Raw genomic sequence first — 144179 nt, 5'->3', positions numbered from 1 at the left:
AATCTGTGTTTTCACTACAAGACATTCAGTGGAATCAGTCTGAACAAGATGATCAGTTTATTCTTGTGTTTCATACAGAACATACTGGATTATTGCTGAACACACTAAAACTAGACAGTTTCACACTCAAACATCTGATCCTGAATTAATTTAATATTGAGAGTGTGTTTGTGATTTGAACAGCTCTCTGATAAAGAACAATAGTTTATTCTGAGAGTGTGTTGTTTGCATTAATTGTGCAAAAAAAGACTGATTTGAATCCACTGCTTTTTATGCTGGTATGTTTTAGATCTTCATTTATTAATATATAACATAATGATCAAATGTTCTTGTGTTTCAGGTATCAGTGGAGTGAATGAGACTCATGTGTTCATCAGTTCTGGTGAAAATGTCCGTCTGCCCTGTAATAATGCTCTTCATGACTGTAACTCAACTACATGGCTCTATAACAGATTCAGAGATTCAGCAACAGTTGAACTGATTTGTTTAGGGATAAAGAAGAAAGACACAGAGAGACATGAGAGACTGAGTCTGGGGTCTGACTGCTCTCTGAACATCAGGAACATCTCAACAGAAGATTATGGATCTTACATCTGCAGACAATATGTGAATGGAGAACAAGGGCCTGATGCTCGTGTTTTTCTGCATGTTCTTCATGGTAATTGTATTATTATGTAATCAATTTAAAAAGGGTAAATTCTTGATTTAATCTCTCCTGATGACTGAAGAGTGTGTGATGTGTGTGTTATTGTGTGTTTCAGTCTCATCCTCACAGACTGAGATCAGTGCAGGTCTCTCTGTGACTCTCTTCTGTCAGTTGTATTCATCTCCTCAAGTCTCTTGTGATGATTGGATCCGTTCTGAGGGAATTCATCTGTTCTGGGTGAATCAGGCTGGTGTTAAACTGAATATATCAGACTCCAGATATCAGATATTATCCTCATCAGATCACTGTATCATCACTCTGAATACAACACTCCTGAATGAAGATCCCAACAGAGAGTGGAGATGTGAAGTTACTCAGAGAGATCAAGTCAAGACCTCAGTCACATACACTGTCAAGAGTTCAGGTGAGAAAACATCTCATCAATCAGTTTTAGAGCCTCATAATGTCAGTAACATTAAGGACTGTTAGTGTCACTGAAGCAGAACAAACCGAGGAACAAAAGCTTCTGAAAAACAAAAGGTTTTCAAACTTTTAGGAGCCAGGAACTAAAATTTTCCAAGGACCCTCATAATTACCCTAGTGAAAAAAATAAATATACTTAAATGTATTTGAAATATATTTATTTCATGCTAAGTATACTAAAAATACATTTTCGCATTTATGTACTTAAAAAAATGCCCTGCAATTGTACTTTTAGTACACTAAACTGGTATACTTATAGTCTGCTAAATTGGAACAACTAATTTTGTATTTAATGCACTTTAATTGTGCAGAAGTAGTGCTGAAGTACAATTAAAATATGCTAAAGCTGAACTATTGCAAGTGCACTTCAGGTACACTTTAAATATTTTGCATTTAAAGACTGATATTCTTCAATCCAGGTGAAAAAGAAATATATTTAAATTGTACTTTTTCAGAAACACTTACTATATTTGAATTACACTATACTAAGTGCATATTAAATTTATTATTTTGAAACAACTTTAAGTATATTTAGTGTATTTCAAGATATGTTTAAGTTCAATTTTAATATATTTACAATATATAAAATTTATTTAAATTGTTCTAAATTGGAACCACTTTAAGTATACTTAGTGCAGTTTAAGTTTTTTTCTTAAAATACATTTAAAAAGTACTTTTAATACTTCATGAACTACAGTTAGAGCATTTTGATATTTGAATTTCAGTTGTATTTCAGCTCATTAGAAATGCATTAGCATTACACTACTAGTATATTATAAAGCTGCTTTTTTCAGTATACACACGCACACGTACACACTTTGATATCTAAAACACATTAATGTATTATATATTGTGTACATTACAAATATTCAGTAAAAAAGTACAGCAGCAAACATACCTTGGTGAAAAACAAAACATACAATTGAATGTATTACAAATGCACTTGATATACTAGTACGTTTATAATATTTGTATTACTACAAACACACTCAAGTATATTAACATTATGCAGGAAAACATGAAAAAAGACTGAAATGCTATAGCAAAGCTATCTTATCCATTTGTAAATCATTTTCGTTAAAGCTGTATTACTAAAAAGTACAGAATTTTACATCAGTGAATAAATAAAAATTACAATGCAATTTTTTGAAGGAAAAACAAAATCAAAATTTACTGAAAAACAAAGTGCAGAAGTGAACAGCTGTGTGTGTGCAAAGACTGAAGATGATAAAGTTCGAGCAACAGAATAGGGAGGGATGGAGGGGGTTTTGGTTGTGGACGAGGAGATGGCGTAGGGATGGTGAGAGGCAAAATGTGTGGATGATGGCATGATCTGGTGAAGGGATGGTGATGGGAGGATGGTGTTTGGCTCATGGCACAGACCCAGAGCATCCCAGTGCTGATCACACAAGGTGGAGTCGAGGTGAGGACCCAAGATGTAGATTGTGTGGCTTCAGACTGATGGAGACAGAGCTGGTGGATCTGAAGGCACAGACAGAGGGCCAATGGAGCTAAACATCGTCGCAGGTTTCAGAGACCTGGGCACAGCCACAGCGATGAGCATCGTTAGTGGAGGCAGAGTAACCGAGGACTTGGGCGACGACTGGCATGTTCAGCAACTAAGGGCTTGGAATACAGACACTATAATATTTGAACACTGCTTTATCACAGGATATGTGAAAGGGAATAATAATTAATATAAAATTAGCCAATAACAGTTTTGCATCCATAACTGAATATATGTATTATAATTTGCACTGATATTCATTAGAATTTTGTGGCACAGACAAATAACGTTAATTAAATACAAATCTTGCCTGAAGTCACAGTGAGCTTTCAAAATCCAGACTCCATACACGCTTGCAGAAACTGGTAAAAATAAGAACATACCGCCATATTTTCTAATTAATTTCATAGTTCCCCCAAAACAATTTGAATTCTGTATCACTCACCCTTAAGATGCTCCAAACCATGTAAGACTTTCGTTCATCTTCGAAAGAAAAGCTGAGATATTTTAATGAAAACTGAGAGATTTATGTCCCGATTCACAAAAGATGTTCACATTTCAAAAAGTTCATCGCAAAAAGACGTCGCCAAAGTAAGTCAGCGTGGTTTCCTCCAAGTGTATGGTGCTTATAATATGACAAAACTATTTGAATTTGAATTGTGTAAATTTGAATTATTGACAAGTGTCATTTAACAAAACTGAATTTTATGTGACATTTAACATAGTTTTGAATTCGATTGTTTTTTAACTTGAATATTTAACAATAAGAAATTCGGAACATCAAATTCAATATTCAAAATTCAATATGCAGAAATTCTGTTCATACAGAAAGTAGGACAGAGGTTATCCACAGGGAAGAGCAGATGATCTCCGAAAAGTCGAATATTAGAAAAGTTAACGGATTTACAAGACTGGATGGACAAAAATGTTTTATCCATCTCTGATAATCCAGGTTATATGATCACGCAGGTTGGTTACGCATGATTAAACTTGTGGCCACGGAAAATAAAAAAAATGTTGTTCCTTCAACATAAGAAGTCGTGGCAGAGTCCTGCCTGGGTCCTGTGTCTATGGTCCTGTCTGATAAACTCGCACCTGAAGTAACTGAGGTAACACACGAGGAAGACAAAACTTGTTTATTAAAACTTCTGTTCAGATGTGAATTGCAGGGAAGTAGGCTGTTTCACTGTCGATGCAGAGGCGGTGTGCGAGCGGTCATGCACCAAACTTCACAGCAGGCGCTGGCAGAGATAAAAACGTTTTATCTTTTTATCTTGATCTTTTTATCACCTTTAACCTATAACCTTGCAGATTATTAATTGTAACTATGGCAATGTCTGCCCCGAGACAAACACCTCCACTACGAGAGAAAGCGGCAGCCGCGTGGTGATTCCTGGATGTCATCCTCTCGATTATCTCCACAAAATGATCTTGTGGCCACGTTTCCACGAGACAAAACTATCCTAACATAACAAAACTAGCCTAAGTGAACTGAACATGTCCGCTCCTGTCACCCTAAATGCTTCGTTCGACTTTTCGGAGATCATCTGCTCTTCCCTGTGGAAAACCTCTGACCTACTTTCTGTATGAACTGAATTTCTGCGTATAGAATTTTGAATTTGAGGTTCCGAATTTCTTTTTCATATTGACAACTTTAAGCTGTATTTTAAAAAAACTGGATATTTGCAGTCTAACAATTCAGAACAACAAAAAAGTCTGCTGTTTGAAAATAGCTACATGTAAATAAAAAATAAATAAATAAATAAATAAATATGCCATAAAAGATTCAATTGTGTTAAATTTCAAATGTTAAATATTCAAGTTTAAAAAAATAATCTAATTCAAAACTCTTAAATGTCACATAAAATTCAGTTTTGTTAAATGACACGTCAATAATTCAAATTTACACAATTCAAATTCAAATAGTGTTGTCATATCATAAGCTTCATACAACTGCCCTAAAGAGACACGATCGATCTATATAATATAACTGTTTACATTTAGACTTTTATTCACATTCAAGGGACATTTACACGCACATAATTGATAAATGAAGCTCTCTGCTGCGAGCTCATTATCATACGAACCAATCAGAACCATTCAATGGCTCTGGAACCAATCAGGTTTAGGCAGTGTTTTTTTTTTTTTTTTACATTTTAGATATGATGTTGAAATCCTTGTGGGATTTTCAGTAGTAGCAAAGAGTATAGAAGACCAGTAGCTTATTACAATTAATGTATCATTAATGGACAACAGCCTATAATCAACCATAGCATAACTAAACTGAACAACATATTAAACAACATATTTTAAGTATTGCAATGCTTAAGAATAGTTGCCAAAGGTTTGTACATTGTAAATGTTAAAAATGTTTATCAAAATATTGTACTTTTTCAAATATTAAAATTATAAATACATAAAATATTTAAAATATAAAACAAATATTGTGGTAGTCCTACACATGGTTACAAAGTACATTAAGAACCCACTAAAAGTGTAAACTTGTTAGCATATGTTCTTACACAAAGTACACATAAAATATACTTTAAGTAGGGTAACATAAGTATGTTTTCTGTAAATACACTAAAAAGTCACTAAAAGCATGCTTGTGTTTATTTTTACTATACTTTTTAGGAATATACTAATAGTGTGCTTGTGTTTAGCATATTCCTTAAAAGTGTAATTAAGCATATATTTATTATTAAAGTATTTCTAGTATAATTTTTAGAAATACATTAAAAGTATGCTTGTGTTTAGCATATTTCTTAGAAGTATAGCTAAGCATATGTTTAATACAAAAGTACTTCTAATGTACTTTTTAGAAGTATATTAAAATGCAATTCAATATATTTTTAATGCACTTCAAATAAGCATGCTGGGAATACAAATGTATTATAAACATACTACTTGAATTTCAAGTATATTTTAATGCATTTTCCACCTGGGAAAGATCATACAATCCTCATCAAATGTGACTTAGTATTAATATTAAGGCTTGTGTTAATTTAATATTAATATTAAGGAATGTGCATTGTGCACAAGTACTACATCAAATAAAGTTTAATTATAATTTTTATATCAGTAAGTCTCGAGTTATCTGTCATTAAATATGTTAATAGATTTTAACTATACTTAGTATGCAATAAATGTATTTTAAATATATTACTTTTTTACTAGGGTACAACAGTGTTTCAGACTAAAGTTAATGTGTCTGGGAGATTTTAAATATAAAATGCTTGTTTTATTGGTACAAACAGTCCCTACTATATTTACACAATACCATGTTTTTTTTGGAAAACAAGTTGCACCAGATCAAACTTGTGTTGTTGAGAGAGAAAAAACACAGATAAGTCTGTATTGGTTACATTTTATTATTACATTCAGAAATACTGTAAATTGTAAATAAAATGAAATGTTAACAAACATTATAAACACAATAAACGTATTTTACTTGCCCTCACTCCAGATTCTAATTAAAAATAAAATATAGTGCCATTCATTACAAACAACATTTATTTTCAATGCCAAGATGACAAACTGATTTAAAGCCAAACTGATCTGCTCTCGCTCCTCTCATTCGCTGCGAGTCGTTTCCATAAATGAATCGTTAGTCACGATGTAATATCTGGTGGCTAAACTATTATTTATTATGTAAAGAAGGCTATGTGCTGCTCCCGTGTCCCAATATCCACTTACAACGGCATCATTCACAAAAAGTCAGAACTGTGGCAGGACGAAGACTTGTATATAATATCACATCTCATTCTTCATGATCTGTGAATTCAGGTGACGTGGTCCTCCGGTCCCAATTTAGTTTTTTCATAGTGACTCTTAATTTTATAATGCGTATCCAAAGGTTGGACACTTAGGAGACTGAAGCCAGTGTCACCTTGACCTGCTTGATTTGTGAGTTTGATCACAGTCTTGTATTTATACCTCCAGGACAGAGTCTGGACACCCCTGTTTCAGATGTAGCCTATCTGTGAAAAATATCACAATCACATTTATCATGTTTCAGTGTTTTTCACTGCTCGGTCCTCTTTTTCTTGTGTAATAATGACAAGCTGGCTGTGCCAATGAACACCGGTCCAGGCCATTAGATAAACTAGCTCATACTTTTAAAAACTGACATCTAGTCAGGGTTATACTAGACTCAGATGGAGTATTGTGAGTTTGTGAAATACTTAACGGTACTGTTTTGGTCAGAAAAACCATTTCTCCTTCCCTTTTCTGCTTCCTTTGTGAAACAGTTCACAGTAAAGTTTTGGTCTGTTAACCCTTTACTGACAAACGGAAAGAATGAAAGAGAGAAAGAGTGAATGAGAAAAAGAGAGAAAGAGAGAAAGAGTGAAAGAACGTTTGCAAAGAAGCTTTTGTTGAAAGATGAAGCAGCAGCAAACCTTAAGCAAACTATTTCATAACGCTCTGTCTGTCAATGACGGTTCTCCTAATAAATATTAAAATAATAAATAAAATCCATAAAATTAACCTATCAAACAAAAAAGAAAGTATTAACATATCATGACCCGACTAGATGACCATTGATTGTTATTCACTGGCTCAGCCTTATTACACGAAAACGAGGACTGAGCAGCGAGAAACACTGAAACATGATCAAATGTGATGTATGTGGGACACAAGTGATTTAGCGTTTGTGTGTGTGTGGTGATTTAGCGTTTGTGTGTGTGTGTATAAAACAAAGTCATTTAGTATTTGTGTGTGTTGTGGGGGGGGTACGGTATATTAAATTATTTCAGGTTATGCACTTTGAAGATCCTCTTTCTATCGTGTGATGCATCTGAAGTAACATTCATCTTTTACAGCTCGGGGTGAAACACCAGTGATAGCAGGGATTTCTGTGTCTGTCACTGCGCTCGCTGTTCTCCTGGCAGCTGTCCTCTGGCTGATCTGGAGAAAAAGAGCCGGTGACTTTCTGATTTACTCATTTCTAACAACTAAAAACAGTTCAGATCTCACTTTAATGATCAGCAGACAAGCACGTCATGTTCAGATTGTGTGTTATTATAGAAACGTGGATTCATGTGATTATGAGATTCTCAAACAGAAGTTTATCATTTATATCATTCATTTTAATGATTCAACAAAATATCCCCTCTTGTGAAATCTGAACACAATTATCATTGTTAACATTCTGTGTTTTGCATGTGTGTTTCATCATAAATACTCATATTACATGAGGAGTGATGTTTTTTTCTTCTTGTTTTCAGATAATAAAAGAGGGACTGATGGAGCGGCGGTGAGTTCGGTAATGCCAGTGATTAAGATCTGATTTCTGTTTTTAAAGCTCAATAAAGTGCAGTTTTAACTGTTTGTTGTCTGAAGGTTAAAGATGAGAATGATGATAAAAGGACGTATGAGACGATCAACATGGACACTCCTGCTGCTGCGAGAGATCATGTGAGTCAAATAAAGCATTAGACATTCAGTCCTCCTCTATTACGTGACTGACTGAAAGCGTCCTTTAGTGTTATCTGATATATTACAGTGACTGTATGTCTGTTCTGTGTGTTAAATGTTTAGGAGCAGACAGATGATGTGACTTACACTGAAGTCTCTTCTTCCAGTAAAAAGCCAGTGAAATCACTCAAAGTGAGTAGATAGCAGCTCTTTCCCTTCTTCTTCATCACTGTCTGCTGTTCAGAGAAACCACAGCAGCTTCTCTCTTCCATACGCTGCTGAGATGTAGTTCTGAATCTGAATCTCTGATAAATAACACTCTTATAACATGTGTCTGCGGTTCAAACACTGACGGAGAAACTCTGTGCTGTTCTTTCAGGATCATAATGACACAGTGACTTACGCTACCATCAGATGAACAGAATATGAAGCACAGGATGAACTTCACAAGAACAAGAGCTTCACAAATAGACATTCATTAAAACAGAGCACTGCATGAGCTCCTCGTATCAGCAGCAGATGAGACGTTTTCCACCGCTGCTGAGATTCGTGGCTTTGCTGTTCGGAAGAATTAGATATTTGTACGTCAACGAACAGAACTTTTATGTCAGATTGTTGTTGAATTCAAAATCAAAGTCCTGTGAAAATGTTTTTCAGATTTTGTAACTAAATGCAGTAGAAACTATTCTTGCTTTCAGCATGTGTATAGGCTGTTTTATGAAGAAAAAGTTATCATGTCAGAGCCGGATTTACCTCCCCCCAATAATATATAATATTACCACCCCAAAATACCATTACAGCGTTCTCGATCACAATAAATGACAAGTTGTTCAGCTTGCATTCAGTCACTGAAGATCGAATGTAGTTCTTTACTCTTTTGAGAACGGAGGAAGATGTTTCATTACTCTCGTTGCTAATTCCAAAATGATATTTTAGAGCAAATTAAAGACGCTTGAGCTACTGATATGCAGAATAATGCAGTTATTTGAGAGAGAGAGAGAGAGAGAGAGAAATTTCAACACACCTTTATTACAATTCAAAACACATTACATAATCAACCCCTACATTTAAAACTCAAAATACAAAAACCAAAACAAATTAACAGCACACGAAGATTCAAAAAAATTAATCAAGACGCATACGTTCTCCCATAGCCTTGTAATACCGGAAATCAATCAAAATTCTAGATTTCATCAGGTTAAAAAACACAGTTTGTAAATTACTACCTAAATCTTGTTCAATCTTTATTTTCCTGGTATCATAAATTGCCATTTTTGCCTGACCTAGAAGAAAATTCAACAACTGGCAACAGAATCAGTGTTTCCGGATATATTTAAAACCAAAAATAAACACTTTCAGTGAAAAAGTCTCATCAAAACGACTGAATAAACCAGTTAAAACTTGAAACAGTGAATCAAGCCTACTGCAAAACAAAAAGGTATGATAAATATATATTCACATCTCTTGCATTAATTAAAACAACAACATCAGTCCAAATAGTTTTGCTCTTATTCTGATTAAGAGTGGCTCTATGGCCAAAGTATACAACATCCCAGATAAGGCACAGCCTTGCCTGATACCCCTGAAGACCTTAAAAGGGGCACATAAATCCCCATTCATTTTTAAAACACTTTCAACTTCATTACACAAAACTTTTAGCATGGACACAAAATCATTATTAAAACCAAAAGCTGTTAATGTGTTCCACAAATATGTGTACGCAAGTTGATCAATAGACACTAGGCCAAAATTCACCATCTAAAATATCTCTGATGAAGGAGATATTATCAAATATTTGCCTTCCTGAACACAGTTTGTTTGGTCAGAGTGAATAATATGACTAAGGACTTCACTCAATCTGTTAGCCAGAACCTTGGAAAGTAACTTATAATCAGTACTCAACAAGCTAACAAGCCTCCAATGTTTAATATCATTTAAATCATCTTTCTTGGGCAATAATCAATTATCATTTAAATCACCTTTCTTGGGCAATAATGTAAGAACTGTATAAAGTTAACTGTCCATTCACCAAACTTTAATTGAGTACTTGTAACAAATCCAAACTCTCTTCTGCCCAAAAAGCCTTATGAAATTCAACTGGCAGGCCATCAATACCAGGCCCTTTATTACATTCCATATTCTGAAGTGCCTTTTGTAATTCTTCTAAAGTAACAGCATTACTTAATACAGAATTAAGTTCTCGAGGTACGTGAGGCAAATTTTCAAAAAAGACATTAACGTCTGACTCATCCAGAAATAGCTCACTCTCATATAGTTTTCAATAAAAACCAATTGCACTATTTATTTCTTCAAAGGGGTCTGATAACAACACCCCACTCTCAGAACGCAAGTTGAGTATGAACCTCTTTTGAAAAAAAAAATTAGAAGGTGCATCCATTAATTCAATATTTTGAAACCTTGATCTGACCAAAGCTCCTTGTGCAGCCAAATCCAATGAAATAAAAAATGAATCTCCTGAGGTATCTCTACATTCCTGCATCCCCTTTCATTCTTTTTCTAATTATTCAATTGTACTTTTTCTATCCCTTGTTACATTAAAAGTGTGCTGCTGAAAACAGTTGTCTAATTTGTATCTTTGCAAAGCACTGCACTGTTGTACAGTTTGAAAGGATGATTTTCTAGATCTTAATCCAACCCCCAAAACTCCTTCAAAAGAATCTTGAAATAAACGATCACATAACAAATAAGTATTCGAGTGCTCATAAGCACTATTTGGCTTAAAAAAAAAAAAAAACATAACTACAGAACATTTAACTAAACTATGATCGGAAAAAACCAACAGGAATAATGGAACACTCTTTAAATAAATTAAGTTGATGTGTATGTTTCCATAAAATCTATCTAACCTGGCTAGGGATAGTAAAATTTTCATGAGCATGTGCCCAAATATATTGTTGCTGTGAGTGATGAAAATTCCTCCATATGTCAACAATTTCATTTTATTAAGTATACTTAGTAAAGTTCAAGTATAGCTAGTATAAGTATAAGTCCTTCGTTTTAAGATATTTCTGATATACATAGGTTCTACATGATTTCTACTCTAATAACTGCTCAGAATAATTAAAATGTCAACACCATAAACTCAAAAGTCATCCTCTGTACTACAATTTCACTAAAAGATCGTTACTCAGAGTATCTAAAATCAAAACATCATCATTTCAAAGACTTACTCTAGTTAGGAACACATCATACAGAAATATTAGGATAATAATAATAAAAAAAAAAAAACAATTCTCAAACTGCGCTCTAATCTTTAAAAGTCTGCCTTTTATGATCTCTTCCACTTGATATGAACAGGGAATAAAACCTTTAGAGAATGAAATTGCAACACCTCCACTAGCAGAACTCAGATGATTTAATATGGACATTCCATCAAACTCTCTGGCCCAGTCACACACATTCAGCTCATCGCTGTGAGGCTCCTGCTCAAATAAATCATCGACCTGTTTCTGTTTGACTAATTAAAACGTTGAAAACGCTTCTTCCCTTCTCTAGCCCCATTTATGTTTAGAGAAGCAATACTTGTTTCCCCCATAAATAAGAAAAGCCAAAAGCAAATTAGGCTCAGCAGACAAAAACTCATATAGACATGCTGATTATTTTTCATTACTGACATTGGATTTCGACTGAGTATTGAGCTTAGCAAGTATTTTCTTAAGACGATATACTTCTTGATTGATAAAACCCCCTTCATTCCTATATATATTCTCACTTTATCAATGAATTATATCACATCAGGAAAATGTTGCTCAGTGCAAACTTTTCTCACATTCTTTGTTTCCTTTAGAAAGGATTTAATATCATCTGCACTAAAGCTCCTACTGGAGAATCCACTTTGAGGCACGTCATGCTGCACTCCTTTCCGTGTCAGTTTGACTTAAATCACAATTAAATTCCTTTTTTTGCTTTCTCATCTGAAGGACGTTGCTCTAACCGTTGTTTCTGCTGCATTTTAAAAGTACAATCGTTCAATTCAGATAACATCATGCTTTCATGATGAACAGATCACTCACCCACACACTCACTTCTCTATTTTTTAGAAAACCACCAACATTAAACAAAGAAAACCCAACAAACTAAAAAAAGAGGAACAAAGATAGAGAAGTAAAGACCACTCGTACCTCTCACTCAACAATCCAAACACTCACCCAGCACATGTGCATGAGAGAGAGAGAGAGAGAGAGAGAGAGAGAGAGAGAGAGAGAGAGAGAGAGAGAGAGAGAGAGAGAGAGAGAGAGAGAGAGATTAAGCGTGTGTCAGTTACCTGAGTCTGTGCATCTCTAGAATTGCTATGTTTCCATCACCCTGTTTTTATAAACATTTTGAAGTATTGCTTCAGAAACAAGTGATGGAAACATAAATAATAATAATAATAATAATCCCTTAATTCAGTAAAAAAAAAAAAAAGAAGAAAAAAAAATGCACACATGCGAGGTGGATTTTGACACATAACCACATAACCCAGGTGAAAAATAAGTAAATATATTAAAAATGTACTTGAAATCCATATAGTATATTTCTGGTACAAATATTTGTTTGTTTTTCAATTTATTTGTAAAGCACGTTTTAAACAACCTTAGTTTACCAAAGTGATTTACACAATTACATTGTCATTTTAGATTTGTGCTCCTTACATTCATTACTTGAAGTGCATTAAAAATGTATTGAATTGCATTTTAATATTTTTTTAAAAAGTATACTAAAAGTATTTTGGTAATCAAAATATTAAAAAACACAAGTATACTTTTTGTGATATTTTAGTGTATTTACAGAAGACATACTTATTATAATCTTACTTAAAATATATTTTATATTTACTTTGTATTAGAATGTAGTAAAATTATACATCTTTTAGTGGGTTTACGTATCTTATTTATATCAGATTCAGAAAGAGCTTTATTGCCAAGTATTTGCTTTAGTGAGATAAGCTTCCAGTACACAGAGACAACAACACACAGACAATATATAAAAAATAAAAAAATAAATAAATACACATATGTAAATACATATAGACAAATATTAAAAAATAAATAAATTGTATGTAGACATATGGCAGTATTTATATATATGCAATGAATGTGTTTCAGCCTACTTTTCAAAGGAGGATATTGCAAAACATTTATTTTTACATTTTAATATATTCCACAAAGTATATTAATTCACGCACTCATAAATACATTATAGCGATGTCTATAAAATAGGGAAATGCATTCTTAGATTGTACAAACTTAAAATGTATTGTAAATATAATTTTGTCAACTATGCCTTAGTAATAAGCATACTTAAAATCAGTATGTTGTTATATTTTGTAATATAATTCAAATACATTTCAATTTCACTTTTAAATACATTAATTTATTAGGCTATTAAACTGTACTTTCCACAGGCATTTCAACATCGTATCATTTATAATTCATCATAAATAATTTTTCCAAAGATAGGCTTAATATCCCTCTTTATTTACTTGTTTATGAACCCAAATTCAAACAAGATCAACCTACCATGTGACGCAGGAGAACAAACCTCACAGGCTTTTGTGGAGGCTCAGGTGTGTTTGCGTAACACAGATTGTGTTTGGATTATTTTTGCGATGTTTTTTGAAACGTGAGCATTTTTTGTGACTTTCAGTGGAGGGACAACAATCTGTCAGATCTTATTAAAACATAAAATAACATGAAGGTGTGTATTTGATTACAGAATTTAGATTATTTTTTTTTTTTTTTCACTGGGCAAACTTAAATTAAAAAGATCATTCATTGTAATATATTTATTTTCTCCAGCTTCTAAAAGCGTCTATGTGTGTAGATCTGGATCCTCAGGGTTTCTTCTGTGACTTGTTTTTGTTTTTTTGTTTTGTTTTTTTTTAAGCGCAGTAGCTCCATTCAATTATCCAATCAGAGCCGAGCTTTTCAAATCAGCTTTGCTGGTAATGGTCCAGTCACACCGCTGTTGAAATGGTATCATGTTTTCCACAGAAATCATCCCAGTTTCTCTTCTGACCAGAAGACACGGACAGATGAAGACACATGTAGCGTACATTGTACTGTCACTCTACTGCCTGATTTTTTTTTTTTTTTTTTTTTTTCAGATCAGCTGCTGTCGTAATAGAAGACTAATTGAAATCAGATCAGAGAGACGAGTGAAGTGAAATGTTCTGTGTCTTTGTACAGTTCAGCCATTTGCGAGTTTAACTTGAGTTTGTAAAAAATTCACTTTATTCACTTTTATTGTTTATCATTAACCACTAAATTCTTTATTTCTTCGTGCAGAAAACTGCATTGTGATTTATTTCTATTCAATGACTGAATATTCACAGTGTACTCTCCAGTAATACAGGTATAACAGAAATGATCTACTCATTGATTGAAGTAGTTCTGTTATAGCATACCACTGGTTTATTTTAATTTATTATAATTTATTACAATTATTTTAGTCAAGAGTTTATATGTGCTCCTGTACCAAATATACTCATGAAATGTATTGTTGTAATGTACACAAGATATAGTACATTAAAGTTTTCTACATGTGAAAGTATGTACATGTGTCATATTCATTTATGATTTTGTACTTTTTAATATTCCATTATTCCAGAAATAGCTTTATAACAAACTAATAGTATACTAGTAATGTATTTCTAATGAGCTGAAATCTATTGAAAATGTTCTTGAAGAATATTAAAGTGAGGCTTAATTCTAACTGTACTTCAAGAAGCATAAAAGTGTATTTTAAATAATGTAAAGAAGCACAATTAAATTACACTAAAGATACTATATTATAAATATAAAAATGTACTGCAATGTGCTTAAGCATATCTTAAAGAACACTTAACATACTTAAAGTTGTTCCAGAGTAACACATTCACTATGTACTTAGGACAGTATAATAAAAATATCATAAGTGCATCGATATTAGTACAACTTGAGTGTATTTTTTATTTTTATTTTTTTACCTGAAAGCACTTTCAGGAAATACAGGACTGATGGTGTGAGAACCACTCGCTGATAACTAACAGAGTAACTGTTGATTTCTTTGATTATCTTCAGAGAAATGATCTGGATGCTTTGTGGATGGTAAAGCTTCAGTATCACCTTACATTCCTGCCGCTGTAAAACATGTATCTGCTCCGTTTATTATTCTGTGTTTATTTCTGCAGGTTGGTTCTGCTTTTTGATTCGCTGTCCACCACAAATAACAGGTACGAAAGTCAAGCTGTTGTTCATGAATCAAAGTGAGACACGACGCTGATCAGAGAAATACCTCTCACCTGTCAGGATACACAGTTATATATTACAGAAATATGAACTGCATTTAAAATCAGTTTTGTGTACAAATGTCTTACCTTCTTAACATTTGTATATAATCAATAAAGCAATGCTTTATTTGAATTCATCTATTTTATTATTAGAAAAATATTATTAGAGAACATAAGCCCACGTAAAAACTACATAAAACACACAGTCTTTGCTTACTTTTAATTATTTCATTTCTTATTAATTGTTTAATCTGTGTGATATGACTGATTTCAGTTATTAATTCTTCTACAGATGATCTGAGTCAGTGTCCTGCCAACGGGATGCTCGGTGCGCTCTGTATTTATTGCTTTTTTACAATTCAATATTTTAGAACTCATCATAAATTAGTCATCAATCGAAATCTTAAACTCACAATTCATTCTGTAAAACTGTTCATAAATTGGAAATCATTATTAAATAAAAACATTACTTTAAAAACAATCCTTAAAATATTATCTTTATTGTTCTGTAGAAGAAAGTCAGTTGTACAGGTTTGGAATGCCACGAAGGGAAAATCTTGGCAAAACACATATCATTGCAAAGATCTGAGACTCAAGGTTCCATATTTGGCCACTGTTTTGTAATATCAGCATTAATATTCTGATTGTCTTCTTTAAAAGAGACCAATCTTATGTCTGTATTCTTAAACACTCGTGAATTACAACCATTTCAGTTCAGACAGAGCATTGTCTGTGCTCAAGGTCAGTTAACAGTTAGGTTAAAGTTTTTTTGTGCTTGTCAGTGATTCATTTTATTTATTATAATTTTTTATAGTGTGAAACAGATATATGTAACTGCTAATAACTGGATTAAAAAGACAAATCAATGTAACTGATGGCCCGTCACATCCGTCTTTCAGCCGTTTCCATCAGTAATGAGATTTAAAACTTTATTTATTTATTTAGTTGTCTTTTTTAAACACACACAAACCTGCTCAATATTACTGGTCCTGCACTGTTTAATATTGTGAACTATTTCATTGTACATGAACCCAAACCGATGCAGAAAAACATCACACAAAGATGAAGACTACCTCGAGAAATCCTGAGTAAAGAGTAAGTAGGATCTATAAAGTTCATAACTGTCCAGATTATCTGCAGAAACACCAGCACACAGCCCCATCCAACTGGATCTGTAAAACAATCAAATCAAGACTCACTTCTCCAGAACATTTTTACACAAGTGTCTTGTTTATATTGCCTTCATCATTCAGGACAGTTGTAGATCAGAGAGGACAGAGAAGACAGAGAGACACAACACAGATCTGACAAACCTCCTTTATACAGTATCCTGATCATGTGATCAACCCATGACTCCCACATTTAATAACAAGTTAATGAACATGAAACACTATCTACAATTTATATTTGCTGGAACAATGATGTGTGGTAGTTCTTTTGAGCCGGTTCTCAGGAAGTAACCGGTCGAGCCGTTTTACAAGATCAAACCCAATCAAACTTTATTTCCGTGTTGATGACACAAGACGCCCAGCAGACGTCCAACCCAGAAAGAGCTGAAACTGTCGAAGTTTGCAGATGATTACAGAGGATCCTGACACTGTATAACGAGTCGGATGCACAATTTAAACATATTTATTAACAGACAAAACGTACTGGAAATATGTCTATAACTGGTTTTATTAAATAGGCCTTCCTTTCTATTAAAACATGGGCAAAAAAAAAAAATTAAATAAATAAATAAATTTTACAGTGGCTTATTGTGCATGCAGATTGTATATTAAATCAAGGAGTTTATAAGGACAACAAACAAGGAGTTGATAAGAATGGTTTACTTTAGACATCAAGAACATATCCGTGTTTGTGCATCAGTGTCTGCAGTGTGTGCTGTAGCTGTGAAACCTTGACTGTTCGCTGTTCAGTGACGGATAAGTGTATTAAACTGAACACAAACACCATTAAGCAAATGAAAGGCAATAAGCAGCTAAATGCATTCACACAAATAACAAATAATTTTGAATGTTTCAGTATTTATTAATACAGATTAGTTCATTTATATGTTTCCTTGATAATGGCCTAACATGACACAGAGTTGTTAGAAAATAAATGCATAGTGAGATTGTTGATGATGATGTCAGGATCTGATGAATCAGCGTTTTGAACCGGTTCATTGAGCCGAACGAGAAAAGAAGCGGTTCACGGAAATGAATCGGACTTTGCATCACTAATGTGTTGCATTTGCTAACATTATTAAATATGACTGTACCTGTTTGATCTTCAATTTTTATTATGTAAAGTCCGATCATCGCTGCAATAATCGCTATCATGATGATTAACATCACTGTTCTTATGACTGAAAATGAACCTGAAAAAGATGAGAGTGTGAGAATGATTTGATGAATAACACCTTGATACTGACAGAAACAGATCATATCAGGGTTTAAACTGATTGACAGAGAAACATCTGAACACAGATCATCATGATTCAAATCACATTCATTTCTCCTGGAGACTAAACTCAAACCATCACATACAGAGAGTCAGAAATCAATCTGAATACACTGACATGTTTGTTTTATAAACAAATTTTTTATTGATGTTGATGTCACAGCTGGCAGATGATCGCTATGCGAGAGCTGTGCTTGCTCATGAATCTTTAGCTCCGCCCACGACACGCCTCCAGGAGCTCGACTGATTTCAGAGAGAAGCTGAATCTGTCTTTTATATATCTGATAAAACTACAGACTCTTCAGAGATATGAAGGATGCAAAACTCTACAGGTACTCAAGATTATCATGAGACTGGCAGAAACTGTGTGTGTTATGTCCCCTTTAAAGCAGACATTACGACTACAGACCTGTGGCTCTAACATCTGTCACATCTGAAGGACATCACTGGACCCTTCCTGGACCCCCTGCAGTTTGCTTACCGAGCAAACAGGTCTGTGTTGTGGGGGGGGGGTGGTGGGGGGGGGGGGTGGGGGTGGTTGGGGAGTTGGTGATGTGCACAACATGGGATTGCACCTCATCCTGACAGATCATTTCAATTAATGCCCAACATAATCTATTCTCGCAGGGAAGCACAAATTAAAAATAAACAAATACATATTAGTAATAAACAGTAGATATATAATACTCCCCCCACTCACCATCATGAAAACAGCACTGTAATATAATAATTGTGTGTGTTTTGCACAGGTTTGACTGTACTTGTGAGGGTCAAAAGAACTTATCACCAATGAGGAAAAAGGGCCTCAGAAAATCATAATGTAACTCTATCATGACAACCGACTTGTGAGGGCATTTTACATAAATCAGCCGAATCATGTTCTACATCCCTGCATTTATCAAATCCATAGTGTGTTTTGCACACATTGTGTTGTCTGAGGGTTGGTTTAGGGCAGAGGAATAATTGTGTGTGTTTGACAGGGTTTGACTTTTGGTCCTTAGAGAGCCACAGTCATTTTACTGCAGAATTCAGCTCAGACCCTCTGATCAGAACCCCCACACCTGCAGAATTCTGAACCAGCTCAATGTCTTCAGGATCTCTGAGGCTAGAGGCAGGTCAGGGCTTTTTTTCAGGGTTGGAGCTAAACTCTGCAGAACAGCGGCTCTCTAGGACCAAACTTATACCCCTGGTTTAGGGTCAGAGGTCAGGTACCTCATTTATAAATGTGCACATGCACAGATTTGATGCTTGAGGTGCTAAAATCCCCACCAATGTTCAGATCTATAAAAACAGTCTGACCTGGAAAAGTGCTGCATTATAAGCAATTCTTGTTGACTGCTGTTCTCAAGTAAAGGATCTGGATGTTGACTGGTGATCTATTATGTGTTAATGGCATTAATTAGAGGATGTTTATAAGGCAGAGATCTAAAACCATTCAGAAGTGCACAGTCTCAAGATCATTTGTGATTTATCAATTTCACATCTGGAAGAGAGATGTGTGCAAGTTTTATTGTGTGTACATTCATTTCTCTGAATCACAAGTGAACACATTTGATAAATGATCTCAACAGATCAAATGAAGGATGGTTCCTGTGCAACAGTTTATAAATGAGCCCCCAGAAACACAACAACTACAAAATACAGCCTGCCTTTATGAAATCAACTGATAATAAAAGAAGACATTAAAGCTCTGAAGATCTCAACAAAGAAACTTCACAAACAGCACCAGCTTTACTTTTTACAAACCAGTTTGACTTAATTTCTTTCTTACGTGTAACAAAAGTTCTTATTGAGAGTTAACAGTAATGCCTCATCTGCGGTCATTCTTCAATAAGTTTCATTAGTTAATTACATTAATTAATATATATAAATAACATAAATAATAATGAACAATATTTCCACAGCATTTATTAATCTTAGTTCATGTTCATTTCAGCATTTACTAATGCATTATTAAAATAACAAGTTGTGTTTGTAAACATTAATGCACTGTGAACTAACATTAACAATTAATGACTATATTTTATTAACATTAACAAAGATTAATAAATTGTGTAATAAATGTATTGTTCATTGTTCATTCATGTTAGTTAGTACATTAATGTTAACAAATGACATCTAATTGTAAAGTGTCACCATTAATATTTATTCATCATACTGTTGAACTTGACAGTATTTTCTCACTTGTTATTTCACATGTCTTGTGTCCTGCATTTATCAGTATCCTTATGTTCAATGGGTGAAAAAGAAAAACTCAATAAACAAAGTAAAAAATAATTTGAATTATAATCAATAATAAAGTAATATCAATAAATGATCATATTACAGTAATGTGTTTCTGCAAACACCGATGATCAATAAAACAGAGATACTGAAGCTGTTAAACAGAGATCAGATCATAATTCAGCAGATACTTACAGTCCAGTCTAACGCAGCATCTATCAAACCATCTGTCATCTGTCATCATCAGTTACACTGGATAAATGATAATGAATCCTAAAAACAGAGAGGAATTATATTAATGTTGGATATTATAAATCATCAGCAGGTTCACAGTGGATTACAGTAAATCATATACAGTACAGTAAATACAGTAAATCATAAATGAACATCAGTCTCAGAGAATAATGAGAGTTTTAAAATGACACTAGAGAAGAATGCACAATAAAATGAACACAGATGAGCTCAGATGATTATGAATATGAACTCACCTCCTCTGACAGATCCAAATGTGTAGAGCAGGAGGATGAATTGTAAAGTAGGTAGAATACCAAAGATCATATCAGACACAAGGCCAAAGATTTCTATTATCTGTCCACTTTTCTTTCCAACCTCTGTAACTAAAACTGTCAGAACATTTTTGATAATTAAGATCTGATCTGATTCAGTTTTGAATCATTATAATGGCAGTTTATCATGACACAATTTGCAACAAACAGAAGCAGATGAACTGAATGAATCAATGTGATTGTTTTAAAACAAACATATATATTATCTTTATATTATTAACATATCAATAAATATAATGAAGTTATCCAGTAACCTTCAAAAAAGGGTTTTCATTTTTCTAATAAAAACTGTACAGTATTATATTTAATAAAAACATTGATATGTATTATTTCTACTTATACTCTGAAGACTAAAGTCTGTTTGTGTTTTAATGTCTAGAGTTTGATTATTAGACTGAAGTGATGAAGAACGTTCAGATCGGTGTGAATCAGACTCAGTTTCAGTGATTCACTGGTCACTTGTGGGAATGAATCACACAGAAATACTTACTGTAAATGATTCTGCAGACGCAGCACACAAACACTACTGCAAACAGCACTATTATGATGACTTCATTAAATACAGCATCATTTAGAAACCTTTCCCAAGCACTAGTGAAAAGAGCTGGAAGAAGAGGTAAAAAATGATCAGACAAACACAATCAAACTGTAAATACTGTACATGACAGAAGAATACAAAACACTTATCATTGAACCATTTTTTATCTTGCTTTTCTATGATTCATTCTGACAGTCTTTCTGTTATAATCTGAGGTTTGGTGCTTCTAATACTGATAAGTACACAATCATATGGAGTAAATATGATGCCTCTGAAGTTACTTTTGAGTGTGTTTGAGAGATTGTGGTGTGTGAATGTATCTCCTCGTGTCTGGATGAATAATCTGCTGAGTCTAAAGTGCTATAATGCTTTAAAACACAGTACATGTGTGTGTCTACATGCATCTAGAGACGGATCATAACTCAACAGAAACCAGATGTGCTCTCATTATCATCAGTCAAGCTGCAGCTTACAAACACATTCATGCTGAGGAATAATGAGTCTATAATTTCAGTTTTAAACTCAGGTGAGTTCAAGTGAACATAGCACAATATATTCATGTAACATTTAATGAAGATTGTGTTCATGATCCGCTGTAGATCAGAGTGTATTAATAAGATCATGACATGTGATTCAGTCCTGTAACGTGTGTAGGATCTGTCATAATAACACACATCTGTCATCTATCATGCTTCATGTTTCTACTTGTTATGATTTATGTCATACTGTTGTTTTAGATTTGCTACAGATCACAGATTTACAACGACATTTAAATTCTGAAAAACACAATTTTTCTCAACTTTTAATGTGCATTTTAATGTTTTTTTTTTTTTTTTTTTTTTTTTTTTTGATAAAGTAGACTGACATTTGTTTTTGTTTACCTGAATAAACAACAAGTGAGAGAACAGCATATTCTGCAACATAACTGTATTTCAGAATCCATGTTTTAATCTTGTCTGTGGAACAGAAAAGATAATAATTACAATCACAATATCATAAACAACCAACACAAGAAACACAAATGACACTAAAACACTGAACACTATTTTATGTTTTGTTAAATCCCTCACACAAAGATTATATAGTCCAAACATCTGGGTATTATGATTAATTCTCTCACCTCCACTGATAAACTGATCAAGGCAAGGCAAGGCAAGGCAAGGCAAGTTTATTTATATAGCACATTTCGTTCACAATGGTAATTCAAAGTGCTTTACATATAAAAAGTAAAATAATCATGAAGAAAAATAATAACAAAAATAAAACAAGCAATTTTAAAATATTTGAAATGATTTAAAAATTGACTCATAAAATACAGTGAATAAGTAAAATACAGTGCAATCAGTTCGGACATCGCACAGTGCTCATTCAATAAATACACAGCTAAACAGAAGAGTTTTGAGTCTATCAAATGTATCATACCTGCAAACTTATTAATATTTGAAGCTGCCCAGAGCAACAGGAGACAATATGTTAGTTTATCAGCATCCCTCCTCCACCTCATCGCCTCACTTCGAGTTCATTTTACAACTATACGGGGAAGGGGGAATGCCAAATTTCGAATAAAAATCCCTTAATTTGCAAAAAAGTTTTTACGCTCGCTTGAGGTGGTTTTTGGCTTGTGCGAAAAAGGATTAATGCGAATAATGGGAGAAGGAAATGCATTTTGCGAATAAATTCCTCTAAGCGCTTGTAAAAAAATATTTGACTGTTCTATGAGGCGGGATAGCCAGCTGATTTTAATAAGCATTAGCTGACGTTGAGTGTGTGCTCTTCTATTTTTTTTTTTTTTTTTTTAAACGACCGCCTAAAATTAAATGATAACGCGAGGCATAATTGTGACCTATTTTAGCGGAATTAATTGAGGGATTTGTCAGTGTGATTCATAGATTAAGTATTTCAAATGCAGGCTATTATATAAATGCACGCACAACGTTTTTTTTTTTTTTTTTTTTTTTTTCATCTTTTGGGGGTTTCTTGCTTTTAGACTAGTCGACTAGTCGAATACAAAACTTCCATTTAAACTACAGTCAAATTAGTCGTCGCGCACATCCCTACAATAAACACATACAGTAGTTGTCTGAGAGCCTCTAGTGTGTGACCCTAACTACAGTCCAGCTGATCTCATGAGTCCATCTGAGACGAAGTAGAAATACATCTCATCTGTCTGAGTTACTTCTGCTTCTTTCATCACACTGGAAATGGAAAATCAGGTGAAACGCATTGCATTGTGGGATACAGTATACTGCTCTGTAGTGGATGTAGCAGGTCTTCCAGATGTGCATACAGAAAAAAATACATAATTTCACATACTGCAGCAATAGTAAGAGTAGTCAAAGTTAGTTTTATTAATAACAGTGTATGTGTCCTAATGTTTTACTCTTCATGACAGAGTCACAATGAAGGATCTGAGCGCTCATCTGAAGCTGTAGATGTTCAGTCTCAGTGTTTCTGATGTGATCCTGAACTGTGATCTCTGTGATCTTCAGACTCCAGCATCAATCCACAGACGTGTTTATTAAAGTTAATATTATAACACTGATTTCTCTCCGTTGATCTTGAAGGAGTCTCAGTTTAATTTCTACTGCTGAAGTAGTTTACAGCTAGAGTTAGTTATAAAAGCAGATCACTATTACATCAATATAAAGAACAAGTGCACTGGCAGTTAAACATCCTGCATATATTTACAGCAAACGTACATTTAATAACGGCCTCAATAACAGATGAAGAACGAGACTGAACTCTTAAATCTCAGAAGAAAGCTCTTCACGAGTGTTTTTCTCTGACTGTTGATTATTATTGTGAAACCACTGAATCCGGCTGAGTTTCCTCCGTCCCGGCGCTCCTGCTGTTCTCCTGGTTTTGTGTGTTCAGAAGAGGCTTCATCTCATGTGATTCTGCTGGATTCTGGTTCTGGTTCGATCCAGTGGCTGAATCTGCTGCTGCATTCTGGGTTCAGAATAAGACAGATTTTAACATGTGTGCTTCAGCAGCAGATTAATAAATGAAGGAAACAGAAGCACTGATCTACAATCATCTCTGTGCTTCTGGAGAACAGTAATCCTGACACTAACCTGAGATTCCTGATTCTGTGATCCAGCGGCTGCAGCTCGACGAGACTTCATTGCCTTCTGTGTTCACGACAAGACAGTTCATTCACACACATCTTCACTAAACCTGCTTCTGCTTTTCAGACAGTTGTTTAAAGTGCAGTTGGTGACTTTGTCCACTTTTAAAAAGCTTTATATTTAAACTAAAGAATAGCACATTTGACAAATCTAATTAAACTGATTTAGAGCCCTCTCAGAAAGACAGCTGCTCAAATTACTTTTTATTTATATAAATTGTACTTAATTTTACTCAGTTAAATGTCCAAGTATCTAGTCATTTCCGTGCAAATGTAATTGAGTAAAATTACAGGTTTTTTTATTTCAATAAAACTAGTGAAATTTCCCTAAAACAGTACTTCAGTAATGAAGCAGAATTAATTTACACATCTGTCCCTTTATTATTATAGAGTTTGTGGAATCAGTTCATCACAGGTGACAAATAGAAATGTGAATAGAGCAGGTCTATTTCCACTGTGACGTCTGTAATCAGGAACTGATGTGTGTCTGTATGAAGTATAAAGACTCAGAGAAACATCAAATCACCAACAGCACCTTAAACTCACTGCAGGAGAATGAATCACATCTGGTTTCTGATACTCACCGAACAAGACTGCAGACACGGTGTGATCCCTGTGAGGACAGAGATTTACAGCATCATTCAGATCTGATCAGATTCAGACACATCACACTCAATAACACACCAGTCTCAGAACGAATCAAATAAACCCTCAGATGTCCGTCTGGATACATGAGAATGAATTTAATGATGTTCAGAGAGTGATGAAGATGAAGAGCTTCAGTTCAGTTCAGAAAAGACTGAACAAACAGCATCACTGAGTCACAATCAGTAGAAACACAGTAGAAATATCTCTAGAAGTGACGCATCCTAAAGATCATATTCTTAAATGAAAATAATAAAACACCTGAAGTGAATGTAATTCATGTTCAGTTATACTCACAGGGTTCAAATACCAGTAAAATCATCAGAATTAAAATGAAGAGTAATTCAGAGGAGAAGACGATGATCCTCATGTCTCCCGTCGCTCCTTCACCATTAACTGAAGATGAAAATAAACAAGAATATTTTATTTATGACACTCATATTCACCACTCAACAGCATGAAGCACTGATTATACTGATTATTAAGCTGGGGACACACTACACGACTAGCTGAAACATCCTAACACTGACCGATAAACCTAACCATTGCGCATCAGAAAATCATGCCATTGAAACACACTTTCATGAGATCGAAATTTCCTCATCCATTTGACACAAAACTTTATATTTAAACTGTGTAGGCCTATATAAAGAATTTTATTTTGTGTCTTGTAATGTATGTAAAATTAGTTTTGAACAATAATTATTTGTTATGTTCATAGCTATATTAGTTATGAAGAAAATTCGTCATGAAGAATAGCTTATTTGTTATGAAATCGATTAAAAAATTCTTTATAACATCTTTTAAGAAAAAGTTAAAAGTCAAGAAGAATTCTTGATAATATCTTTAAAATGAGAGAAATCACTGACATGATTTAGGTTATTTTAATTTATTCAACTGCAGATAAAAAAAATGAATAGTCTAAAAACATTTAACTTGCAATGTTAACTTATGAAATAAAATAAAGATAAGAAATAAATCACAATACAGGCATGTGATCAGCTAGAGACAAAACAGAAGGAACATCTGAGTCACCCCAGCACTCATTATTAAAAATAGATATTTTAACACTTTAAAAGATATATCTTGTGTTGTAAAAATACATAATGTCCTGTAAAAAAAAAATTAAAAGCAGAATTTAATAATCATGACAACAATATAATAATATATTATAATAAAGTACTATAATATATTATAGTAAAGTATATAGAATTATTATTATTATTATTATTAAAGTACCTGCCAAAAGTTTGGAAACATTACAATTATTAATGAATTTGAAATAACTATCTTCAGCTCATCAAGGCTGAATTTATTTGATCAAAATAAAGTAAAAAATAAAAATAAAAAATAATAGAGAAATATTGTGAAATATTATTACAAATACAAAAAAAGTTTTCAATTTTAATATATTATAAAATATAATGTTATTCCTGTGATGCAAAGCAGAATTTTCTTCATCATTACTCCAGTTTTCAGTGTCACATGATCTTTTAGAAATCATCAATTTATCTGACTCTCAAGAAACATTTCTGATTATTATCAATGTTGAAAACTATTTTGCTGCTTCATATTTTGTGTGGAAATGATGATGCACTTTATTTTTCAGGATTTTTTGATAAATATAAAGTTTAATGAACAGCTTTTATTTGCATTTATCAAATATATTAATTAAATGTGTTAATGCATTTATTAAATAGAAATCATTTTAAATGTCTTCACTCACTTTGTCACTTTCATACATGATGAATAAAATTATTAATTTCTCTCTTTTTTAAATCTTATACAAATGTTTGAGTGGTATTATTGTTTCCACAAAAATATTAAGGAGCAAAACTGTTTCTAACATTTATAAAACTGAGAAATGTTTCTTGAGCAGAAAATCAGAATGATTTCTGAAGGATTATGTGACACTGAAACTTCTTTGTAAACAACAGATTTATAAACGTTTCTAGTGATGAATGTTGTGTTCCCAAACGCAAATTAAAGCAGCAGCACTAACAGTGAATCACAACTAAAAACAGTAAGTTACTGTAACAGCAGACATGTAGCGCGTCACACTACAGACTATTATATAATTACAGGCAGCACAACCGTTGTGAATGTTATGACAGCACTAGCAATCTCAGATTCTCACCGCCGTTCATAAAAAGTCACCGGGTCGAGTCACACGTTTCAGTGCTGGTTCTGCTTGTGTTTGGTGCTTTGAATCATTTGAACGCTTTTTAACGGTCTGCAGATGACGCCGCGAGCTCGTGCAGCGCTCTCAGGACCATTCCGTCCGTGATGTTTCTTTTCGCAGTTTATTTAGGTAATAGCTTAAAAGAAAAGAAAAATACTTGACAAAATGAACCTTAAATGTTGTTTGACAGTGAACACATCTTCATAGCCTCATATACACTCGCTGGCGTAAGTCACGAATATTAAACATGTTTAAAAAAAAAAAAAAAACTTGTGAAACCAACTGTTTTTTGAATTCTAAGATTATAATCTTTAGACACCACACACGATGTGATTTTTTTTTGCTGACTGCAGACAGTGACTGAGCCCAGACCCGGTCCGACTGGACACGAGCCGTCCTTTATAATAAGCATTAATATATGCAGATATATGACAGTAATTGTGTAGTGTGTGATGATCACCTGTTTTGAGGATCAGTTCAGTCATCAGAGCAACAGAGTTCAGTAACACAACACCGACTGATCCAAACACATACACAGCTACAACACTGGGAAGATCTGAAAGATCAAATCATACAGTTTAATATCAGCAGCATTACATACAATTAAACCACAGTAACAACCACTACAGAGAAAAAACACAACAAATTAAATATCATCAGGACAGAACTGCTTCATGAAACTAATGAGAACTAATAAATCATACAAACAATATTCTGTATATATTCTATATAGAAGTTGAATGGTTGAATAAAACATGACAACAACACAATAATTCAGAAACACCCTCATATTTCACACGTTTGTGTTTGATTGAGGAAACATTTCAGTGAAATATCAGCTCGATTTCATGAAAATCAACATCACAACAGCAGAATAAAAGCTTTGCTGGGATAGGAAATGCTGAATAACTCTACACTGTAAACACAGCTGTGAAATTCTACAGTAAAAATAAAATAAAGTCAGCAGCTGTGATTGCCAGAACATCATCTTAAAATATATTCAGGATTTATGGATTAAATTAAATTAAATTACCAGTAAAAACCTGTATTTCATTAACTGCTATAATGTTAATATTCCAGCCTCCTGAACTATTAAAATCTATTTTGTACATTTATGATACACTGACAAGAGACAGTTACTGATTAATCAAAGCTCGTCACAAACTGATGAGGAAAATATTAATATACAGAAGCTGCATCATTCACACAAATAATAAACACCATCATCATAACACACACGACACTGAAATAATGCAATTAACATTAACATAAGATGTAACATAATGTCCTAATGCTCATAACTTTGAAAAAGCAAAAACTAAACTGTATATATTAAGGGAAATTACTGTTAACATGTTTTTACTGTAGCATTATTACAGTCCTTTACTGTTACAATTATGATAATAGTTTAGAGTGTAGAGACTTGATCTCTGTTCAGAGTGAAGAGAATAAACTAGAGCTGATAGTGAAATCATGACAGTGAGAAGATGATCAGAGCAGATGATTTATACTGTACCGAATGTAAATGAGCCTGTGAAGTTGACCAGTGCCCAGAGAGACTGGAGAAACACAATCACACAGGTCCATCCGACACGATCTGAACACCAACAAACACATCAGCTTCAGCAAGACAAACAAACACTGCACTGTAGCACACGTGTAAGATGATTCAGTTCCTGATATATATCATATTATCATACCCTTTTCATTTTCCAGAGCTGTGATGTAGAAATAGACCAATACAGCATTGATCAGCATCATGAGAGTTAACCACACTGATCTTCTGACCGCAGGTGAACCTGAAAAACAGCTCTAATATTACTACATATTAACAATATTATAATATTATAGAATATCTGTAATCTAGTGTTTCTGCAGTAATATTATAATATTATACAATATCTGTAATCTAGTGATTCTGCAGTAATATTATAATATTATATCATCTCAGCTGGGTAGAAACTGATTATATTTAATCTGAGTTATGTAATCAGATTCCAGAAATTAAGAACTTGTAATTAGATTAAATTACATTTTAAAATACTCAGAATCAGACTATAGTTACTTTTTATGGATTACATGTTTACATATTATTCATACAAATGATGTCCCTTTTATTTATTGATTCTCCCTAATTCCTCTTTTCCATCTTTTAAATGTTCCTTCCTGAAATATCCACCGCTTCTATAGACTCAGAAAGTCTTCAGTCTTCAGAGTCCAGTCACTAGTCAGGTGACCACTGCATTTACAGAAATCATCTAACTACTGATGAACACATTCATATTTATCTGAATTATCACTCAGTAGCTTATTTAACCGTCTGTTTTTAATGTCTTTGGAAGGCATTATTTCTTATTTACATGTAATGCAGGCTTTCCCAAACTTTTTTTGTCATCTGAACATCTTTCATCTGATATATTTACTTAAAGTGTCCCTGAGATTTGAAAATGAATATTTCATAATTAAGTATCACATTTGCATGTTTATTTACACGTTGGTTAATGTTCATGTCACATGCAGGTAAGCAAATAAAATAATTCATTTTTTTGAAGTGTTTTATTTATTTTTATGTTATTTAAAAATGATTTATTTTAATTTGACATTTTTATGATTTAATTAATGATTAACTTCTCGTTAAACTCACAAACCTCCAGCAGTTCTTCACAAACCCCAGCTTGGAAACCTTGACGTAATGCGATGTTTAATACACTTTATGTTGTTAATTTCAACGAATGGAATATATTTTCTTAATTTTTCTTTTTGTTTTTTAATATCAATATGGTACAAGATTATCCTGTTTGAAACAATGTGATAACTGAGTAAGGTCAAAAGATATCTAAAACTAATCAGAAAGTAATATGATTATATCACCTGAAATGTGTAATGGATCACGTACAAACTACAACTTTTGTGTGTAATCTGGAATCAGTAACAGATTACAGTTTGTGAGTAATCTGCCCAGCTCTGTGTATAATATTATAAAGAACTGTATATCTGTGTTTGACACTGACTGAATAATATATAAAACATCTCACACATGCTCAAAACAACTGAACACAGATTATTACGTCTGAAATTACGGGAAGTATTTCTCATTTAACCCTTCACTCAACATCTGTGAAGATGAGAAATACATAATGACTAACAGAGAGCATTAATTAATTATATATTGATCAGATTATGATGTCATGAGTTACTTGTGTCTATATCAGGGATCAGATTAGAATTCATCAAACACTTACAGCCCATCTGTTGACCACATAATGCGTCCCAGTTGTATCTCGTCACTGTGGTAAACACTGGTAAAACTGCAACAATGATGAATCCTGAAAACAGAAGAGTGATTATATTAATACAGATACTGAGATTATATTAAGATTATATTAATGCAGATACTGAGATTATATTAAGATTATATTAATGCAGATACTGAGATTATATTAAGATTATATTAATGCAGATACTGAGATTATATTAAGATTATATTAATGCAGATACTGAGATTATATTAAGATTATATTAATACAGATACTGAGATTATATTAAGATTATATTAATACGGATACTGAGATTATATTAAGATTATATTAATGCAGATACTGATATTATATTAAGATTATATTAATACAGATACTAAGATTATATTAATACAGATACTGAGATTATATTAAGATTATATTAATGCAGATACTGAGATTATATTAAGATTATATTAATGCAGATACTGAGATTATATTAAGATTATATTAATGCAGATACTGAGATTATATTAAGATTATATTAATGCAGATACTGAGATTATATTAAGATTATATTAATACAGATACTGAGATTATATTAAGATTATATTAATGCAGATACTGATATTATATTAAGATTATATTAATACAGATACTGATATTATATTAAGATTATATTAATGCAGATACTGAGATTATATTAAGATTATATTAATGCAAGATACTGAGATTATATTAAGATTATATTAATGCAGATACTGAGATTATATTAAGATTATATTAATGCAGATACTGAGATTATATTAAGATTATATTAATACAGATACTGAGATTATATTAAGATTATATTAATGCAGATACTGAGATTATATTAAGATTATATTAATACAGATACTAAGATTATATTAATACAGATACTGAGATTATATTAAGATTATATTAATGCAGATACTGAGATTATATTAAGATTATATTAATGCAGATACTGAGATTATATTAAGATTATATTAATACAGATACTGAGATTATATTAATATTATATTAATGCAGATACTGAGATTATATTAAGATTATATTAATACAGATACTGAGATTATATTAAGATTATATTAATGCAGATACTGAGATTATATTAAGATTATATTAATACAGATACTGAGATTATATTAAGATTATATTAATGCAGATACTGAGATTATATTAAGATTATATTAATGCAGATACTGAGATTATATTAAGATTATATTAATGCAGATACTGAGATTATATTAAGATTATATTAATGCAGATACTGAGATTATATTAATGCAGATACTGAGATTATATTAAGATTATATTAATACAGATACTAAGATTATATTAATACAGATACTGAGATTATATTAAGATTATATTAATGCAGATACTGAGATTATATTAAGATTATATTAATGCAGATACTGAGATTATATTAAGATTATATTAATGCAGATACTGAGATTATATTAATGCAGATACTGAGATTATATTAAGATTATATTAATACAGATACTAAGATTATATTAATACAGATACTGAGATTATATTAAGATTATATTAATGCAGATACTGAGATTATATTAAGATTATATTAATACAGATACTGAGATTATATTAATGCAGATACTGAGATTATATTAAGATCATATTAATGCAGATACTGAGATTATATTAATGCAGATACTGAGATTATATTAAGATTATATTAATGCAGATACTGAGATTATATTAAGATTATATTAATGCAGATACTGAGATTATATTATACAGATACTGAGATTATATTAAGATTATATAATAATGCAGATACTGAGATTATATTTAAGATTATATTAATACAGATACTGAGATTATATTACGATTATATTAATACAGATACTGAGATTATATTAAGATTATATTAATGCAGATACTGAGATTATATTAAGATTATATTAAATGCAGATACTGAGATTATATTAAGATTATATTAATGCAGATACTGAGATTATATTAATATTATATTAATACAGATACTGAGATTATATTAAGATTATATTAATGCAGATACTGAGATTATATTAATATTATATTAATACAGATACTGAGATTATATTAAGATTATATTAATGCAGATACTGAGATTATTATATTATATACTAAGATTATATTAATGCAGATACTGAGATTATATTAATACAGATACTGAGATTATATTAAGATTATATTAATGCAGATACTGAGATTATATTAAGATTATATTAATACAGATACTGAGATTATATTAAGATTATATTAATGCAGATACTGAGATTATATTAAGATTATATTAATGCAGATACTGAGATTATATTAAGATTATATTAATGCAGATACTGAGATTATATTAAGATTATAATAATGCAGATACTGAGATTATATTAAGATTATATTAATGCAGATACTGAGATTATATTAAGATTATATTAATACAGATACTGAGATTATATTAAGATTATATTAATGCAGATACTGAGATTATTATATTATATACTAAGATTATATTAATGCAGATACTGAGATTATATTAAGATTATATTAATGCAGATACTGAGATTATATTAATACAGATCCTGAGATTATATTAAGATTATATTAATGCAGATACTGAGATTATATTAAGATTATATTAATGAAGATACTGAGATTATATTAATACAGATACTGAGATTATATTAAGATTATATTAATGCAGATACTGAGATTATATTAATACAGATACTGAGATTATATTAAGATTATATTAATGCAGATACTGAGATTATATTAATATTATATTAATACAGATACTGAGATTATATTAAGATTATATTAATGCAGATACTGAGATTATATTAAGATTATATTAATGCAGATACTGAGATTATATTAATATTATATTAATACAGATACTGAGATTATATTAAGATTATATTAATGCAGATACTGAGATTATTATATTATATACTAAGATTATATTAATGCAGATACTGAGATTATATTAAGATTATATTAATGCAGATACTGAGATTATATTAATACAGATCCTGAGATTATATTAAGATTATATTAATGCAGATACTGAGATTATATTAAGATTATATTAATGCAGATACTGAGATTATATTAATATTATATTAATACAGATACTGAGATTATATTAAGATTATATTATTGCAGATACTGAGATTATTATATTATATACTAAGATTATATTAATGCAGATACTGAGATTATATTAATATTATATTAATACAGATACTGAGATTATATTAAGATTATATTAATGCAGATACTGAGATTATATTAAGATTATATTAATGCAGATACTGAGATTATATTAATATTATATTAATACAGATACTGAGATTATATTAAGATTATATTAATGCAGATACTGAGATTATTATATTATATACTAAGATTATATTAATGCAGATACTGAGATTATATTAAGATTATATTAATGCAGATACTGAGATTATATTAATACAGATCCTGAGATTATATTAAGATTATATTAATGCAGATACTGAGATTATATTAAAGATTATATTAATGCAGATACTGAGATTATATTAATATTATATTAATACAGATACTGAGATTATATTAAGATTATATTAATGCAGATACTGAGATTATTATATTATATACTAAGATTATATTAATGCAGATACTGAGATTATATACTAAGATTATATTAATGCAGATACTGAGATTATATTAATACAGATACTGAGATTATATTAAGATTATATTAATGCAGATACTGAGATTATATTAAGATTATATTAATGCAGATACTGAGATTATATTAATATTATATTAATACAGATACTGAGATTATATTAAGATTATATTATTGCAGATACTGAGATTATTATATTATATACTAAGATTATATTAATGCAGATACTGAGATTATATTAAGATTATATTAATGCAGATACTGAGATTATATTAATACAGATCCTGAGATTATATTAAGATTATATTAATGCAGATACTGAGATTATATTAAGATTATATTAATGCAGATACTGAGATTATATTAATATTATATTAATACAGATACTGAGATTATATTAAGATTATATTAATGCAGATACTGAGATTATTATATTATATACTAAGATTATATTAATGCAGATACTGAGATTATATTAAGATTATATTAATACAGATACTGAGATTATATTAATACAGATACTGAGATTATATTAAGATCATATTAATACAGATACTGAGATTATATTAAGATTATATTAATGCAGATACTGAGATTATATTAATATTATATTAATACAGATACTGAGATTATATTAAGATTATATTATTGCAGATACTGAGATTATTATATTATATAATAAGATTATATTAATGCAGATACTGAGATTATATTAAGATTATATTAATGCAGATACTGAGATTATATTAATACAGATCCTGAGATTATATTAAGATTATATTAATGCAGATACTGAGATTATATTAAGATTATATTAATGCAGATACTGAGATTATATTAATACAGATACTGAGATTATATTAAGATTATATTAATGCAGATACTGAGATTATATTAATACAGATACTGAGATTATATTAAGATTATATTAATACAGATACTGAGATTATATTAAGATTATATTAATACAGATACTGAGATTATATTAAGATTATATTAATGCAGATACTGAGATTATATTAAGATTATATTAATGCAGATACTGAGATTATATTAAGATTATATTAATACAGATACTGAGATTATATTAAGATTATATTAATACGGATACTGAGATTATATTAATACAGATACTGAGATTATATTAAGATTATATTAATGCAGATACTGAGATTATATTAAGATTATATTAATGCAGATACTGAGATTATATTAATACAGATACTGAGATTATATTAAGATTATATTAATGCAGATACTGACATTATATTAAGATTATATTAATGCGGATACTGAGATTATATTAAGATTATATTAATACGGATACTGAGATTATATTAAGATCATATTAATACAGATACTGAGATTATATTAAGATTATATTAATGCAGATACTGAGATTATATTAAGATTATATTAATGCAGATACTGAGATTATATTAAGATTATATTAATACAGATACTGAGATTATATTAAGATTATATTAATACAGATACTGATCTTCACTGACAGACACATCAACACATTCACATCCCATCAGACTCTATCAGTGATTTACATCAGTTATTATATCATCACTCATCATATTCACAGTGTGTACCATTCACTTCTGTTTGTAAGATGAAAATGGTTTTATTTTCAGCATTTTAAAACATGAGGGTAAATAGTGTAAATATGGAGGATAAGGAGCACAACAACAAAAAATATATGAGCAATGTCATTAAATATATTATTATTAATATCACACACAGGAGATATTATTGATCCGCCGCAGGTAATAACAGCCGTGCTGATATACAGTCATATCACACTCCTGATCATGTGATATACTGCATTTAAACAACAGATCCACAGAAGTACAGTATGTGTGTAAATAATTCAGGAAGAATTAAAGAAGTACTTCTGTCCCAAAACAACACATTCCTGTGTGTCATAAACACCCCTCCATCAGAGTCAACCTCTGCAGTGAAGACATGTTTGACACATTAGAGAAAGAGACGATCTGATCCCACGCGCCGGGAAATGAGCTCATCTGAGAACAGCACTACAGCCGGACTTCACTGACGCACATGAGAGCACACATACAGTCGTGGTCAGAATTATTGGCACCCTCGGTAAATATGATCAAAGAAGGCTGTGCAAATCTGCATTGTTAATCATTTTGATCTTTTATTAAAAACAATTCAAAAATATTCACAAATATCTAACCTTTCATTGAACTAAAACAATTGAAAATGGGGGAAAATCTCATTATGAAATGAATGTTTTTTTCTCAAATACACGTTGGACACAATTATTGGTACCCCTAGAAATTCTTATGAGTAAAATATCTGTGAAGTATATTCCCATTCATGTTCACAATTTTGAGCACTCCAGCATGATTATAAACATGAAATCATCCAGCTCTGGCTTCCTGTTTCACAGAAATATAAATAGTAGGGAAAACAAAGCCCAAATTCCCTTAATCATCCATCACAATGAGAAAAACCAAAGAATACATTTCTGATGTGCAGCAAAAGATAATTGAGCTTCACAAATTAGTGAAGTGGCTTTAAGAAAAGAGCTAGAGCAGTGAAAATTCCCATTTCCACCATCAGGGCAATAATTAAGAATTTCCAATCAACAGAAAATGTTACGAAACTGCCTGGAAGAGGACGTGTGTCTATATCGTCCTAATGTGCGGTGAGAAGGAGAGTTTGAGTAGCTACTGACTCTTCAAGGACCACAGCTGGAGAACTGCAGAAAATAGTTGAGTCTCTGGTTCAGAAAACCTTTTAAATATGATCAAACAGCACCTACATCAACACATGTTGTTTAGGAGGGTTTCAAGAAAGAAAAAAAAAAAAAGAAAGAAAAGAAAATGCTGTCATCCAAAAACAATCTCCAGCATATTCAGTTATCAGACACGACTGGAACTTCAAATGGGAATGGCTCTATGATCAGATGAAACTAAAAAATGAGCTTTTTAGCAGCAAACACTCAAGATGGGTTTGGTGAACACAGGGATAAAAAGTACCCCATGTGTACAATGAAATATACTGCTGTATTTTTGATGCTGCGGGCCTATATTTCTGCTGGAGGTCCTGGACATCTTGTTTAGATACATGGCATCATGGATTCTATCAAATACCAACAGATAAAATATCAGTAAGTGGCTGACTCTGTTAGAAATCTTATAATGGACCATGTTTGGATCTTCCAACCGTACAGTAACCCAAACACAAACCTCAAAAACAACACAGAAATGGGTCACTGGGCACAAAACCAAGCTTCTGCTAGAGCCATTCCAGTCCTCTGACCTGAACCCTGACGAACATGAGTGTGGTGAACTGAAGAGGAGAAGCTGGGAATCTAAAGGGTCTGGAGTGATTCTGATGAAGGAATGGTCTCTGATCTCTTGTCAGGTGTTCTCTAACCTCATCAGGCATTATAGGAGAACATTTAGAGCTGTTAAACTGGCAAATGGAGGTTTCAAAAAGCATTTAATAAAAGGGTACTGTTAATTGTGTCCAATGTGTATTAGAGAAAAACATTTATGTCATAATGATATTTCCCCCCCCATTTTAAATTCTTATTATCCAATGAAAGGATAGATTTATGTGAATTTTTTAAATAAAAGATCAAAATGATTAACAATGCAAATCTATTTTCACAGCCTTCTTTGATCATATTTACCAAGGGTGCCAATAATTCTGACCACGACTGTAATAACAGTAAGATTCTTCTCGATAAATAACAATCTTTCTCCCTCCACAGACACAAACATGACCACGTTGTCAGTAAGAGTGTGAAAGATCTCCTGCAGCTCTGTAGAAGTCATTAACGGTGGATTATATGATTACAGATCCTTCATCTCTCAGAGCATTCACTGTCAGAGAAATAACCTCACTGTCCGATCACAGCCTGAAGAACAGGAACTAACACACACTGTGTAACACCACACAGATGAGCTTCTGCAGAACACGTTCACTCACACTAAAGAAGACGTCAGTCTAGCTGAGAAAGACAGAAATAACATATATGAGAAAACAGCTAAACTGTCAAAACTGAAGCCAGAAACTGAACATAATCACACATCCTTGTCGCTACTCTAAAGCACATTTTTTGACTTAATTTACTTTTCTGTCTTGTCATTGAGCTACAGTAAATGATTTACTGAATTGGAAGTAAATCTAAGTTTTGTTGGTTTAATTTAAACTATTTGCTACACATCAAATCAATAATTTTGCGTTCTGTGAAAATCACGTGACCTCTGACGTCATCGAGGTTGGGTTTGGGACAGCCATCTTGTTTTCCTCGCATCCAGACTGAGGCTGACACAATATCGGTGAGTAATTATACAAATAAGCTTGAATTCACTGTTACTACAGTTGACACATATGTATACGATGATTTTGACTACGTTAACTGTCATAAAGTTATTGACACGTTAGAGTGATCAAAGAAGCATGAATCAATGAAAAATGAAGAGCTTGATATTTTAAAAGCGTAATTAGCCGCGAAACAGAACTGAAATCGTTAATCACACAACGGTTTTCTGTGCTCGTGCACCCGAAGCACGCGCACGAGACCCGCGCGTCAGCATTGTCTTTCTTCTGTTGTCTGAATAATCAAATATACACAGAATATGTCGAATATGACCGTCTTAACGAGCATTAACATAACACAGTGACTCATGACTTAAGAGAATGTAAACTTTGGGGAGAAAATTAGGTGTGAATCAATATATTGGATCCATGCATTCAGTTTTAGAGTTAAAGCAGCTTTCCTGCCATCCCTGTCATTAATCAAACAGCGAAAGAAAAATACATCTGTTTAATTCATAATGTAAAGAGACTTCTTTTTTAAACACTTGGTTAGATTATTCAGTAGTATTTCTCATGAGTGTTAAGCTCGTTTGTGTCTTTGTTCTGTTGTATTTACTGATCCTGACTCCTGCTGCTTGCTCCAAATGTTCATTTTTATTACTGTTTGCTTATGCTTTTATTTTCCTTTAATCCAGATGGTGATGTGTGTCATTGTCTATTTCAGGAAAGATGTTATTAATCACGGGACCACTGTTGTAAGTGCTGCTTTTTTCTTAAGGCCAGTTTATATCTGCTGTACTTTATTAATCATGTCTCAGAGATTTTTTCCATCTGTACCATAATATTACAGACTCATACCAGCCATTACCAGCCAACTCCAAAACAACACATGCATGTTTGAGGCAAGGTTCTTTAATATAATTATGATGAAGTGCATGAGATGATTTAATGGAAATTGTGCTTTTGTTATTTAAGGTATTGATCTTAGACATTTGTTTGCGTACTATAACTAATTCCAGTTATTTTTCTCAAAATCTCTCACAGCAGGAAACACACACTTTGGAGAAGGTGATGAGCTCTACAAGTTCAGGAGAAAGCAGCCCTTCTTGGCTGAAAAAAAAAAAAAAAAAACTTTCTTCTTCTTCTTTTGTTTCTACAGATGGACACAGAGACTTAAGACACAGAAAAATCTGTGGTTTACTCTCCCTCGTGTCGTTCCAAACCCATAAGATTTTGACCGTGTCTACACCGGACACACCTGACCTTCATGACCTTTCAGGATCCTCTAACTGTTGGTTACATGGACTGTCACCGGAGGAAGGAAAGCTTTTCTTATTAAGCTTATCTTTTACTTTTCTTTTCTTTTCTAAAGTTTAATGCAAGTTCATCTGGAATGTGGTGTTTTTCAGTGGCACATGGATGTCAGATTTCTTGGATGAACGTTCTGTTCTGGAATGTTATGCTTTTACGTTTTAAAGCAGTTTTCACTATTAACTGTTGTAAATTCTTCCTCATATTCCAAAAGAGGAAATTATGTCAATGTGATTTCAGATTTCAATGTGATGTAATAAACATTTTAAAATGTTTGACTCTCAAGAGTGTAAATTCACTAATTCAGTGACATTTAACACAGTAAAATCACATTCTGAAGGTGAAGAAACTGCTTAATATGTACAATTTAGATTTGTATTTATCTGGATATTTGATTTAAAAATATGTAAACAAAATAAATAAATTAATTAATTAAATCAATCCAAATAAATTCATACTGATAATTTGATGAAAAATAATTTAAAATATAAATTTACTTTAAAAATAAATTTTATCAAAATTAAACTATAAAAATTAAAAAAATCAAACCAAATTACATTCAACAATTTGACATAATTTCTATAACATTCAACAAGTTGATGAAATTAGTTTAAGTTGATCCAGTGACACATGTTTCTCAGTGGAACAATAAAAACTGGTCTGATCAAGAAATGGTCTAGCGATTTGCAAACAGCTCAAAAGTTTGTCAAAGCAGAAACACAGAGATCCAAATAAAACAGAGATCCGCCTTCTTTACTGTCAAACACTAAAACATTACAAACACACTCAGAACCAAAAAACACAATATAACCAAAAACAGCTGACAATAATCAAGAAGTCACTCAATGCAAACAGATTCTGAAGCAACTGAAAAAAACCTGAAAAAGAAAACTGAACATGAAGAATTGGCTATTCATACTGGAGAAATATGGGAAACCCATTTCCAGACGCTATTTAATAAAGTAGAAACAGACTCAAACTGTAAACAAAATCAAATAAACAATCAACTGGAAACACTAGAACTGGCAATAATCAGATAATCAAAATCCATTCGACTTCCCCATCAAGAAAACTAAAATCATAAACCTTCCAGAACAGATCCAGATCCCAGAGAACACAACACATATTCACATCAGGATCTGAGCATGACACACACTCATCACACTACAGTCAGCTGGGTCTGAAGATCCCCTCCACAGGTCACTTAACCCAGCAGTGAACGAGCGGAGAGATTTTTCTGCTATAACAGCTGTGTGTCACAGAGATCTGTTAGAATCCGTCATGGACTCTGTAGTACACAGCGGAGCAGAGCGAGAGCTGTGAGAGATCATGTGTTTGTGAGGGAAAGCAGCGCTCTTTTATCATCTTACATTCATCTGAGTGTGCTGAAAATCATATTAATAATCTGAGCGGAACAAGACTTGGTTACTTTTCCTGAGCTTGCTACCAAAAGAGATGGACTTAATTCAACAAAGTTAAGTGTTTAAAAAAAAAAAAACCCTTAATTGGTCTTTTGTGGAGAAAAGTGGGCACCCATAGAAAATTAATGGGTGAGACTAATTCAGAGCATTTATTATTATTATTATTATTATTATTATTTGTCTTACGTTTGTTACAACATTGGTTTGGACTTCAGTCTGTGCAGCCAGTGAGCACTACTGCCATCTAGTGGCTCATATTAATATTTCATGAAATTGCTATTTGTATACCAACATATGTCACCAGATGTGCCAAAATATAACACATTTTGAGGTTATGACTGTTTCAACTTATTGGAATTAAAAATTTTACTGAAGTAAAAAAAATATATATATATATATATAGTGACGACGTGACATACAGCCAAGTATGCTGACCCATACTCAGAATTGGTGCTCTGCATTTAACCCATCCAAAGTGCACACACACAGCAGTGAACACACACACACACACACACACACACACACACACACACACACACACACCGTGAACACACACCCGGAGCAGTGGGTATCATTTATACTGCGGCGCCCGGGGAGCAGTTGGGGGTTCGGTGTCTTGCTCAAGGACACCTCAGTCGTGGTATTACCGGCCCGAGACTCGAACCCACAACCTTAGGGTTAGGAGTCAACCTCTCTAACCACTAGGCCATGACTTCCCCAACGACTTATATATATATATATAAAACATAACAATAAGCATATTTTACATGAGTCAATGAAGTAATTTTGCAATTTTAGAGGTAAATAGGGTCAAAAATACCAAAAACTCATATGCAAAATGCATAAATTGAGTAGTTTTACTTTAGTGAAGATAGTATCAAGACATTTATTTTTTTTTAAATAGTGTTGTCTCTGAGGCAGAGTAAAAACATGGTACTCAAGAAATCCAGATTCAAACAATAAGGCTAACAATGTTGAGCTATAGACCAATTTGAAGTAGACGTCACAGTTACGTCACTTGCAGCTGCGCGCGCACAGTGGTGGCAGAAAAACACTGGGAACAAATGAAGGGAAACGGATAAAATCCATAGAATAAGAGAAAAAATGTATTGTTGTGCCTCTGGATGTCAGAATCGGAATGCAAATCATTTTTATATAATACTGTCGACAAAGACGCCATTTGAAGCTAAAAGCAGACTTTTAAACAGACAGACTATGGATGAAACCTGCTATGATTACCCTATTTTAAAGCATAAATTTGACTCAAACGATAGGTCTATATAATATTCATATGGGGACATATTGTATTAACCCTACAGTTGAAATACATGCATGAAATACTATTTAAACCTATAACATTTTACATAACATTTACCTATTTTATCTCACAATTCTGACTTTTTTCTTGCAAATGCAAGTTTATATCTCCTAGTTCGGACCTTGTAACTTTATTCAAGTCAACAATTGTGAGTTTGTCAATTCTGAGGGAAAAAAGGCAGAAGTGTGGGATTATAAACTAAATAGAAAGAATGACGAGTTGATTTTTCTTACCAGAATTGTGAAATATAATCACGGAATTACAAGAAAAAAGTCAGAATTTTGAAATATAAACTAAAATATATTTTATTATTATTTTATTCCATGGCTTGAATAGACTGCTACGTTAAAACTGTCATTTTCTGCCACCAGATAGGCTCCGCCCACAAAAAAACCTCATCACTGTTTGCAAACACTGACATTGGTCTATATAACAGTTTGTTTTCTGAATATGATTTTTCTGTCCATAAATGTATCCACACAGTTGCTCACCTGTCTAATATAACATATAATATATGAAAGTGTCTTTTTCATTGGTTTGTACAAAATAAAACAGAAATCGAGGGTGTGATGTCACTGGCAGACGATGCATTGATACGCTCCGTTACACTGATTAAAATTAATTATCTCTCTGGATTTAAACATTCTTGGAAACATCTGGGATAATGTAAGTACATGTCATCAATATTTATAACACTGATCTAATGTTTTTAGGATATTTTGATCCAAAAATCTTACATTGTGCCTTTAAAATCAACTTTATTCTAGAATTAAACCGTTTCCTTCATCTTTGGACTCATTCGTGACAGTTTGAAATAAATGCTATGCTTTTCAAAGATACTTTAATATTTAAAAGGTGTGTTATGAAAAAACCCTTCTCTTTTTCTTCTTCCACTCTCTCTACTGGATATAAACTGTAATTAATTAATCAGATCAGTATTTTAATTAGTGTTTATGAATGAAGCAGTAAATAACTGTAAAGTTTCCACAGATTTTTTTGACTGAATTTTAATAATGTTGAATAATGTTTTCTTGCACTATTACTCATGAATGAATGTGAATAGTTCATAAATGTAAACTCACCTCCTTTAGCAGATCCAAAGGAGTAGAAGAGGAGGATGAACTGAAGTGAAGGCAGAACATCAAAACTTATTCCAGCCAGAACATTGAATATAGTACTGATCCGTTCACTTAATTTACCAGTGAAGTCAGTCAACACTGTAGAAGAAAACAACAACAATTAATAAATCAATTCAAACATTTGATCTGAATCTGATTTAATGTCATTATTAAAAAATAAGTACAGAAGTAATATAACTTCACTAATCCACAATCTCCCTCCTTGAAAACTATACAAACATATAAAATATCATATACTCTCAAAATCTTCAACACACAAGAAAAACTCACTGTTTATTCACCGCCTCGTGTTCACTCAATATTACACACATTAGAAGCATCATTTAAACATTAAGATGAAAATCTTTTTACAGTAAGTGAATGTGCAGAAGCTCAGTTGAGTATGAATTATGTGTTTGTGTAAATGTAATAAATCATGTGTGATTGTTGGTCATGTGATCTGATCAGACTGTACATGAACATGATTCATCTCTCCTGTCTTTAGTGTTTGACTCATCATTTAACTTCTGTGAACATCTAGCAGTTGTGTTTGTTTACATGACGTATATTTCTGTATCTTCCTCGGACTCATCCTCTCGTAGCTGAAGCGTGTGCTGTATCTGACACACGTCACTGAGTGTTTGTGTGACGTTTACATGAGACAATGAAGCACATGATGAATGTGTTTGGTGTCTTCTACAGCAGCTCAGTGACTGATGATCAGAAACATGTTCACAGTAATACATGTGTGACAGCACTGAGAGTTTCAGCAGATCATTACACTGTGTGGAGAAACTTTCTGTGTTTCTGAAGAAATTATTCAGTCACTGTTTACTGTATATTCAACTGAACAATAATAGTGACAATATCTCCATAATAGACCTCTGTAATTAAACACTGTAATAAATGATTGTTGCGATTAATTATCACAACTTAAAACCTAGTGTGTGCTGTGTGTATAACATGTCTTATGGATTATATATATATAAACATTGTTATGTGAAATATGCTTATTCAGGGCAGTACTAAATTTAAAAAAAATAAAATAAAATATTTTAAAGCATATCTTAAAATATTTTAGAGCTGAACATAACTGAGCAGCCAATGCTAGAACTATTCCATATTTCAATGTTATGTTATTTATTTCCCTGATTTTTAATGACCTGTAAATCACAAATTGAAAAATCGCTGATATTTCCAGGTAATGAGACGATCAGACGCCTTTCAATGAGAGTGTGTGTGTGAGTGTGTGTGTGTGTGAGTGTGTGTGTGTGTGTGTGTGTGAGTGTGTGAGTGTGTGTGTATGTGTGTGTATGTGTGTGAGGATGAGTGGTAACACACACACTATGTCTCTACATCAGAGATGCTCAAATCTGCCCTGAGATCCACTGTCCTGCAGAGTTTACTCCTGTAACTCTGATCAAACACACATGAGCATGTTAATCAGAGTCTTCAGGATCATTAGAGAATCACAGGCAGGTGAGTTTGATCAGGATTAGATGGACCTCCAGGACAAGATCTGAGGAACCCTGACCTAAGATATATTTTTAATACTGTATGCCATCATGAATAATGTAGTATTCTGCGTGTAGTAGAAGAATCTGTCTTTCTTATTTGTTTTTTAATCACTCAGTGGCCTGAGATTGAAATAAACTAGACTTCATCTGCTGATTCACTTCTCATTTCAGTTTCCATCCTTTAATGGACAGTGACAATCTGTTTTATACATTTAATACATTTTAAAATCTACACTTTATTTGACTTTTTGTTTTTTCTTCAATTATTTCGTCAGTTTTTTTTTTCTCTTTATCATGTCTGTGTAAAACACTCTGAGTATTATATTTGCTATAATAACTCTTATCTAATGGAAATGCTTCAGTTAACTGATAAATCAGGTCTGATATCAGGTTTTAATATGTTGTGTCTTTAACAAACAGCATTAATCTGATAAATCATGATTTACAGCACATTCATCTCACTGACTCTTGATGGAAGGAAATACTTACAGAAAATAATATAGAAGAGGGTGAACAGAATCACAATCACAAAGAGAATTATAATCATGACTCCCTCAAATCCAGCGTAATTCAGACTCTTGTCCACGGCAGATTTAAACAGAACTGGGAGAAAGAAGAGATACAAACCAACAATTACTAAAATAGAAGAACAACAAATAATAAATACAGATCACAAGAATTATAAAACCTCTTCTCACTGAACAGATGCAACAGTATTTATGACTCATTCATTGAACTCTTCCTGTCTGACCCTGTGACTTTTGTGCTGATTTTATGACCCCTGACCCTCACATGACCCCAAAACATGCTGAGATGTGATGTAGAAGTAGCTTCAGTCTCAGTCACTATAACATCATGTCTGTTTATTTATGTGATTTGTTTTTTTCATCATTAACCGGTGTAGATTATAAGAGTGATGAAATGTGTAGAATATGATACTGACAACAATAAAACAATAACAGACTCTTCCAATTATTAATGTCATGTTATTTTTAAGAGTTCCTGCAGGATACTGAGAATTATTGTTCAAGTGTTAATGTGCATTTTAATGTGTTTGATAATGAAAGTGATTTACATTTGGATTTCTTTACCTGAATAAAAAACAGCTGAGAAAACAATATATTCTGTCACATAACTGTAATATTGAACCCATGTTTTAATGTTGCCTGTAAAACAGAAAAGATGAAGTAATTACATCACAATATCATTTACAACACTGACACAGTGAAACACTGAATCCTTTTTAATGTGAAATTAATTCAGGTCTTGACAGATTGTTTAGTTCATGTGAAAACAATCTGGGTATTATAATTCATGAAGTATATTTTCTCTCATAAGCTGGTAATAATGAATCACCTGTGAAGTTATTAATATACGGAGCTGTCCAGAGCAACAAGAGAGGCCTCAGAAAATAAAGAGCACAACAAGAGACCGACTCAAACAGAGATCCTGAAACACAACCAGACATTAATAATTACTGTATTAATAAACAACTATTAGAATGATTTATTATAATGCATTGATGATTAATCAGCAGTGAAACACTGACCTTCAGAAACACCCCAGAGGACAAACGCTAGAAACATCAGAACATTTGGACAGAAGACGAGAAACATCTGAAGACGAAAGACTGTGTCTGGAGAGAAAACACAATAACTCCTGTTCAGTTAAATAGTGAATTACATTTTATTGAAATATTTAATAATTGTTTAAACTATCATTATCAGTCATTCAGTTTTATTTAAACACACATCTCTGTTCTTTCTGACACTTACATCTATAACTTAATAAATCAAAATCAAAACTGTGTTGGAAACAAAAATGTAATATTATAAATAACTAAACTACTGATTAAGGATTTACATTTATGCATTTAGCAGACACTTTTTATCCAAATAGATAAAGGATAGAAGAGTAGGTTGTTTTCTTATCTGTTGACTTACCTAGTAGTTTCAGTACCAAATGTATATTGGTTGAAAACATGCCATTCCAAAAAAAGCTACTGTAAACTGTACATTTATACTGTCCCTCATCTTCAGCTCTCAGATCGTCCAGCCGGAGGGAGAAGTTTCCATGTTGAATCTGATCAGTGAAGAAATGAGCTCTATCCTGATAATCCTGCTGCTGGGCTTCTGCTCGACTCTCACCGTCCTGATACAGATGAACTAAAGTCTCAGAGTCTGTTCTTCTCCATTCCACCTCCAGATCCTCCACTGATGAAAGATCATCAGCATACCAACATATGGGCAAAATCACTGAAGATCCCAGAGGAGCAGGTGTGTGATGGGAATGTTTTACAATGAATCCTGAAAATGAAAAAAAAAAAAAAAAAAAAAAAAATATATATATATATATATATATATATATATATATATATATATATATATATGTGTGTGTGTGTGTGTGTGTGTGTGTGTGTGTCTGTGTTAGTGTGAGTGTGTGTGTGTGTGTGTGTGTGTGTATGTGAAATCTTAAGGCAAGAAAGTGAAGTAAATATTGTGTTTATTTCCATTAAAAACTCCCTAAGAAATTGCATTAAAAAGCCCTAAGATTTATTAAGGACTGAGCAGAGAAGGTTCAAAGACCCCCGTTATGTTTATTACTTATTCTTCAGCCATGAATGTACAGCAGAGAGAGAACTGAGGTCTCATCCTGATGTATATCACACACACACAATTAGATTACATTTTCTCAAGTCTCCCGAATCTGATTGACTAACTTTGCACAACTTCCAGAAGTAAGAGTTTTTTTTTTACTTGAGTTTCTAAACATTTTCTATTTTTCCTGTGTGTTCTCTGGCCAATCATTCATGAAAAACGCCAAATCCAAATTTAAAGATGGATTTTCCACACTTGTCTATATTTTTGGTATAATACATCTTAGAATGGCATGTATGAATAAAATGAACTGTGACTGGTCACTTTACATGTTAGTCGGATGGCTCTTCATTAGAGGGCAGTTCTTGGTCAGATTAAGCTATTGTGGAGCAGGCCTTTTGTGGTTTAGTCAAAGTTGTATTTATGTGAGGCTAGAAGAACCCATTTCTAGAGTGGAACATCTTCAGTGCGGTGATACGCTATACATCATAAGCAGTGGACTCAGCGGAACGGGGTGAAAAGTTGGGAAAATAGTTCAAGTAAAGTGAAAGTGCATCTCTGTCTTGTATTATGTTGTGCACTAAGGTGGTGAATTAGTCAAGATTAATTAGATTTAGAATCTGTCAAATGATAAACAATGTCAGTATAATTAATAATTGATCATAATGATCTACTGAAATACATCATGGCTAGTACTAACTGTAAATATCAGAGACATAATTTAGAAAAGCATGTACTCAGAGGTCAAAAGCACAACAATTCCTTGCAAAAATTTTGAGTAACTGCTAATAGCATTTATATATATATTTTGTTTTCATTTAAAGACTTCCACTCTTTAATTTAGTGGGAAACTACTTTTTATAGACACTCACATTTACAAACCCAGCACCACACAGCTGATACAACATATAAATACATGTTCAGATGTAGCTGGTGCTCCTTCAAAATTAATAATTTAATCTATATAATTAATCATATATGGCCAGCCCCGACAATGATATTTATCACTTAAATACATCAAACTAATGTTATTAAGAATCTGGAAATACTCTTTTTATATTGTTACTATACTGCTTAATTAAAATCATGTACTGATCAGGGCAACAACAGCAGCAGATGATTATCCATCCATCCATCATCGATCTATTTATTACCCAGTATCAGCTCTGCATCGGCTGAAAACACACAATCCTGGTCCTTGTATACGATACATCTGTAAACTCCTTCATCTCCAGCTCTCAGTTTTTTCAAACGGAGGGAGAAGTTTCCATCTTTAATCTTCTTCTTTAAGAAATGTGCTCTTTTGTGATAATCATGGCGCTGTTCTTCTGCTCGAATCTTTCCATCCTGATACAGATGAACCAGAGTCTGAGAGTCTGCTCTTCTCCACTCCACCTTCAGACTGTTCTCTAACAAGCTTTCATCAACCCGACAGGGCAAATCCACTGAACCTCCAAGAGGAACAACATTACCATTTATAAAGAACTCTAGAAAGGAATAGAAACATGTGTTAATGTGGAAAAACTCTAAAAAAACAAAAAAAAAAATACACAAAAACACACAAAAATATAAAAACACACACAAAAACAAATATATATATATATATATATAATACATATACACACACACACACACACACATATATATATATATATATATATATATATATATATATATATATATATATATATATATATATATACATATACATAAGTGCCAATAAAAGACACAAATAAATAATCTAAAAAATTACATAAAGTGGTGATTAATTAATCTAATTAATCGCACATCAAATTTGGAGAAATTACTCTGAAAAGTCATTGTTGCGCAAAGCATCAAACTGAGATTACAAAAAGTAGGTTCAGCAAGAAATATTTTGTTTGATAAAAACTATTATATATACTCTTTTGGATCATGTGAGTAAATCATGACAGCATTGTCATTTTTTATTGGGTGAACTATAACTTTAATAATTTATTTTCTTAATTTTATTATTATTACTACCAAAATACACAACTAAATATTCAACAAAACAGAAGCAGCGCATATTTTTTAAAATTGCCAGTTCATTGAATCATTAGGCTTGTTCGACTTGAAGCGGATCATCACCCTCAGACCGGTTGGTGTGTGACATCAAACATAGATACATACACTAGTTGTCACCTTGGGGTTCTAAGCATGCGTCAAAACCACCGCCATCTTGGAACAGGGGTCTTGTCATAGGAAGTAGCGATTTCATGGACGATGCCGGACTTTTGTGCTGCGTATGGATGTTCAAACAAAAGAAATCTAAAAACCAGACACCAAGGGATTACATTTCACAAGTGAGAATGTGTTTTACTATATTGAATGTTACGAAATTATATTTCTGGTTACGTTGGTTTGTTTCAGTCCTTGGTTAACGACGCAGCTAATCCATGCTAGTTACCCGTTAGTTTTTGACAGTTAGGAAAACCGACAATGAACAGAATGTATTTATATCAATCTAATATGATCGTAAGATGTTGGAAATGTGGACAGTTGTTTTGGTCTCTATTCAATAGTTTCTCCGACTGGCGCTGTGTGGCCGAGTTCAGTCTCCGTCTATTTCCAGCTAGCATGCTACGCTAACTTCAGTCAGCATTCTTGGCTAACGGAGATGAGTCTGAAGTTAAAACATCCACCTGAACAAGTTTATCCAAACATACTGGTTCTGGCTGTTTACCCCGATTGTATCTGATGAGCTACGATGTGACGGGAAAAAACAGAAACTGTTTACAACAACAAAAAACCGGGAACAAACCTTTTCAGACAGGCCCTTTACTCTGCTCTCACTTGGCTATGTGCCTTGAAGTACACTAAATACTATGGACTTATGGATTTGTTTTGTTTGTAGATACCGAAGCTCTTAATAAGGAAATTAAAAATTGACCCATGCTTTTTTGCTTAAAGGTGAAGACTCACCCAACTTTATGTATGTTTTGTAAGATTTCCATATCTGTCAAACATATTTTATTAGATTGTCCTGGACTTAACACAAGCAGAATGCTCTTTTATGAAGTTACTTCACTTAAGGACAAAAAAAAAAAAATAAAACATGAAAAGGTTTTGGATTTTTTTATCATATGTTAATTTAAAAAAAAAAAGTATAATATGACTTGCTGTTTATATTTGTTTTGTTTTTATTGTATTTATATGATATTTGTGTTTTTTGTAATTGAATTTTTGCAGTGAAAATAGCTTTCATTGCTGACATGGCATTAAATAAAACAATCTGAAACGCATTCATGACGATTTATGGTGATTTTATTTGCATTAGTCCTTTGCCTACATTGACGCTGATGCATTAAAGAGGAGAGGTTCCCCTGTTCCAAGATGGCGGCTCTATTGACGCATGCGTTCCAATGATCTGCCGTAGCCAAGGCGACATCTAGGCTGTTTCTCATTTCCAAGAATGCAAAGAAGGGACTTGTGTTCTTGTGGAGACCGGTCTTGCCAAGCTTCCTTGGAAGAACGAACTCGGAAGGACGAGAGAACACACCCTTATGAGTATTGAGATGTGCTGCGTTCTTGCTTAACTTACCGCATAATCACAGCATAAGCAGCGGCAAATGAACCATAAATATAACATAACATTACAAACAAATTTCATAACTTATTAAAACATTTCAAACTATTATAGATAACATTTACATACCGTATAATTGTATATCGTTTTATTTTATAGCATTATATGTTTAACTATGACTATGTTAAGATTAATTTTAATATGCCAATAAAAATACTGCAGACTTTTTCCGGGTCTTACAAATTTATTAAATTTAAGTAAAACAAAAAGATAAATGTTTACTTTCAAGAGCCGTCAAGCATTTGCAAGAGTGAGTGTAATGCTGCGTTCCAGGCAGGTTTTTGAGCCCGAAACTCATGACTTCAAACCACGACTCACGACTTTGTAGCGTTCCAGGCAAGTCACGCCAAACAGCCTGAGCACAAGTAATTGTAGCTAGATTATTAAATTTACTGCAACGTTATATTGTTCTAAAGTCTATTTCTCGCCGTGTACCACTTGCATAAACACCGCATCCATAGGCAATATTATCCGTAGGGGCTCCCATTGTTGTTTCGCGGGCTATGTGACGCCAGAGCTGGGAACTCAGAGTACATCGATCTAGTACGAGTTCACGGGTGGGAAGTCATGGGTTTGACTGCCGTTCCAGTGCACTTTCACGGGTAGAAGGTTGGAAAAACACGGGTTACTGGTTGCCTGGAACGCGGCATAAAGCTTGCAGGCTTTCGTACACCGGCCGCCTGCAACGTCTTCTGGGATTTCTAATGGCTCGATTCTCTCAAGTCTGCACTCGATGCATCCTCGATATCAAGAACACATCCGGGCACTTCCATGCGTCCTCTGTACTTGCGTTCTTGAAAACTGGAATTGAACTTCGACGGTTAATGATGACGTATAGCGAGAACAAAAGGATGCAAGATCACTAGAGCCCTAGTGTATCAAAGAACCGCGAATCGCTCTTGCGGTACTTTGATGTCATACACCGTTCGGTCTGTGCTGCGCCACTTCAAATCCAACGCGACTATGGCCAGTGGTTCAACACGCCAAACGGTTCACCAAAATCGTTCAAAACGTGGATTAAGAAATGAAATGCCACTGTGGGTTGCTCGGGGATGAACAGTTCTGCTTTGTCTTTATATTTTGGTTGGCAAAATTGAGCAAAACAAACAACACTGTGTCTAAAATAACACAATATTAACCTTGTAAATGAACTGTTGTAAAAGATGAGCATTACATTTGCACTCATGTGATATTGCACTTAGTGCAAATGATACCCACTGCTCCGGGTGTGTGTTCACAGTGTGTGTGTGTGTGTGTGTGTTCACTGCTGTGTGTGTGCACTTTGGATGGGTTAAATGCAGAGCACGAATTCTGAGTATACTTGGCTGTATGTCACATCACTGTCACTTTACCTTTTTTTTCACTTTCACTTTCATATTAGTCATCAATCGACTGAATGAAATGGCAGATGATCCACATAGGTCTGGGGCGGCGCAAGTGGTCAAATGCGTTAATCATTTTAAAGCGTTATTTTTCTCCATAATTACTCAATCTAATTAATGCGTTAAATTACCAGCCCTAATATATGTGTGTCCAAGTCGCAACATCTAACTACTGGGGTACCTCAGGGCTCAGTTCTTGGACCACTTCTCTTCTCTGTCTACATGGCATCATTAGGTTCTGTCATTCAGAAACATGGGCTTTTCATACCATTGCTATGCTGATGACACTCAACTCTACCTCTCATTCCATCCTGATGATCCATCGGTAGCTGCTCGCATCTCAGCTTGTCTAACAGACATTTCTTGCTGGATGAAGGACCCATCACCTTCAAATCAACCTTGCCAAGACAGAACTGCTTGTGGTTCCAGCAAACCCATCGTTTCATCACAATTTCACCATCAAGTTAGGCACATCAACCATAACTCCTTCAAAAACAGCCAGAAACCTTGGAGTTATGATTGATGATTAGCTAACTTTCTCAGAGCACATTGCTAAAACTGTCCGTTCCTGCAGATTTGCTTTATTCAACATTAAGAAGATCAGGCCCTTTCTTTCGGAACATGCTGCACAGCTCCTTGTTCAAGTTCTTGTTCTGTCCAGGCTAGACTATTGCAAAGCTCTTGCTTGGCAGGTCTTCAGCCAGTTCTATCAAACCTTTACAATTAATCCAGAACGCGGCAGCAAGATTAATATTTAATGAGCCGAAAAGAATACACGTCACACCTCTATTTATCAATTTGCACTGGCTACCAATAGCTGCTCTCATAAAATTCAAGGCATTGATGTTTGCATACAAAACCACCACTGGCTTTACCTAAATTCATTAATTCAGACTTATGTGCCCTCTAGAAGCTTGTGTTCTGCAAGTGAACGTAGCTTGATTTTGCCATCCCAAAGAAGCACAAAGTCTCTTTTACAGACTGTTAAATTAAATGTTCCCTCCTGGTGGAATGACCTACCCAACTCAATCCGAGCAGCTGAGTCCTTAGCCATCCTCAAGAATAGGCTAAAAACACATCTCTTCCATCTTTATTTGACCCTCTAACTCTAGCACTCACTATTCTAATTCTATTTAAAAAAAAAAAAAAAAAAAAAAAAAAAATAAACTACCTTTCTAATCTTTTTGTATTCTATCTGTTTTCTTTTCATTTATTATACAATTATAAAAAAGACCTCTAACACTAACTTGCTCTATTCTTTTTCTATTCTATCTGTTTTCTTTTTATCTATTATATTATTTAAAAGCCCTTGCTGCGTGTACTGTGTTAAGCTAACTGAGACTTGTTATAGCACCTATATATCATTGCTCTTTTGTTGTTTTTGATTGCTTCCATTGTCCTCATTTGTAAGTCGCTTTGGATAAAAGCGTCTGCTAAATGACTAAATGTAAATATATATATAAACATATATACATACATATATATATATATATATATATATATACATACATATATATATACATACATACATATATATATATATATATATATATATATACATATATATATATATATATATATATATATACACACACACACACACACACAAGCACACACACAAACACACACACATATTGGTTTTATAATTTTGGGTTAATTCAACAGCAAACAATCCAAATGAAAACCTTTCTAGTATCACATCAACAAAAAAGAAAAATAATTTCATTACCATATACTTCAGAAATTGATCATGTGCAATTTTTACCTTAAGGATATATACTTTATTTGATCCATTAAAAAATTTTAATCTAATGTAGTCAGGTTGATTCAATCATACTAAATGGACATAAAAAATAATGTATTTCATTTGATAAAAATGGTTAATTTAGATTGTACCATATGAAGCAGATTTTTTTAGATCACCTGCTAAACACATTTTTACAGTGTATAAAGTATATTTTATCAAAATATGTGCTCTATGAAGACATGGCCACATGGACTGGCCTGCAGTCCCCACAAGGAAAAAAATCAATAAAAATAGTAAATAGTGTTTATCTGAAAGTGTTGTAGTCAAGACCACCTAAACCAAGACCTAGACCAGAGAGTGCTGAAACCAAGACAAGACCAAGGCAGGGCGAGACAGAGTCAAGCCCAAGACAAAACCAGCACTTCTCAAATTCATCTGAAACATTCATATTTACTGCCTGAGAAATGTCTGATATTTTATCAATAAATACAATTAGCATATTACAACATTTTATAGAGCTGTTACCAATCAAATTAAATTAATAACAACAAAATTCATCTTTACACTGCAGAGGTGGCACAGAAGTTTAATCTGAATTGGGACAATTACAAAAAAGAAATTAAGAAAATTAGACAATTATGAAACAGGATGTTTTACATAATGTCATTCAATCCGAGTAATGATGTTAACAAATAAATCAGACAATGCATCAGCGATTTGACCACGGAGCGCTATTTAGAACTTCTGGATAAAGATAAGCCATACAAAAAACACAGGTTAAACTAATTTAATTATTTTAATGTAACACAGGTTAAATGAAGTTAATTATTTTATTTGCACAATTTAGTTATATGATTTTCCCTTAATAAAAGTTGAAAAGTGATGTGTTAAAAAAAGAAAAAAATGATTTAACTCAAACAGTTGACGTTTTAAGTTATTATTATTTGATTTGTGATTGACCAATGAACGAGCTCCATCATCACGCGCTGTGTGTGTGTGGTTGGACTCGCCTGCGTAACGAGAAGAAAGCTGAGCACAGAGGAGAGAAGACGCGAGTCGATCTTTGCGATCAAAACTAGAAGTATATAGTTGAAGAAAAGTAGAAAACCGTTAATTTGATTAATTTCATACCGTGCAGCGTATGGAGAAGCCGAGTGAATGTTGTTGAGTCACATTTCACTCCAGGCTTATAGTGAATCGCGTGGGTATTCATCTTTCACCAACGCCATTGCTGGCCGACGCGTGCCTGTGAGACGTGCTTGGGTGAAAGTAAAAGACGCTAAATATAGAGGTAAATGATTAATATGGGATTAAAAGTTCTTGTGAAAAATTAATATTGCTATGTTATATAATTTAATTGTACTATTTCACTCTAAATGAGTATAAGTGTGGTCATAGTGAACCGCGTGGTTATTCCTCCATTTCAGTTCACCGGCGCCATTATTGGTCACATGCGCCTGTGTGAGGAAGACAGATAGAATTGTTCTAGAGGTAAATTAGTGTGATTTATATAATGTCTTGAAACACATATTTGTGTGTTTAATTGTTTATTTTGATTATTTCAATCTTTGATGTGAAATTATTTCTGAAATCACTAAATGAATGCTCTGGTCTGTGATCAGGCCAGGTTTTTTTTGTCCCTTTTCTTTTTTTTTTCTTCTTCTTGTATTTCTATTTTTTTTCCTTGGTTCTGGATTGTGATCTTCTGCGATATCCTGTGAAATTCACGTTTGATGGCGAGCCACCCGAATCTGCTACAGAGAGGAAAAGACTACAATTCATAAAGAAGAGGACAATATCCTTTCTTTCATTCTCCAGTCTTGCTTTAAGCAAGACAATTCCTATTAGAGACTATTGAATACTTTTTTTTTTTTTGAGATTGACAAATACAGGGATTGACAGGAAATTGATCCGTGCTTTGAAGAGCATTGAACACTCTTGGTGTATGGTTACCCATAGCCGTAAGTTGATTGAAATTGATATGTGATATTTTGAGAAAAGTGTTTTAAAAGAGAAAAAAGACACCACTCCTTTATTGAGTATTTTTTGTTTATTTTATTTTATTTCTTTTTGACATTTAATTTACCAGTCTGTACAATACTTTTCTGTTTCCTGGGGTAAAAAAAAGAAGAGTGCACTCTCAAGAGGGGATTTTCATGCTTGAGATTTGTATCATTGCCTGATATTGTATTTAACCTGATTATAATTCTCACTGGAAATCTAATTACATACCAGTTTGCGTCTAACTTGTGTTGTCTGTTGTTTCTCACTACAACCTGCTACCTCCTTTACGACTCTTAAAATCTTCTGATAAATCTATTTGCACCAACAGCAATTCATTTAATTAATTAATTGTTAAATTCTTTAAACACCTGTTACATATACATATAGGAAGACACTTAACTGTACATTTGAATGCTGACAAATTAACACTATCGTAACTGTTTAGGCAGTTAGGCTAAGCTCTTAAACAACATCATAATGGTATTCTCAATAATCAATCTCTTACCTTCATAGTCAACACATATTTACATTTTTTATAAAATTTTAAGGCCTTTATTATTTCTCAACTCTCTGCAGTAAAATTTACATTCATGAAGACGATATAAAGAAATGTAGCAAAAACATGTCTCTGCGAAAAATAAAGACTTTTTATTTATTTATTATAAAATAAATAGTATAACAAATTTAGTATACTGTATAAGCAAGTGCAGGAAGTCACAATGTCACTTGTCATTTAAAGAAATAAATAAGGCCAAACAACAGCCTATAATGCTGAATTATTTAAATAGGCTACCTATATTGTTAAATAAGTTGGTATAACAATTAAATAATGTATTCAATATTTTGAAATGATTAGATTTAATTTAATAACTACATAGTTTAAATTTTATCCAACATAGAATTGTTGCTGTAGTATTGTTCGTCTGAATTTAGTCTAAATTTATTCTCAATCACTTAATGCACAGCTCTATTTTGACATTGGCTCGTCAGATTCATTCCGTTGCCACTGTCAATCATAGGAATGACTTGCGGCATAATTTAACAGATTCGCTCGCTCAATTTAACATTCGCGTTTGTCATTCCTGAAACAGTATAAGTGAACTTTTGGTCATCTTAGACAGATTATACTTTGCTCCAAATTGTGAATGGATGATGAAACCTAGCAAAGGGCGCTCCCCTTACAGCACAGTTGACCGGAAATGACTGAGCTGGCTTATCTAAAACCAGGAAGTAATCATGCATATGGTCAATTGACCATTAGCAAAGACCCGTCCTCCTTAGTTACTGTTGCTATCCCCGACAAACAATGGCCCTGTCCCAAATGGCACCCTAAACCATTGCGGTCTTCCTCTAAGTTTGCACTTTCGTGACGTAATGCCGCTTTGACTGTCGGGTAGAAGTCTGCTGTAGAGCGGGGGGAGGTCCAAGATGGTGCTCTGATCAGACACATGTTGATGAGCTCCGCAAACTCAGCTGTATATTTTGTCTTGTAATGCAGTAAGAAAAGCACAATTAAGTACTAGATCACATTTAACCAGCGTTAAATTTATGGTAGCTTTCAAAATGGGAAAATCCGAGAACAGAAAAAGTAAGAATGGAACTCAAGCTGCTGCTAATACTAACAAAAACGGTAATGAGACAAGTCAACCCCGAAAAGAACTTCTGATGGAGAACATGCATGACTACATAGGCCATGATACTGACTCTGCAGAATTCATGCTGTGTGAGGAAGAATTTCCCTGTCTTCTAGAAACCCCATGTAAGTCCCCTGCCATCAAACAACGCAAGACCGAGAGTGCTGACACAACTGCCATCCTCTCTCAACTCGGGGAGCTCTCGAGGCTGATTAATAATCGTTCGGATGCTTTGGAAAAAATGGTGGGGGAAAACTCACGTGTGATCGCTAGTATGAAAGAAACAATCAACGAAAATACTAGACAGATTTCTGGAGTGAAGGATGTGATTGACTTTATGAGCGCCAAAGTAAAAGATCTGAAAGTCAAAGTCGGTGCGACTGAGTCACTAGTTAAAAGAGAGTCGAGTTTAACTGGCATGAACAGGAAAAACGGCTTCTGCACCTTGAAGCTTACTCACGTCGTTGGAGTCTCAGAGTTCACGGGGTCCCTGAAAGTGAACGAGAAGATGTCAGAGGTAAGGTCATTAACGTTTGCCAGCAACTTCTGCCAGGTGCGAAAGAAAAACTCCCGGATGCCGTGGATACCGTTCATCGCCTGGGTCGAAAACGACTGAACGACAGCAAGCCCAGAGGAATCATCGTGCAGTTTGTCTCTCGTTTCCAACGCGACGCGGTCTGACGTGCTGCTGAGGATTCAGTTTTCCTTAGAAATAACAAGCTGAAAATATCCGAGGATCTGTCGCAAGCAGACAGAGAACGAAGAAACAAGGAAAAGGCCAGAAAAGAAAATAAGAGTGCTTATTTTGTGGGTGGAAGGGCGTTTGTTGAGGGAGCTGAGATTTTCCCTCCTGAATGACTAAAATAAGTTTCTCTTTCATCTTATTATCTCTTGACTTTAATATTGCTTCCACCATTTTGACTTGTTGGCCCTCTTTGATGTTCTGGACCATTACCAGTCTAAAGTTCTTCTCAGGACACTGAAGACACCCATCTGGCGGTACTACACTTTTGATTAGGCTACTATGTAAGACAACGCTGCCTTTTCGAAAGATTTAAATAGTTATATTCTAGAACGTGTTATAGTTTTGTGGGTCATATAGTTATTGAGACATTCTAGTAGGCTTCAGAGGTGTGTGTTGTCTGGTTTGTATATTACAATAGGCTACAGTCTCCTCATAATGAAAAAGCTCTGGTATTATACTTATGTTCGTAAATTTCATTTAAAGTATTACTTAAGAATTTCATACTGCATTTTAATATATTTTTTCTACTGTTTGAGTTGTGGTTCTCATCCTTGTCATTTTCTGACCGGTTAAAGTTCTAAACAAGTTATTTGTTTTGAATAGGTCTATTTAATTTATTTATTTATTTTCTAGTCAGCTTTATTGTTTCATCTTTATCTGTTTCGTCTTTATCTGTTGTTTCTTTAAATGCTAGAGGGCTAAGAAATCTCACTAAGAGAAAGGCTGTTTTCTTATATCTCAAACAATTTAAATCTGACTTTTGTTTTCTCCAAGAATGTCACTCATCAGTAGAGGATCTTAATTTCTGGAGGTCACAATGGGGTCTGGACATATGGATGTCTCATTGTACGACACATTCAGCTGGTGTATGCATTTTAAAAAATCAGTTTAAAGGGAAGGTGTTACTCAGTGCAAGTGATGTAGATGGACATTATATCAGTCTCGTTACTGAAATTTTAAATTTGACTTTTTGTGTTTATGGTTATAACCAGAAGAAAGAAAATAAAGCCTTTATTAGTCGTTTAGAGGAACATATATTGAAATTATTGACTAAATACCCAAATTCCATGCTTCTTTTTGGTGGTGATTTTAATGTGGCTTTAGATAGCAGAATAGACAGGTGGCCTCCAAAACTCCCTGACAATAGTAGTTTATACTTGAAAATGTTTATGCAAAGATTCTCTTTGATGGATAGTTGGAGGGAGTTGCATCCCTCTCAAAAGATGTTCACATGGAGTAATAACTCTCTCTCCTCCCAGTCCCGAATTGACATGTGGCTTGTTTCTAAGGAATTATGCAATACCTCTTCTGATATTTTACCATCCCCTTTTTCTGATCACAAGAGTATCTTTATTCGTGCCCATTTCCTTGCTTCTGATGATGTGCGTGGGTTCTGCTCTTACTGGAAACTTAACAATTTGATTCTCTCTTATAATGAAGTAAAAGATGAAATCAATAAGATAATTCACAAAAATTGGAATAAAGCCAAAGACGAGAACAGTTACAGCAGCAATTGGGAATTAACTAAATACGAAATTGGCAAATATCTTGAAAATATATTTATATATAGAAAAAAACTGATGAAAATAACGTTATATACAAAATCACTAATCTTTTATCTAAAAATGTGGTTGATTTACTTGATTGTGAAAAAGTAGAATTGGTTGAATTACAGTTCAAATTAGACAACATATATAAACAGAAAGCAGAAGGGACATTTATTAGATCGCGTAGAAAATAGATTGAAGAGGGTGAACAGAACTCTGCATACTTTTCAGACTGGAAAGGCAGCAAGCTAAAAACAATCAAATTCAAAAACTAATGATTAATGGTAATCTTAGTGATGACCCAAAAAATACTGCAAAGTTTTGTGCCAAAGTTTATAGTGATTTGTATACTTCTAAATTATCCCAACAACATATGAATGATTTCTTTAAATCTTTACCTAATATAAGCCAGCTGAGTGACTTAGATAAACATTTTTGTGATGCCTCTATCACACTGAAAGAGATAGAGGAAGCTATTAATACTTTAAAAGCTAACAAATCTCCCGGAACAGATGGACTCAGTTCAGAATTTTACAAGCTGTTAAGTCATAGTATAGCACCCTTCTTGTTAAAGGTTTATGAGGAAAGTATAGAGAAAACACTGCTTCCAGCCACATTATGTCAAGATTTAATAACACTTATCCCAAAGTTAAATAAAGATCCCCTTTTAATAGATAACTGGCGGCGTCCAATTACATTATTAAATAATGATTATAAAATAATAGCTTTAGTTCTAGCAAAAATATTGAAATATGTTTTGAACTCCATAATTGACGAAACACAATCAGGATTTATGCAGAAAAGGCACATTTCTAATAAAATACGGTTTAGTTTTAGATTATTCAGATTTAATAGACACTGATGGTTTCATTTTCTTTTTAGATTATTACAAAGCTTTCGACACATTGGAACATGAATTTTTATTTCAGGCTCTACAAAAAATTGGCTTTGGCAATGCTTTTTGCAGGATGGTCAAAATGCTGTACATAAACGGAAACAGCTCTATCAAATTAAGTAATGATACTTCACCTAGATTCTTTTTAAAACGAGGAGTTCGGCAAGGATGTCCAGTTTCCCTTTACCTGTTTCTAATTGCAACACAGTTCCTTAGCACACATATAAACAATAGTCAATTAAAGGGTATCACAATTGATAACACTAAAATAAAAATTAGTCAATTAGTGGCTGATATAGCTTTATTCTTAAATGATTCTTCACAAATTAAATTGGCTTTGGGTATTCTTCAGCCTTTTTTTAAAACTTCGGGATTAAATTTAAACTTTAACAAATGCAAATTGCTACAAATCAAAGATTGCTCTCTTACTTCAATTGAGGATATTGCTGTCAAAAATAGGGTAACATATCATGGTATACTAAATTAGTAAAGATGAATATAGATGCTCAGCAAACTTCAAACCTATTATTACCAAAACACAAGTAAATTGTAATTGTTGGTTACAAAGGGATCTGTCACTAAAAGGCAGAACACTGCTCACTAAGGCAGAGGGTCTGTCTCGTTTGGCCTACGCAGCTCAGTCTCTTTTTATGGATAAGCCCACGTCTAAATTAATTAATGATGTTCTAATAAAATTCCTATGAAAAAATTAATCTCATTATTTGAGAAAATCAGTCATATTAAACGCATATAATAATGGTGGTCTGAACTTTGATTTTGATTCTCTCAACAATACATTCAAAATTAATTGGCTGAACCACTATCTAGCCAAACCATCTTCTATTTGGAATGTTTTTCCTCAATTAGTTTTTTTCACAACTTGGTGGCCTTAATTTTCTCTTAATGTGTAATTATGATATATCCAAACTCCCTATCAAACTTTCCAACTTCCAACGACAGGTTCTCTTAGCATGGGCACCAATTTATAATATATATATAATACAAATAATAAAGACAAAATAATAAGGCAGCAGAGCGAATTTATCATCCATAGTGGTTCTCACGTAGTCCTTCTACGTTATCACCACATAGTATGCGTTATAAGTTAAGTGATCAGTCTCTTAAAGTACACACCGCACTATAATGTGATGTGTGCAAAATAGTTTTGGCCATTACAAAGTCTCCATCCACAAACAGACGTACATCGTCTGCAGATATAAGGTATTTTATTGCACTTTAACAATTAATCTGAATGGCCTATATATGTGCAATATTTTAAACGAGCCCTCACTAACTGAGTTAAATGCCACAGTTATGTTAGAATGCATCTCCTCCTTGTTTCTGTGACGGTGCGTCGGTCTCGTCATGGGGCGCACGGTCCAGAGCGATGTATGACCGATGTATCAGTTCAATTCAACTTTACTCCAGATATATGAACTTACCTGTTTTGAATACTTTATATTTAACGTGTTTGTTTATGTCCAATATTAGTGTTAAACTGTTGGACTTTAAATTAAATTACTACTATTTATTTTCACCGTTGACTGACTTTGCAGAACATTTAGACTGATAACTCCCGTGCGCAGATGTGGCAAACTTGTCACAACATGCGCGATATGACGCAGTTGCGTCCAATTATATATGAACTAGCTGTTTTAAATACAGTATTTTTATATTTAACGTTAGTTTATCAGTATGTTTGAAAGTATAGTGATATTATACTATATAATATATTATGTGATGTATGCCTATGCTTTTGTATGTGTTTGTTCTCTGCATTAATAAAACGTCTGCTGCAGAGCTCGCCCCAGTGCGGACTCGGCAGAAGTGTGTATCGAGGGCTAATGATTAATGATAACGGCCAGAAAGGGGGTGCTCGCGACGAATGGGACTAAAATGACGAATGGGACACCCTACGGTCTAGTGGACTTAAGGGACACGCGCACGTGCCGTCATTGTAAGTCCGTAAGACCGCAAGTGCACAAGAAGTGTCCATTTGGGACAGGGCCAATGCCGCTCTCACACTACATACACTGTTGCTGCGTCCCAGTTCGCCTACTTATACTATGCCCTAAAAGTATGTACTCTATTTGTGCATTAAAAAGTTAATGACCAAACGTATCTTTATAAAAGTTCACAGTGTTGCTGCAGATGAAATATAATGTGGATAACATTAAATTAATATTTTTCATCAGGTTAGACATTGATTAATTATCACTCAAATCTATGGAGTCAATATAATATCACATATATATGCAAAAAAATAAAGTTTTGCAAAAGAAAATAAAGTTTTGCAAACAAAAATTAAAGTATTGAGGAAAATAATTTTGCTTTTTCCAAACAAAAATAAAAGAATTGCAAAACATAAATAATACCTTGCGAAAGCAATGATTTTGCAATACATATTTTCCATGGTCATATGTATTTTACATTTGATTTACAGTTTATTTTAATAATTATCAAAAAATATAAACGGTGTGCATTATAGTTGACACCTGGATGAACAGTTAACAGTTGTTTTTATGACTGTTAGTCATTCTCCTTGCATGCTAATGACGTTAGAGAAGTGTATAGTAGTTTCGCATGTAACTTTAGAGACGGTCCCTAGATTTGCGAATATCGAACGTCCAACGTCAAGCCAACTTTATGCCAATCACACACTTCTATAGCATTAAAATGTGTATTGTTTCATATGGTTAACTGCATGTGTATTAACAGTGTTTGTTTAAGATCTCTTAGCCTGTGGGAGGACGCCAGTGCACAGAAGCGTTCTTTGTTCACATTAGTTCAGAGTTAGCCTACTGCTAGTTTTAATGTAAAATTATGCAATTCACTTCATAAACTATAACGTACATCATTAAAGAGGTCTACAACTCAAGTTTTATATCGATCTCGACTTCGTTTTTCATTTACATAACTCCTGGCATAAATTAATAAATGACTGTCATTGTAAGATAAAAAAAAAATGAAGCTCGAATCTTTTTGGTTTCATTTTTCCATGAGTTTAATGCATAAACAAACCCGCGTGACCATAGCAACCTGAGATTATCAGAGATTGATCAAATATTTTTATCCATCCCACAGTCCGTTGATCGCTGTCTTTTTATGTAATATATGTGCATATAAGGCTTTTATTATTTTTATAATTATATATACATAATATATCCAAGTGGATGCTGCACACTGCTGGTGGTTGAGGAGAGACCCCCCACATGATCGTACAGCGAATTGGGTGTACAACAATACATTATAAAGCGCTATATAAATGCATCATTCATTTATTCATATAGGCTAACCGTATATAATAATTGATAATACCATTATATTAAATAGGGCTATATTTTTATATTTATTGTTATGCTTATTTCCCCTTTAAATTCGTGTATAGGCTTACCTAATTAATGTTCTTTGTTAAATTAGTGTTTTAATTTACAAATGAAACTAGCGAATTATTCATTTATAATTCTAGTATTTATTATTATAGGGTTATTGTTAAATTCATCCTCTAAAGTGCACTTCCAGTAAACAATCTTTATTGGCATGTCGGGCTTTTACAGTATAGGCTTTTATTTACAAAACTCTTCAGGGCTGCGTTTTCCAAAAGCATCGTTAAAAACTAGCAGTAACTCTGAACTAATGTGAACAAAGAACGCTTCTGTGCGCTGGCGTCCTCCCACAGGTTAAGAGATTTTAAACAAACACTGTTAATACACATGCAGTTAACCAAATGAAACAATACACATTTTAATGCTAGAAAAGTGTGCACATCGAGATAAATAAACAGCAGATGTGCATGGTAACAACTTCTTTAACTTGAGCAAATGCTGCTAATACACATAGGCTATACATTTGTTAATAAAGTTAATAAAACGAAACCATGCATGTTTTAATGCTAGTGAATAAAAGGAAGCGATCCACTCACATGCATCTGCTCATCATGACAGTACCTGGATCAGTGAGCTGCATCTCAGGCCGATAACGTCACTTCCAGGGAGACATGTTGTACACGCCCCTGCCCCTTGACTCCACCCCCACATCAAAACAGTGCCACAAAGCGAGACGCGCAGAAAAATGAAGCGCACAGGAAAAACTGCAGCGCAAGCTCAAACTAGACCGACACGCAAAATAAAATCAGTGTTGCAAATAAAATTGTAGATATGACCATGGAAAATATGTATTGCAAAATCATTGCTTTCGCACGGTATGATTTATGTTTAGCAATTATTTATTTTTGTTTGCAAAAAGCAAAATTATTTTCCTCAATACTTTAATTTTTGTTTGCAAAACTTTATTTTCTTTTGCAAAACTTTATTTTTTTGCGTATATATGTGATATTATATTGACTCCATACAAATCCCTTTCTCTACCTGTCAGTCGGTCACGTATATCTGCCATGTTTGTAGTTTTTAACACTGTTTATGTATGTTTGTAGTTCTAATTGAATCCACGTCCACCGCGCAATGTGCTGTGGGCAATATTAGCCGTTATAGGCTGCATTCCAGTCCGGTTTTTTATGCCCTTCACTCGCAAACTTCTCTCATCTTGTTTACTCGGATGTACGTCATTGACAATGTTGCATGAGTGCCCACTTCTGACAGAACCCTTGCAATGGGTTGAACTGGAACGTCCTAAGCCCTTGATCACTTAGAATCAGCTGTTCAGTTGGTTCATTGTTTACATTTTCCCCTTACGAATTTTTTTTTGTTTTGGTTTTTTTTTTTTACAGCCCTAGTGTAGACATTAATAAAACAACCTTATTCCCCTTTTTCTGAATGCGAAGTCTCGCCTGACTGGAACGGTGCTTTACATTTCCGGTCTCTGGTGTTTTTAGTAACATTTGCATATTTCCCGAGCTGACAATGGCCCTGTCCCAAATGGCACACTTCATGTGGACTTTCGGTCTCGTGTACTTAAATTGCGCGTGCTCGCAGAGTCTACGAGTCCGTAGGCCGTCCCATTCAGCATTTTAACGCTCTGAAGTGTGCTCAGCAGCGCCCCCTTTGTACCCTTGAAGCGGTCTGCATAGATGCAGGCTCCGCACACTTTAACTACCCAGGAATCCTTGCGAAATGCCAATCAGACAACGGATGGGAGGAGATTTCGCTCAAGAGCAATTGATGACATGGCTGAGAAGAAAATATTTAAGTGTAGGTATCATTACGGTTTTTAAGACCTAGGTGTACATTTGACCAGCTGTTACCTACAGTTTATACAAACATTATGGTCATCGACCAGTGGTTGATATCTCAAACATAATAACAATAGCGCATTGAATAATACGATCGCATTATGATTCATTAAATAAATAGAACCGAATGTCAGGGCTTTACTGAGTCATATGTAAACCTAGTATTTATATTTAAACCTGTAAATTCATCTGAAACTCACGCACATGTTTATTATGTGTTAAAATTGTAATCTTAGATCAAATGGAACATAGGCAGCATATTCCCCGAACCTGCAGCTCCTGTCAAAAAACAACCAGACCGTTATTTCCGGTGTGACGGTTTAACTGGTTACCGCGTTATCTGGTGACCAACTTCCTGGTTCAGGTCTCCGCTCCAGTTGTGATGGAACGACCGCAGCAGATTCGCCGATTCTTAAAGCACAAATGACGTGATATTAAGCTGTCTAATAAACGCAGACTTGCTCATTGCATGATTTTGATATTCTTATAAAGATTACAAGTTATTGGTATGATCGCCCATAGCGGCTGAAGTAAGTAGGATAAACAAAAAATAAACAAAGTAAGTCTGTGTTGGCACGGGTTTCGAACACACGTTAAAAGACACACGCGCCATGAGACGACAGTATTTAACCACCGATACACCGATTCAGACACAGATCTCTGGATTGAAGACAGGACTCTCGGCGTCACATTGTGCAGCTGCTGAATCAAGGAAATATGACCGTGTTAACTTGTGACCTGTGTATTATGAAAATAAACCATAGTAGAACGCTGACTACATTTTATGGTTTATGATGTTAAAGAACATTTCATGACGTCTCAGACAACTGTAAATTTTTGGCTACTGTGGTTTAATTATAAACGCTATCGTTAACTTATATTTACCATAGTAAAAGCATGGTACATTTTCTTTAGAGGCTGCTGACGTCTAATTACATGAATGTAACTTAACGTTGTTTCCACTTATTTTCTCGTAGCATTACTTTTATAACGTGACTTGATTTGAATGAAGTGTAAACGTATAAGATTATGCTTATGAGATTTTGCTTGTGAAAAGGTACAAAGTATTACATTTATATACAGATTTTTTTTTATTACAGAATAAAGTTAATATTTCAAATACTTGTATAATCAAATAAAATACCAGCTAGTGCACGCAGATAACAAGTTAACACGTTTATAAAGTAATGTTTATACGCAGTATTTCAGCAAGCATAATCTTATACGTTTACACTTCAAATCAAGTCACGTTTCCAAAGTAATGCTACGAGAAAATAAGGGCAACATGGAAACAACGTTAAGTTACATTCATGTAATGACACATCAGCAGCCTCTAAAGAAAATGTACCATGCTTTTACTATGGTAAATATAAGTTAATGATAGCGTTTATAATAAATCCAAAGTAGCCACAGATTTACAGTTGTCTGAGACGTCATGAAATGTTCTTTAACATCATAAACCATAAAATGTAGTCAGCGTTCTACTATGGTTTATTTTCATAATACACAGGTCACAAGTTAACACGGTCATATTTCCTTGATTCAGCAGCTGCACAATGTGACGCCGGGAGTCCTGTCTTACATCCAGAGATCTGTAACTGAATCAGTGTAGATCGGTGGTTAAATACTGTCGTCTCATGGCGCGTGTGTCTTTTAACGTGTGTTCGAAACCCGTGCCAACACAGACTTACTTTGTTTATTTTTTGTTTATCCTACTTACTTCAGCCGCTACCGGCGATCATACCAATAACTTGTAATCTTTATAAGAATATCAAAATCATGCAATGAGCAAGTCTGCGTTTATTAGACAGCTTAATATCACGTCATTTGTGCTTTAAGAATCGGCGAATCTGCTGCGGTCGTCATTGTAAACTTCATACACAATGACTTTGAGCTTTTCTTTAAGGATGTTTTGTTGGGAATTTTCACTTTTGAGAAGCAATATGGAAATGTTTACTTTCTCTGCAACTTAATTATTTTGCTTGCAAAATATTTTATCCACAAATGTAAGGTTATGAAAGTCACGCCCCACTTCTCTTACTTTCTAGAAGATATTAAAATTTATATAAAATCTTTATTTACCTCCTGTAACAAAAAGGCAACTAAAACTTTGAATGTATGCTCACTTTTTGGTGTTTTTGTATAATCTCTATCTGATTATCATCTTATATTTTGAAGGAAGAGGAAGATTTTGATTGTGTAATCTGTTTTCTTATTTTTTTATTTTAGCTTATTGTATTTTTTTTTTATTTTCTTTATTATTTTTTTCTACTCTTTCTTTCTTGATTTGTAATTGTTTGGTCATCCTTGAACCCCCTGGCTCTTTTACTTGGCATATGTTCTATCATACTTGTATTTTTGAATGAATGTTTAATAAATGTGTATTAAAAAAAAAAAAAAAAAAAATATCTGCTGCGGTCGTTCCATCACATCTGGGGCGGAGACCTGAACCAGGAAGTTGGTCACCAGATAACACGGTAACCAGTTAAACTGTAACACCGGCGTGACGATCCAGTCTGTCCCAAAAATACCTCTCAATGCGCCCTTGTGGACTCGCGCTAAGGGCCCTATAGGTCTGTACTACATGACGTCACCAAAGTGTGGACTCTTGGGACAGGGCAAATATAACGTGAAACCTATGGAAATGGTTTTAAATAGCACATGGCGCCCTAGTTTTGAGCACTTTAGAGTGTCGCAATGACCGTTTTTTTTTTTTTTTTTTTTTTTTTTTTTTTGCAGTAAAGGACCTGTCATAGTTTAATGACTAGAAAGATGCCATGAGGCGATGCGAGGTTAGCTGCACTGAAAACAGACAAGCGTACATGTGCATATACAGTTCCCAATCGGGGCGAAGTTCACGGGATTTTGTCCACAGAATGATAAGAGCACAGGTTTTAACATATTATTTTATTATTTCACACTCAGTATTTTAACTTAAATGCTTCAAGCCATGGCATGCATATAGCTCTGGACATTTTCTGTATGCAAAACATGTACCTTAAAGGAATTCCTTAACTTACTGCCATTACTGTGGCAGCCAACAACAGCACAGCTTAACCCTGTGCACATATTTATATTTAGTTATATTGAAAAAGTCTTTTTTACCCCGTTTTAACATTGATTTCTATGGAGACCGGCCATAGCTGTCGGGTAAGGCTAATATTAAAAATAATAGAAATCTATGGAAAGTCCCCACAATTCACAGAAACAAATGTGTGTGTGTGTGTGTGTGTGTGAGAGAGAGAGAGAGAGAGAGAAAGAGAGAGTGAACATTTGTAATTATTTCCAAAAAAGAAATAATTATATGAAATCTGAATATATTTGTAACCTTGAGTATGTAGTGAGGCACCAGTATTTCATGTTTGAGGCAGGATAACTCAATATAGTACTGTTGATTATTTGTTTGTATATGTTTACTTACTCAGGACCAGTTTTGTCTTAGCTGAAAACACACAATCCCTCTTGCTGTGAACTGTACATGTGTATTCTCCAGCATCTTCAGCTCTCAGATCGTCCAGACGGAGGGAGAAGTTTCCATGTTGAATCTGATCAGTGAATAAATGAGCTCTTTTCTGATTATCCTGCTGCTCTTCATCTGTTCGACTCTCACTATCTGGATACTGATGAACCAGAGTGTCTGAGTTTCTCGTTGTTCTTCTCCACTCCACCTTCAGATCTTCAGTTAGTAAGTGTGGAGGAACATGACAGGGCAAAACCACCCAACTTCCCAGAAGAACATCAAAGTTTGAATTTTCCACAATTAAACCTGGAAAAGGAAAATACTTTTCATGTATAAGGGTTAAAAAAAAAAAAAAAAAAAAAAAAAAAAAAAAACTTCCCTTTTAGGCTTGCACGCTACTCATTAACTAACTGCTTGTTTTCTTAAAAAAAAAAAAAAAAAAACTAACACTAGCTATTATAATCTTTTTGTATTCTAGTTATTTGTTTTCTTTTTATTTATCATACAATTAACAAAAGCAAAAAAGGCCTCTAACACTAGCTTGCTCTATTCCTTTTATATTCTATCTGTTTTCTTTTAATTTATTATATAATTAACAACAACAAAAATAAACCCTTGCTGTGTGTACTGTGTTAAGCTAACTGTATAGTATCATTGCTATTTTGTTGATTTTGCTTCTATTGTCCTCATTGGTAATTCACTTTGATAAAAGCATCTGCTAAATGACCAAATGTAAAATGTAAATGTATAACTTATGTATTATCTCATATAGGTGTTGTATTTGTCAAAATATTAATAACTAATGCTAACTCAAACTAAACTCATCACACTAACAAACTTCTGACTTTTGGACTTTCTATACTGTCAATATTTTGATACTGTAAATAAAGAAAAATTAACAGCAGCCATTTGATTTACCAGCCTTACACACTCAATAAACACTCATTATTGTGATGGTGGTTAATATTATTATTAGATTCATATTTATTTTCCAGTGAAACACTATTTTCCTGTTCTGTTTGTACCTTTAGTAGGAGATCTGCAGTAGATCAGGTAGAAGAGCAGAAGTGCAGATCCAGACGCAGAAATACAGAGAATCAGCATCATTATGTGTACAACTGAGAAACCTGTCAAACACAAACAGTTATTGGTCATTATTGTGCAAAGTTCGGGAGGCAGACACACTCTTGCAGTTTAAATCTAGATTAAAGACTCTTTATCTAATCTCTTTAACAACACACTAATACGCTTCTAATATCCAAATCCGTTAAAGGATTTTTAGGCTGCATTAATTAGGTAAACCGGAACCGGGAACACTTTCCATAACACCCGATGTACTTGCTACATCATTAGAAGAATGGCATCTACGCTAATATTAGTCTGTTTCTCTCTTGTGTTCTTGTGTAGTGTTCTGAAGCTGTTCCATAGTTCAATGTGAGGTACAGATTAATATTGACAATATTAAATTCAAGTTCATATAAACTCTTCTCTCAATCAGACTGTGTGTCTCGTTTGGTTACTACAGTCAAAACCATCAAACTCTCTTCAAGAGCACACAGTAACTGAGGTTTAAAACTGTTCAAAGAAAAAGCTCAATAACCTAACACACAGATTTAATACACTACGTATCGATATCTCTTCCCTTTGTACTAGTGATGTCGGGTTCGGGAACAAATCGTTTGATTTAACCGGTTCTTCTTAGTGAACCGGTTGAACCAGTTCACCAAATCGGACTGAATCGTTTGAAACGGTTTGCGTCTCCAGTAAGCATTAATAGTTATTCACTTTTTAACGTGATTGACACTCCCTCTGAGTCGAAATAAACCAATATCCCGGAGTAATTCATTTACTCAAACAGTACACTGACTGAACTGCTGTGAAGAGAGAACTCCAGATGAACACGAGCAGAGCAGCTTGTGTGTTGTATTAACTGTTCTATGTGACTCGGAGGACTGCGCAGCCTGCACACTGTGACTCCGTGTTGTTTCAAGCTCATCATTCTGAGCACGGGATGTGCATAAGTTTTCTTAACTTTCCCAGAACGTTATTCTAACGTTGATCTAACGTTCCCCTAACGTTTTTGGTTCCCACACTGACAAAAGTCTAACATTGCTGTTGTTCGTTTAATGTGTATTTTCTCGTTTAAATATCTTTAAATTATTATTTTTGTTTTTTACATTTAAAGTAAACTGATACTGGTAAGGTAAAAGCAATAAACTTGTCTACCATCAACGTTTTTTCCAAGTAATGCTATCACAGGTCGCTAGTTAACTGGCTAATAAATGCATTTTGTGGGGGCACTGACGTTAGCTAAAGTTACCACGTGTAAGTTAGTTAACGTTACAGCTAATCTTATGTTTGTGAATTCAAATGCATTTGTTCTGCTGAGTGTTTTTAATAGTTAACAGTGGCACGAAGAGCATACAAAATGTTTATTTGCCGAGATAACTGTCTTTTAAGAGCTCTGCGAGCTCTGTTTTAAAGCTAGCTAGTGAAGATATCAGTATCATTTGAAACCAAACGACATTATGCATCAAATAGTACCAACCATGACATGGCTTTTTTCTTTTTTTTTTGCTACATTTTTGACACTTGAAATGTGGTAGTTATGCTGCGTTCCAGGCAGGTTTTTGAGCCCATAAATCACGACTTCAAATCACGACTCACGACTTCGTAGCGTTCCAGGCAAGTAACGCCAAACAGCCTGAACACAAGGAATTGTAGCTAGATTATTAATTTTTTTGCAACGTTATATTGTTCTAAAATCTATGTTTCAACGTGTACCACTTGCATAAACACCGCATCCATAGGCAATATTATCCGTAGGGGCTGGCATTGTTGTTTCGCGGGCTATGTGACGTCAGAGCTCGGAACTGGGAGTACATCGATCTAGTACGAGTTCACGGGTGGGAAGTCATGGGTTTGACTGCCGTTCCAGTGCACTTTCACGGGTAGAAGGTTGGAAAAAGGTTACGGGTTGCCTGGAACGCGGCATTAATCCCCAGGTTCAAGCTTCAAACTTCAGGGATGCAAACAGCGCGCTTTTCGGCACCTCCCGCTTTTTTCACGTCAGTTTGGGTGACTTGTGCAGGTGTGAGAGGATCTGAAGCCATTCCATAGCTTAATCTGAAGGACAGAATTCTATTTACATCATTAAATTAAAGTTTACGGAAACCTCGTTTTCCCTCCTCTGCGGCTGTCAATCATTCTCCATTTTGTATTCAAACAGCGCGCGTGGCTCGTCCGGTTACAACAGGATGCACGGTAAAACTCTCTCCAATATGATATAGTCACATTATAATGCTTGATCTGTAGATAAAGGGCTGTGGATTTGCATAAAATGACTATTTTGTTGGAGTTTGTTGCTGTTTTTAAACGACTCGCTACCGTGTGTCTGTTAGATCACACACATCACAAGAACTAAATAAATTGGCATCAAACCTACAATAACTGGAATTTAAAACTGTGAAGAAACAAATTATCAGTAAACTTTTGGACAGATATACACTAGAACACTCGACATTTCTTTGCTTTGTGCCGTGAACTTTTAACTGTTGACTCAGACTCCATGTTGCTTTGAGCACATCATTCTGCATACACGCTTTGTGCCGCTCTGTTTTGAAGCGTTTCATATTATCATGGTTTTGCACACTGAAAGATTATTAAAAGCCTATGTTTTATACCTAGCCTGCACAATACATTTAAAATATGCATAATTTAATTGTATATTGTTTCTGTGTAGTGTAGGCTATATAAATATATACACTTCTGAATTCTTGACATTCATATATAAATATAAAATTGTGAAATGTAATGCCTGATTGAATTTTATAAGAGTACTAATAGTAATTTGTTTTTATTAACAAGTATAGATTTTATAAAATTAATGTGCAGATTTTTTTCAAGAATTACTTTTTGCTGCTGATTTATATACTCGCTAAATTTAATAAAAATACATAATACATTTATGTAATATTTAAAGGTGTTAACTGTAATCTTACACTGCAAAATGATAACTTACAAAGGATTAAATTCATCACAATTATGTAAGTATCTGGATTTTTGCCGCAGGACGAGGGCTTCGATAACCTCTCTTTTTTTTGACTATACATGTGTTTGCATCCCTGAAACTTGACTAATGGTTACTTATGCTGTCAATAGCATAAGGTCATATGTGATCTTCTATTTACACTCCTAATTATCTTGTGTTCAGTATTTATCAGCCATAATATTACAAGGCCCAGCTATTTCTATCTGGTAATGTTAGTTTGCTACACTGTTAACAACATTTACAAAGATGGCAAAGACGTTTGGATACCGGCGACAAGAAATTGTGCATAAGAAGCCGAGCATTGAAGACGTTTTCAAGAGATGGCCTCCACTTTTTCAGATGGAAGAGGTAGGTTTTTAGATGCAAAGCACCTCAGATGCATTAATCACCCATTCATTTACTAACTTAATTGTTTCCCTGTAATGGAGTTTCACAGGCATGGCACTTTGTCTAAGACCAGTTAAATCCATGTGAGCAAATGTCTTACAGCTTACAGTTAAACATTTTTAGACCTAACTGTTGATTCACTTATGAGTTGTTGTAGGCAATAATTTACTAAGGCTGAGCTGGTTATTCCGTTTTGTGTTCACCATCTTAAAAACTTCTAAACATATTTCTGTTTCCTTTTTAGATCAATGCCGAGTTCATGCGAATCACTGCAGGTCCCTTGAAGACAAAGTTCTTGGTGCAGTTGGACAAGCACTCCACCAAACAGTTGGAGGTCATCAGGAGCAAGGGAGGAGTTGTGAAAGAGAAGACCACCAGGACCTTGCAGGTTTTAGATGAGGTATCTATGAATAAGTTGTGTATCAGTGGGATCCATAGCTGAATAGTTTTTAATCCATTTTTTGTTGTTGTAAATGTTTAATTTTAATTAATTGTAACTGTTCTTACTTAGACTGTGGACATCACCATCAGAAGAGAATGCATCCTCAAATCTTTGATGATCTACCTCTGAGAACCAGTTGAGCACCTTATCAAAGAATACCAGGTAAGGGCATCTCTCTCACTTGCTCACACAGTTAACACCTACAGACTAACATGGTCATAGTCTAGGTTTTCTTAGCCGTATTTAATAAATAGGGGTGTGATGAGATACTAAGCTCGCAAGACAAGATTTAAGAAATCTTTGATGCTGAATTTTGAGCAGTAAACACTTAGACCACGTCCAGACGTACCAAAACGATCTTTTTTTCCCCTGTCTTCCCTGGAACAGTGTAAAAAAAAAAGTGTCCAAACGAATCCATTTGCAAATGACTTAACACCTATATGCACATGCTACTTCATATCCCAGGCCTATATGTGGCGCTCTTTCTGCTACAGAAATTAACCAAAAACGGAGAAGAGAGCACAGTCTTCAGTCACTTTCACTTCCGTTCATAACATGACTAGACTTTCACCACTGCTCATTTTATAAAGGCCGCTGCAAGAAAAAGTGTTTTTGTTTACATTGTATAATGAGCTGTTGGATTGCTTTTTATTTTGCAATTCTGTCTGCCATAGGACATGATTGCAGCGCAGTATACTAGCGTGCTAACGTTAGCTCTGCTAGCTAACATCGGCAGTCAAACTAACATCAATGATCCAATGTCCTTTTGATAATCTAGCTAGCGATACGTTTTTTCTAGTAGCGTTTCTACAATAAGCCATGTTAAAATTTACTATCATCCGTTCATGGAGTTGATAAGCAGACAGATTAGCTAGCTAGTTAAGTTGTCTACTTCCACTTTATAAACAGCTAATGTTAACGCTAGTGCGGGGTAAGCATTGGGGTAAGAGGATGAGGTGTGTGGTGATGACATCAGCGATACACACATGCGGCTTCACCGTCCAAACGGAACCAAAAGGGAGCTGTTTTAGAATTTTTTCACCCTGGTACCAGGTTCCAAAAAAATTCATCTTCATGCACTGCGTTTACAGGATTATTTTGGACGATCAGCCCAAACAATGCAAAAAATGTTTCAAAAAGCGTTTCTGTCTGGATGGCCCCTTAATCGAGATGGTCCTCACTGCAGAACACAAGATCCAGGGGGCGTGGTTGGATCCAGATCCAACTCCTCCCACCTTACATATACCTAAACCTACCCGTCTCCACCCCCTGATCCCTAAACCCACCCACCGCCACCCCTAAACCTACCCATCTCCACCCCTAAACCTACCCATCTCCACCCCCTAGATGGGGATCCAACCACGCCCCCTGGATCTTGTGTTCTGCAGTGAGGGGCTACTGCCTTAATCTCCTGCATTCTGGTGAAATTTTCTGCACCAATTTATGGTGGAAATGTCTTTATTTATTTAAGGGGGAAACACAATGCATGTGGCAAGATGACAATTCAAAACCTAACACTATAACAGAATATAATGCAGTAAGGTTCTCAGGCATTCTGTGTCGCTTTCAGATATGTTTCTCCTATAGATCAACTTTTGTAAATCAACTACTGCCGGGTCAGCACACATGCAGGCATGATTTAGTCTTGCCTCCTCTTTGTGTCTTTTGGGGAAGTAACCTCTTTAAATGTGATTGGGGCACCTTTTCACCTCGATACATTTAATACATTTTAATTCAGTTATAAACTCCTGGACTTAAATAGCTCCTCTATTTCAGCAGGTTTTCTGCTCGTGTTCTGAAATTTCTGCACATTCAGAATCTCTCCCACATATGTGTTCTCTGACATGTCCAGAAAAAAGTCAGAATATAACGAGAATAACGTCATCAGTGTTGGGCATGTTACTCTGATTCGTTTGATTTGCGCCTATTCAAGTTATGAAAGTTAAGAGTGTATAAGAGCTTGGCACATTAGTGAAAGTGAAAGTGTTGTGACATACAGCCAAGTATGGTGACCCATACTCAGAATTCGTGCTCTGCTTTTAACCCATCCAAGGTGCACACACACAGCAGTGAACACACACACACCATGAACACACAACCAGAGCAGTGCACACACACACACACACACACACACACCATGAACACACACCCGGAGCAGTGGGTATCATTTATGCTGCGGTGCCCGGGGAGCGGTTGGGGGTTCAGGGCCTTGCTCAAGGACACCTCAGTCGTGGTATTAATGGTGGAGAGAGTGCTGTACATTCACTCCCCCCACCTACAATTCCTGCCGGCCCGAGACTCGAACTCACAACCCTTGGATTGCAAGTCCAACACGCCTAACTTGGATTGCAAGTTAGGCCACGTCTTCCCCATTATGATCTAACATGAAATCTGGGCATTTCTGAAACTATAACGTACTTATTTTCTCTTTCTTTTTTATGCAGGAAAATGAGGTTGAAGAACTGGAGCAGACAACCATGGCGATCTTTATCACTGGGAAAGAGGATCCTCTCCATCAACCCAAAGACATTAAAATTGTCATCGAAGGAACGGAGGTCCAGAACGGGTTGCCCTCGGTTGCAACTGCTTTTTCCATGGTCTTTGGGCTCATATACACACTTACAAGGCTGCATTTTCTCTGCAGCATTTACAATTGTGGCTGCCCAAGTTCGATGGCTACCAGCCTCCAAGGCCAAAGTACGCCAAGTGTTATGTACAACTGGAGAGACTGATTGCAGTGTTTAAAGTATTTTTGTGTGAAGCAGACTGTCAATCTTCATACATTTAAAACAAATGTTCAATGTTGTCAGTTTATCGAACAATAAATATGTGTTCTAAAAGGAAAGTGTTCTGTGTAGTCATTTATCAAAATGTATTAAAAGTGTAGTGGCACCTAGTTGCTTCTAATTATTCTGTACCACTTTTTGAAGTCAGTCGAATTATAACCAGTATTTGAAACACGAGCAAACCACAATCTTCTTTTGAAATGTTTACTTCCAAAATTAAAATAAAAAATGTTACATAGACATGGTACGCACGGTCAAAAAACTGTGTTGTTTCCAACGTCTCTAACTTCAAACTAAAACTACACACATCCAATCGCTTGCATTATGACGTAGTGCGATCTGACTGGAAGCTCAAAATAATTAAATGTTAACAGATCTACACATTACTAAGTATGCATTTTAAACCAAAATATTTCTTATGAATTTTAATAAAATATTTTCTTATTCATTTTACTAAATTATAATTTCAGATGAACTAGTCTCTATGTGGCTCTTACATTACCCGGCCCCTAATTGGTTAGGCAGGAGGACTAAGCAATTATAAACTTAAACACTGAGAGCCAAACAATTTCTAAATGTCCATAAACTATCAACTTGTTTCTTCTTTCTTCACTCTTCTGATGTTGCCTCTTCCAACAAGCACAGTTTGTTTTTAGGCCTTTCCAGAGTGTTGGTCTTGGTCTTTATCTTCACTCTTCGTACTGTTCCACTGGAGTCCGGGAACGTTTCAACTACCCTTCCCATGAGCCAGGAGTTTCGTGGGGAAGAACTATCCACTATTAACACAATATCTCCCGTCATGAAGTTTCTTTTTGGCTTTAGCCATTTCTGGCGCTCCTGAAGAAGTGAAAGGTATTCACGCGTCCATCTATTCCAAAATAAATCCACAAGATATTGAACTTGCTTCCATCTCTTTCTTGTGTACATGTCATCTTTGCTGAAAATCCCTGGAGGCATGTTGGGTTGAGATTTCAACAGCAGTAAGTGATTGGGTGTTAGAGGTTCTACGTCATTCACATCATCTGAAATAGTTGTAAGCGGCCTACCATTGATGATGCTTTCGACCTCACACATTATTGTCAGAAGACAATCATCGTTCACTGCTTGCTCTTTCAAAAGGGAATTAAGGATTCTTCTCACAGTCCGAATTTGTCTTTCCCAAATCCCGCCTTGGTGCAAAGCAGCTGGGCTATTGAATATCCACTTTATTCCCTTTGGTTGCAAGGCCTTTTCAATCTTGCCATTATCCAGCCGTTGAATGGCTTCTCTCAACTCTCTTTCAGCGGCCACAAAATTTGTGCCGTTGTCAGAACGCATGATGATAACTTGACCTCTCCTGCACACAAAGCGACGAATTGCATTAATGCAGGAGTCTGTGTCGAGGCTATCTGCAACTTCAATGTGCACCGCTCTGAGAGTGAGACAAGTGAACATCACGCCATACTTTTTGATTGTACTCCGGCCCCGCTTGACATCAAACGGCCCAAAGAAAGAAGAAGCTCAGTTGTGCCCAAACATAACTGCGTCCGCAGTGTCCTGTTCTTTGGTGTATGTCTCTCAAAATCAATGTAGCAACTCCGCTGTGCTTTGAAATAATTGCTGGATGTTTAGCGTTTTCTGGCATGGCAGACTTGTTGAGTCTTCTGCCAACCCTTAACGTGCCATCTTGAAGAATCGGATCCAATTTAAACAGCTGACTGCTGCGACTGAGCTGTTTACCTTTCTCCAGTACTTTGATTTCTTCTCCAAACTGCTGTCTTTGACTGAATTAGATTATTTCCGATTCTGCGACAACCAGATCATCCAAAGTAAGTGATTTTTTTTCTGTTGCTTTGAATTTCTTCATTTGTTGTTCTAATTTTTATCTTTCTTTTTCAGGGTCTGTTTCAATTTTCATGATTTTTTTTTATATTTCCTTTCTTTCCTCTTTTAGTTTCCACAGATTTTCCTTCACCTTTAAAATCCAGGCCACTGCTCTTTTTAGTTTATGCCAGTCTGAGTAATAGCTGATCAGTTTGTCTATTGGTTCCATGTTTTCTTCAACTTTGATCATGTTGACTGTAGCTCCATTCTTGACTTCCGGATCATTTTGAAGCGTTTCCTTCCTTCGCACAGGTTGTTCCGACCAATCACATTCCTTGTCCAGCAAGAAGTCCGGCCCATTGATCCAGGTTCCTCCTTGCATCAAACTTTTAGCTTTCAGGCCCCTGCTGGCTTGATCTGCAGGATTTTCCGTTGTTCTGACGTACTTCCATTGTGATGGCTTGGTTGCCTCTCGGATCAACGAGATTCTGTTCGCAACAAAAGTTCTGAAACGAGCAGTTTCACTGTCAATATATCGGAGCACAGTAGTACTGTCTGTCCAAAAAATAGATTTCTGCAATGGAACTTGAAGCTCTTGATGTAACATCTTGTCTATTTTAACAGCGACAACTGCTGCGGTCAACTCAAGTCTGGGAATGGTGACCAGTTTGAGTGGAGCCACTCTTGCCTTCCCCATGAGGAATGCACAATGTTTCTCACCTTGGCTATTCTCTAGCAGCAGATAAGACACAGTGCCGTATGCAGACTCAGAAGCGTCTGAAAAATGATGTAACTGTGCTACTGCAGTGCATCCAAAATCTGTAGGCTTCAAACACCTCCTCACATGGAAATTAGAGAGATGACTGACATCTTCAATCCATCTTTTCCAAATTTCAACATGTTTTTCGCCAATGTTCTCATCCCATCCGTATTGTTCTTTACAAAGATCTTTCAGCAGGAGTTTAGCGGGCAAGATGACCGGAGCCAGAAAGCCAAGGGGGTCATAGATGGAATTCACGACTGATAAAATGCCTCTTCTGGTCATCGGCTTGTCTTCCAGCTTCATACTGTAGGTGAAAGTATCAGTTTCTGTGTCCCACTGTACACCGAGAGTCCTCTCGACTGTCAAAGCGTCATGTCTCAGATCCAGGTCCTTCACTTCGTTGGCTCTATGTACTTCAAGGATTGTCATTAACACCTTCCTGCTATTGCTCACCCACTTTGTTAGAGTGAAGCCTCCACTGGCACACAGGGTACGAAGATCTTTAGCCAGGGTCACCGCATCTTCTTCTTTAGCTACACTCTTCAAACAATCATCTACGTAGAAGTTGCGCAGAACTGTCTGGACAGTTTCTGGAGATACATCAGCCTTGTGATCTTCAGCAGTTCTTTTTAGTGCATATGAGGCAACACTTGGTGAAGAAGTGGCTCCGAAGAGGTGCACAGTCATTCGGAATTCCTCCATAGGCTCGTTCAACTTGCTGTTGGGCCACCAAAGAAAACGGAGTAGGTCTGCGTCACGTTCTGGCACCTTGACATGATAAAACATCGACTCGATGTCCGCCATTATAGCTACTGGCTCCTCACTAAATCTTAAAAGCACACCAACTAACGTGTTGGTCAAGTCAGGTCCTTGGAGCAGTTCACTATTCAGAGACCTATCTTGAAACGAAGCTGTGCAGTCGAAGACCACCCGCAACTTTTTTTTTTCTTCGGGTGATACACCCCATGATGCGGTATGTAAAACAGCCTGTTGTCGTCACGTTTCAGCTGTTGGACTGGAACTTGAACAGCGTAGCCTTTGTCAATGATGGTCTCCATGAAGCTCTTGTACTCTTCAAAAAATTCAGGATTCTTCTTGAACTTTCTAAGCAAACAGGCCATGCGCTGTTCCGCCACACAACGGTTATTAGGCATTTGGAGCTTCTCATTCCTTAATGGCAGTCCAATGCTGTAATGCCCGTTCTCAAAAATTGTGGTTTTCTGCACAGACTGCATAAACTGTTTGTCTTCACAAGACATCTCCTCTCGGTCATCATAGTTACGCTCTGGAAAATCAGTGTTATACTGTTGGACCAGCAGCTTCTCAATCTCCATCACAGAAATTCTATTTACTGAAAAAGTAGGCGTTTTATTCATTGCATCGTTCAGTTCCTTTCTTACAGGCCCATTCACAACCCAGCCAATGGCAGTCTTCACAGCATAAGGGCCTCCATCCTCAGCATTAATAACATGCCATGGTTCCATTGCTCTTGAACAGTTAGCTCCAATAAGCAGGCCTACATCCGCTTCTATCTCTGGCAAGCATACTTCATTGAGATAAGGCCACTTCTGAATATCTGACTTTTTAGGTATGTTTTTGATGTGAACAGGTATGTTGCTATGAGTAAACACCTTAGGTAGCTCAATGAACTTGGTGTCTTCCAGCCCGCACACTTCTAAGTCTGATATAACGAAACTGTTCATGAGCTTCTGTTCTCCAGGTTTGTCTTGACCCATAGTGCTAAGAAGTATTCGTGTCGGTTTCCCTTTAATGTTTAGTTTCTTTTGCAGGTCTTCTGTGCAGAACGTTGCTGTGCTTCCTGGGTCCAGAAAGGCGTATGTTTCAACACACTTGTCACTCCTTTTTGATTTGATCTTCAACGGTACTATTGACAGCACACATTCCGCTTCTCCAGCCCCCATGAGGCTACAGGACTCTTGCAGAATAGAAACTTGAGCACAAGATACTTCACTTCCATGACGAGCATCTTTCTTTTCAGGTGAGACAGAATCTTCTTCTTGTATTATGTGCAGAATATCTGGATGCTTTAAAGCACACTCTTTACACTCAAGCCTTCTTTTGCAGAATTTGCTAAGATGACCCGGAACTAAGCATCCAAAACACAAGCCCTTCTGTTTTAAGAATTCCACACGTTCCTTATGTGGTTGGTGTTTGATTTTGCTGCATGAGGCAAGGGTATGTGATTGCTGACAGTACAAACACGGCTTCTCAAAGGCACTCACAGTTTTACTTGAATTTGCTGGTTTAACAGGTATTTCTCGAGGCCCTTTGCTTTCGGTGAAAACATTTGTTGCGAAACTGCTTCCGCGGACCTCTTTTCTTCCATGATGCCTTTCTTTTTGATCAGTCTTTCCACTTGAGATTGTGCAGCTGTCTGAGATATTACCAAATTCTAGCTTGGCGCTCTATGTAACTCACCAAATCAGCAAACTTTGCTCTCCTGCCTCTTTGCTCTTTTATGTCATAAGCTTCAGCACGCCAACGTTCTTTCAATTTATATGGTAACTTAGACACCACTGTCCGTAAATTGGTTGGATTATCCATCTCCTCTAATAATTCGATGTCTTACATAGTATTGCGACATCCAATCAAAAACATTGCATAGGCGCTTAACGCTTTCCCATCATCAGATTTCACTTGAGGCCATTTGAGTGCTTTGTCAATGTACGCACAGCTGCGAACAAGCCGTAAATTGAAAGATTTGTATTGTAGTGCATCACCCTCGAACACAGGAATGTCCTTGGTTGGTAGGTGAGATAGCTGTTGTTGTTTTACTAGTAGCTCAGTGATTACATTCTGTTTTTGCATAACTGGCTATTATGTCATCACGGCTGTTAGATTGAGCATTAGACACATAATTGAAGACCAGTTGAGATTGTTGTTGTATTCGGGAGTGCTGTGTATGTGGTTGAACATGAGTGTTCGTATTAGCTTGCTGTGGAAGCAAAATGCTAGTTCTTTCCTTCATGTGTCCACCTTGTGACTTTTGCACTGCAGAGTAACTACTTAAACCATCTTCAGATCTTTCATATTCTTTAAGCACCCTTAATTTTGCTTTACTCTCATCTAACGCAGTTTCCAGCACTAACTCTTCCTTTTCAGCTTTGATTTTAGCTGCTTCAAACTCAAGCTGTTGCATTTTCTTTAGTGCTGCAGCACGTTCAAGCAGGGCTGCATGTTCCGCTTCCTGTCTAGCTCTTGCTGACGATACTCATTACACAGCTGAGGTGCGACTGACTTGTGATCCACGTGGGCTGGCATGTGTGACATCACTGACCCCCACCTGTGAAACACTGTCATTTGGTTTAACAGTTTCCAGCAGATAATCAACCACATTATTTTCTTCTTGCAGCACCTTTTCCACTGGCAGTATGGGTTCATGCTCAGATGCAATCCAATTTTTTGTTGTTTTCATAAATCCTTTAATTGCTGCCATTTTAGGTTCAAACCAGATCTCTTGATCAGCTGTTTTTTCATCCTCAGTCAAAAGATTTGCAACTTCGTTGTTGAGACGGTTAAACTCATTTAGTGATGTTGCAAAATCATTTTCCATCATGTTTTTCACCCTGTGTAAATTTTGAGCATCACTCATCATTGATTCTAACTCCTTTCTTTTGCTTGTCAGAATTCCTAATGTTCTTCTTCTCAGTGCAATGCACCTCTGCAATCTCTCTTCTCAAGTCAAGTCAAGTCACTTTTATTGTCACATCACCACAGCACATGTGCCTTGGTGAGTGAAATTCTCGGGAGCGTGCACCAGAAATTGCAGAAACAGTTAATATATAACCATACAGACTTCAACAGGTAAAAATATGCAATATGCACATACATATAGTCAGTACACACAGTGTACTATTGGACATACTTACAGTTAGCACTACACATTTTACGCAATATGTACATACATACAGTTAGCACTACACATTATACACTATACACAGAATGTACACATTCTACATTATGTAGACATATATACGCATGAAAATATGCTAAGGTGCAACAGAGTATACGTGGGCTGGATACAGAAATGTTATGGATGTGCATTGGATGGAATCCAGTGGTAGCAGGTAGATTATTGTATTAAATAGTTCGGTGTTGAACTGTTAAAGTTAAAGTGCAGTGTGTGGCATACCATATTGTGGAGTATGCTGTAGGGTGTATTAGTTCAGACTGTTCATAAGTCTGATAGCCTGAGGGAAAAAGCTATCCCTCAGTCGGCTAGTGCGGGATCGGATGCTGCGGAGACGTCTTCCTGAGGGCAGCAGAGAGAGCAGTCTGTGGGAAGGATGGCTGGAGTCACTGATGATCCTCCGGGATTTCCTTATACACCGCCTGGTGTAGATGTCCTGGAGGAAGGGAAGCTCACCTCCAACAATGTGGCTGGCAGTTCGCACGACCCTTTTCAGAGCTTTGCGGTTGCCAGCGGTGCTGTTTCCAAACCAGGCAGTGATGCAGCCAGTCAGGATGCTCTCTATAGTGCAGGTGTAGAATGATCTGAGGATGCTGGGGCTCATTCCAAACTTCCTCAGTCGTCTCATGGAGAAGAGGCATTGATGTGCCTTCTTCAGCACTGCATCAGTGTATGTAGACCAGGTGAGATCTTCACTGATGTTAACACCGAGGAACTTGTGTGTACAGGGTGTACAGGAGTGGGCTGAGGACACAGCCCTGAGGAGCACCAGTGTTAAGGGTCAGCGGGGATGAAGTGTTGTTGCCCATTCTGACCACCTGACTTCTGCCTGTTAGGAAGTCCAGGATCCAGCTGCACAGAGATCTGTTTAGTCCCAGAGTCTGGAGCTTCGCAACAAGTGTGGCAGGCACTATGGTGTTAAATGCTGAGCTGTAGTCCACAAACAGCATTCTCACATAGGTGTTCTTATTTTCCAGGTGGGAGAGAGCAGTGTGTAGGAGTGAAAGCAATAGCATCGTCTGTAGAACAGTTGCTATGATATGCAAATTGTAGCGGATCCAGTGAGGCAGGCAGCACAGAGCAGATGTAGTCTCTGACGAGTCTCTCAAAACACTTACTGAAGATGGGTGTGAGAGCAACATGCCTCCAGTCATTCAAGCATGTGATTTTATTTTTTATTGGATTTTTTGAAGCACGAGGGAACCACAGACAGACAGAGAGAGAGGTTGAAAATGTCTGTGAAAACACCGGCTAGTTGGAATGTGCATGCTCGGAGCACACGGCCTGGGATGCCATCAGGACCCGCACCCTTGCAGATATTCACCCGTCGGAAGGATCGGGTTACATCCGTGACAGAGACGGAGAGTGCACTCACATCTTCTGCAGCAGTGTGGGCGGTGTTGTGAGCCTCGAAACGAGCATAAAAGTTATTTAGCTCGTCCGGTAGAGAGGCGGCAATGTTCACAGTAGCTGGTTTATTCCCTTTAAAGTCTGTGATGTTATTGATTCCCTGCCACATGCCTCTTGCATCATTGGTGTTAAATTGTTCTTCAGCTTTGTTTTTGTATTGTCTTTTTGCGGCTTTGATTGATTTCCTGAGATCGTAGCTGGCTTGTTTGCGATCATCAGCGTTTCCGGATTTAAAAGCGGATGTCCGCGCTGACAAGGCTGCTCGAACATCGCTATTAATCCACGGTTTTTGGTTGGGGTAGATGTGGATTGTTTTTGTCGGCACTACATCTTCTACACACTTCCTGATGAAACATGTTACAGTATCTGAGTACGCCTCTATGTCATCATCAGACGCTGCCCGGAACATGTCCCAGTCCACGTGATCAAAACAGTCCTGTAGTATAGCGTCTGATTGGTCCGACCAGCATTGAATTGTCCTGAGGGGCAGCAGCAGAATGGAAGAGTGATCCGATTTGCCGAAAGGTGGGCGTGGGAGAGATTTGTAGGCGTCCCGGAAAGGAGAGTAGCAGTGGTCCAGTACACGATCACCACGCGTGTTGATGGTGATGTGTTGAAAATATTTCGGAGCTATTGTTCTGAAGTTGGCTTTGTTAAAGTCCCCCATAACAATAAACGATGCATCTGGGTACGCAATTTCCTGCTCACTTATATTCCCATACAGTTCCTTGAGTGCCTGGTCTGTGTTGGCTTGAGGGGGAATGTAAACAGCAGTGATTATGACCGCTGTGAATTCCCTCGTTAGCCAGAATGGTCGACACAGAAGCATATGAAATTCCAGATCAGGGGAGCAGAAGGATTTAATAGAGTGTAGGTTCCTTTCATCACACCACGAGTTGTTGATAAAGAAACAAACGCCCCCACCTCTGCTCTTCCCTGTGAGCTCTTTCGTTCTGTCCGAGCGGTGCACGGAGAACCCCGTAAGCTCGATGGCTGAGTCTGGAACCACTGCAGACATCCAGGTTTCTGTGAGGCAAATAATGCAGCAGTCCCTTGTTTCTCGTTGGTATGAGATACGTGCCCGCAGTTCGCAAAGTTTGTTGTCCAGTGACTGAACGTTAGCCAGCAGAATGGATGGGAGAGGAGGTCGGAGGGGATGACGTCTGAGTCTGACAAGGACGCCGGCTCTCTTCCCTCTTTTCCGGCGGCATTTCCTCGGTCGCGCCCGTGCAGCCCAGACAAAGGGCTCTGATGCGGTGTCTGTAAACAAAGCGCCAGCGTTCAAGAACTCAAAGTCCGGTTTGCGTTCCGCGACGTAGGAACCAATTTTTAGAAGAGTGTGTCTGTCGTAGACAGTTATACAAACAACATCCAACACGTAGAACAACAAAAAAACAAGTAAAACAAACGAAAAACTGCAAAGTTTACTCGGAGCTCGCAACACGGCGCCATCTTGGATCTTCTAATGCCTTCTCTGTCAGTTTATGTGACCTTCAATACATCTCCTCAATACATCTTTGTTCATCTTCTTCAGCCATCTTACAAATAGCAGAGTTAATGCTTTAGTCATATGCAAACGTTTCAAACACTTTCTTCAAAGGTACTTTTCTAAATAAACCGAGTGCAAAACAACTTCTTAAAAATCGCCATAACTCAACATTGACTGAATCAGAGCTTGCTAAGCATACGTTTTACAGGGAGAAGCTGATATACTTTTTTTCTCTTTCAAACTCACTCATTATCCTCGTTCGTTTGTATCCCGTCTTTTTAAAGAAAAAAGTCCCCACTTCAGCTCGCAGCGTCACTTCTCTGTTGACTGACAGGCCAACTAGCCGTTAGCTAGCGGGGCGGAGGAAATCTCGACAAACAGCGGTGAAACTGCAGATCCGTCGCGGGTCTCTTGAGCAGACTTGTCCCAGCTCTGTGGCTTGTTCGCGGCGCTAAAGTCCAATCCGCTGTTTCCTCATCCAACAACAAGCTCGCCACGTCCTCCTCTTATCCAAGTAATCCAATGGCGTTTCAGATTAGCGAGTTTTTTGACTAATGTAGTGGCACCTAGTTGCTTCTAATTATTCTGTACCACTTTTTGAAGTCAGTCGAATTATAACCAGTATTTGAAACACGAGCAAACCACGATCTTCTTTTGAAATGTTTACTTCCAAAACATAAAATAAAAAATGTTACATGGTACGCACGGTCAAAAAACTGTGTTGCTTCCAACGTCTCTAACTTCAAACTAAAACTAAACACATCCAATCGTTTGCATTATGACGTAGTGCGATCTGACTGGAAGCTCAAAATAATTAAATGTTAACAGATCTACACATTACTAAAGCCCTATTCGGACGGGACTAGTTTTACAGGGGGTCGTTAGAGAAATCTGTGTTTCACAGACGTACTTGGTGATTTTAATCCCGTCCGAATCTGCCATGTCTGTGTTTTTCTCACACAACCTCTGTAATAATTACAGAGCGAACTACCTACTGTTTTTCAGCAAACTCAGTGATCCTCTGAGAAAACTAATCCTGTCCGAATGCGAATGTCTGTGATTGCCGGTGATATTTTATTTCACAACGCGTTTCCTTGTGTGTTTTGTTCAATGTGAATTACCGTAGAAGCTCTTACCACACACATGGTTGATATATTTGACTCCCGGCAAAGAAATAAATAAAATAATAAAATGAAGAGCCAGATCAAGTAAACTTTTAATACTGGCTATTGCAATATCAGCGTCAAGTAAGATTAACGTTACTCACGTTCATTTATGCACTCAGTTACATAATGTTTTAATTACAGATGTACCTTTATGAAAATTAAACATGGGTTAAGCCTACTACAAAAAACAAATTAAACTAAAGAAACCACACATTAACATGGTTTTGCTATACTAGCCATTTAGTTTTTAGTATTTATTGTGTAACAATACTAATGGTAATCCATCCGAATGACTAACGTTATATGCAATGCACGCATACAGAGCGCGTGATCTCTGTGACGCCCAGATGCACAAACCAGACCCTCCCACATCTGTAATAAACACGAAGATGTTAGTCCCTCCGAATTGGTACATGAAAATCGCAGACGTCAGGTGGTAAGAATCGAAACTAAAACGTAGTTTAGAAAACTAGTACCGTCCGAATAGTGCTAAAGTATGCATTTTAAACCAAAATATTTCTTATGAATTTTAATAAAACATTTTACTAAATTATTATTTCAGATGAACTAGTCTCTATGTGGCTCTTACAAAAAGCATTTTTTAAAATTGTATTTATTATACATTTCAAATAATGACAACTGTTATTTTTTTATTTGAGACAACCTAAAATAATTAATTTACTCAGACCTATGAATATTAGTTTGTTCCAACCTAAAATAATTAATTTACTTTAACCTCTACATATTAGTTTAATTAGTTTGTTCTAACTTAAAATAATCAGTTTGTTCCGACCTAAAAGAATTAATTCGATCAACCTAATTTGATCAAGTGGTTGCATGGATTTAAACTTTTCAAGTTAAACTAAATTAAATTATTTACTTCGAGTCAATGTCAAATATTTTGTGATTGATTACTTCAGTTTTTTTAAAGTTGAGCCAAGGTTTTTATTTTTCAGTGCAGAACGTTATGCTAACGTTCCCCTAACGTTAGTTTTTGGTTCCCAGAACGTTTTTATAACGTTCCCCTAACCTCTTTACTTTGATATGATCACCCCGCTGCACGTCAGTATTCATCCAGCACACTCATCACCAGTATAGTAAAAGCGGCATGGAAATGATCTGTATGGACGCCTAATCAGTATAATAAAAACCACATCTTGTTTTTATCTGTTATTTAAGTAATAATCTGAGCACATCAACCACCATATGTAAGATTAAATCAAATTAAATCTGTTCATTAATATGTAAGAGTACGATACCCAGATTTTACATTTCTTCAGCACCAAATAAAAATGACTTCAACACTTTATGGTTCATAAAATAAGACATTTATTCACACACACACACACACACACACACACATATATACACACACATATATATATATATATATTAAAAAAAATACTTGACCCAAAGTAGGATATCAGTACATTCATTCTTACCACTGAAGTGTAACGTTACAGTTTGTGCAGTGGGACCTTCTTTTGATCCATAAACAAAAACCTCTTGCTTAACATCATGTTCTCTTCAGTTAGGAATTTTAAATCCCTCCGAAATCATATTTACTCTCATAAATATATAAATTTTAAGTAATCATTTAATAAAGGGATCGATAAACCAGCGAGTCAGTCAGCCAGTAAAACGAAAAATGACCGTTAATGTTTGAATTCTGCGAGCGTGCGACCAAAGGGGAAAGCGCGTGCAGATCAGAGGTGCGCAGTAAATGAAGATTAAACAAACCCCCATTTTTTTAATTTTTTTTATTTTTATTTCTGTTATCACTCTACGCTTAACCCTGGCTCAATATTTTAATTTAAATCGCGTTTTGATTGATCTAATTTCTGTATTTTAATAAATGCTGCATTAAACAAATTTCAGGGCTCTGTATAGGTCATTACCACTGTAAATGTCTTATAAATCGCATTCATTTTCTCCTACACAGTTTATAACATATATAACATTTTATATTTATATGTTAAGACGTTATAATTCTACAGTGTCACTTTGTCTGTTCCGCTTTTATTTTGAAAAGCGCCGTTTTTCTTCGGATGGTTTTTTTTGTGACGCTAGACTTCCGCTACTCTCTCTTCACAATGTGGTGTTCACGTATCGTCGGAAGAACGAGCTCTGAACTGTGAGGGTGTGTCGAGCTAGAGAGCATGGTAGCTGATGGCAGAAAACTCTTTGATTAGCACCCTTGGAGAAGCGGAATGAGGTATGAAGGAAAATGGGTGGAGTTTGTATTATTATCAGAAGGGATATTGTTTATAGAAAAGAGAATGTCAACACTTAATTTGTTTATGGGTTTATTGCACATGTCATCTATATAAAAACATATTCTTTCTGTAAACAACTATAATATATTGGGTTTCATTTTAAAAGAAGCATGTGATATTTCAATTGTCAGGAAGGCTTAAAAACACATTTCATATTTCATATTGGTCATTTGTTAAAATTATTTGTATTAATATGTGAACATGATTAATGTGCGAATTATTTGTGAAACTACATAGAAGCATTTTGTATTTCTTCTGTTTATTCTGTAGTTTTCACGGTGTTCATGGTGCATGGTGCTCGTTGAGAGGAAGAAATAAATTGACACCCGTTTGAAACTCTCTGCGTCTTGATCAATATATCCGAGGGGCCGCTACAGTGAAAACTCATCGCTGCACCAGCCCTGCCATCCCTGGTGAGAAGCTGACGCCATCACATCTGAAGTCCAATCACCAACCTAATACCAGCCAGTTTACTTCACTTGCATCCAACTCCTGCACACAGGCAAGACTTAAAATGGACAGCATGCTTAAGGTACAGCTAGAGCTGCAAAAAGAGACACTGGGTGCCAAGGAGCAAAAAAGCTGAAAAGGGACAATCTTTTACACACGCTTGCAGCATAACTGAAGTGACTAATATGGTATTATAAGGTCAAAATATCTTGCAAGCTAATTCTCAGTTCCTAACGCTTCTAAAACTATTGACTATTTCAAGAAACTAGCCCATGCGCTTGGGTCATGTCTGTTTATGAAAAGGTTAAAAGGGTTATTTTGTTGTTACTGTTTTAAGCTAAAAATCCTTTTAGATGTCCATAATCTGTTAATGCGTGGCATAAATATTACTCTGTGGTAAAAAGGATAACTACAGCTTATAAATGTAAATTCAGGCGTTGGACAATCGAAGGCTACACTCGACTTAAAGCAGCAGCACAAACAAACAAGATGTCACTTAAAGACAACCCATGCAGGTCCAGCTCACGTGAAAGAAAGCTAACAGAGAAAGGCCAAGAGATGCATGACCAAGACACCAGAAAACGTGAGAAAGCATTTAACAAGACCTATGACGCTTGGAAGCTGGTAGCAAGGGAGACTAGGACAAAATTAAAAACCCTCTGTTCATCAGAAGACCTTATTGAATTACAGCAAGACATTCAAGCAAAGCATGATGGCGTGTGCCAGCAGTATGAACCTCTACTTCGTCGTAACAGTAACACCACACCAGAGATTGTAAAGAAAATGGATGCCTATGTTACGCTAACAAAAGACATTCGTGACCTTATTAGTAACCGTCTAGAGACTATTAATCAAGATTATAATGATCAACTTGAGAAGGAAAGGGTAAGAGAAACATTAAACAAAGATGAATATGGGTCTGTCTTTGGCCACACTAAAACTGAAACGGTAAGCTCAGCGGAGTCACCGGAGAGATTGAGCAACCACTCCAGCTCAACCAGTACCCACAGCAGTAGAGTAGATGCACAAGCAGAGCTTGCGGCTAAGCTGGAACAATCAAAAGCCATGAAAGAAATCCAAGCACAGCAAGCACATCTTCACAAGTTAGAAGGTGAATGGAAACTTAAAGAGGCAAAAATGTTAGTAGAAATAAAACAAAAAGAGTTGGAAATGCAACAACAGTTGGAACAAGAGAGAACCAAATTGCAGCAGTTACAAGCAGCAAAAGACTTTGCCATAGCAGCAGCTCGTGTGAGAGCATATGACAATTTTGAAGGGTTTGAGAACCATGATGAGGAGATTAATGACCAAACTAACTCTGCTTGCTACAGAAAGCAAAATGAACCTCGATTAAATCCTGATGCTGCATCATTCCATCCACACCAAGCTGCTCCTGAGGTGACAATGACCCAGGAGTCTGTCAGTCTAGCCCAGGTAATCGCCAGCTCATTAAGCATGAACCGCTTGCCGGTCCCTGAACCAACCACGTTCCGTGGTGACCCTTTACAGTTTACAGATTGGAGGATGACATTCATAGCTCTTATTGATAGAAAACCCCTCCCACCAAGTGAGAAGAGGTTTTATCTAAAAGAATTATCTTGCTGGAGAGGCGCGCAAAGCGGTAGAAGGTTTCCTTTTATCGAGATTCAGAAAGTGCATACAATGGAGAATGGAAAGTTTTACAAGACAGATATGGGAACCCGTTCATCATACAAAAGGCTTTCAGAGATAAGCTCATGAGATGGCCAAAGATCAACACAAACGATCCACTAGCACTACAAGAATTCGCTGACTTCCTCCAAGGCTGCACTGAGGCGATGCCCCACGTCAAAGGACTAGCTATCCTTAACGATTGTGAGGAAAACCACAAGTTGCTCAAAAAATTACCAGAATGGATTGTGCGCAAGTGGAGTCGAATTGTTGTAGAGGAACTTGACACATCCGGAAGCTATCCAGATCTTGCATGCTTCACAAACTTCCTGAGCAAAGAGGCACGGATAGCCTGTAACCCTATTGCTTCTCCATTGTTGATGAACTTCAGGGCACACAATGAAAGATCACCAAAGAGAGCCAAAGCTCTCAACACAAATACACAAACAAAGAGTTTCACTCAGGAGAAACAAGAAACAAACGGCAGTAAACCAAAATCACCTTGCTTCATCTGTAAAAGTGAAGCTCATAACATCACCAAGTGCCCCACTTTCGCAGCAAAGAGTAGTGAAGACAAAAAAGCATTCATCTGTGAAAATCGGCTCTGCTTTGGGTGCTTGAGGAAGGGTCACATGACCAAAGATTGTAAGAGACGACACACATGCAGCATATGCAGCCGTCGTCACCCAACCTGCTTGCACGATGACAGGAAACAAAGACCTGTGGAAGCCAACAACGAATAGCTCCACTTCCACAGAAAACCATGCAAGCTTGGAAACGCACAATGTCGTATCCCATGCATCAACACAACGTGCTTCCGCTACCTCAAGTATCGTCCCAGTCCTTGTGTCTTCAATACAAGAGCCACACAGAGAAGTACTTACATACGCAATACTGGACACACAGAGTGACTCAACATTTGTCTAAGAAGATATACTTGACAAACTGAATGTTGATGCCCAACCAGTAAAATTAAAATTGAGTACTATGACGGCTATTGACACAATCATATCTAGCAAGAACGTCCGTGGTCTACAAGTTCGAGGACTGCACTCTAAGAACCACATCCAATTACAGCAGGCCTACAGCCGTGACTTTATCCCGGTGGACAAGTCTTACGTTCCAACGAAGGAAACAGCCTTACTCTGGCCTCATCTCAGACATTTGGCAGATAAGCTACCACCCCTTCAAAACTGTGATGTAGGGCTCTTGATTGGATATGACTGTCCAGCAGCACTAACTCCTCTTGAGGTTATCATTGGGGACAAAAATCAACCGTTTGCACAGAGATCAAATCTAGGATGGAGTATCATAGGCTCATCAAATCCTCACCTAGACAGACAAGGAAGTCAGAGCTTTGTGCATCGGCTCACAGTAAAAGAACTGCCAATTCCATCGATGACAGATGTTCTAAAAGCCCTAGAATCAGACTTCACAGAGAGAACTTATGAAGATAAATATGTGTCCCAGAACGATGTTCATTTCATACAGTTCCTCAGTGACAACATCACGCAGAAGAAAGATGGACATTATGAGATGCCCCTCCCTTTCAAGGGCAACAGTCCACCCAACCTACCAAACAACAAGAGGCTAGCCACAGTTCGCCTGCAGTGCCTTAAGAAGAAGTTAAAGACCAATAAACAATATTATGATCAATACAAAACATTTGCTCATATTTGGTTATGGTTATAGTTATAGTGCCACCTGCTGACAACTTTACAGGAGAGACTGAGTGGTACCCTTCCGCATCACGGCATATATCACCCCAGAAAACCAGACAAGCTGAGAGTCATATTCGACTGTTCAGCCAAATTCCATGGTGTTTCTCTAAACGACACTCTACTAACTGGGCCTGATCTTATCAATCCTCTGGTAGGAGTTCTCTGCCGCTTCAGGAAGGAGGCTGTAGCGATCATTTGTGATATTGAAAGAATGTTTTATCAGTTCTCTGTCACTCCTGAATCCCGGAATTATCTGAAATTCCTCTGGTGGAAAGATGGAGATTTGGAGAAGGAACCACAGGAATACAGGATGGCGGTTCATCTCTTCGGAGCTGCCTCGTCTCCAGGATGTGCCAACTTTGGCTTGAAACATCTGGCACGGCAACACAAAGCTACCTATCCACTAGCATCAACATTTGTAGAGAAAAGCTTTTTATGTTGATGACGGGCTAGTCAGTGTTCCATCGGTCGAGGAAGCCAAGAAACTGATCACTGAGTCACAGGAGTTGTGCAAAAGAGGAGGCCTACGCCTCCATAAATTCAACTCTAATGAGGAAGCAGCCCTCGCCTGCTTAGATCCCTCAGAAAGAGCAGCAACCATTGAACCTCTAGGACTGGAACCAACCCTATCAGAGCGTGCACTCGGCATTCAATGGTCGATTAAAATCTGACACTTTCAGTTTTTAACAGCAGCTTGAAAGATCAGCCTTCAACCTGGCGTGGTTGCCTTTCTGTCATTGCCTCTCTTTTATGATCCACTTGGATTCATCGCTCCATTCAGCCTAACTGGAAAGCGTATACTTCAAGAGCTGTGTCACAGAGGCATCGGATGGGATGATCCACTCCCAGAAGATATAAGGCCACGGTGGGAGGAGTGGATAAATGGGCTTCAGAGGTTGAAAGAGGTTTCAATTCCGAGATGTTACCACCCATATGACTTCCATAACATTGTCAGAGTAGAGCTGCACCATTTTTCGGACGCCAGCTGCGTGGGATACGGTGCATGTTCTTACCTCAGGTTTAAAAATGACAAGGATGAAGTCCATTGCAGTCTCGTGCTGGCGAAAGCAAAGGGTTGCACCCTCAAAGGTCAAAAGTATCCCGAGACTAGAACTCGCGGCAGCTGTGGTTTCTACGAAAGTCAGTGTCATGTTAAAAGGTGAACTTGACATAGCGATTGATGAAGAGGTTTTCTGGACAGATTCAAAAGTTGTGCTTGGGTATATTAACAATGATGCCCGTAGATTCCACATATTTGTTGCAAACCGTGTTCAGCTGATAAGGGATAACAGTGATCCCAGTCAGTGGCACTATGTGGACACCGCAGAAAACCCAGCAGATCATGCTTCCCGAGGTCTTCGTGCTCCAGACATTCATTCAACAAACTGGCTGCGAGGACCGAAGTTTCTCTGGGAGAGTAAATTACTTCTAACACCCAGCGCTCCATCAGAATTACTTGTTGGTGATCCTGAAGTCAAGACAATTCAGGTGTTTGCAACGGAAGTCAAAAACTACAATGACATCCTCAGGCGTCTGTGTCAGTTTTCCTCCTGGACAACAATTCTTAAGGTGGAGGCAAGAATCAAGAGGCTGGGGTCTAAACAGAAACAGCACAGTGAGTATGTGACTGTTAAGGAGCGTGAGAAGGCTGCATACGAAGTGATTAAGATCGTACAGCAGCAAGCTTTTCCCCAGGAGATAAAGATGCTTCAGGGTAAAAAAGACCTTCCAAACTCAAGCTCTCTTTTCCGTCTCGACCCTATCTGGTCTGAAGGACTCCTCTGTGTTGGTGGCAGATTGAACCAGTCATCGCTCTGTCATAAAGTCAAGCACCCCAGTCATCCTACTGAATACCAGCCACATCACCAAGCTGATTGTGTCTCATTTCCACGCTAAGACATGCCATCAGGGTCGAAGCCAGACTTTAATGGAGCTTCGGGCCAATGGATTCTGGGTAATTGGTGGGAGCAGATTGGTTGCTAAGCTGATACACACTTGTGTGCTTTGCAGGAAACTGCGACGGCCGACAGAGAGACAACAAATGGCCGAACTTCCCACAGAACGCGTTGAAGCCTCAGCACCTTTCACATACAGCGGCATGGACTGTTTCGGTCCTTTCATTGTAAGGAAAGCCCGCAAAGAGTACAAAAGATACGGCTTGATTTTCACATGTCTGTACTCTAGAGCTGTTCATATTGAAATGCTCGAAGATTTATCAACAGACTCATTCATCAACTCATTGAGATGCTTCATCAGCCTGAGAGGAGCTGTTAAACAACTTCGCTGCGACCAAGGCTCTAATTTTGTTGGCGCCAGGAATGAGCTCAAGGAAGCACTTAAACAATGTGACACTAAGCTACTGGAAATCTTCCTGACTGAGAAGCAGTGCGAATTTGTCTTCAATGCTCCCTCTGACAGTCCTGCAGGTGGTGTCTGGGAACGCCAGATCAGAACTGTTAAAAATGTGCTGAATGCCGCCTTTGCACAGTGCCCAGGTCGACTTGATAACGCCTCCCTCAGAACACTGCTATATGAGACCATGGCTATCGTTAACAGCCGCCCATTAACAGTGGATGGAATCAATGATCCACAGGCACTGGAGCCTATAACGCCGAATCATCTCATTATGATGAAATCTAAAGTTGCTCTTCCTCCTCCTGGAGTATTTGTCAGGGAGGACCTATATGCGACAAAGAGGTGGAGAAGAGTTCAGTATCTCATCGAACAGTTTTGGAGCCGCTGGAAAAAGGAGTATCTGCTGAACATATCCTTGAGACAGAAATGGCACTCACCTCAGCGCAACCTCAAAGTGAATGACATTGTCATTGTTAAAGACGACACCCTCCCAAGAAATCAGTGGCAACTTGGACGGGTGATTGAGACTGTTCAAAGTAGTGATGGCTTGGTTCGTCGAGTTAAAGTGCAAGTTGGTGAGAGGAAAACCTCATAAAAAACAAGATCCACCCTCCAAGCCCTCAGTTATTGAGAGACCAATCAAAAAATTGGTGCTCCTCCTAGAGAACTGATTAAAAAAAAAAAGCGATTGACAACACTGCACAAACTGCTTTATTATGCATAATGCCATATAGTTACGCCTCTGATAGCTTAACTTCAGGCTATTCATTTCTTAGAGTCAAGAAATCCTGCACAATTCACTTACTCTTTGTATATTTGTTTATTCATTGTACTAGGATTTGGTGGGAGTGTAAATGTCTTATAAATCGCATTAATTTTCTCCTACACAGTTTATAACATATATAACATTTTACATTTATATGTTAAGACATTATAATTCTACAGTGTCACTTTGTCTGTTCCGCTTTTATTTTGAAAAGCGCCGTTTTTCTTCGGATGGTTTTTTTTTGTGACGCTAGACTTCCGCTACTCTCTTTTCACAATGTGGTGTCGTATGTATCGTGGTGTTCCACGTAATCGTCGGAAGAACGATTGCTTTATTATTTTTGTATGCTGACATGTGAGGGTGTGTCGAGCTAGAGAGCATGGTAGCTGATGGCAGAAACTCTTTGATTAGCGCCCTTGGAGAAGCGGAATGAGGTATGAAGGAAACTGGGTGGAGTTTGTATTATTATCAGAAGGGATATTGTTTATGGAAAAGAGAATGTCAACACTTAATTTGTTTATGGGTTTATTGCACATGTCATCAATATAAAAACATATTCTTTCTGTAAACAACTATAATATATTGGGTTTCATTTAAAAGAAGCATGTGATATTTCAATTGTCAGGAAGGCTTAAAAAACACATTTCATATTTCATATTGGTCATTTGTTAAAATGATTTGTATTAATATGTGAACATGATTAATGTGCGAATTATTTGTGAAACGACATAGAAGCATTTTGTATTTCTTCTGTTTATTCTGTAGTTTTCACGTGTGTTCATGGTGCATGGTGCTCGTTGAGAGGAAGAAATAAATTGACACCCTTTGAAACTCTCTCTGCGTCTTGATCACCCTGGTGCGAAGCTGATGCCATCACATTGAAGTCCAACCACCAACCTAATACCGGCCAGTTGTACTTCACTTGCATCCAACTCCTGCACACAGGCAAGACTTAAAATGGACAGCATGCTTAAGGTACCAGCTAGAGCTGCAAAAAGAGACACTGGGTGCCAAGGAGCAAAAAAAAGCTGAAAAGGGACAATCTTTTTACACACGCTTGCAGCATAACTGAAGTGACTAATATGGTATTATAAGGTCAAAATATCTTGCAAGCTAATTCTCAGTTCCTAACGCTTCTAAAACTATTGACTATTTCAAGAAACTAGCCCATGCGCTTGGGTCATGTCTGTTTATGAAAAGGTTAAAAGGGTTATTTTGTTGTTACTGTTTTAAGCTAAAAATCCTTTTAGATGTCCATAATCTGTTAATGCGTGGCATAAATATTACTCTGTGGTAAAGGATAACTACAGCTTATAAATGTAAATTCAGGCGTTGGACAATCGAAGGCTACACTACGACTTAAAGCAGCAGCACAAACAAACAAGATGTCACTTAAAGACAACCCATGCAGGTCCAGCTCACGTGAAAGAAAGCTAACAGAGAAAGGCCAAGAGATGCATGACCAAGACACCAGAAAAACGTTGAGAAAGCATTTAACAAGACCTATGACGCTTGGAAGCTGGTAGCAAGGGAGACTAGGACAAAATTAAAAACCCTCTGTTCATCAGAAGACCTTATTGAATTACAGCAAGACATTCAAGCAAAGCATGATGGCGTGTGCCAGCAGTATGAACCTCTACTTCGTAACAGTAACACCACACCAGAGATTGTAAAGAAAATGGATGCCTATGTTACGCTAACAAAAGACATTCGTGACCTTATTAGTAACCGTCTAGAGACTATTAATCAAGATTATAATGATCAACTTGGAGAAGGAAAGGGTAAGAGAAACATTAAACAAAGATGAATATGGGTCTGTCTTTGGCCACACTAAAACTGAAACGGTAAGCTCAGCGGAGTCACCGGAGAGATTGAGCAACCACTCCAGCTCAACTAGTACCCACAGCTGTAGAGTAGATGCACAGCAGAGCTTGCGGCTAAGCTGGAACAATCAAAAGCCATGAAAGAAGATCCAAGCACAGCAAGCACATCTTCACAAGTTAGAAGGTGAATGGAAACTTAAAAGAGGCAAAAATGTTAGTAGAAATAAAACAAAAAGAGTTGGAAATGCAACAACAGTTGGAACAAGAGAGAACCAAATTGCAGCAGTTACAAGCAGCAAAAGACGTTGCCATAGCAGCAGCTCGTGTGAGAGCATATGACAATTTTGAAGGGTTTGAGAACCATGATGAGGAGATTAATGACCAAACTAACTCTGCTTGCTACAGAAAGCAAAATGAACCTCGATTAAATCCTGATGCTGCATCATTCCATCCACACCAAGCTGCTCTGAGGTGACAATGACCCAGGAGTCTGTCAGTCTAGCCCAGGTAATCGCCAGCTCATTAAGCATGAACCGCTTGCCGGTCCCTGAACCAACCACGTTCCGTGGTGACCCTTTACAGTTTACAGATTGAGAGGATGACATTCATAGCTCTTATTGATAGAAAACCCCTCCCACCAAGTGAGAAGATGTTTTATCTAAAAATTATCTTGCTGGAGAGGCGCGCAAAGCGGTAGAAGGTTTCTTTTATCGAGATTCAGAAGTGCATACAATGGAGCATGGAAAGTTTTACAAGACAGATATGGGAACCCGTTCATCATACAAAAGGCTTTCAGAGATAAGCTCATGAGATGGCCAAAGATCAACACAAACGATCCACTAGCACTACAAGAATTCGCTGACTTCCTCCAAGGCTGCACTGAGGCGCATGCCCCACGTCAAAGGACTAGCTATCCTTAACGATTGTGAGGAAAACCACAAGTTGCTCAAAAAATTACCAGAATGGATTGTGCGCAAGTGGAGTCGAATTGTTGTAGAGGAACTTGACACATCCGGGAAGCTATCCAGATCTTGCATGCTTCACAAACTTCCTGAGCAAAGAGGCACGGATAGCCTGTAACCCTATTGCTTCTCCATTGTTGATGAACTTCAGGGCCACAAATGAAAGATCACCAAAGAGAGCCAAAGCTCTCAACACAAATACACAAACAAAGAGTTTCGCTCAGGGAGAAACAAGAAACAAACGGCAGTAACCCAAAATCACCTTGCTTCATCTGTAAAAGTGAAGCTCATAACATCACCAAGTGCCCCACTTTCGCAGCAGCAAAGAGTAGTGAAGACAAAAAAGCATTCATCTGTGAAAAAATCGGCTCTGCTTTGGGTGCTTGAGAAGGGTCACATGACCAAAGATTGTAAGAGACGACACACATGCAGCATATGCAGCCGTCGTCACCCAACCTGCTTGCACGATGACAGGAAACAAAGACCTGTGGAAGCAACAACGAATAGCTCCACTTCCACAGAAAACCATGCAAGCTTGGAAACGCACAATGTCGTATCCCATGCATCAACACACAACGTGCTTCCGCTACCTCAAGTATCGTCCCAGTCCTTGTGTCTTCAATACAAGGAGCCACACAGAGAAGTACTTACATACGCAATACTGGACACACAGAGTGACTCAACATTTGTCTAAGAAGATATACTTGACAAACTGAATGTTGATGCCCAACCAGTAAAATTAAAATTGAGTACTATGACGGCTATTGACACAATCATATCTAGCAAGAACGTCCGTGGTCTACAAGTTCGAGGACCTGCACTCTAAGAACCACATCCAATTACAGCAGGCCTACAGCCGTGACTTTATCCCGGTGGACAAGTCTTACGTTCCAACGAAGGAAACAGCCTTACTCTGGCCTCATCTCAGCAATTTGGCAGATAAGCTACCACCCCTTCAAGACTGTGATGTAGGGCTCTTGATTGGATATGACTGTCCAGCAGCACTAACTCCTCTTGAGGTTATCATTGGGGACAAAAATCAACCGTTTGCACAGAGATCAAATCTAGGATGATGGAGTATCATAGGCTCATCAAATCCTCACCTAGACAGACAAGGAAGTCAGAGCTTTGTGCATCGGCTCACAGTAAAAGAACTGCCAATTCCATCGATGACAGATGTTCTAAAAGCCCTAGAATCAGACTTCACAGAGAGAACTTATGAAGATAAATATGTGTCCCCAGAACGATGTTCATTTCATACAGTTCCTCAGTGACAACATCACGAAGAAGAAAGATGGACATTATGAGATGCCCCTCCCTTTCAAGGGCAACAGTCCCACCCAACCTACCAAACAACAAGAGGCTAGCCACAGTTCGCCTGCAGTGCCTTAAGAAGAAGTTAAAGACCAATAAACAATATTATAATCAATACAAAACATTCATGGAAGAAACAATTAACAAGGGTGATGCAGAGCCTGCCCCTACAACATTTACAGGAGAGAGGACTGAGTGGTACCTTCCGCATCACGGCATATATCACCCCAGAAAACCAGACAAGCTGAGAGTCATATTCGACTGTTCAGACCAAATTCCATGGTGTTTCTCTAAAACGACACTCTACTAACTGGGCCTGATCTTATCAATCCTCTGGTAGGAGTTCTCTGCCGCTTCAGGAAGGAGGCTGTAGCGATCATTTGTGATATTGAAAGAATGTTTTATCAGTTTTCTGTCACTCCTGAATCCCGGAATTATCTGAAATTCCTCTGGTGGAAAGATGGAGATTTGGAGAAGGAACCACAGGAATACAGAATGGCGGTTCATCTCTTCGGAGCTGCCTCGTCTCCAGGATGTGCCAACTTTGGCTTGAAACATCTGGCACGGCAACACAAAGCTACCTATCCACTAGCATCAACATTTGTAGAGAAAAACTTTTATGTTGATGACGGCGTCAGTGTTCCATCGGTCGAGGAAGCCAAGAAACTGATCACTGAGTCACAGGAGTTGTGCAAAAGAGGAGGCCTACGCCTCCATAAATTCAACTCTAATGAGGAAGCAGCCCTCGCCTGCTTAGATCCCTCAGAAAGAGCAGCAACCATTGAACCTCTAGGACTGGAACCAACCCTATCAGAGCGTGCACTCGGCATTCAATGGTCGATTAAATCTGACACTTTCAGTTTTAACAGCAGCTTGAAAGATCAGCCTTCAACCCGGCGTGGTTGCCTTTCTGTCATTGCCTCTCTTTATGATCCACTTGGATTCATCGCTCCATTCAGCCTAACTGGAAAGCGTATACTTCAAGAGCTGTGTCACAGAGGCATCGGATGGGATGATCCACTCCCAGAAGATATAAGGCCACGGTGGGAGGAGTGGATAAATGGGCTTCAGAGGTTGAAAGAGGTTTCAATTCCGAGATGTTACCACCCATATGACTTCCATAACATTGTCAGAGTAGAGCTGCACCATTTTTCGGACGCCAGCTGCGTGGGATACGGTGCATGTTCTTACCTCAGGTTTAAAAATGACAAGGATGAAGTCCATTGCAGTCTCGTGCTGGCGAAAGCAAGGGTTGCACCCTCAAAGGTCAAAAGTATCCCGAGACTAGAACTCGCGGCAGCTGTGGTTTCTACGAAAGTCAGTGTCATGTTAAAAGGTGAACTTGACATAGCGATTGATGAAGAGGTTTTCTGGACAGATTCAAAAGTTGTGCTTGGGTATATTAACAATGATGCCCGTAGATTCCACATATTTGTTGCAAACCGTGTTCAGCTGATAAGGGATAACAGTGATGCCAGTCAGTGGCACTATGTGGACACCGCAGAAAACCCGGCAGATCATGCTTCCCGAGGTCTTCGTGCTTCAGACATTCATTCAACAAACTGGCTGCGAGGACCAAAGTTTCTCTGGGAGAGTAAATTACTTCTAACACCCAGCGCTCCATCAGAATTACTTGTTGGTGATCCTGAAGTCAAGACAATTCAGGTGTTTGCAACGGAAGTCAAAAACTACAATGACATCCTCAGGCGTCTGTGTCAGTTTTCCTCCTGGACAACAGTTCTTAAGGTGGTGGCAAGAATCAAGAGGCTGGGGTCTAAACAGAAACAACACAGTGAGTATGTGACTGTTAAGGAGCGTGAGAAGGCTGCATACGAAGTGATTAAGATCGTACAGCAGCAAGCTTTTCCCCAGGAGATAAAGATGCTTTCAGGGTAAAAAAGACACCTTCCAAACTCAAGCTCTCTTTTCCATCTCGACCCTATCTGGTCTGAAGGACTCCTCTGTGTTGGTGGCAGATTGAACCAGTCATCGCTCTGTCATAAAGTCAAGAACCCAGTCATCCTACCGAATAACAGCCACATCACCAAGCTGATTGTGTCTCATTTCCACGCTAAGACATGCCATCAGGGTCGAAGCCAGACTTTAATGGAGCTTCGGGCCAATGAATTCTGGGTAATTGGTGGGAGCAGATTGGTTGCTAAGCTGATACACACTTGTGTGCTTTGCAGGAAACTGCGACGGCCGACAGAGAGACAACAAATGGCCGAACTTCCCACAGAACGCGTTGAAGCCTCAGCACCTTTCACATACAGAGGCATGGACTGTTTCGGTCCTTTCATTGTAAGGAAAGCCCGCAAAGAGTACAAAAGATACGGCTTGATTTTCACATGTCTGTACTCTAGAGCTGTTCATATTGAAATGCTCGAAGATTTATCAACAGACTCATTCATCAACTCATTGAGATGCTTCATCAGCCTGAGAGGAGCTGTTAAACAACTCCGCTGCGACCAAGGCTCTAATTTTGTTGGCGCAAGGAATGAGCTCAAGGAAGCACTTAAACAATGTGACACTAAGCTACTGGAAATCTTCCTGACTGAGAAGCAGTGCGAATTTGTCTTCAGTGCTCCCTCTGACAGTCCTGCAGGTGGTGTCTGGGAACGCCAGATCAGAACTGTTAAAAATGTGCTGAATGCCGCCTTTGCACAGTGCCCAGGTCGACTTGATAACGCCTCCCTCAGAACACTGCTATATGAGACCATGGCTATCGTTAACAGCCGCCCATTAACAGTGGATGGAATCAATGATCCACAGGCACTGGAGCCTATAACGCCGAATCATCTCATTATGATGAAATCTCAAGTTGCTCTTCCTCCTCCTGGAGTATTTGTCAGGGAGGACCTATATGCGACAAAGCGGTGGAGAAGAGTTCAGTATCTCATCGAACAGTTTTGGAGCCGCTGGAAAAAGGAGTATCTGCTGAACATATCCTTGAGACAGAAATGGCACTCACCTCAGCGCAACCTCAAAGTGAATGACATTGTCATTGTTAAAGACGACAACCTCCCAAGAAATCAGTGGCAACTTGGACGGGTGATTGAGACTGTTCAAAGTAGTGATGGCTTGGTTCGTCGAGTTAAAGTGCAAGTTGGTGAGAGAAAACCTCATAAAAAACAAGATCCACCCTCCAAGCCCTCAGTTATTGAGAGACCAATCAAAAAATTGGTGCTCCTCCTAGAGAACTGATTAAAAAAAAAAAAAGCGATTGACAACACTGCACAAACTGCTTTATTATGCATAATGCCATATAGTTACGCCTCTGATAGCTTAACTTCAGGCTATTCATTTCTTAGAGTCAAGAAATCCTGCACAATTCACTTACTCTTTGTATATTTGTTTATTCATTGTACTAGGATTTGGTGGGAGTGTAAATGTCTTATAAATCGCATTAATTTTCTCCTACACAGTTTATAACATGTATAACATTTTATATTTATATGTTAAGACGTTATAATTCTACAGTGTCACTTTGTTCCGCTTTTATTTTGAAAAGCGCCGTTTTTCTTCGGATGTTTTTTTTTTGTGACGCTAGACTTCCGCTACTCTCTCTTCACAATGTGGTGTTCACGTATCGTCGGAAGAACGAGCTCTGAACTGTGAGGGTGTGTCGAGCTAGAGAGCATGGTAGCTGATGGCAGAAACTCTTTGATTAGCGCCCTTGGAGAAGCGGAATGAGGTATGAAGGAAACTGGGTGGAGTTTGTATTATTATCAGAAGGGATATTGTTTATGGAAAAGAGAATGTCAACACTTAATTTGTTTATGGGTTTATTGCACATGTCATCAATATAAAAACATATTCTTTCTGTAAACAACTATAATATATTGGGTTTCATTTAAAAGAAGCATGTGATATTTCAATTGTCAGGAAGGCTTAAAAACACATTTCATATTTCATATTGGTCATTTGTTAAAATTATTTGTATTAATATGTGAACATGATTAATGTGCGAATTATTTGTGAAACTACATAGAAGCATTTTGTATTTCTTCTGTTTATTCTGTAGTTTTCACGGTGTTCATGGTGCATGGTGCTCGTTGAGAGGAAGAAATAAATTGACACCCGTTTGAAACTCTCTGCGTCTTGATCAATATATCCGAGGGGCCGCTACAACCACTGATCTACTGTATAATATAGATCAGTGGTCATTACACATTAACATCTGCGACATTTAATTTTATAGGGTTATAAAAATAACCTGAAAATAACCATAAGGGAACGTTGTGTATAAGTAATTTTTAGGTTATTTTAAAAATAACCACCCTGCAACGTTCTGGGAACGTTATTTTTATGATTACAAAAAATATAACCTAAAAATAACATTCCCCTAACGTTAGTATTTGGTTCCCAAAAAAATAACCAAACGGGAACCAAAAACTAACGTTAGGGGAACGTTACTTTTAGGTTATATTTTTTGTAACCATAAAAATAAGGATTATATAATCCTTTCTGCGCAATCAAAGATTATTAATGGTCTTTCTTGTTCTGTCCTATATATTATATGTTGCTGCCTTTATTACTGTACTATACATTTAAAAGAAACATCTTTTATATTTCTACACTGAAAAAAATAACTTGTAGGATTTACTTTAAAAAATCTTCGTAACAATTTGCACTAACACATTTTAAGTAAATTTTAAGTATTGAACCAAGTTAAATCTACTTAACTATGTTAGGTAAATTTAGCAAAGGAATTATGCAAATTTAACTTGGCCAGTTAAGAGTTTGATGAGTAATATCTACTTAGTTATTTAGTTAAATGCAATACTCCAGTACATTTCCCTCAGTTACAGTTTTTGAAATTTACTTTAACAATTTAACACTCAAAAACAACCATGCTATTAAAGCATGTGGTACACTTGCAAACATGTTAGTAAACAAATAGACAGCTTGATATCCTTCAAAGATAATATTTCCTCTCAATATAATTATTTCCCAAAATTAACACGGAGACCTTGATACTTGGTACACCATACACAATGACGGAAATAATCAGTGGGTAGTGTTTGAATATAAATGGATCATTTTGAGTAGAAAATGAACTCCACATGTCACAAAACAGTAAGTTATAAAACCTCACAATAAAAGCAACCATAAATGTGTAAATACAACTCCAAAACAGTGAAAAATGTAACATTTTTAATTATTCATGCCCCAGTTCATGATGGGAAATATGGGATCATAACTTTGATATTTACTTAAAGAATCCTTGTAAACATAAGCAATTCCTAGTAAAATATACTTATAAGTTTAAACTTTAATTTCTACAAGCTTAAATTGAGTACTAACATAGAATTTACTTATTTTTTTATTCTTGCCTTAAAAATTACATTTTAGAAATTACATTTGTTTGTATGTAGTATTTACTTCACCACAAAATCATTTTTATCAGTGTATATGAATGTATATACATGTATTTTACAGCAATGTGTAACATTTTACTAGATTTTAGACTTAATTACTTTTATTTGTAAATAAAATATTTCACTAGATTTTATAAAATTATTGTGCACCCTTGATTTTTCTAGAATCTAGAGTATCTTTTGATATGATTATATATTTTTTAATTTGTTATTTTTCATTAAGATGAAGTTGTGTATATGTAGTAGATTGTGATTAACACAAAAGAGTGGTGATCAGGTCAACTCAGAGAAGTATTGAAATTCTACATTGTTTTAAAAAAAACTGCGCTGGTATTGGATTGGATCAGTATTGGCAGATACTCAGAATTTTCGGTATCGGATCGGATCAGTTCTGAAAAATGGTATCGTTGCCTACAATTGATGTATGTGTTTACATTTCAATAGCACTAGGTGTGCTATAGCTCTGCAAATTCAACCAATGTCTAACTGTTATTCTATTAACCAGTAACAAGACACAGCCTTTGAAGATTAGATAAAATGCTTATCTCAAAAATGCTTATAAATGTTTACAAAAATATGTTAATAGGTCTGAATTTGATTCAATAGCATGTATCAGAATTTTTTATGAAAGTACAAAATACATAGAAATGTGGTTCTATGAACCGAAACAAGACACACCCTTTGAGGTTGAAATGTCAGACTCTGTGTATTTTAAATTAATTTATTCACATTTCAGAATTTTAAACTCAGTCAAAACAACTGCAATGTGTTCCTCTAGGGGCGGTGTACTGCACATCTTGATAAGCTCTTTCTCATTTTTCTTTTAGGAACAAGTATCAAGACACCCTTAGAAACTGAAATAGAAGAGTACATTTATAGGAAATTAACTGATGTATTTGTTCACATTTTAATATCATTTGTTGACATATAGTTCTGTGAATAAAACCAACATCTACATGTTTGTTTAGGAACCAGTAACAAGACGCACCCTTTAAAGTTAAGATAGAAGAGTGTATTTACTTTACATTGATTGATCTATTCGTTGACACTTCAATATCATGTGCTGTGTTATAGTTTTGTGAATGAAACCAACTGTTAAGGCGTTCTTCCACGTTGTAACAGCCAAGTGTGCAAGTTATAAGTGTTTCATTCTATTCTTTATCTATAAATAGAATGGACGGTTAACGCCAATATAGTTGTGTACACTTGAGTTTAATCAACAACCATAAACCCACCTGTGTGCTCAAAATGTAAACAACGGAAGTTCACAGGTGTTACATTTAATACAGTCTGTGCTGCAACAACAACCATCCCAACAATAAGGAAGGCTTTACTTACGGTGCCGATGATTAATTCCTGTCGATTTGTTTGTTTGAAAAGCTATACCAAGATATAGAAAGAACAAGAATAATGGATATACCATGGTTTTCCGAACATAAAGTAATAAATGCGACACTAAGCAAACTTTCTTCCCTTAAGGCCCGGACACACCAAGCCAACTTAAAAGAACTAATGGCGACTAAAGCCGATGGTGTAGTCGCCTCCTGTCAGCAGTGTCGGATCAAAAAGCTGTGCTGGAACTAGAGGTCTTCACAGGTCCAAAAATTTGTGCCCGAACCCGAAAGAGACCCGTAATGTACTAAACCGAACCGACCCGGACCCGTCTATTATTTCAAAAGCTGGACCTGGACCTACACTGGTTATCCTTTTGCCTCCTCGGCCGCCTTTTTTAAACAGGTTCAGTGCATCCTCACGGTGCTGTAGATTAGAATATGCATGATCTGGAGCGGAGCAGAACATGGAACCCGAGAGTTTTTAATCCATTCCTATGGAAGTTGAGCTTGCACAACTTAGGAATGAACTGAAGAATGTTTGCGTACACACACATAAACACGAACGTTAAACATAAAGAAGAGGACAAATCTATGAGGCAGCCTGAAGTGAAAAAAAGAGGAGGAAAAGAGGAAACAGAACAAGCACAGGCACCAATTCATGTTTCTGCCCACACTCTATTCCACTCCAAACCAAATTTAAAACATTTTATTCATCATTGTTTCCATGAGCAAATGATAATTGCAGGTTGTCATGCAACAATTGTGCCTTAAATATTTTAACATTCCTAATTTTTAAAGCCTAATTCATTAAAAAATAAATATTTTTTCTCCATTCGATATTGTGCTTGAATTCGGGCTACACAAAATATATTACTTGTGTTTCGCGAAGAGAAATGCACAGACTGCAAATACACGGTTTGAGCGTGCCCATCCGAGTGAGAGAGAGCGCGCGTGTGTTTTGTCCACATTTCATATGTTGTATAATTATATCACTAGGTAACAAAGATATATTAACAAATATATATATATATATATATATATATATATATATATATATATATATATATATATATATATATTAGAAGAGCCTCACTAATTAATTTTGCCTGGGGCCCTCACTTCATGTATGTACGCCTCTGGATCATTTATCATTGCTTTGGCACAAAATACATCCAATAACCACATCTTTCAAATTCTTTTTTTCCTCACTCAGACACAAACACTACCAAAACTCTATGTACCTACAGGCCAGTGTTAAACTACATTTCAAAACCTAACCTAATACAAAACAGCAATCAGCTACATTACAAGCTGTGAGAAATAAAGGTGAAGGTACAGTGAGGACCTCTAGTGGCCAAAATACAACACAATACTGACAACTTTATTATATTCTTGTTTTTTGAAGAAACTTTACCAAAGAAAACTCTGTATAATGCTATCTGTTGCTAGTGCTTGTTAGGTCTGTGTTTTATAAGTGATGAACTGTGTTTGTTGGCTGAAATCCTTTGCTAGTGTTTTGGATGAATGGTTTGATTTGAGATATGAATGAATGGTGGCCGAGAGAGCTCAATGCGCTGCAACTTAAGAAAACACATGCAAATAGAAAAAGAACCAGTAAATTAAGAAAACATCTTCATAATTTTGACAGCACTGCTGCAGATACTTGCAACACGACCAAATACAGAAACACGCTGCAAAAACAGAAACGCACTGCAAATAGTCACAACACAACCAAACACAAAAACATGCTGCAAGCACAGACCACAACGGTGGGAAACCCATCAATTCTTACGAAAATTAACCATGGTTTTATTATAGTAAAAGTGTAGTAACCATAAACAAAAGAGTTTTTTTTTTCTTTTTTGTATTGATTATTTGTGTACTTACCATGGTTAAAGTATGGTTAGTGTTTTTAATTTAATTTATAGTAAACTTTTTTTTATTTGTATTTATTTTATACAATAAAATATAGGCTATTTGTTTACTGTAATAGTAAAACCATGGTTAACTTTGTAAGGGAAGTTTAACAAAAGTGTCAGTTGTATTCTTGGAATAAATCTAAATCACTTTGCTGTAAAATTTCTATTCTTTATAAACATTTTATGCAACTGGATGTAAATGAATAACTAAATTACACTTACAGTATGTATTAGTTTTTTTTTATGACTCACCCAGTCTCTCCAGTACTACAGTTGCATTTGCTGAAAGTCCTCCAGCAAACACCTCACACATGTAAACTCCTTTATCCTCAGTTCTGATGCTCTTCAGTCTGAGAGAGAAGTTTCCTTTGGGGATTTCAGCAGGGAAGAGCTCAACTCTGTCTATGTATCGCTCATTTGATGAATGTGCCTCATTGTCTTGGTAGAGCAGAACCTGAATACCTTCATCTGTTTTCTTCCATGAAACCTCTTCAAAGTCTCCAGGTGGGATGTGAGAGTCTACAGAGCAGTTCAGAGTGACGTCTTCTCCCACAGACGCAGATATGTGCTGATCTGAACCTGATACTCTCAAACGCTCTGAAAGAACAAACAGTGTAAATATACATTCAGTAATTAGTTTCTGTAAAATCACAATGAAAATGAAGGAAGGAGCTCATGTGTTCAGTACTTACCAGCATTAACTTTTATTTCAACCACAGTCTCACTGGACTCTTGCTGAATGTAAACTTTACATTTATACTGTCCCTCATCTTCAGCTCTCAGATCGTCCAGCCGGAGGGAGAAGTTTCCATGTTGAATCTGATCAGTGAAGAAATAAGCTCTATCCTGATAATCCTGCTGCTGGGATTCTATTCGACTCTCACCGTCCTGATACAGATGAACTAAAGTCTCAGAGTCTGTTCTTCTCCATTCCACCTCCAGATCCTTCACTGATAAAAGTTCATCAACAGAACAGGGCAAAACCACTGAGGATCCCAGAGGAGCAACCAGAGGACCAGAGGGACCTTTTACAATCAAACCTGAGACAGAGAAGAGAAATAAAGCTTGTTGTATAAATGGATAAATACTAACACAGAGCATCATTACTGACTTGAACAAGTATTTATGTACAGTAGGTGGATTCAGGGGTGTCGCTAGGACAATTGTTTTAATATAAACAAACTGTGATGATAGAGGAGAGTGAAGAAACTCACGTTATGTGTAATGTTTTTGTGAGAGAGAGAGAGAGAGAGAGACCTTTAAAATCTGATTTATTTTACATTAAATTTTCCAGAACATAATCCAAAGAAAAGAAATATTATATAAACCAACGTCTTAAAACATTTTTCAAAACGCCTTAAAAATCCAGGGAGAGAAAACAAAAAGAAAGAAAAAAAAAAAAAAAAATACCAATACAACAAACTTCTCTTTTATAACACTCCAAAACTTAACTGATAATCTTGCCCTCCACGGGGCTTACACAACACACCTTCGGTTCCCCACACAAAAAAAAAAGGTCTCAATATCATTGATCATTTCATAATAAGCAAACTCCAGCATCAAGCGTCCCTTTATAAAACCTTTTAACATATGCACTGGATCTACTCCACTTAAATTGAGAGTCTTGTTTTTCCTGGTTAACCAAAATGCCATCTTTGCTATACCAAAAATAAAATTCAGTAATACAACTTTTTGTATATTTGTAGCACTATATTTTGGCCCAAATAAAAATAACCCATTAGTAAACAAGAAACCCAACCTTTGACAATCATCTTTTAGCACCCAAAAAAGTTGACTTAATCTTGAACATTCAACAAAAAGATGATTAACTGTTTCAGATTTCCCACAGAAATTACACACTACACTATGCAAAGAATCCAGATGTGCTTTGTATCTGTTTGTAGCTATTGCCCAATGTACGATCCCCCACTGAAAATCACCCAATCTTTGCTCAGTGGGCTTCTTGTACAGGGACCTCCAACTAGCTTTCGGGGAAAATCCTTGCTCAGCCACTCCGATCCAATTTGACTAGATCACTTTGTCAAGAGCTCTTAAATTAAGAGCTTTAACACAAATCATATACAGGGCTTTCTTAGAAAGAATTTCCAAGTTCAGGTGTTCTAAAAGTCAATAGACTCCCTTCAGTCTCTTCCCAATCTCCCACTTCCACAGACACACGTATTTCAGGAAATAATCCATCAAAGTTCTCCAAATGTAATATCCAAAGAAACAAAAGATTCTTTATTTCCTCCAGCAATCTTTGAAGAACTCGAAGAGACCGAATTTCTATTTTAAGATGCAATTCTTCCGCTGTAATCCACTGGTTATTAATCTTTAAATGTCCAATTTTACAAATGCCAGCTTTTATCAGATTATTACGAAGTGTGCCTGAATTCAGGAAATCAGTAGACAAAAGTCCATTAAAAAACAAAGGTTCTTCCAAATTCCAGACATTAACTCTTTCCACAGAAAAAATCTGCCACACTTGTAAATCTGAAGCATAAAAAGATGTGAGTCCATTAAGGTCCATATTCTTCAAGTTCATTAAAAACAGATGTCTGTCAAGACCCAGACGACCCACCCTCCTCAAGAGGGCACATGCCACTTCCATCCAGTTCTGATCTTGATAATAAAGAAGCCTTTGGACAGTCTTAAGACGAAAAGCCGCATACCTGGATTTTAATTCAATTAGGCCTTGTCCTCCTTCATGAACTGGTAGATACAAGACTGCCTCTTTCACCCAGTGCTTTCCAGTCCAGAAAAAAATTAACAAGAATTCTCTGGATATCCACAAAAAAATCCATTGGTGGGTCCAGAACATTTAGCGTATGCCACAAGGAGTATGCCACTAAATTGTTGATAACCAGCACTCTTCCCCTATACGATAGCTGAGGCAGCAACCAGTTCCATTTAGACAACTTAGCACATACTTTATCCTTTACATTCTCCCAATTCTTTTTTTTAAACTCTTCACTTCCTAAATAAATCCCTAAAAATTTGAAACCCATTTCTCCCCATTTTACATTTTCAGGAAAAACTGGTAAGACTTCTGTTGAATGTTCAAGACACCACAAAGCTTCCGTTTTACTCCAATTTAACTTTGCAGATGATGCCTTTTCATATAAACATAGACACTCACTAATTGTGTTTCATCTTTTTGATTCTTGACAAAAACGGTAATGTCATCTGCATATGCGGTCAGCTTAATTTCATTATGAATACTATTTCCTATACATATACCAGACACTTTTCTCCTAAATAAACACAACAAAGGTTCAACTGCTAATGCATACAACTGACCAGACAAAGGACATCCCTGTCTGATTCCCCTTTGCATTTGAATTGGTGGACTTAAATCTCCTCCAATTTTCACTAAACATGAAGCATTTTTATACAAAATCTTAATCCAGGATAAAAAAAAACATCACCACAACCAAAAGCTTTTAGTGTTCTGAATAAATACTCATGGTCTACACGATCAAACACCTTCTCTTGATCTAATGATAGAAGACCTAAACTGGTACCATTTAATTTACAATAATCCAGTAAATCTCTCACTAGAACAATATTATCATAAATTGTTCTATCCGGAATACAATATGATTGATCCTTATGAATGATATTACCCAAAACACACTTTAATCTATTGACCAAAACTTTTGCCAGAATTTATAATCAGTAGTGAGGATGGAAACGGGTCTCCAGTTCTTCATGAGACTAATGTCTCCTTTTTTGGGAATAAGAACAAGAACAGCCCTCTGACAGCTCCTGGGAAGACATTGTTCCTCATAACATTTCTGTACCACCTCATAGAAGTCTTTACCTATGATTCCCCACATGACTTTATAAAATTCCCCCGGCAGACCATCAATACCTGGTGCACGACCAGGTTTCACCTGTTGTACTGCTTTAGTCAGTTCTTGAAAAGAAAAAAACACTGTCCAACCTTTCTCGCTGTTTTTTATTAAGAGTAGGAAGTTGTTCAATCAACTCCGATGTACTCTGTGAATCACAGTTTTCAGCTCTAAAGAGTTCTGAATAAAAGTCCACAGCAATTTTCCTCATCTTCTTTGGGTCAGACGTTTTAGACCCATCTGGGAAAGTCAGACAATGCATTATACTCTGCTTTTATGAGACTTTTTCAAGATTAAAAAATATGTAGTTGGTGCATCCATATCACGTACTGACAAAAAACGTGACCTTATTAGTGCCCCCTTATCTTGCACTTGTAAAAGAGAGGTAAGAGCACTCTTTCTCTCACATAAATCCTCAGTCATTACAGCATCTGGTCAACATTTAAATCTCTCAATAAAATCTTTCTCCTGTAATAAACGTACATTCAATTTCCAGTAAGGACTTTTACACTGAGTCTGTGACAAAGTAAAATTACATGAAACAAAATGATGATCTGAAAAACTACATGGTACCATGTTCGCAGCTGTTATTAGTTCTCTTACAAACGTAGAATCTATCTAATCTAGCTGCACTTATTCTCCCTTGTGAAGATGATTCAAAATCTGGTTCAGTATTATTTCTATCTAATGTAAAATCAACTGTACTATTCCAGTCACCTCCTACTATTAGGAAATCATCAGCATTTACATTTGTCAAATATTCATTCAGTCTTTTAAATAGAATTATTCTATCTGCACTTCTGTTTGGAGCATAAATATTAACAAATATATTTGTATTCATCAATTTTTGTTTTTACAAATTCTACGCTTGACAATATATCTACATTGAGGTAAGGTGAAAAAAGTATGGCTACCTCATCACTTAAATTTGTTCCATGGCTTAGAGAGTAACTGCCCTCCCAACACAATCCCCAGTCTGCCTCATTACTCTCATCACTATGAGTTTCTTGTAAAAAAGTTACATGCGATTCTTTAAGCTTAAGAAACTCAGTTAATAAACCTCATTTTTCTCTATTCCTCGCTCCATTAACGTTTAAAGAACTAACTCTTATGATTTGCATGATAGAGGAGGGGAAGAGAAACAAGAAAGAAAAAAGAATAAAATAAAAATAAGAGCAGCATCCATCACCATGTGAACCTATTTATTCTTTCTCTTTCCTTTTAAACTTTTACAAACTACTGTAACCAGTTTCTTCAAACAAAATCTTTTTTGTTTTGATATGACGTCACAACCTACACTTTTCTGAACACTCATAACTGACCTCAAAAATTTGGCAGCATCAGGAAAAAACTTCAGGACATCAACTTTCTTCCTTTTGTTTGATCCAGAAAGTCATTAACTTCTTCCACAGTATACAAATCCCCAGATGACTGACTCAACTCAAACTCAGAAACTTCTGAACAACTATCACTATCACATCTTGATTCATCTACACACACGTCATCATCATCATCATTCTCAACAAACTGTAAACCACTTCCACTAGCCTTTTCAATTTCCATATCCTTGCCACATATAAAACTCTGATCAGCTCCTTCTAAAACACCAAGCACTTTAGGAAAAGAAGAAGAGTCACTCAACTCTGATCTTGATAATGGCTCCTTATCTGACTCAACCTGTCCTTCTGAAAGCTGTATGTTCTCAAGGGAATGAATAAGTCCACTGTTGGTTGGGCTTTTTTCTTGAATCTTCTCGATTTGTTTTTCATTCTTTACTTTTAGTTTTTTGTTTTTCGATTGCGCCGACATCTCTTTTAACAGCGTGGGTCTTTTTTCCGCTTTGTCAGTTTTACCGCGAACCGACTGCATTCTCATTTCATTGTTTTCAGTCTCTGCACTTTTCTCCTCATTTTGTTCTCTGTGACAATTTCTTGTGGCCTAAGTCCCCACATTCAAAACATCGCATACTTTCCGTTGTTGCAAAAATCATATAAGAGCTTTCGCCGTGTTGTATACGGAAAGACACTTCCAAAAACTTTTTCGGTGCTTGCAAAAACATGAACACCTGTCTCCGAAAAGACGTTACGTGCTTCAGTGCGTCATTCTTACAGCCGACCGGAACAGCTCTAATTGTACTTGCAAATTTTCCAAAGTGACTTAGTTCTTTTATAATCGCTTCATTTTTTATGAACGGGGGCGCATTCGAGATTATGACACACGTCACAGGTGAACGCAGAGGTGTCACCTGCACAAACGTGTCCGACATTTCGATTCGACTCTCTACAAGCACATTCACTAATTTTTCTTCTTCAAAAAACACAACAACGGCCTTGTTCATCCTAGACGCCGAAACAATCTTATCATGGCCAACAACCTTTCCCATAGCCATAAGTACATCCTCCACCGTGCAAATTTGATTGGGAAAACATTTACAACCGTTTCCAATAGAGAAAACCGATGTTCCCTCATTAGAAGGCGAGGCCATGTTTAACATCCATGAATGGATGCAACCAAAATTACAATTAAAAAAAACTAATCCTTACTACTTCACAATTAATTTTAAACTAAGGTGAGAAAACAAAAAAAGATAAATATTTAAAGATCAATCAAACACCTCACACTCCTCACCATGCCAAACATGCACGTGCAAGAGAGAGAGAGAGAGAGATTAGAGTGTGATGTTTCTTTGTGTTCATTACTACCTGTTGTTTTAGATATAAAATCTATATAAAAAAGGGATTCAGTCCTGAACGGTTTTAAATCAAATGCTCCATGGGTGTGTCTTCAAATCTACAAATCCCTGTGATTATCTTTGTCAAATTAAGTTCTGCTTTTTTGATTTCGCAAACAGTGTTTATGAAACATTGACATTCTTTCACTTTCATTGTTTTAGAAAAACATGTTGTAAACACTGGGTCAAATCAGGTAACCGGGAAATATAACCTGATTAAAATAAATATGTGTCAATGTAGGACAAAGACTGACACACCTCAACATGACAACAGCTGACATGAATGTTACCAAACCAATGATAATCAAAAGTAAAACAGTATTTGAGCTGCTTCTTGGTCTTCCAGCTCTGATCACTCTGGACATTCAACTTCATGTGGTGCAGCTCATCCATTAAAAAAAGAAAAATAAAAAAATCATAAATACTTGATTAAAATTGTATTTTTATAAACCAGCTCTAGTTTACTGTGGAGTTCTGTTGAACTGAAGGTAATCCAGATAAACCAGTTCTGATTAAGCTGGAAAGACATTACTATGAAGAAATGTAATCTGAGACTGCACATCATTCTGAGAAAATGAAGAACTGAGGATGAGTTTCTCTCTAAAATAAAACAGTGTTGTAGGGAAAAGATGTGGAGGCTCCAGGATTTTTTTGTTGGGGGTGCTAATGAGGGGCTTAAAAGTTCAGAGGGGGTGCTAAAAAACTAATTAAATTGAGTTAAAGTAACGAACGCCTATTAGATTCAGCTATCTAAATAGCATGAAAATACAGCCACCTTGTGTTTTTATATACAGCAGCTTCGAAAAAGGCATATTTTACATTTTTATAATCTCCCCATGCTGAGTTGCGTCATATCATGTGTCGACGATAGCCAGAGATATTGTCAAAAGCATAAAAATCAGCAATATTAAGAGGATTTAGGCAAGGCAAGGCAAGTTTATTTATATATCACTTTTCGTACACAATGGTAATTCAAAATGCTTTACATAAAAGAAAGTAAAATAATCATGAAGAAAAATAATAACAAAAATAAAACGTCTCAGGTTACGAATGTAACCATGGTTCCCTGAGTAGGGAACGAGACACTGCGTCCTCTAGGGGTCGCTATGGGGGAACACCTCGTCGTGACCCGTGTCTGAAGCATACAAATGAAAAAAACCCCCAACGAGTTGGCCGGCGACAGCCTCTGACGTCACTACCGGTGCGACTATAAAAACAGGCACCGGGAAACACGTCATTCACTTCTTCGTCTGAAGCTTGCGTCCGAAGCATGGCAGGGAGCTAGAGGACGCAGTGTCTCGTTCCCTACTCAGGGAACCATGGTTACATTCGTAACCTGAGACGTTCCCTTTCAAGGGAACTTCGAACTGCGTCCTCTAGGGGTCGCTATGGGGAACAGTATACCCACGCCGCCATGCTGAGGGGAGTGCAGGCCAGAATCATGGCGAACACTAAGTACCAACTCTACCATTTCAATGGGAGTTGCCCCCGGGACGTTTAGACGGCTGTCTGTGACAATACCCCTTACGGCCAAATGCCTAAGCTACATACCCAACTTAATTGTTAGGGCCTCGGCCCGGTGGTAGAGCTAAAGGCTTGGAATCAGGAAAGATTCCTTTAAAGGGATACAGCTAGGAACCTAGCATTTTATACTAAGTCTAGCCTGTCACACAGGGGCTACAGCTTGCTTCCGCAAAAGCTTGCTGAAGGAGCTGTCTCAACAGATCTCCACTAGCAACACCCTGTTTAGATAGGTATCCGAGGATACATGGGTGGAGTGGCGCCCAAGATGAACGGGGCTTTTACCAGCTCAAGAAAGGGCACGAAGCAACCGCGCGAAGCCCTCACCATATAGGATTTTAGAAAGAACGCAGAGTACTAGCGTGCGAACTTACCACCGTGTGGATTTCAGAAAGTGTGCAAAGACTTCACGTGCACACTTACCATATCATGGATTTTCAAATACTGTTCTAAGGAAGGGCTCTCGTGGCACTCTGATAGAGCAGCTCATCGATGGAATGGTGCATCTCAAAAAAGTATGTTTGAGAGTCATCAACTCGATCTGTGGAAATAATGCTGGAGCGCTCTGGGAAAAACAGTGAACTCAGTCTCATATGAGAGGAGAACTCCTGAATACAGAGAAGCACGCTCATAGGCGACCCTTCTTGGAAAAGGGGAGCGCTGCTAAACTACCACGAGAATCGCCCGAATAGCCCTTCATGTTGAGGGAAGCGATGCTTGAGGTGTATAAACAAATACACACTGGCTGAATGGAGCCCAAGGAACCAAGGTCTAATCATCTCAAGAAAGGGAACGAGGCGGAGCGCGTAACCCTTACCATACAGGATTTCAGAAAGTGCGCAGAGTCTTGCGTGCACACTTACCAATACGTGGATTTTTTAGAAAGTGCGCAAAGTGTTCACGTGCACACTGACCACCATGTGGCTTTCAGAAAGTACACAGAGCTTAGCGTGTGTACCTAAAGGTTCCTAAGCATCGCAGAGGCGCTGAACCGCACGGGAGAAGGCAAGCTCAAATTTTATAAACCTCTAGCGAGGGGAGCATCACCTGAGGCAGCATATACAAGAAGACTTCTGTAACTGCCACCTTCACTTCCCGCTGGATGCGACAGCACCTAAGCGGCCAGGAGACCCCTCAGGGTGACCTGGCCGGACATCCATGAAATTCCCTGCAGTGCTGTGCCAGGCCTGATGATCAAGGAGGCTCCCGCAGAAACCTGTGATCTCAGCCCCCTAATACCGGAACATGAAGCCGGATGGCTGGTGCTGACGAGTGTTTAGTAAACACTGTAACTGAGCACTGCAAAGGAAACTCACAGAGTTTATTAGTAGACACATAACCACCAGCAATTTACACATAAGTATATACAGAAAGGGTTATTTTTATACTCCCACCCTCCTGCGCTGGAGCCCCGCTCAAGGGGCGCCTCCTTTTAGTCCGGACCATCAGTAAGGTGGTTGCTATGAACATAGAACCAGCCAAAAACATTATAGGTCCAGCATAGGAGACTGTTATGTGTTAGAGGTTTCCACCTAACCTCGATCAGGTGGAGAGCTGGTGGTTACAGGGGAATTAGGAAGGGGAGGATAAAAGCAGAAGTTAAAAATCCCTAAAGGGAACGAGTAGATACCTCAGTATCAATCTGACTCAGACGAGAACGCTGCCTCGTCTGGATCACATCCCTTAGGTTCTGCTTACCCCCTTGTGACCCACAATTCCTCTTAACCCTGCCCGCAGGTGGGGGAGGAGCGTGAGTCGCGACACTAGCCTTCTGTGCCCGTCTTTGATCCTCAGATCGAGACAGGCCAGGACCCCTATGTTGTTCGGGCTCAGACCTGGACCTTCGTGGAACGAAGGATCTGAAAGCAGCGGAGTGCGCCTTCGTCTCCCCGAACTTCTCGATCACCGTCTCAACGGAAATACCGAAAAGTTCAGAAGGCGAAACCTGAGCATCGAGAAGAAAGCCTTTTCATTCTTCCCGATGTCTGCCAGGTTCATCCACAGATGTCTCTCCGCCACCACCATGGCCGCCATAGTCCTGCGCTTGGCAGAGGCGGCCTGCTTGGTAGCCCGGAGAGAGGCCTGTGGTGCGGCGCAGCTCGGCTACCTGATCAGGAAAAAGGCCTTTGCCTCTATCCAGGTCTTTCAGCAGATCAGTCTGATATGCTTGAAGCATTTATTTTGTAATAAAGCCACAGCCTGACCTGCTGCTGCGTATGCCTTGCCATTTAAGCCAGATGCATTGCTTGAAGGGGCTAAGATAGCAAGGAGGGAGATTAAGAGAGGATGTCTCCCCCGCAGAATGAAAGCTCTTTCTGCAGGGGGCATCCTCTCATAGCCGTTTTCGCGCATCGCCTCGATGTCGGCAAAACTCTTATGCTGAAACCGAAGGATGCGAGAAGAAAACGGCCTCTTTCATTTCCTTTCGATCTCTGTATGGAGATCAGGCAGAAATGGAAGGCTCACCTGAGCTGGAGGGCTATGGTCGGAAAGATAACGCTCATCGAGGTGCGATCCATAAACTCCAACAGCTCTACATACGCAGGGCAGGAGAATTGAGAAGGCTCAGCCTCAGCTTCTTCACCATCCTCAAATATCCCCTGCTTTTCCTGGGTAAAAACCCAGCAGAGCACTAACCTCAGTATCAGAAAGTGTTAAAGATATAACATCATCCTCCCGAGGCTCTCTCTCGTCCGCCGCCATTTTGAGCGCGAAAGGGAAAGTCCCTCTTTAAACCATTCAGACAGATCCACCTGAAATTCTCACGAGCTCATTCTCCTCCGTGCCTCAGCAACGGCGGGTCCTGAACCGCGGGAAGCAGATGGCTGCCATTTTTTGTCGGAAAGAGAGACGAACGAGAGCGGAGCTTTTTTCTTGAAAAAACGCTCGCAATGCACGCAGATTGCCTCCTCAAAGACATCACGTGCGTGCTCTTTACCCAAACAAATCACGTAAAGATCGTGTGTGTCATCAGGTGTCAAATAACGCCGACACGGATGCATACATCGTCTAAACGCTTGCTAGTAGTCGCCATGATAGACAGAGAAAGAGCGCTCTTACCGGTTCTTTCAGATGCACGCTTCAAACAAAACAGTCAGTGAAGACGAAGAAGATGAATGACGTGTTTCCCGGTGCCTGTTTTATAGTCGCACCTGTAGTGACGTCAGAGGCTGTCGCCGGCCAACTCGTTGGTGTTTTTTCATTTGTATGCTTCAGACACGGGTCACGACGAGGTGTTCCCCCATAGCGACCCCTAGAGGACGCAGTTCGAAATTCCCTTGAAAGGGTACAAGCAATTTAACAACTTTGAAAATTATTTAAAATTTGACTTAAAAAGAATTTAAGACAGTTAAAGATAGAAAATGATTTTGCATAAAATACAGTGCAATCAGTTCAGACATCACACAGTGCTCATTCAATAAATGCACAGATAAACAGATGAGTTTTGAGTCTAGATTTAAAAGTGGCTAATGTTTTAGCACATCTGATCTCTTCTGGAAGCTGATTCCAGCTGCGGGTGGCATAATAACTAAAAGCAGATTCCCCTTGTTTTGTGTGAACCCTTGGTATATCTCACTAACTCTATCTTAATGATCTGAGTGGTCTGTTAGGTTTATATTCAGCGAGCATATCTGCAATATATTTTGTTCCTAGGTCACTGAGTGATTTATAAACGAGCAAAAGTACTTTAAAATCAATCCTAAATGTAACTGGAAGCCAGTGTAAGGACCTGAGGACTGGTGTGATATGCTCAGATTTTCTGGTTCTAGTCAGAATCCTGGCAGCAGTGTTCTGGATGAGCTGCAGCTGTCTAGTGGTCTTCTTGGGATTACAATACAATAGTCCACCCTGCTGGTGATAAAGGCATGAACAAGTTTCTCCAAGACCTATATTCTCGGTAATGTGCGGTCTGTTTTGTTCCTTGTTCAAAGTTGTTTATCGTTCCTTTTTTGTGCTACTTTCAGGCCCAGATTGGCTAATCGGGGGAACGGGAGGATTCCCGGTGGGCCGGTCTGTTATTTTTGGCTGCGAGTGCCGGTGTTGTCATGCCACTGGGGTTGAGATACACTGTGCTGCATCCACTCACAGCAGCCCCACTCTTTTTATTTATTATCTTCTCGCACCCCACTCGCAGGGTTGCCACCTGTTCCGTATAATACGGAATCATCCCGTACTTAAGGCATCAAAGAAGCATCCCGTATAAAAGCTATAGCCTACGGAACGCAGTTTGTCCCTTATTTGCAAGCGAAGTTCTTCCGCTTCACAGCGAGCAGGACTTACGGTAATTCCCTTCCACCATCCGCGTTTTGATTTTGCCAAATCAGTTTGGGCGAATGCAAACAACTTATTGATCATGAGCCCAACATCCAGCAAGGCAGGAAAACATTCAATCTACCCGAGGGAAGACGTCTTTCATTGTAAATTAATACTGTTGAATAGAGAAAAAATAGCCTACATTTTTATAAAAATTAACTTCTAGTGTATTCTTAAAACTAGACCCAAGTACAAATCCAAAGACCAGAAGAGCTCACTCTCTAAGCTTTCTTAAATTAAAAAATATGCATTTTCATTCATTCATAGGCTATATGATTGCAATCAAATATTAGGTCAAAAATGTTTATGCTTCATTGACTTTTTATTTATTTTGTTTTATTGACATTCAGTTGCTATGTCTTCAAATTTCATGCAGTTTGTATGTATGTCATTTCACAGTATTTTCACCTCCTAAATTACTACACTACTTGCAGTGCAGTCATTTTTTTTTTTTAGAATAGGTTATTGTACATAAATAGGTTAAGCAAAACAAAGATTATTATTTCAGGGAACTTTTTAGGCAAACATTATGATACAAATATGTTGAGCTTCCCTTATTCTGTCCCTTACTTTATTATAAAGAATCACAATTGTACCTTATTTTCCTAATTATGACGTAATTATCTTTTAACTCCCCCGACAGAGGCACCTTGCTAAAAAATTTATGTGAGCAAAAATACAATGAATCACAAGGCTGTAGGGAACAGTTCACTATGCAGATGTAAGCCTATATACTGAGGTTTTAATTACATTATTTTAATAGGCCTATAGTCAGTTGTAAACTAAAGCGGGCCGGTCCAAGGCATGAAACTCCAGGGCTGAAAATGAGTCCCACTCCGGCCCTGGCTACTTTTATTTTATACAACAGACATTAATATCTGTATTGCTGTCATATCCGGTCACTGCACATCCGTTCATTCACCACACAGACTTTCACACGACACAGTACACCCTGGACTTCATTTCCAATCAACCCCTGCCTAGGAACTCATTATTGAACCTCACCTGTTTCCCATCAGTGACACTATAAAGGTTGCACTCATCCACACTCACATTGCGAAGTCTTGTTTAGTCCTGTCTAGCATTTCCGAGCGTTTTCCCTGTGTTGTTCCTTCCGTGTCTGATCTTGGATTGTTTATACCGACTGTGATTCTCTGCTGCCTGCCCCGACCTCTGCCTGGTACTGTCATTGATTTTGGATATCCCCTGACATACCTGACGCTGCTGTCTGATCTCTGCCTGTTTGACCATTCTTGACAATAAAGTACTGCATATGGATCCGAACGTCTCTGACTCCATGTTACAACTGCATTTGAAATTAATTATTTAAATCCTTAATAATCACTAACTTCACGTACGAGCCGAATGGAGCAGTTATCAGCACAATCTGACTGAAGCGCAGTTCTTTTAACTGTGCACGCGCGGCACGCATTCACTGGCGCGCTCGACAAGTGTTCATATTTGCGTGAGTCGTTCCTATCACAAAACTGATGGTAAAATGTGCGATTTATTTGAATTCTATTGAGAAATTGATTCTTTAAAATGCTATGGAAAAAAGATTAAAACAATACAAAAAAATAACATAAACTGAAACGACTGAAGAAAAGATGAGAAAACATAATCCTGTACCAGCACTAACAAATATTAAAATCTTTTTAAACTACTCATGACCACCTTTACTACAAGAATTCATCACGTTTTATTGTAGATTATATTTATTGTGGTACATTTTGTTGAACTTGATGTAGAATTTATAATAGATAATCTGTTAAGGGAATAGATTTTCCCCTATAGATTTATACTACAACTGTGGCATGTTGTAGCTGTTGCTGTTGTTTCTTCATAACAAATGCTATATAGATTAATAAAAAAAAGTAATTATTGGCCTGGTAATGAATAATATGCTAGCCTTATAAAAACAAATGCTGTTAAGAACTATATGGTACATTTTCATAAGAGCAAGCACAAGTCAGAACCGAGAGCCATGTGTAAATGTGTTCTAATAATGAGTGATGAATAAACATGGCATAGATTAAATCATTAAGAGCCTGATGAACTGCTGATGAGTAAGAAATAAACAATATCAACATAAGAACATGTTCAGTTAGATTGACTTCCCATGGCAAGTTAAATTAGAACATTCTGTCAAACTATAGCCTATGAGTGCCTAAATAATATAAAATAATTATATATACTATGTAAACAAGTAATTAACTACGCTATTACTTTATTGCAGCTATGTTCTCAACCAACTTTGCATGTGTGAATGGTAGCACACACACACACACACACACACAATGTTCAAACCAAAACTACGCCCTTGAACCGTGGGCACGATTTGTTAAACCAAGGGAACAGTTTAAGAATTAGTGAGTACGGTTTATAAACTGAGGGGACGGATTGGGTTTTTAATCGATTTATTTTTCTCCTACGGGTGGGGGGTTACTTCAGTAAACATACGGAAGACTAGGCTATTCACTTTACAATCTTAAATTTTACACTCTTTTCAGATATATTGCATTATGAAGCCATATTTCTTCTTAATCTGTATACTATAGAGGCACTGGTCTGATCCGAATATGATCATTTATTTTTTTTGCAGTCATTTGTCAGCGACTGAAAGAGGCCATTTTATCATCTCATACTGGGCCTTACAAAGCCTTATAAAGCAGCACGACGAAGAGCAGCCAGGATTCAGGAGCCTTAAAGCCAAAATATAGTTTAGAAATGAAAATAAATAAAGAATTGGCCATTAAGAATAGTTTGGTTGAACAGACAGACAGACAGAGAGAGAGAGAGAGAGAGAGAGAGAGAGAGAGAGACGGATAATATAATAATAGTCTACATACCATCGGCGATCAGCAGCAGCACTGACATCAAAACACAGCTCGATCCGCGCATCTTCAAATGCTACATTAAACCAGATCGATCATGTCCTTTAGCCATAAATCAGCACAAATATAGATGTGTCGCTGACTGAAGCTCGTGTTCGTGAAATGTCCGCGGATCAATTTACTTTCACTTGTATTCTTTACTTTCGATTTCAGTGCGTCGAGTCAGCTGATCAGGAAGTCTAACTTACTGAAATATAGACAACACATACTCATTTGATCAATCCTAGAGAAAGTAATCATGTGTCTATAACAGAGCATCGCCAAACTATAGTTTTTCCTCTGTGTTCAAGCCGGCCGCTGTTTGAAAATACACGCTCAAGACAGATTAAAAAGAGTTTGTGCGCCTATATTTCTATGATTACGGTCATTTCAGGAACAACAGAGAGAGAGAAGGCGCTTTTCCATGAGCTGCCCAGCATTGCGAGATATTATTAGATTAGATTAGATTAGATTAGATTAGATTAGATTAGATTAGATTAGACAACTACAAACAGTCACTACTATCTCACAATATTACGGCAATCATTATAACTAGTAAAACCATTACAAATAATGTGATGTTTTCAATTTTTTATTATTATTATTATTATTTATTTATTTTTTCAGTAGGGGATTGAAATAAATGTATTATTGTATGAACTAAAATACTTGAAGTCAATAGAAAAAGAGCAGAATGCAAAATGTATATGACAATAAAACACATAAACCTAGAATCTAGAAAGCTGAAACAAAAGAATTCTTTAACTTGAGTATTCATATGTCTCTCTCTCTCTGTGTGTGTGTGTGTGTGTGTGTGTCATGTTAATCAGATTTATCACTTTATAGGGGATTTCATTTACTCTATTTTCTAACTCAATATCTCTCAAATGTAACCCATTGTAAAATAGAATCGCTGCTGTCTCTTTATGAATGAATGGAATATTAATGTCAGACAATGCGGAGTAATAAATAGCAGTGGATGTTTGGACTAGGGGTGTCCTGGGATATTAATATAGTGCTCATACACTGTAAAAAAAAAAATCGTAAAATAACGGTAAAAAGTCTGGCAGCAAAGTTGCCAACCACTTACCGTCAAATTACAGTAAACAACCTTAAATTATTTTACAGAAAAATTTTGTTTTTTGAAAACGGATATTTACCGTAAACATTTTCTGTATTTTTACAGTCAAACTGCTGTAGAAAGAAAAAAAAATCTCATTAAAAATCTCGGTTGAATGTTAAACGAATGTATAAATCTGTATAAAAACTTAAAAATATTGCAGAAATACCTTAAAAATTACATAATTAAAACAAAGACTTCTGTATTAATACAGTATTTTTGATATATTTTTAAAATAATCCAATCCTTCTACAAGAACTCCTTGTCAAAGTAAAGACTTTTCTATGTAAAACACATAGAAAATGTTGTATAATTACCTTCAGATACCTTAATTTAAAGCCCAATACCAGTATATTGATCGATTTAAACTTTTATTTTATGTAATTATTCAATCTATTTACAGTACATTCCTGTTAAATATTGGTTTTATCCTGTACAAAAAAAACAATATCTTGTGATATTAAGTTTCGGAAACATATTTTTTAACTTCTATTGCTTTATATAACATATTTTGACGGTAATAACAAGCAACTCTCCAATATTTCTACATATTTTTACCATTTAAATACGGGGGGTTTTATTTTATATATACATTATTTGACAGTAATTACATGTAACGTCTCCAATATTTCTAAATACTATTACCATTTAAAATACGGTAGTTTACTTTATATAAACATTATTTGACAGTGTATTACAAGTAACTCTCACAATATTTCTAAATACTATTACCATTTAAATACGTAGTTTACTTTATATAAACATAATTTGACAGTAATTACAAGTACTCTCTCCAATATTTCTAAATACTATTACCATTTAAATACGGTAGTTTACTTTATATAAACATTATTTGACAGTAATTACAAGTAACTCTCCATATTTCTAAATACATATTACCATTTAAATACGGGTAGTTTACTTTATATAAACATTATTTGACAGTAATTACAAGTAACTCTCCAATATTTCTGCATATTTGTACCATTTAAATACGGGGTTTACTTTATATAAATATTATTTGACAGTAACTAACAAGCAACTCTCCAATATTTCTACACACTTTACCCATTTACGTACAGGGGATTACCTTATATAACCTTATTTGTAGTAAATTACAAGCAACCCTCAAATATTTCTACATATTTGTACCTTTAATGTATGGGGCTTTACCTTATAAAAACATTTTTATTTATGGTAATTATAAGCAACTTCCCAATCTATCTATATATCTACATACGTTTACCATCAATATATGGGGGTTTACCTCATATAACCAATACTTGACAGTAATTACAAACACATCTCCAATAACTTTACATGCTTTTACCATTAATGTACAAGGGTTTACTTTAAACAACATATTATAATGATTAAAGGCAACTATCCAATAAAATCTATATACTTTTACCATCAATGTATGAGGTATACTTTATATAAACATTGCTTTATACTAATTAAAATCACTTTACAATATATCAACATGACCATTTACTCATTGTATGGGTTTCACTTTATTAAACATTAATGGATGAGCAACTGATAGTGACATATCAATTTCGAGCCATTCTATTCTATAAAGTGACATTTCAGCACTTGACAAACGGATATCGAAAAACTAAAGTTACAATTTCGAGCCATTCTATTCTATAAAGTGACATTTCAGCACTTGACAAACGGATAGCGAACTCCTAAAGTAGCTCTTAAAGCACAGCTACATGAGATTGCTTTAAGTGCATTTTTTTGGAAAACGCACGTGAATAACGAACGATTGTAAAATGACTCGTAGAAAACGCTCTTAAGCGCTAAAATCAATCATTATCGGTAAACCCGGCCCTGTGCAGTCTCAAATCTGCCCCAATGGTTTTCCGGAGATTAGTGCTGCAGTTCCTTTTTTCACCACAGATTTACGTTGCACAAATGTGGGGCGCTGTTGAGCTCGAGAGATCTCAGGCTCCATCTACACGCCTGCGCAGAAGCAAGGCACCGAACCCCCAACTGCTCCCCGGGCGCTGCAGCATAAATGATACCCACTGCTCCGGGTGTGTGTTCACGGTGTGTGTGTGTGTTCACTGCTGTGTGTGTGCACTTTGGATGGGTTAAATGCAGAGCACAGATTCTGAGTATGGGTCACCATACTTGGCTGTATGTCACGACTTTCACTTTCACTTTAGAGTAGTCAAGTCAAGTCACCTTTATTTACATAGCGATTTATACAAATAAGTACTTAAGGAAATGGTGTGAAATATTTCTATTGTAATAACTTTAATTATTAAAAATATATTATATTGAAAATTCCATGTTGATTCTGAAGAAATGTTAATAATGCCTGTATAAATATCAAGAAATGGTCAATATTCTAATACACTGTGACAGATTTTGCCTTTAATTTTCTCCCATATTTTACAGTAAAACACAGTGAAAGTTGACACGCAGAGTCATGGTCGACCTGAATTATTGAACATTTCATGTTAACTCTTATGGAATTTTAATAATACCTGTAGAAAAAGCAGGAAATGATCAGTGTTATAATGTATTTTCACTTTATTTATATAACTGTATCTTTTATAATGTCCAATATCAATGTGGTTTGTTTTTTTTTTTTTTTTCATGATTTTACTTGTTTTTGGGCACATTTAATTAATAACCGCTGAAAATAGGTCTTCGTCATCTTTCTGGCCATGCCATGTGTCTGTACCGTAATTCCACAAATAGACGCGCAGCAACATCCAGATGCGTAATTCAAAGCGGAATGAAAATCAGCTTTAGCTACAGCAAAGAGTGACCCAACTCTCAGACCACGGATTGTTCTGTTTGAAGTAACGGGAAGGTAAGCGCGTGATTGTTATTAATTAGGCTAATATTTTCACCTGTTGTGGTGTGTGTGTGTGAGATGAATGAGGAAACATTTTGCTCTTTTTTTCTTACTGTGTATTTGCCATGTTTTGATCTGTTTTCGTGTTCTATTGCTCTTATCTCTGGGAAATTAATTCATTTTTATCATCTACCACTAATTAAAAAAAAAAAAAAAAAAAAATGTATTATCATCAGACACGGTCAGTATAGAATTCGATCACATTCTTTTAGCCATGAAGGCACGTGATTGGTTAGTTTGTGTTGAGTGGGCGGGGTACGGAGAGCTTTTGGGCTGAAAGTCTTCGACTTCATCTGACAACACCCCATTCAAACAGTCGGGAAGATACGAATCTTTTATGTTTTGCACTATTCCTCTTTCTATAAAATAACCATGAACAGTTAGTGAAACTAAGTCGTTATAAAAACTGTTTGTTTTTTTAGAGCTTCTCTGTTGTTTTATATGCTGCGCAGGCACGAGAGAGACTCCACCGCAAGATCATGTTTATTAAAGCAGGTCTGACGGGACTCTACACCGAAGCGAGGGACATTGTTTTACTCTCGGTCTTCCTGGCAATTTTGAAAGGTGAGTGGGATATTTAACAGCTTTGGTTTCACTTTCTGGTGTTGCGCATGCGCCATGACAGGATCCACATTCAAGCCGCAAACCAGAGACATGCACAGAGACAGGAGACGAAATCCTCTAAACATCGTGAGAGAGAGAGAGAGTGAGCATGAGAGAGAGAGAGAGAGAGAGAGAGCATATGATTTCTATTTCTGCCACTCAAAAAACTCATCCCTGACAGGGGTTAAAGTATCATTTCAGAAAATATATTAAATAAGTCTGCGAAGACTGGATGTCAGTGGAGAGTGGATTTAATGCAGCCTGGTTGAAAGGTTAAATGACATTTAACGCATATACTAATGTAAAAATTAGGTCTTGCTATTTATTAATTTATTTGTTTTCCTGTAAAATACAAGTCTAATATAAAACAGTTTTGAAATGTACTATACTTGTTTTCAGAGAAAACATCTTTTTGTCTAGCTGCGCTGGCAGATGTGTGTGTTTTTTATTCTTTTATTATTTATTCAGTTTTATTTTATTTTTATTTATTTATTTTACTTTATTTTTCCACAAGCTTAAACTCACTAGAAAATTGTAGTTCTTTGCGATATTCCTATCAATTTGCCCACTTTTTAGAATTTTATAAGTGAGTAGTATTAGCTCTGCAGAAAAACAATAGATAGACAATAGAAAGTCCTCACATAATGACATTAATACTAACATGTGTGTACATGTGTAACAGAAAGTGTATATTTTAGGGCCTGTAAGTGGTCACCTTATTTAAGTTTTTCAACAACCACTTTTATCTTTATCTGTATTTTGCTTATGTTTGTTTATCATTTCTACTTGTCTGCATTAAACAGCTCCCACACATGTATCTCTGAATCGCAGGCTCTGTTTATACCCAGTATTAAGATGTGTTTTGGTCGATCGGATCACAAGTGAACAACACTAAATACAGGTGTAAATGGGGTGTAAAACATTCTGAGCTTGTGCACTCTCAGCCACTTCCAGAGGAAGTCGAAACACATTCGCCCAGATTGTGTTTGTGGTGTAGACGCTCATGTGGTCGAATGTGTTTGAACAGCCACAAAAGACTGTCTGTTGCCAATCAGCATATACTTATTATTAGTCAGCTAGCCGATAATACTACTTTGTTTCTTAAAGATGAATCACAAATTCTGATTACTGTAGAACACATTAAGTAATTTTTTTGTTGTTGGTTATTTTTTTTCTAAAGCTTCCGGTTTAAAGTTAAATCTTGGTACGTGTGAATTGTTAGTGGTTAAAACTTGTTCCCTTTCAAGGGAACTTTAAACTGCGTCCTCTAGGTGTCGCTATGGGGAACCCCTTTCTTTGTGACCGGTGTCTGAAGCATACATCTTATTTGAGAAATATCTGCCCCGCTCATGGCTGTGCTCCCCTCACAGCAGGAGGGTCCCTTTGAGCTCGCCGGTCCTGGGCAGACTGGGTGAGTCCTCTTCTTGTCTTGAGAGTTAGGTCCTCTACCCTGGGCTAGTGGTTGCTTCACTCGAGCTGGGTTCCTCTCTCTCTTCACTAGGGGTTGAACGCTCTGCTCTTGAGCTCTGTGGCAGTGACATCAGGTAGTTGGGCCGCTTGCTGCTTCCCTGATAAGCTGCCTCTACTCGGGTCAAGCCAGGCAGTGCTCCCTTCACCTCAGAGGGTTGTCTTTGAGCCTGCCGCTCCCGATTGAGTGTCTGAGGACTTCTGGGCATCTGTGAGCAGATGCTTCAGAATCTGTTCTCACAGTCACTTAGGGTCCCTAGGCTGGCTTAATACAGCCTTAAGCAACAGTGTTTCTAAATCCATGCATTGATAAACTAATCTCTGTTGATTTTTGAGCAGGGTGTTGCTACCTAAGATCTGTCGAGTCAGTTCTTTGAGCAGGTTTATTCAGAACCGGTGGTAGCCCCCCCAGGGTCTGGTGAGGTTTTCTAGACACCTGGTCGTATCCCCTTAAAGGAATCTCTTTCTTCTGATTCCAAGCCCTCAAGCTCTGCCCAGTACTTGACAAATCCTGATTAATTTTGGAATATATTCTTCCTAATATTGTTTCCTCTAAGGTGGGAGGTCTCCCTTTCTTATTGTTGTGTAATTACAATATCACTAAATTGCCCCTTAAATTATCATAAACATTTTCATAAACACATGCTTTTGGTGTGGTGGCATGTAATTTATATACATAATTTTAATCCTTGTGGTTATTTTATTTGGAATAATGGTGATATTCTTATAAAAAATAAATCTTTGTTTTTTCCAGATTGGGTCAATAATAATATTACTCTAGTTTCTCAGTTAATAAACTCTGATGGTTACGTATATTCTTATTCAGAATGTTTGAATAAATATAATATATCTACTTTTTAACTACTTCTTCCAGTCGAAATTGTAGCCTGCATAGTTGTGCTTGCTCCAAAGTGACTTTATGGCTCTTTCAAAATAACTCAAAGTGTGTGATATAGTCTTGCACTCGTATGAAATGTTATTTTATTTTTTTAGTTTTATAGGCGATACTTTCATTATTTTTAAATGAAATAAATTTATAACACTTAAAACCTTCATTTTAAAACTACAGTCAAAGCATTGTTGATTTTAATTCCTGTGTAAATGCATTTACGCCAGATCAGAATAGCATTAAACAGTTTGTGGAAATGCACATTTTCGTGGTTTTATGCTGCTTCAGATTTTGGATTCTGTTCCGCTTTTTTCTGTGTATTTTGAGGAACTGCTCCTGTGTCTGGTGATGCGGGTGAAATACTGAAAACTGTCTGTTCGTGAGGGAGATTCTGTTACTTTACACACTAACATTACTGAAATACACAACGTTGATCTGGTGATGTGGATGTATGGAGCTCAGAGATCTATTATCGCTAAACTCAATGGAAAGAGTCAGATGATTTCCTTTTATGATGTTGATGACGGGAGATTCGGAGACAGACTGCAGCTGGACAATCAGACGGGATCCCTGAGCATCAGTGACATCAGGACCAAACTCTCTGGAGACTATCAGCTCAGGATCATCAGCAGCGAGACCTCGTACAAGACATTCAGTCTGACTGTCCACGGTGAGCGCCTCACGTCTGTTTCATCATAGCTCTGTTGTCTGAGTGCAGAAACAACTATACCATGGTCTGTCTGAATTCTTGATTCTGATTGGCTTGTCTGAATTCTTGATTCTGATTGGCTGGAAGGTGTGCAGTTAAACAGTTTATTGCACAGGTAGAGAATCTGAACAGGCACAGTTACATCTCTCTTTGCAAACCTCAATAACAGACAATGGTATAAATGTGATAATCCACAGCTAACTGTGCATTAAAAGATGTAAATGCACTCTTCTCCGCATCGGACAGTTCTTTGCCTTCATACATGTCTCACATTAAATTATTTAAAGCACAGCTAGCCGTGGATTATCACTTACTTAATTCTTACATACACATGTATTTTTAGATTAAGCAGTGAAATCTAAAAACACATTTTCCCCTCCAGATGTGTTTTTTGCTGGTTTAACAAACACGAAAGAGGGAGACTCCGTTACTCTCCACACTGGTGTTCATGAAATACAGAAACATGATGTGATTCTGTGGATGTTCGGACCGTTGAGTCCAGACACGTTTCTAGCTGAAATCAACACAACACTCGGTCAGATCTCATATAGTGATGATGTGAGACTGAGAGACCGAGTACGGCTGGATGATCAGTCTGGATCTCTGACCATCAGCAACAGCAGAAGCACAGATACAGGGCTTTATCAGCTGCAGATCACCAACAGCAAAGAGACCTTCTACAAGAGATACAATGTGTTTGTCGGTCAGTAGATCATATTTTTATGCTTTTAAATCAGTGCTAACAATGATTTTTTTTTTTAATTGTATTGTAAAGTTATTACAGAACATGTGAAAAAAAATGTGTACAATATTTTTGTTCATGATATACTGTGGGAAATACCTTGAAACTGTTGTCAGGATTTGCATAAGAAAGTCAGACTTGTTTAAACTTCACATGTTTAAACTTGATTATTTTAATGACTTGTAGCTGGACAGATATGTAATAAATTAATATCCATTCATCACTGCTATAAATAAACACTCAAGTGTGTACTTTTTAGGAATGTAATCTAGTGTCAATGTGTCAGCTTTTGGTTGCTTCACATCAAACTGCAGACATACATATGATGGTGATGTTTACAGGTTAAATAAGAAATCTGTAAGAGCACCATAATAATAACTAATCATATTTGAATAGGTGTCACTGTAATGATTAATACATTATAAAAGCCCAAGTCCGACCCATGAACACCTCTTCTAACTACCACATGATAGCTGCTTGACTCATCTGTCATTGGAAAGCACCAAGTGCTTCTCATTGGATGTGTAGATTGTGTAGATTTTAAACCGGGAAGACAAAAATAGTGCAAAAAAGCTTAAAATTAACCAGCTAAGAGATGCTATAAATGCTTTCGATGATGTAAACACCAACAACTCTGTTAAAATCTCAAAAAAATGCAATTTGGTGTTTCAGATCAGAAGCATAAACTATTTCTAAATCAGATTTAATCCCTCGGATTTCTTGAGGTTTTATTTGATTTATTTAATTCACATTTTCGTTTGCACTAATGGCTGTCTGTATGTTTGGCAGATGCTCCTGAACCAGGTCTGTCTTCAGGTGTTTTAGCACTGATCTGTGTTTTTGTGCTGATGATTGTGGCTGCAGCGGGAATCGCTGGAGTGTGTTACTCTCGCCGCAAGTATTCTCGACTAAAGGGTAAGTATTAACAGAAACCGGTGTCCTACTCTATTTAGTCCTCAAGCCTCACTTCAGATTACTTTTTGAATTATAAATAAACTTAGCAATACTTATACTTCATGTGCTTATGATTTAATGTAATTTCCACACTTCTGTTCTAAAATTGTATAAACAATCCAAAAAAGTCTAAAGTAACTCTGGGCCAAATTTGAAGTGGCAGACCACATGAGGTTTATTAGTCAAGCAAACTTAAATCTGTGTCTGTTTACTGACAGTTATATAAATGCAAGTTCAGAAAATTTGCTTTCCCCACTCTGGATGTTAGGAACAGATGAAATGAAGACACAAGAAGTGTCAGAGGGAGACTCTGTCACTCTACACACTGGTATAACTGAACCACAGAAATATGATCAAATACTCTGGAGTTTCGGACCTCGAGGCTCGGTCATCGCTCAGATTCCTGAAAGGACCAGTAAGACTTCATTCAGGGATGACGAGAGATTCAGAGGCCGACTGCAGCTGGACAGTGAGACTGGAGATCTGACCATCAGAGACGTCAAGATCACACAGTCAGGAGACTATCAGCTAAAGCTAATCAGAGCAAGACAGACCAAATCCAGAAAATTCAAGCTTATTCTCTTTGGTGAGCAACTGACTCAATATAATAACTCAATAGAATCAGTGCTGCTACTCAACTTGTTGCTTCTGATGCAGATTTATAGGAGCCAGTCACTGAGCGTATGTTAGCTTCTTTTCTTTTCTTTTTACCAGCGTTTTTGATCATTTTCACCAAAATAGTCCCAGTGCTCCCTATGGCCTGTAATACGTATTCATGCTGTATAACAGTGAGAAGATGCATAGCCAGAAAATTCAACACAAGCTTTGACATGTGCACACTGCACACATATAGAGAGTTTCCCACTGAGCATAGTACTACACTATTTCTTTATTTGATTTACTCAGAAATGGCCCCGTGCTCAGATTTTCAGCAGATCACTCTTATTTGTTCTCATGTTTATATTTCTTGATGTTTTGTGGTTTTGGTGCAGTGGACTCGCTGCGATTCTCGGAGGGAGAAAACGTCTCTCTAGACACCGGTGTAAGTGAACTACAGAGGGATGATCAGATTCTCTGGACGTTTGGCTCTGAAGACACTGTTATAGCTAAAAGAGAAAGAAACGCCAATCAGACAGCAGATGCTGATGGGAGATTCGGAGACAGACTGCAGATGGATGATCAGACCAGTATCACGAACACCAAAAGCACAGACTCCGGAGTTTATCATCTACACATCAGCAGCAGAAATAAAGTCTCATACAAGAAGTTTAGAGTTACAGTGTGGTGTGAGTAGCTTAAGTTTTACAGTTTCTACATGAAATTATTGTAGTATTCTCACTCTAAAGCTCTTACGATCTCATTTTCAATGTTATTTTGTTGCATGTGATGCCGTGACATGAAGTGGACACAGTAAAAGTGAGAGCGGGAGACTCCGTCACTCTAAACACTGGAATGACTGAACTAGAGGAGGACAGTAAGATACTGTGGACACATGGAGATCACGAAACATGCATTGCTAAAATCAACAGAGCCACCAATAAGACATCATTGTATCGTGGTAACGATGTGAGATTCAGAGACAGACTGCAGCTGGATCACCGGACCGGATCTCTGACCATCTGGAACATCAGCATCACACATTCAGATGTCTATAAACTACAGATCAGCAGCCGCAGACGGAGCAAATGCAAAAGATTTGTGCTTATTGTCGATGGTGAGGATCTCATCTCATTTAATGTAATGATGCACTGTAAATAAAATAAAACATTCATAAAATTTATTGTAAAAAATATGGTAGCAACATTTTAGGTTTTACGGTTTTAACTTAAATTTACTGTTAAATACCATAATTACATGAACTGATATAATGTTAATATACCAACCTACTGAAGTACTGAAATCTGTTTTGTACCTTTGTAATACACGGATATCCACCAAAAGCAGGTGATGATGAGAACGTCACATGATGAACCAAAACAAAACACAATCAACATAAAAATAACAAAATAATCCACACAAGCACTGTACAAAAAAAATCACAAAAACACTAATCACCATCATGGTGACACACGAAACTGAAATAATGCAATAAACATTCATTTAACAACATTAGGTGTAACACACGACCCTAATATCCAAAACTGATAAGAAAAAACGAAGAAGAAGCAGTTATTTCAACTAAAAAAAAACATCACATTTGAAATGTAACAGGGGAGTGTCAATTTACGGTTATTTACTGTAAATTATACAGTCTTTTTCACTTCTAAAGATGGTTTACTACTGTAGAATAACATGTAATGTCCAATACAGTTTTTCACTGTATATCCTAGGGGAATTTATCATTAACCATTTAACAGGTTTTTACTGTACCATTTTTACAGTCATTTACCATTGAATTCACAGTACTTTTTTACAGTGTGTGTTTCAAACTACAGAACTACAATTTGTATGCTCTGAAATGAACTCTCCCTCAAATCTCAATTTCAAAAAAGCAGACCTTAAATTAGGAGTATAAAATAACCATGACATTTATCTAAACATATTTCATCTTAATTTTATTTAAATATACATATGTTCATTTAGCACATCTTGTCTCTTTCTCGTCTACATGGTGCTGTTGTCAAATGAGAAAACAAAGTGTCAGTGACGGAGGGAGACCGAGCAGAACTAAACACTGATGTCAGTGAGCTACAGAGAGACGCTCTGATCCTGTGGATGTTTGGCCCCAGAGACAGTCTCATAGCTAAAGCTGACCTGGAGAACCGTAAGATATCTACATATGATGGTGTTGGTGGACGATTCAGAGACAGACTGCAGCTGGACCTTCAGACTGGATCTCTGAGCATCACAAGCACCACGAACACAGACTCTGGACTTTATAAACTCAAGATCATCAGCAGCAGAGAGACCAGATACAAGCGATTCAGAGTTACTGTCTGTGGTGAGTTACTGATTATTATAATATGATCTCTGGGAACAGTTTAGATGCTTTAAAACTCTCCACTAAATGAAATCAATCTTCAGCTGTTAAATATACAATCTGTAAGCAATAAACTGCTAGTTATATTCAGTACAAAATGTAAAATAAAATAGTTAAACTTTGATGTCCTGTCAGTGTCCCAGTGTTAAAAATAAAATATATAAATGGCCTGTATGTGTATATATATATATATATATATATATATATATATATATATATATATATATTATATATATATATCCACAAATACATATATAAACAAAGACTGAAATTTGATTTAAATGAAATACTCCTGTGTTTTGCACATTTCCTATACTTAATTATTTTCTTACTATTCTTTTTTATCAGCAAAATTGTACTTACTGTTTCTGTCTTTTTCTAATGTTTTGATAAATATATAATTCACAGTCTGAGTAGCTGACAAGATTTATATTTATCTGCAAGTTGTATTCTGACAAATAAGTGTCTTGAATCTTGAACATTCAGATTAGTCTTTGGTCAGATAAAATCCCTGATTTGTACTCTATTATTATCTCAGTGTACTGCTGACTAATGAAATCTGTAGCTGTGACATCATCAGCAGTCATTACTGTCGTTTTACCATCGGTGATTCTTTCTGTTTTCTTACAGAGGATAGAGAGAGAGAGATCCATCCAGAAGACACTGTGGAGTCCTCTCAGAGAGAAAACACAGAGGAGATAGCATTGCTCAAGATCTACAGCGGCACTAGTGTTTGAAAGATATATATATATATATATATATATATATACAAACACACTACCAGTCAAAATTTTTTGAACAGTACAATTTTTTTTTATTTTTTAAAGTCTCTTCTGCTTACCAGGCCTGCATTTATTTAATCAGAAATACAGCAAAAGCAGTAATATTGTGAAATATTTTTACTATTTAAAATAACTGCTCTTTTAAATCTCTATATATATATATATCTCTATATAATTTATTTCTGTGATGCACAGCTGTATTTTCAGCATCATTCCTCCAGTCTTCAGTGTCACATGATCTTCAGAAATCATTCTAATATGATGGTTTCTTTGATGAATAGAAAGTTCAGAAGAACAGCATTTATCTGAAATAGAAACATTTTGTAACATTATAAATGTCTTTATCATAACTTTTGATCAATTTAAAGCATCCCTGTTACATAAAAGTATGCATTTTTATAACCCAAGTTGTTGAATGGTAGAATGTTACAAAAGCTTTTTATTTCAGATAAATGCTGATCTTTGGATCTTTCTATTCACCAAAAAAAACTGAAAAAAAATCTAATCAACTGTTTCCAACATTGATAATAATCAGAATTGTTTCTTGAGCAGCAAATCATCATATTAGAGTGATTTCTGAAGATCATGTGACACTGAAGACTGGAGTAATGATGCTGAAAATACAGCTGCGTATCACAGAAATAAATTACACTTTAACAGAGATTCACACAGAAAACAGTTATTATAAATAGCAAAAATATTTCACAATATTACTGCTCTTGCTGTACTTTGGATCAAATAAATGCAGACTTGCTGAGCAGAAGAGACTTCTTTTAACGCAAGGCGCAGCGCAAGTGTGTTTGCTAGTTTCAGTCCGGCGCCACGCCGTTTAATAAGCAAATGCATTTGCGCCCATTTGTGCGCCCATGGGCGTGCTGGTCTAAAAACGAGGTGTGTTCAGGCGCATTGCTATTTTAAGGAGCTGAAAATAGACTGCGCCATAGATCAACTCAAACCTGGTCTAAAGTCTGGCGCAATGTTTTTTCTTTGTTATTTAAAGAGCGTGTTAGTATAGACGGATCCACAACGCGCGTACACACTGCTTATTAAACACACAGGGATGCACAGCAGCACACAAACATGCCAAATATTACAAATTAAAGGATTGCAATGCATAATAATTTTTTGTAGGCTAATTAAATATGAAAATGCCTACATGTCATAATGGATAGTCATCGCATGTATCAGAATTAGGCTACCTATTTGCTCGAGCACGAGCAGCTCCGTTTCATCTCGGAGACACGTTCTGTCTTTGCACTTGTCAAATTCCGCCGTGTAAATAGCAAATCCGTCATGGCACGAGCGCAACTGGCTCTTAAAGGGTTAGTTCACCCAAATATTAAAATTATGTCATTAATGACTCACCCTCATGTCGTTCCAAACCCGTGAGACCTCCGTTCATCTTCGGAACACAGTTTAAGATATTTTAGATTTAGTCCGAGAGCTTTCTGTCCCTCCATTGAGAATACGGTATACTGTCCATGTCCAGAAAGGTAATAAAAACATCTTCAAAGTAGTCCATGTGACATCAGAGCGTCCGTTAGAATTTGTTGAAGCATCGAAAATACATTTTGGTCCAAAAATAGCAAAAACTACGACTTTATTCAGCATTGACTTCTCTCCCGGGTCTGTTAGGAGCGCGTTCACAACACTAGTTTGGTGATATCCGGTTCGCGAACGAATCACTCGATGTAACCGGATCTTCTTCAACCAGTTCACCAAATCGAACTGAATCGTTTGAAACGGTTCGCGTCAACCCATAAGCATTAATCCACAAATGACTTAAGCTGTTAACTTTTTTAACATGGCTGACACTCCCTCTGAGTTCAAATAAACCAATATCCCGGAGTAATTCATTTACTCAAACAGTACACTGACTGAACTGCTGTGAAGAGAGAACTGAAGATGAAACACCGAGCCGAGCCAGATAACGAACGAAAGATTGACTCGTTCTCGAGTCAAGAACCGGTTGCATAGGTTTTCGGATCACCAGTAGTGATGGGAAGTGGAATGGAAGGGAATAAAGGGAATGGAAGATGACACTCTGATTGGTTTACTGCACGTTACGTCCAAAAAACACCCATTACTCATTAAGAGAATAGGGACAACCCGTTTAGACGCCCGGGCGCGCCAACCGTTTTTCCGTCGTTAAAATAGCAAAAGTGGATTTGGACACACCCTGAGTGCACCTGCGCAGTGCGCTTTACACTTTGCGTTTAGATCGTTAAAATAGGGCCCGTAGTGTTTATATATGAAACTAAACTGAAAATCACTGTTACACATTACATCGCATTTCATCAGTAATGTGAGACTACATGTAATTGTTAAATAGAAAAAACTAAACTGAAGTGATTCTGTTAAATTGTTAAATAGCCATTTGACAGGTTGATATGACCATATATCATCACTGATTATCAAACACATGGACGGTTATTGCAGACAGCATCACTAGTTATAATGGCTTCTGTTTGATCTGGTGTAGATGTAGACTCTGCTCCAAGCCCCTCAATCTGTTGTTTTCTTCAGGAGAAGGAGTTTTTCATAGAAATAACCTCGTCTCATGTGTGCATTTCTCTCCATCGCGTCAGGAGATGAACTTGAGACATACGGACAGGCAGAGGAGACATAGAGAGTCATATATCAGTGTATATCATTTATTTTGTGTGTGTGTGTGTGTGTGTGTGTGTGTGTGTGTGTGTGTGTATGGCTCATGGAGTACAGTGCTGGAGCCAGTGCTCTATTGGACGCTCAGAGCATGTTTCTAAGGCCTGGTTTGACAGAAAGGGCTTAAGTTAAGCCAGGGTGAGGCCATAGGTCAATTAGGACATTTAAGTAGCTTTTATAAACATGTCTATGGTGTGCATCTTGTGACAAAACAACAGCACTGATATATTTTAAGAAGGAAAAAGTGTTTTGGATACTGTAACACTCTCCTCAGAAAACTAAAACAGTAAAGTACACACAGGGAATAGTGTGTTTGTGGTTACAAAGGAAATGTTTTTGGATTTGTACTCTAAATACGTCGTTACTTTTTGGGGTTGAATGGAGAATTTGATATTAAGCCTTTTCTAGGATTGTGTGCATTTCTTTATCTCTTTTCTGTATTGTTTGAATATTTTGAGTGATTATTAATCTGTACTGATTTGTATGTTTATTCAAGTTTAAGCCTGCTCTCTCTCTCTCTCTCTCTCTCTCTCTCTCTCTCTCTCTCTCTCTCTCTCTCTCTCTCCGTCTTTCCTTATTTTTTATTATTTTTATTTATTTTTTTATCTTTTTTTGTGGGAGCACACCTACATAGTGATTGAACGTGTCTAATTAGGATGAACACCTGTTACTTGTAAAGAGTTGTACCTCAGTTCACGTATTTTGTGCCTGATGAAGACCTGATGGTATTTCTTATTATATTAGTGTGTGGACAATATGTCTGTTCTTTTGTTATAGTTTAACTTGTTTGTCCTGCACCTGAGCCATTTGTGGCTTTGTGGGATGAGCACAACTTTTGTATACTTTTGGTTAAAAACTGAGCATCTATAATAACACTGATGTATTTGAGTCGTGAATCCACATGTGGTGCAGCTGTCAGTCATTTATTACAAATCTTCAGAGCAGTATCTGGGACTGGTACAAATGCATGCACTTTAACAAACGAATTGTGTTTTATTATTTTTTAATGTATTAATGATTATTTCAGGAACACTTTAGAATGGGGAACACATATTCAGAGTTTTTCCTCGATAAACTCCTAATTTAATTATTAATAGTTAGTAAGGTAGTTGTTAAGTTTAGGTATGGAGTCGGGTTAAGAGATCTAAAATATGCTCATGCAGAATAAAGCATATGTGCTTTATAAATACTAATAAACTGGCAAAATGCTAGTAATATGCACACTAATAAGAAGCTATAGTTAATAGTGAGAACTGGTCCTTAAAACAAAGTTTTACCTTTATTTTTTTTAGAAGAAGAAACATTCAATAAATACAGACTGTTATAAACCATAAGATACAGAGTTTTTTTTTTTTTTTTTTTTTTTTTTTTTTCTTCATTTCTAATACAAAGATGACCATCACTTGTGAGTGGACTATTAAAACGAGAGAAGCATAAGAAGACAGTCGTGTCTACAGAGAGAGTCCTGATGCTGTTTTCTCCTAGTCCGCTGTAAGGGGGTCCAAAACAGTGACAAACTCTGTCAGAAATAACAAGACTGTTTAAATGCATGGTTAATTTACAGAGAGAAAAAACAACAAAAGTAGGCTCCTAAATGAAAATGCTTGACTTATTACTGATCTGTATCTGGGTAAAGATTTCAGTTGATATTACTAAAGAATCAAAAGCTGCGTAACTGGGAACTATGGTGGATTTATTGAACAGAAAAACTGCATATACTGTATACAAACTTAACAAAAATACTGCCAGTAATTGCAAATAATTCAAGATGATTGAAGAGATGTGAAAAGACATTTCCTCAGACACTGACTGATTCTGTTATTTCTGTCTCAGTGTGTGAATGTGTCACTGGATGATATATTAGTCACAGGGACAGATTTAGAGGAGCATGTAAGGAATCTGTTGGAGGTTCTGAGGAGGATTGAGCAGCTGAAGAAGAGAGCTGTTAAAGATGCTGTTTTGACACGAGGAAGAGAGTATGTGCTCAGGGAATGGACCAAGGGATTGGAGGATCCCACCTTTGGAGCATAACCTTAAAAAACAGGATGATAAAGTTAATAAATAATAATAAACTAAAGTTCACATAATGCTGTTGATATATTTGACAGTTGTTGAGGGACTAGTGTTATCAGGGGAAGGGGGAGTGGTGAAGTATTGAGTGTTATGTAATGTGTGAGTGTGACCACTAGATGGCGACCAGAGGGCTTTCAATGCAGCAGAGTACAGTAGAGTTATCAGCTAGATTCTGCTGTCTTACAGTATATTACAAATATAAAATAAATAATAAAAGTTTAAAGGACAGAGAAAAAGTCTTCGGACTTAGTGTGACCGAGTTAATGATAAAGATGGTGTGAGACCCGGATGATAGTTATAATGGGGTTAGGTGTAACGCTGTCATTTTGACCAATCAGACACAACCTGTGGTGACGTCATCAATATCATACACTCCCCTCTGCTCTTTGAGCTCACAGGAGAAGTGGCATGTGTCTGTGAATTTTATCACCAAAAAAAAGGGGATTTTCAGGTAAGAAAGTTTATTTTATTTTATTTTATTTTATTTTATTTTTTAAATCAAGATTACTTTTGCCTAGCATTCATTGTAATGTAGATACAATGTTTTGACTTACATAATCTAAAGTAGCCATTTCTCTAGTTAAATTTGATGCTAGGCATTAATGCTAACTTCAAACCCACATTCTAAAAGAGTTATCTATGTAATAGCTGCTTGGGGTGGGATCATTGTAACGGTTCATTAAAAATGTCACATCCAAACCCTTATGATGATGATTCGTCTGAAGATGATAATTTCTGCATTGTGTGCATGGATCACTCTGGAAACTCTGGGTCAAAAGAAGTGTGGGTCAAGTGTGTTTCTAGTCAGATCTGGACCCACGAAGCCTACGCCCCAAGAACAGCCATCTACATCTGACACAACTGAGAGACTCAACCCTAATGAGATATACACCACACACACACACACACACACACACACACAATGTTTTTGGATTTGTACTCTAAATACGTCGTTACTTTTTGGGGTTGAATGGAGAATTTGATATTAAGCCTTTTCTAAGATTGTGTGCATTTCTTTATCTCTTTTCTGTATTGTTTGAATATTTTGAGTG

At 36.4% G+C, this 144179-nt stretch overlaps 3 protein-coding genes and 3 long non-coding RNA genes across 8 annotated transcripts in view; 5 read left to right on the top strand and 1 right to left on the bottom strand.

Annotated features, from left to right (window-relative positions):
- Positions 1–10630, top strand: part of LOC109048074 — an 11004-nt gene extending 374 nt beyond the window's left edge. The window contains exons 2-8 of one of the 2 annotated variants that reach the window (XM_042733706.1): positions 341–658; positions 762–1070; positions 7460–7561; positions 7865–7902; positions 7980–8054; positions 8178–8246; positions 8434–10630. In XM_042733706.1, coding sequence (XP_042589640.1) covers positions 341–658; positions 762–1070; positions 7460–7561; positions 7865–7902; positions 7980–8054; positions 8178–8246; positions 8434–8472 — 950 coding nt within the window. In that variant the 3' untranslated portion in view covers positions 8473–10630. The remainder of the gene's footprint in view (positions 1–340; positions 659–761; positions 1071–7459; positions 7562–7864; positions 7903–7979; positions 8055–8177; positions 8247–8433) is intronic. The other variant, XM_042733714.1, reaches the window with a different exon arrangement.
- A 12793-nt stretch (positions 10631–23423) lies between these two features.
- Positions 23424–125423, bottom strand: LOC109069727 (polymeric immunoglobulin receptor-like). Of its 2 annotated transcripts, XM_042733532.1 has the most exons (20): positions 125246–125423; positions 110669–111016; positions 110229–110573; positions 70823–70924; positions 69759–70103; positions 48743–49075; positions 46935–47297; positions 46541–46627; positions 46348–46440; positions 46083–46157; positions 45481–45594; positions 43439–43573; positions 30296–30379; positions 28754–28852; positions 28570–28650; positions 27514–27609; positions 25169–25267; positions 24811–24839; positions 24174–24230; positions 23424–24048 (listed from the first exon to the last, which is right to left on the bottom strand). In XM_042733532.1, exons 1-20 carry the CDS (start codon positions 125295–125297, stop codon positions 23896–23898), a joined length of 3090 nt encoding a protein of 1029 aa, XP_042589466.1. In that variant the 5' UTR covers positions 125298–125423; the 3' UTR covers positions 23424–23895. The 2 variants fall into 2 exon arrangements, with proteins under 2 accessions (XP_042589466.1, XP_042589473.1); XM_042733539.1 differs by lacking the exons at positions 46935–47297; positions 48743–49075; positions 69759–70103 and having other exon boundaries at positions 125246–125420.
- On the top strand, positions 55337–56700 carry LOC122138913. Its single transcript, XR_006155889.1, has 3 exons — positions 55337–55615; positions 55752–55815; positions 55947–56700. It is a non-coding gene; the product is annotated as an uncharacterized LOC122138913 (long non-coding RNA).
- LOC122138917 lies at positions 90203–90640 on the top strand. Its single transcript, XR_006155892.1, has 2 exons — positions 90203–90240; positions 90572–90640. It is a non-coding gene; the product is annotated as an uncharacterized LOC122138917 (long non-coding RNA).
- Positions 104900–105435, top strand: LOC122138923. The gene is made up of 2 exons (XR_006155899.1): positions 104900–105036; positions 105367–105435. It is a non-coding gene; the product is annotated as an uncharacterized LOC122138923 (long non-coding RNA).
- A 7187-nt stretch (positions 125424–132610) lies between the features above and the next one.
- Positions 132611–138368, top strand: LOC109086135. The gene is made up of 8 exons (XM_042733547.1): positions 132611–132893; positions 133315–133635; positions 134464–134589; positions 134897–135214; positions 135621–135914; positions 136031–136342; positions 137258–137569; positions 138239–138368. The coding sequence occupies exons 1-8, from the start codon at positions 132665–132667 to the stop codon at positions 138343–138345; spliced, it is 2019 nt and encodes a 672-aa protein (XP_042589481.1). The 5' UTR covers positions 132611–132664; the 3' UTR covers positions 138346–138368.
- The last annotated feature ends 5811 nt before the right edge of the window (positions 138369–144179 follow it).

Source organism: Cyprinus carpio, chromosome A3 (genome assembly GCF_018340385.1).
Source record: "Cyprinus carpio isolate SPL01 chromosome A3, ASM1834038v1, whole genome shotgun sequence".
NCBI classification, from domain to species: Eukaryota; Metazoa; Chordata; class Actinopteri; order Cypriniformes; family Cyprinidae; genus Cyprinus; species Cyprinus carpio.
Note: the sequence above shows the minus strand (reverse complement) of the source record. Positions and strands in the feature narration are given on the sequence as shown.

Bases quoted from the DNA above. Each gene is read 5' to 3' on its own strand.
- LOC109086135 (XM_042733547.1), top strand. From the start codon at position 132,665: ATGTGGATGTATGGAGCTCAGAGATCTATTATCGCTAAACTCAATGGA. The intron at 133,636-134,463 runs GTCAGTAGATCA...TATGTTTGGCAG, and splicing joins GAGATACAATGTGTTTGTCG to ATGCTCCTGAACCAGGTCTG. The intron at 135,215-135,620 runs GTGAGCAACTGA...GTTTTGGTGCAG, and splicing joins ATTCAAGCTTATTCTCTTTG to TGGACTCGCTGCGATTCTCG.
- LOC109069727 (XM_042733532.1), bottom strand. From the start codon at position 125,297: ATGCGCGGATCGAGCTGTGTTTTGATGTCAGTGCTGCTGCTGATCGCC. The intron at 70,925-110,228 runs GTGAGTCATAAA...TGTGTTTGACAG, and splicing joins TGTAGTACTGGAGAGACTGG to GTTTCTCAGTTGTACACATA. The intron at 24,231-24,810 runs GTGAGTATCAGA...TCGTGAACACAG, and splicing joins CGTGTCTGCAGTCTTGTTCG to AAGGCAATGAAGTCTCGTCG.